The 144,179-nt window shown below is 41.2% G+C and overlaps 2 protein-coding genes across 2 annotated transcripts; one reads left to right on the forward strand and one right to left on the reverse strand.

Annotated features, from left to right (window-relative positions):
* Positions 1-18,900: 18,900 nt before the first annotated feature.
* tnnc1a (troponin C type 1a (slow)) lies at positions 18,901-54,767 on the reverse strand. Its single transcript, XM_051660456.1, has 6 exons — positions 54,636-54,767; positions 33,873-33,903; positions 31,765-31,911; positions 29,397-29,511; positions 29,170-29,306; positions 18,901-19,670 (listed from the first exon to the last, which is right to left on the reverse strand). Exons 1-6 carry the CDS (start codon positions 54,657-54,659, stop codon positions 19,639-19,641), a joined length of 486 nt encoding a protein of 161 aa, XP_051516416.1. The 5' UTR covers positions 54,660-54,767; the 3' UTR covers positions 18,901-19,638.
* A 38,559-nt stretch (positions 54,768-93,326) lies between these two features.
* On the forward strand, positions 93,327-113,460 carry LOC127419566 (sodium- and chloride-dependent GABA transporter 1-like). The gene is made up of 15 exons (XM_051661081.1): positions 93,327-93,508; positions 94,262-94,577; positions 94,699-94,830; positions 95,129-95,229; positions 95,372-95,481; positions 95,585-95,717; positions 95,907-96,041; positions 96,124-96,227; positions 96,643-96,767; positions 96,952-97,064; positions 101,168-101,299; positions 101,414-101,516; positions 106,892-106,992; positions 108,589-108,756; positions 110,574-113,460. Exons 2-15 carry the CDS (start codon positions 94,343-94,345, stop codon positions 110,880-110,882), a joined length of 2,001 nt encoding a protein of 666 aa, XP_051517041.1. The 5' UTR covers positions 93,327-93,508; positions 94,262-94,342; the 3' UTR covers positions 110,883-113,460.
* The last annotated feature ends 30,719 nt before the right edge of the window (positions 113,461-144,179 follow it).

The following is a 144,179-nucleotide window of genomic DNA, read 5'->3' on the forward strand; positions in this document are numbered from 1 at the left end:
AAACATTTTTGAAAACCATTAATAGAAGGCAAAGAACTTACAGTAAAACATTTATTATGCAACACAGATTCTGTACCAGTGTTATGATCCATGTGCAGATCTTTGTTTCCATAAAATAAATCTAGCACCATAATCAGTGAACAGAGTAAGCAATGTTGTGATTGGCAGTGTTGGGTGTAACACATTAAAAGTAACGCGTGTTACGTAATCAGATAAATTTTTCGAGTAACAGGTAAAGTAACGCAATATGTTTTTAGTTTAGATCATAATACTTTTTAAATAAATTAACGCATTGCTTTTGTACTCCTCTACTTTCCCTGTATTGCGAGAAGTCAGGAGTAAAAGTGTGCAAACTTTGGGGAGGAGACGTAGTGCATGATGGACATTGTAGTTCTATAGAGTGTGAGGCCAGCAGTGGTGGGTAGAGTAGCCAAAAACTGTAATCAATTAAAAGCATAATTACTCAAGTACAAGCAAAAAGTAACATAAATAATTACTTGAGTAAGAGTAAGAAAGTATCCAATTAAAAGTGTACTCAAGTAGTGAGTAGCTCGTTACTTTCACAAATGACATAATAGATGTTAACTCCCCTATATTCCATTACATAATACACATTTAACATGTACTACAGAATTATTATTATTATTAATGGAAATTCTGTCATCATTCACCATCATGTTGTTCCAAACCCATATGACTTTCTGTCTTCCATGCAAAACAATAAGGAGATATTAGACAGAATGTTTGCCTGAGTCACTATTTACTTTCAGTGAAAGTTTCTTTTTCTCCATATTTTGAAAGTGAAGGGTGACTGAGACTGTCAGTCCCTAACATTCTGTCTAACATTATGTTCCACATAATACAAAGGGTCACATGGTTTTGGAACAGCATGAGGGTAGAGAAATGATGACAGAATATTAAATTATGGCTGAGCTATCACTTTAAAGGGATAGTTCACCCAAAAATGAAAATTCTCTCATGATTTACTCACCCTCAAGCCATCCCAGATATGTATGACTTCCTTTCTTCTGCAGAACACAAATTAAGATTTTTAGAAGAATATTTTAGTTCTGTAGGCCAATATTTTGATGCTCCAAAAAGCACATAAAGGCAGCATCAAAGTAATCCACAAGACTCCAGTAGTTAAATCCATATCTTCAGAAGTGATATGATAGGTGTGGGTGAGAAACAAATCAGTATTTGTCATTTTTTGCTAGACATTGTTCTCCCTGCCCAGCAGGGGGCAATATGCAGAGAAGAATGTGAATCACCAAAATTTTTGGGTGAACTATCCCTTTAAGGGCTCTTGTCAGATCTGGATGAATTTGTCAATAAGAAGAGAGGTTTGGAAATATTTCTAGTAATTAATATGGTGAAAACGTGAAAATGTCCCACAAGGACATTATATATAATGCTGAAATATAAACCAAAGCAAGATCATGCTTTATTAATGCCTACTTTCCCTATTCCATAGCTTTTAAAATCCTGCGTGGATTCTTATTTCAATGTAGTTACAGTTTTCAGTGTCAAAAGAATTTAGATCATTAGTTCTGTACAGCAGAATGCTCTCTAAATGCAGAGTACGCAGCCTGCGTAGAGCACCAACCCCACACTCACTGTGTCTGAAACCGCCCCCTATCCAATATATAATGCACTATTTCGAGTATCTGCCATTATGTAGGAGTGCATGAATTCTGAGTGAGCCACTCATTCCCTACTTTTGTTCACTCATTCTTACCCACAATGCACTTTAATTTCGAGTGTGTACATTTGATGTACACTCGACAACGGTTAATTGCCCACAATCCACCACGGGGAAGACGTACGAGCTGGGAGTTTACTGCTTCCTTCACTCCTGCAATATTTTATTTCATGCTGAATGTATTAAATTACTTTTTGACAAATCATTACTTTATTAAAATAACATAATAACATATAGAGAGGCAAAACATACAGATACATTTTTAAATTTACTCTTTATTTGATCAAATGTGTTTACTCTTTATATTAACATACAGTATATATTAAAAATGACAAACAGAATGAAGATTTATTCTATTAATATATTATTTAATAAGATTAACAAGTAAGGCCCAAGTATTTTAAAAGTTCATATGTGATGTTGTTTCTGCGACAGACCCAGAGCTCCGATGCTCGGTGTATACGTCAGCATCCGAATTCACTCACTTATTTCGTTCACTCACTGCTGAGATATAGTGCACTAACTGCCATTCACTATATAGGAAGATTTCGGACACCTCGCTGTGCAAGCGCAGAAATGCTGTCTGTTCGTGCTCCAGTTGTCAATCACGTGAACGGCAGAGCAAAAGGCATTTATACTTAACTTGGATGTTTACATGGATTTATACAGTTAATCAGCCTGAAGTAGCTGCGATAGTTTCCAGTAAATGCGTAAATACTGCTCATGACAAAGCACACTGATATATTGCTGCACTGATTTAAAAATGTACACTTAAAAACTGATGTCATAAGAGCAAAGTTACAGAATCACCCTAAAAATGACCATCACATTACACAGAAAAGCCCGCTTTAGCATTAGAGCCAAAACTTACCTCAGCGTGCTGCCTTAAGTTGAAGCTGTGATTTTTATCTTGAAATCGCAGCTTGTCTTGGTGTTAAATGAAAGCATCGCATGATGAATCTATAATTTGCGGAGTGAAGAAAGTGTTTCACTTTGAAGCGTTTGATGCTGCAGCATTGATGACTTGAGTGACAGTCTGTGACAGCAGTGCGCGCAGCTGTGTGAACTTCCGCTCTTGTAAAAGTCCCATTCAATAATCTCTCAATTAATTACACATTAACTAAAATTAAACCCAGTATTGTAGTGACTGGAATGTCACCCATTGTAAAGAAGTAAAAGTAAAAAAAGTTCATTAGAAATTTACTTGAGTGAGAGTAAAAAGTACCCACTTTTAAACCTACTCTAAAAGTAATTTTTTTTTTCAAAAAGTTACTCAAGTAAATGTAATGGAGTAAATGTAGTGTGTTACTACCCACCTCTGGAGGCCAGAGACTATTTAGCAGAGACGTGTCACTTCTATTTAAATGAATGGGAAACATTGGACCACCCAACCAAGAAGTTCTAGCACACAACAGTCAATGGATGTAGAAAGGAAGTCCCGCCTTGCAGGTAAAAGAGCCAGTCACCTTTTAGATACAGACACCGCCTGTCAATCGACTCGCTGATGCGCATGTGCATTAACTATACAAGCCGGGAAAATTGCATGTTTTATCGTAAAATGAGGTCAACATTCAGTTGAGTGAAACGCGATTGATTCATGTGTTAATACACACTGCATTAAAAAAATCAGTAAACGCGTTTAGGCAGAGGGATTATAAGACTAGTCTTCCACTGGCCACGACATGATATACTGGGTCAATTCACTGACTTATGCAGCTGAACTGCCTGTATAACAGTTCCCTGTAACTAGGAGAATGGGGTGACTCTGGATCAGTGGCTCTGAGCAAAATTCTACATCGATTGTGTATGCAGAGAAAATGTCTTAGTTTCTAAAAATATTCTACATTTTTGTTTTATAATAAACAAGTAGTTTGATTCATGAAACTAACCGTTTTAATGACATTTTGGTAGCATTAAAAACAATTCCATTCAAGTTGTATCAACGTGCATTTGAAGTTGTGGCGTCTGTACGCACCGTGGATCAATTCAAAACAAGTGTGCACTGAGATGACTTAAGTGAAAAATATTCATTTATTCATCAGACTTATTCCTTGAACATGTTAGGCTGCATTCCCCACTGAATTTTATCCTGACTTTTGAAGAACATATCAAGTTGACTCTGATAATGTTGATGGGCACAGCACATGATGACATATGATGCAGGTTCAATTGTTGGACTTTGCTGCTTTAGGTAAGACAGTGGTTATTCTTCATTATTCATATTGGCTGCCATGTTGATGGAAAAACAAATCATGCATATTCATGTTATTGATTCTTTATTATAAATATGGCGTGAAGACCTACTTTCTAAATATCTGTTTGTTTACTATGTTGTTTTGACCTGAGTGTTGTACAGTAACTAGCATTGACCTGTAATGTCTCTTGTATGCAATGCATGGCTTATTTGTATGGAATGCATAGCAGAAGAGGAAGTGGCTGTGAGAAAAAAGTAATGCAAAAATAACGCAAAAATAACGTAATACTTTCCATAAAAATTAACTTTTTAATTAATTATGTTACTTTTTTAAGAAGGAACGCAACATTCTAACGAGTTACTTTTAAAAGTAACGTTACCCAACTCTGGTGATTGGCTGAGACTGAGGAACTGTCTTTGCTTCACAATGGAAAGCTGAGCACATGCACCTCTTTAATAAACAGAGCAAAGCCTAAATGTCTGATATGACTGTCCTGGCTGAAACTAACAGGATAGTAAAATATTTCGACAAATAATATTATTCAACAAATGAGTAACAGGTGAAATGAATGAGACCTCTGGCAGACAGACGGTGGTATTACAGGTTCTGTTGTAGTAATTAACTTACCTTTCACATCAGAGTGCAGAACTTGAGGAGACATCTCATTCCAACTTTGGAAAAACATGAAATTGTCAAGATTACAATACATTTATTAAACACAATTTCCTGTTTGTTCTCCCACAAGTTGAACTATGATCCATCCATGTCTGTTTCACATGCACCTGTCAAATATCCTGACTGATTGAAAGTTTTCTTCCTTTCTTTAAAAGTATCATGCATGAAATTACCTTCAGTACGTTGTTACGACTCTTTCTCAGCAGAAAAACCTCATTATTAATCAGAGAGGCTCTCAACACTGTAAATATTGACATGTGGCTTTGTGTGTTGCATTCACAGGGAGATCATCTAATTCAAGTAAGAGCTGACTCTTGTTGTAACTGCAATGTCTCATTGCTAAATATTTCAGGGACAATTAAGCAATCCATTTATTCTACATTTTCACCAATAATCTAACTTGTCGACCTCAATTAAGTATCTGATTATGTTTCTAAAGCAGCAAGTCCATTTAGATCTTGTGTTGTTTTCTTGTCTTGTCCCCAGAGCAAAGCAGAGACACACTGAACATGAGGAGAGTCACTGACATATTTTAAAGCCAGAGGCTCTAGTACTGGGCTATACGCAATGTTTCCTGCCAGATACTAAGAATGTAAAGATGTGTATGCTATGTAGAGACTATGACTAAAATAGATGTAATGCTGCTAGGCAAGGTTATTTTTGGTCCTGTAGTGTACACACACACACATGAACATCCAAGTAATGTTGTTTAAGGACAATAAAGATATTTTTACTTTACAAAAAACAAACAAGAAAAGAAACATTGGTAACACTATACAAAAAGGTTTTTAGCATTAGTAAATGCATCAGACATCATGAACTAACAATGAGCAATAATTATTTACCAGTGGCGTGCGGTGCATAAACTGGATATCCCTTCAGTCCTTTTCACCCCCCCACACACACGCACAAATACACCTTATAATATTACCTCACAGTCCCGACGCGCCGCAACAGCTTGGAGCTGTCTAGACTCGACGCGTCAAAGCGAACATTCCGAGGGCGCCTACACACTATAGTTAACAATGTGTCAAAGAATGCTGTGAATGCATTGATTTCAAAGGGGATGGTACATTGAAAGAGCAGAGAGGGAAAACGCAAGGGTTTCCAATAGTGAAGCTCCATCATGCGTCCAAAAGTTGAGAACATTTCAACTTTTGTTGCAACGCACTCTGGTGTAGGCATCCATTGACCAGTGGGAATTGACCAACAATCATGCCATTGTCAAAATCACTGCGATAACATTTTTCCCCATTCTGACGGTTGATGTGAACATTAACTGAAGCTCCTGACCCATATCTTCATGATTTTATGCATTTTTCTGCCACACGATTGGCTGATTAGATAATCACATGAATATGTAGGTGTACAGGTGTACCTAATAAAGTGCTCAGTGAGTGTATATTGTTTTCAGAGAATCACGAGATCAACGAAAAATGAAGCCTTAATTTCTGTCCAGTCACGTGTGTGCTTCACTATCCACAGTTTTCCTGAGCAACCACTGAGCAGCACCATGATGATTCTAACGATGTAAAATTTACTGAAACGAGTGATCCAGACAGTAAACAACAACCATTTAAAGGGATAGTTCACCCAAAAATCATAATTTCTCATATCTCATCATTTACTCACCCTCATTGTATGTATGACTTTCTTTCTTCATCAGAACACATTTGAAGAAAAATATCTCAGTAGGTCCTTAAAATGCAAGTAGATGGTGATCCGATTTTTGAAGCTCCAAAAATCACAGACAGTCAACATAAACGTCATCGATACGACTCCAGCGGTTAAATTAATGTCTTCTAAAGCGACACGATTGCGAAGATCAATATTTAAATGCTTTTTAACTATAAATCATTGCTTCTGGTTAGCAGCCGTAAGCGCGTGTGAAATTGAGATTATGTCCGTAAAATGCCAATGCAAATGCGTCACACGAGAGACCATGTGATTCGTATCTATGACATTTTTGCTGACTGTCTGTGATTTTTGGAGCTTCAAAAGTCGGATCATCATCAGCTTGCATTTTAAGGACCTAATGAGCTGAGATATTTTTCTATTTTTCTTCAAATGTGTTCTGCTGAAGAAAGAAAGTCATTAACATCTGGGATATCATGAGGGTGAGTAAATGATGAGAGAATTTGCATTTTTGGTTGAACTGGTTTTGGTTGAAGTGTTATTTGGAGTAAAAAAAAAAATCAGGCTCAACTTGTGCATTTGTTGGCTGTCATAAAAACTCAAATAGTTAATGATATTAACATAACTAACCTCGGACCATGGCCTCATGACATCCACACACACAGGTAAGCCACTGTCGTGTGGCGACTTGACGTGTGGGGTGTGTGGCTACATGGCATGACATGGAAACATGGTATGGCAGGACCCTGACTAGGCTATGGTAGACATGACTGCTGGCTTGTAGAGCGGAGGCATTGCTGTGACATGGCATGGAGCAGGCTGAGGTGTGGCGGTGACATGGCCTGGAGCTGACTCTGGTGTGGCTGTGACATGGCCTGGAGTTGACTCTGGCATAGCGGTGACATGGCCTGGAGCTGAATCTGGCATAGTGGTGACATGGCCTGGAGCTGACTCTGGCGTGGCTGTGACATGGCCTGGAGCTGACTCTGGCGTGGCAGTGACATGGCCTGGAGCTGACTCTGGCGTGGCGGTGACATGGCCTGGAGCTGACTCTGGCGTGGCTGTGACATGGCCTGGAGCTGACTCTGGCGTGGCGATGACATGGCCTGGAGTTGACTCTGGCATAGCGGTGACATGGCCTGGAGCTGAATCTGGTGTGGCGGTGACATGGCCTGGAGCTGACTCTGGTGTGGCTGTGACATGGCCTGGAGCTGACTCTGGCATGGCGGTGACATGGCCTGGAGCTGACTCTGGCGTGGCGGTGACATGGCATGGAGCTGACTCTGGCGTGGCAGTGACATGGCCTGGAGCTGACTCTGGCGTGGCGGTGACATGGCCTGGAGCTGACTCTGGTGTGGCTGTGACATGGCCTGGAGCTGACTCTGGCATGGCGGTGACATGGCCTGGAGCTGACTCTGGCGTGGCGGTGACATGGCATGGAGCTGACTCTGGCGTGGCAGTGACATGGCCTGGAGCTGACTCTGGCGTGGCGGTGACATGGCCTGGAGCTGACTCTGGCGTAGCGGTGACATGGCCTGAAACTGACTCTGGGGTGGCTGTGACATGGCCTGGAGCTGACCCTGGCATGGCTGTGACATGCATGGAGCACACTGAGGATCCGGGGCAGAAGATGGTGCAAGCTCAGTGACCATGATGTGGAACTCTGGCTTGGCGGCCATGATGTGGAACTCTGGCTTGGAAACCATGATGTGGGGCAAAGTCGTGGAAGTGGAGCCGTGAGAGGCTCGAGGAATGAAGCCGTGGAAGGCGGAGCCGTAAGAGGCTCAAGGAATGAAGCCGTGGAAGGCAGAGCCGATATAAGGTCCGGCCATTTCAGCGGGTAGTTCAGCGTTGTGGCAGGAGGGACACAACGTCTCATTCCCTCCATCAGGGAACGGAGGTTACACAAGTAACCAGGATGTTCCCTGTCTGTCACTCACTCGACGTTGTGTCGATGTAGTGACACTAGGGGTCCCTATTCGAAACGCCACCATTGGCTGAACTGTGTTACGTGAAATGGCGGTGTGTGGTGGGCAGACTACTGTGTGCCTCATAGCCAGCACACCAGGTCGACACGTAACCTCCCCCAACATAGTCATGAGTGTCGGACGGCCCTTTGGGGACAAGTCGACTACCCAAAAGATAGAGACAGGCTTAACCCAGTCGTGGCCTCTTTTCCCCTTCTCTTTTTCCACTCGCTAAAAAAGAAGGGGGATTATCCGACTGGGCCACCAGGTCTAGTCGGGGGTGTCCCACCCAAGGGGAAGACACCGCAGAGACCACACCTCGCTCAAAGAGAGGGGGGGATATTTAAGTGGAAGAATACGTCACATGGTCTTTCCGACCATGTGGAGAGTCTTCAAGGTAGATCCTACCCAATGGGGGAGGAGTTACTTCAAACATGGAGACTGGGGCACAGGGGCTCTGCCCTGGAAGACGCAGTTTGCCAACAGGGAAACGAACTAGCAGAAGATATATATCACATGGGGTTAGCCTTACAGGGAACTGCCACATGCGGAGCACCTACCCCAGAACAGGACTCTTAGTTAGCACGTGTACTGGGCCGGCAGCGAGTCTCTCCGAAGACTCAACTGCCACAGGGCTCGGAGGAAGTCAACCAGGGAACAAAGTTTGTGAACACTACTGGGAATTAATGGCACACGTCTTCAGCTCCAAGGGAGGCGGAAGGCGCTATGTGCAAGCAATACACCCGGCCAGTTATCCCGGGCTTATCCGCTTGTGTTGCGTGCCACTACCTGGGATGAATCCGGTTCCACCCGGAGGTTGTAGAACCTTGCAAAGGTGTTGGGTGTTGCCCAGCCCGCTGCTCTGCAAATGTCTGTTAGAGAGGCACCTCTGGCCAGGGTCCAGGAAGCCGCTACACCTCTGGTAGAATGGGCTCGTAGCCCTACTGTGGTCGGCATGTTCTGGGTGAGATATGCCATAGTTATGGCATCAATGAGCCAGTGGGTGATCCTCTGCTTGGAGACAGCACTTCCTTTCCGCTGTGCACCAAAGCAGACAAAGAGCTGCTCAGAGATTCTAAAGCTCTGCATGCGATCCAAATAGATGCGTAAAACATGCACCGGACACAGCAACGACAGGGTTGGGTCTGCCTCCTCTTGGGGCAGCGCTTGCAGGTTCACCACCTGGTCCCTAAAAGGGGTGGTGGGAACCTTGGGCATATAGCCCGGTTGGGGTCTCAGGATCATGTGAGAGTATCCCGGACCAAACTCCAGGCACGTTTCGCTGACAGAGAACGCTTGCAGGTCACCTACCCTCTTGATGGAAGTGAGTGCAGTCAGGAGGGCAGTCTTCAAGGAGAGTGCCTTAAGCTCGGCTGACTGCAAAGGCTCAAAGGGGGCTCTCTGTAGACCCTGAAAAACTACAGAGAGGTCCCATGAGGGAACGGGGCGCGGTTTGGAGGGATTCAGCCTCCTGGCACCTCTTAGGAACCTGATGATCAGGTCGTGCTTCCCTAAGGACTTACCATCGACTGCGTCATGGTGTGCTGCTATGGCGGCAATGTACACCTTCAAGGTGGAAGGGGACAGCCTCCCTTCCAGCCTCTCTTGCAGGAAGGAAAGCATTGATCCAACTGCGCATCTCTGGGGGTCTTCGCGTCGGGAAGAACACCACTTAGCAAACAGATGCCACTTAAAGGCATACAGGCGCCTCGTAGAGGGGGCACTAGCCTGAGTGATCATGTCTACCACCGCGGGTGGTAGACCGCTTAGGTCTTCCGCATCCCGTCCAGGGGCCAGACATGGAGATTCCAGAGGTCTGGGCGCGGGTGCCAGAGGGTGCCCTGTCCTCGAGAGAGAAGGTCCTTTCTCAGGGGAATTCGCCAGGGGGAGCTGTCGCGAGGAGTGAGGTCCGAGAACCACGTCTGGATGGGCCAGTAGGGTGCTGCCAGGACGACCTGCTCCTCGTCCTCCCTAACCTTGCACAGGGTCTGTGCAAGCAGGCTCACTGGGGGAAACGCATATTTGCGTAGGCCAGGGGGCCAGCTGTGTGCCAGCACGTCTATGCCGAGGGGAGCCTCGGTGAGGGCGTACCAGAGCGGGTAGTGGGAGGATTCTTGGGAGGCGAACAGGTCCACCTGTGCCGTCCAAATCGACTCCAAATCAGCTGGACCACCTGAGGGTGGAGTCTCCACTCTCCCCTGAGGGTAACTTGCCGTTACAGCGCATCCGCAGTAGTGTTGAGGTTGCCCGGGATGTGAGTGGCTCGCAGCGACTTGAAGTGCTGCTGACTCCTGAAGAGGAGACGGCGGGCGATTTGTGACATACAACGAGAGCACAGACCGCCTTGGCGGTTGACATATGCTACCGTTGCCATGCTGTCTGTCCGAGCTAACACGTGCTTGCCCTGGATCAACGGCTGGAACCTCTGCAGGGCGAGCAGAATTGTCAACAACTCGAGGCAGTTGATATGCCAATGCAGTCGCGGGCCCGTCCAGAGGCTGGCGGCTGCGTGCCCATTGCAAACAGGGCCCCAGCCCGTTTTGGAGGTATCTGTCGTGACCACAACACACCTGGAGACCAGTTCTAAAGGAACACCTGCTCGTAGAAACAAGAGGTCAGTCCAAGGGCTGAAAAGACGGTGACAGACCGGCGTGATGGCCACGCGATGTGTCCCGTGGCGCCATGCCCATCTCGGGACTTGAGTCTGGAGCCAGTGCTGAAGCAGCCTCATATGCATCAACCCGAGCGGGGTGGCCACCGCCGAAGATGCCATATGCCCCAGGAGCCTCTGAAAAAGTTGCAGTGGAACTGCTGTTTTCTGTTTGAACACCTTCAAACAGGCCAGCACCAACTGGGCACGCTCGTTCGTAAGGCGCGCCATCGAGGAGACTGAGTCCAACTCCAATCCGAGAAAAGAGATGCTCTGAACCGGGAGGAGCTTGCTCTTTTCCCAGTTGACCCGAAGCCCTAGTCGGCTGAGGTGTGAGAGCAGGAGGGACAGGTTCTATCGCGTCCTTCCGTAGGAGGGTAGCGATCTCCGCACGCAGGGTTGCGGCGTTTTCGCCCTTGACCAAGGTGAAGTGAATACCGCTGAACCTGGGCAGGCGCCTGGTGACCTGAATCGCGTAGCCGAGTCGGACGGTCCGGGTCAGCCATCGCGACGGATTGGAAAGTGCGAGCCACCCGTCCAAGTTCCGCGCGAGGGGGACCAAGGGGACAACATCGTCGGACGTACAGGCAGGTGGGGCCTCCCGGCGGGGCGGAGCGTGAGGTGCCACGCCACGTCGTGGCCGTGCTGAGTCTAGGGACATCGAAGCACTTACCTGGCTCCTTGTGACCACCCCCGGAACAGCCTTGGACATGGGAGGAAGAGGCCTGTCCTCATAACCCGTAGAGACTGCCACATCGGGGGCAGCTGTGTGCCACAGCTGGGCGCTCAGGGGCGGAAAGTCCACCGCTGGAGCACCAATCCTGCAAGAAAAAGCCTGTGGACGGTAGTCATGCTGATGACCGTACACACCGGGTATGTGACCCAGGGAGGAAGGAAGCCGCTCTTTTGCTGAACTTTTGGGTACCGCAGCCACTTGGGCATGCGGCGAAATCAAACAAAAAGGCAACAAAAGATTTTCCACCCGGCCCTCCACCGGGGGATGGAGTGGTCTTCTTACCAGCTCCACGTGAGTGGGTTCCCTCGTCCCTGGGTCACCCGTCTCAGGGACGTTTTGAGGACCTCTGTGGGTTCTTCGGCGCCGGCTGCGAGACGGGTGGCGTCAGCTTCCTGCAGTGGGCTCCATGCCGGGGCCGGGACTCGCCGTGAGACGAGCCGGCGAACTCATCCGGAAGCCCAATTGGGGCAGACGAGCATGCTGGGGAATGGGAGGTCCGCGGGGGGATACTTGGCGGAGACGATCCCATTGGGGTCCCCAAATCGCTCCCAGTGCTAGCAGTGCTGGCCTCATACCCGTAGGTAGAAGGACCGAGGCGGGGAGCCGCTGGCATGACCGCAATGTTGCCATGGTCATGTTCTCGCAGTGAGAACATGAACCATCCACAAACGCTGCCACCGTGTGGGTCGCGCCCAGACACGAAAGACAGCGATCATGACCATCCGAAGTTGAGAGATAACAACCGCAACCAGGAATAACACACAATCGGAAAGGCATCTTTAAAAAGTCGCGTCTTTAAAAAGACGTTCCATGTGTGCCGCTCTTTTAGAGGAATATATACTCTTTTAGAGGGGAAAAAGCTCTTTCAGAAAATATACTCTCTAGTTTTTCTGCCGAAGTGCCCAGGGGCGTTCTCTGCAGTGCACCAGTGCGGAGGAGGGAGAAGCCGCTGAAATGCGCCGTCAGATCCAGCAGAGGTGAATGAACAGTAGTATTCAGCTCAATGAGCATGACCGTTCGGCTCCGAAGAGAAAATCTGAATGAGTGGTTACATACCAGCTCCTTTTATACCCGTATGTCCGGGGGAGTGGCATGCAAATACCACTCGCCAATTTTCATTTGCCTTTTATCAAAGACCAGAGGTGTCTCGGGTTCCCAAGAGTGACTCCTAGTGTCACTACATCGACACAACTTCTAGTGAGTGACAGATAGGGAACCCCAGTGAGCAAGCCGAAGGCGACTGTGGCAAGGAACACAAAACTCCATAAGATGTTGGTTAATGGAGAAAAATAACCTTGGGAGAAACCAGGCTCACTGTGGGGGCCAGTTCCCCTCTGGCTAAACAGCACGAATATAATGCCAATATTAGTTATTTATGTGCAGAGCAAGTTATGGTTTAAAATGAGTAAATTAAGTAAGTGTTAAGGGCCAGTGTTCAAACAAAGATTCTGTATGAACTGTAAGATTAATGACTAATGTCTTTGAAGTTCATCCTGGATTAACTGCAGAAGTTCACATAGATACATTGTCCTTTGTTAGTTGGCTGATGAAGGCTTTTGTTGGCAGTTAATTGATAGTCTATGTATTCCATTTTAAGATTGTAGTCATCTTCAGAAAGGTGATGCATGCAGAAATCAATGAGGCGCATCGTCTTTCAACCAGCAGGTCATTTTGGTGAGATTCTGTGAGGTCCATCCCAAGTCCAAGGTTCAGGCAGTGACACATGAAGTATCCCATGTCTTACGGTTGGAGTTGGCATCAGATCATCCCCTGAAGTCCATCGGAATAGATTGAAGTGATGTCTGGCTGTCATAGGCTGCAGTTAGTCATCATCACTCAGCGACACTTAGCAGTGGAGTCCGACACCAAACAGGAACGGAGCTGGATCTGTCCGGCTCTGGTAACCTCGCGATATGAATCTCTGATATGGCTGAGACAGAGAAACAATTAGAATAATATTAGCGTAGATGCCATTCAATTTATTGCAGAGTGATAGATTATGAGAAATGTTTCTGGTTCCGGCAGACCTAACTAAAGCAGCCTAATCGTGAGTTAATGGATATTGACTCATAATTGGAATTTATTGCCACACTTTAATGCATGAATCATATTAGTTGAAGGTAAAATGAACACACCTGACATCGATAGGCTTCCATGGATTGATAGGTCCCACTGTTCATCGTAGCCTCACGTAGGGACGGAAATACGGGTGCAGGAAGGAAAATTTCCTGACTTCAGTGGCGGCTTTCAAAAGAGGGGAAGCACAGAAGTTGGTCAAAAAAAAGTGTACTCGCATATTTTTCATTTGTTATGTTATTTATTTATTTATGTTGACTTTATTGTGCCTTAGTATGTACTGTAGTATGTATAATTTCTAACATTAAACTAATTATGTTCTCATTTCCCAAGCATATGTGGTTGTTTGTCTATTTTTTCTGAAATGTTTCACCACTCATTCAGTCAATTAATTTGTTTTTATGCTCCTTATGCTTTAGACCTCTCTCAAATCTAAATGGCGCACTTGAGGTAGACTAACAATCTTGTGATGGCCATCATGTGTCTGTGAAGTCTACCAGACAATAAGACAGTGTTAATTTTCACAGTATTTTATTTTAGTAATAATTTTTGTCTTTTGATGAAAATGTCCTTTAAATACAGTAAATATTTTTTAATGTCATATTCATTCATTTTAGTCAATTTTACTAAAATGGAGTATAACTTTATTAGCTAAAAATAACAGTTAATGTGCAAAAAAATGGCAAAAACATTATAAAACTGTAACAGACCAAACTTTAACCAAATATTCAGATATTTTGAAAAATGTCTTAACTGTTTACAATTATTTAAACATGTCTCAAACATATTAAAAATGAATATGTTAAATATGTAATATTAGGCAACATGAAAATACTGTCCTGAAAAGATATGCTTTTGAAATAAAAGCATATAATGAATGCACTAAAGTATTGGCTACTTTTTTTTCTTTCTTTTTTTAAAGAAGTGACTCTGTTGTGAATTCCTCACTTTTAGACCATTTAGGATATTGCGCATTTGAAAGGAAACAGCATATTCACAACGCAAGTTATGCATTCTTACTATGTTAAAATACACTTGATTTCAATACACAATAAAAAATAAAAAAAATGTATACATTCGGGCAGGTTTTGAACAATGAATGGGCTGGAAAACATCAAACTAATCTGGCAACATGGCTTTTGATTTGTTTTGTCTTTTTAGTTTTTTGTGTGTAATCATGTATAAATTTTTGGTTTGGTTATTGCTTGTGTCTCTATGTATGTTCCACTCTTTTGTTGATTCAGTGCTCAGTTTTAAATTTTCCATCAGCCCCTGTGAATTATTTGAGATGTTCCTGTTTTGAGTTTTCCGTGCCTTTACCTCCGAATCTGTGAATACTGTGTTGTCTTGTTTGAAGCTGTTGTGCTCAGACTCTCTGGACACAGGCCTGAGTTTTCCAGTAGAGTCCAGATGTTCCGTCATGATGACCAGGATTGAAGCCGCAGAGCAGCAGTCAACATTACAGGAGCTAAGACGAGATGAATGCCACTCACTAGTCTTTAGTAAGAGTTTATTCAACTCCTCCCCACAGAATCAAGCTAAAGCTGCAGTGACTTGATGGTAATAATGTTTGTAATGTTCATGACAGTGTGATAGAGAAACAGGATGAGCTCTGATGAGATTAGCATGAGTGAGCCTGTTAATCCAAGGTGAAGTACCACTTTTAGTGTTTGTTCCTGAAAAAGTAAGCTGTCACTTAGCACAAGTTTTTACCGAGAGTGACTTAGGGTTCTTTCACACTTGGTTCAATTGCTTGGTCCGAACCAGAGTTTGATCCCTCCCCCAAGTTTTTGTTCACATTCAATTAGGAACTTTAACCAGCAGCTGTGGACAGTATGGTTCAAACTGAACTTCGACTTAAAACAAACCCGGATTTGCATGAAAAGCACCCTTAAAGCCCCGGGAAACTCCCGGCAAAGTGCTTCTTCATACTTCGCTGAGAGCCAGAAAGAATTTTGAAACAGCTGAGCAATGACATATTGTTCAGACACTGGCCACACCACTGGGGGAGACGTTTAGAGGAGCATTTAAATATGAGGACGCTCAAGATTACATGTAAAACATTAACTAATTTGACATTAAAATGTGTTACTAAATGTGTTATTAAAAGTGACATCATGCCTCATTCTATGAGTACAATTCACACAAGATCTGCAAAAGAAGCTGTTTCAACCACTCAATGATGATTTAAAATAATATATATGTAGTAGATAAAGTGTCATTTGTAATATTTACCTTGTGCATTCAAGGAACTAATGCGCTAACATGCTATAAGCGGCCATAATATGCTGATTACACTCTGTTATTGTAATTTATGATGACACTGTTACTGCTGCAAAAGTTACATGTACAATGGGTAGAATACAGACAAAAGAATGATGATAGACTTATATTAATTTGGGCAGATGTGTGAATGGCTTTTGGCTGGCACAAGAGTGAAGCAGTACAGGGCCGGACTAGGGCAAAATTTCAGACACAACTTATCCAGGCCATTCTATAAAACACCCTGAACAAATGTTTTAACCTAGAAAATGTAGTTCATGTGGTAACATCTAAATTAATAAATTTTTATTCAAGTCATGTTATTTAACATCATCAGATGGATTACATTAGGTAACAACGACAAAACAAATATTAATATGATTAGAAATTTTTGGAAAGTGATGGATTGTTCCTGTTGTATTTCTGTTGTTCCTAACTTTTAAATGTATCCCAGCTCCATCTGACATATAACATTATTTAATTATGGCCTTAACTTAGTATACTGTATATAAAATAATAACTTTTCAATAAATATGACCTCAATATTTAAATATATCCTCAAACATAATTAAAATATTTAATATACATAACTGGACTGCTGGCTAAAATCAGTGAATCAATCTTTTTTCTCTTGCAAAAGCACACTGATTAAATGTAATTGGGGTAGAGCAGGAGCTGGGACAGAGTGATCACATGATGGCTGGTAGAGGAACAACAATGACATTTTGTGGAGCAGGGGTGTCAAACTCTTTTTTTTAAGTAGCCTGCCCATTTGGACAAATAAATGTCACCATTGCAGGCCAAACAATCTACTCTGTATAAAGTCGTGCAACTGCGATCTTTAAGAGCTTGCTAACCCTTAAAATTTGTTTTGTTGGTGTATTCAGATTTATTCAGTTGTGTTGAATAATATTTTTTTTTTTAATGATTTGGGCTGCCCTGTGACAGTGTTACTAACAGATCCAGATGAAAGGCATGAATTTGCTGTGACACGTGGGACACATTGGACTGTCACTGTTTGTGTTTTTGACACCACTGATGTAGAGCACGGCTCGAGCAGTAAGTGTAGATATTTGACCGCTGTGATCAGTGGTTTCTGGTTTGTCACAATATTGTGCACTGGGAGCCAAAAACACAAATGTCATCTGGAAATAAACCTAAAACTGCAACTGCCCACATAGATTAGAAAATTATTAAGAAAACAAGCCCAAAGTGGCTTATAATAAGTGAACCTTGTATCAGTCAGGTGTTACAAACCCCTATTAAATCAAAGCATCAGCAAAAGGGGAAGTTACAAATGGTACAAAATCAAATTAACTTTAATAACACAATACAAATTAGAAGAAGGGGAAAAACATGCAAAATAAAGAACTTGAGGAAAAATGTACATAACATTAACCATGAAACAATCAACAGAAACATATGCAACTGAATAAACAACCATAATAGCTGAAATTCTACAAGTCAGCAACACAGGGAAAAAAAAGAAAATAGGAAAGGACATATTATACTGTTAAAAAATTTTTTTAAAAAGAAACCAAACACTGAGACAAAAGCTTTGTTTCTGGTCAATTAATCATCTCTTCTCTCATCCACCATGCTCTGCTTCAGTATCCATTTTGCATTTGTCTCAATCATCTGAGCTCTGAGGGACAGAAGAGTCACAGGTGTGCCTAAAAGTGGACCTAAAAGAACACAGCCCCCAAGTTGGAAGTCCGAATTCAAGTGGCGTTCCATTGCACTTTTCCTGAAGTTGGAAATTCGGACTTTTCAAGTTGAATGAAATGCAGTCATCCTCAAAGTAGGTGGAGCTCCAGGTTACACCTTCTGATGATGTGGGCCGATGGCAGTAAGAAGGTGTTCAGCAGCCGCTGAGATGTTTTCCTGAAAGTTCGCCCTGGCAAGCTATTAAGAACCACTGAAACAATCTCAAAACACCTTCCTTTTGGCCTGATTTTGTTTGAAATAACGCCACACCTTTTTTCTTCAATTTCGTGGGAAGTGTGACAGTTACAGTAACTTACTGTATTACAGGGCGAATGCCCCTGGAAGAACTCAGGCTTATAAAGATCATTTAGATGCACAATAATAAACCGCTAATTATATAAAAAAAAAATCAGCTTATTCATAAAACCTGACAAATAAAGAAAACTATATATTTGCATGAAATTTGTATTTTGGACGTAAAAATACAAACAGACATGCACACATTGCAATACTGGACCTCTCTCAAATTTAAATGCCGCACTTGAGGTAGACTAACAATCTTGTGATGGCCATCATGTGTCTGTGAAGTCTACCAGACAATAAGACAGTGTTAATTTTCACAGTATTTTATTTTAGTAATAATCTTTCTCTTTTGACAAAAATTTCCTCTAAATGTAGTAAATATTTTTCATGTATTATTCATTCATTTTAGTCAATTTTACTAAAATGGAATATAATGTTATTTGCTAAAAATAACAGTTTAGTTGATGATAATGTGCTATATAACAAAAACATGATCAAACTGTAACAGACCAAACTTTAACCAAATATAAAATAATAATAATAATACTGAAGGTGAGTTGTAAAGGTTTAAAGTTCATCAAAAACTAAAAGTAAAATTTATTTGTGGTCATTTTTATTACATTTTTAGCTTATTTTGCATTCATTAAAATATTTATATATATTATATTTATTTTAAAATATTATATTTATAATAATTTTTAAATAATATTTAGTTTAGTTTCAGTTTTTTCCAGTTATAATTAGATTTAATTTTTATTTCAGTTACTGAAAATGTTTTCATTTGATTTTCATTAACAATAACAAAGCTAAGGTCTTGCTCAAGGGCACATGATGATGGCCCATGGCTCACTCTAGCAGCCTTCTCGGTACCAGGCCTTAATTTTAGCCACCACAACACCACATATATACCAAATATAACCCATATAACCATCCTACTGTCTAAGTTTTCGATTCAATGTCTCAAAATGGTATCAAGGAATAAAACAGACAACAACCTTTGAAATGTGGCTTTATTCTTGTCTCACTGACAAGCTTTTATGTAACATTTTGTTAATTTGAAACGACAGGCAGATTGGAACATAATAAACACAGGCGCTCATGTAAACTCAATTCTTAATGAAGAAAAATTACATAGGAAGATGTGGATTATGAGAATCTCTATGGGGAGGTGATGTCTTCCTCAGTGTAAAACAGACTGTAGTAAGACATCATTCAGTTTGATGAATATTTTGAAAAGAAATGGCACATAAAGTCAGGCACAACACTAGGTTCCTCTTTCTCCAACACTTTGAACACTTTTTAGTTCAAATTTAAAATTAGCCTGCAGAAAAATCATTATGTACTGTACATATATATCTCAGGTCACACAAACATTTAGGCTCAAAGTTTTGATTGTAAATCAGGTCAGTGTGATGAGATATTGTAAGATAATGGTATTATGTCTAATTTCTGTTGATGTACCTTGGGTGAAATGTTTTCCATAAATGTATGAATAAAGAAAAATTCACCCCAAGAAAATTTTTAAAGCTAGACAAAATGCCCTTGACTTCAAGATATGCTCACAAACCAAATACAATATATATAATATTGTGTTAAAATGGAGGCATATTAATGAGATACATAACAGACTGTCAGAAAGTAGAATGATATTGCTGATCATGCTTGAATATTTATCGTCCTATAGTGTAAAAAAAAATCCAGTCCAAAACAGGAAGATATTCCTTCATCGATTATTCCACCCCTTTCATGAAATCCAAAAACTCTGAAATAGAAAGATGACATAAATAATTGGGATAGGGAAAATTATACAGTCTTCATGGTGAAGGAATAGTTCCCCCTAAAATGAAAATTCAGTAATCATTTACATCACTTATGTTGCAACAAACATGCCTCACTTGCTGTCTTTTGTGAAACACAAAAGTTGAATTGTTTAAGAATGTCCTGCTGCTCTTTCCATATAATGAAAATGAAAGGGGACTTGGTCTGTCATGTTCCAAAATAACCAAAAAAGCATCATTAACCCTGTGATGCCCACTGTTGTAATATTACAACATCAATTTTAGCTCTACTAAAATAAACCTGCACATGTTTTTTTTTTCTCTAAGACCACATTTACACAACTAATAGGTCCTATTGTTAAGCCTTGCAATGCTATTGGATGGTAGATTTTGTAAATAGGCCTGTTCTCCTGGCCATGAACTCACACAACCTGCAAACTTGCCTTGAAGCACATAATCTTGTTTTACTGGACTGGATAAATCAACATTCAAGTAAGTAAAATGTCTAAAATATTTTTTTCTGTGATTAGTAATATGTCTAGATCATGCAGATATTAAGGTACTGTTGAATGCTTTGATCATATTAGATTTTGAGCTTATGTCAGTGTTGTAATTTTACAACACTGGGTGAAAGGGGTAGCAAAATTTGCCTGTGCACCTTGCACATTACATGGATGAATTGTACTTCTCACCTGTTCCATGTGAAAAAAATACTAGTAGAAAAATATTATTTTTGATCATTCACAAGTTTAAAATGTCTTATTTGTTACCATTTTGAGTTTCAATCAAAATTAAATGATTATTAAATGATAAGTTCAAGTTGAATTAAAGAATAAATTATTTACTTGAGAATTTGAAAGTATTTGTGTAGCAATACTTGAAACTATCTGTATCTTATCATTTATAAAATATACTTAACTGGTCCTGTTTTCTTTTCTGGGCTTTGTTTGTTTGACCAAATATCTGCTTGCTTCATGAGGGACAGGTGATAATGTTCTGGAATGTGGGGGGTATAAGTGCTATTAGCATGATAAGTAGAGGGCACAATAAGATAGCCAGACAGTATTGTGTGAATTCTGTGGAATGTGTGAATTCTGTGGAATGGGTCAATTCTTTAAAATGTGAAAGTATGATTGGGATTTATTTGCATTGAGATTATTTAGCCTGGAAAATAATCAGTGATATTTTTTTTTTTACATTTCAGAATGCCACCAGCCAGGAAAGACCGTCTTATCTACAATGTGTATGATGTCATTGATGCCGTCCTAAATGGGAACAATGACTTTGAGAAGGACTCTGATACAAGTGATGAAGAGGAATGTGGAGATGCCTGTGAACTGGAAAAGGAAAATAAAAAACCCAATGACCGCCAATCGGATGATTATGTGGACATCATGCCAACAAAACCAAGCCATTCAAGAACACAGACCATGCCTCGTGACAGGTATCGTTGGCTGAAAAAGGATTTTATCAGTACCAACACTGATTTTTCAGGTCAGGGCTATGAACAGAGCTAAACATAGTAAATGCCAAAGTTTTCATTCTGTTCATCAGGTTTTGTAAATACAATCTGAACATATATCTTTTATAATAAACAATTTTTCATAAAAATATGACTTGTCTGATTATCATTATTGTGTGATTATTAGTGTATAGATATATAGGCTACTGTTATGGGGCTACATAAGCATTTCACCCTGCAAATGAACCATTAGATGTTTACATTTGTTCAGACAGTGAGTAAAATCACTGAAATTCTGCTACCCAACAGGCCCAATGTTGCAATATTACAACTTTTCCCTAAAAACTTACTAAAATGTAAAAAATGTAAAAACCCATTTATTTCTGCATTAGAGGCCTCCTACAACAACATATAAAAGGTGAATTTCTTTTTTTTATTTTAATTTTTTTTATGTTTCTATATTTGGGTCTCACAGGGTTAAAGTATCATAAAAGTAGTCCAAACCACTCTTGCACTATGTTCTAAGTTTTTTGAAATCATACGAAAACTTTTGTTGAGGAACAGACACTAATTTGAGGCGTTATTAACTGAAAATCCACTGTAGTTCTCAAATCAAACATGGTGCCTTTTACATAAATTATTTTTGCCGTCAATGCCATTGACCAGATTTTTTTTTAAGTCCATACATATTTTGTAATTCTTTTGTAGTCCATAACTTCAGTAGAGGGGAAGATTATCAGTGAATAGGGACTTTCAGACTGAATTTCAGTTTTTTCCTTACACAAACTGTGTGAAAAAAAAATTACATACAGTTTTTTTTTTTTTTTTTTATTATAATTTTTGTCTTTTGATGAAAATGCCCCTTAAATTCATTGTCATATTTGACATAAATTCATCATGTCATATTTATTAATTTTATTCACTTTTACTTTGTTTTGAAATGACATAATTTTAGTGGACAAAAATATAATTTTAGTTGACAATAATGCCCAACTGTACGATAACCAGACCAAACGTTAACCAAATATTCAAATATTTCGAAAAATAAAACAACATGAGAGAACTGTCCTAAAAACCTGAGCTCCTGAAATAATAGCATAATGAAAATACTGATTATCCTGAATATGCAATATACTGTTTTGATTATTTTAGTGATATTATAAAAGTAGTATTAGCTTTGTGACTGTGTTATAATTAGTGATTGTGTTGGAAATTTCTCACGCTTAGACAGTTTATGATATTGTGTTGTATACGACATGTAGTGTATAATACGTGTAGTGCGTTTTAAGAAAACACAAACTGGTTACGCATTCTGACAAACACATAACTTAGTTCACGTTAAGCTGTTCATTTGCTTCATTGTCTGTGCAGATGTAAGATGTAACATGAAGTTTATGTTACAGATATAGCTGATTAATGTCACATATACAGCTCTTTGAAAAAAAAGAGACCACTGCAAAATTAGCAGTTTCTCTGGATTTACTATTTATAGGTGTGTTTGAATAAAATGAAAATTTTTGTTTTATTCTATAAATAAACTTTGTACGTGGCTTGATTCATGCATCTTCACAAAGACGAATCTGCCCGATTCCAGCCTTGCTGAAGCACCCTGTAGGGCTTTACTGGTTGTTTAGATCAGTGTTACTATCAGAAATAATTAATAATTATTTCCTTAATTATTAATTAATATTTAAATTAATTAATTGAATCTAATTCATTAAAACCTCATTTGGGGCTCCAGTAAATGTAGTGTGCTACGTTTAGGAGTGGGTTTGGTTATTAGCAATAATTAATAATTATCAAAGATAATTATTAATTATTAAAATCAATAGAACATTGATGAGAATCAGTGTTAGCTTTTTTAATCCTTTAAATCAACAATAATCAAAGATAATCATTAATTGTTAACATCGATGAAACATGAATTAAAATTAACACTAGCTTATTGATCATTCAAATTCAACAATCATCAAAGATAATTATCAATTATCAAAAATCAATAGAATATTAATAAGGATTAACATTAACGGGGCACCACCCTGGAATCAGGGACTAATAACCAGATAGTATAACAGTCTCAATATTAGCTTGTTTTCTTAGGAAAATCGACATCCGAAGAATATCGATTTTCGGGAAAAAAAACAATGAATGAAGGTTTGAATCCGAGCACTGACATCCCATCAGCATGACACAGGTGTATGCAAAACAAACCAAAACACTTCTCTTTGTAATATAAACAAAGTTTATTTATGCAGTAATATCAATTAATAATTAATACAATGCAGTCAATAAACTTCCGACTTACAACTACAAACTAACAGTGATATGATTAGATATGGAAATAAAAATAATCCTATAACACATAAGGTGTGTGTGTGACTGTGTGTGTGTGTGTGTGTGTGTGTGTGTAAGGAGGGACGTGCAAAAAATGGCGGACGTGACTCTTGTGGAGAGTATGTCACGCGAGACTTCCGGCCAGGGAATATGACCACAAATGGGGGTGGCGAGAAACAAGTCAATGGCGTCTACAAGTTACCACGTGTATCCGCTTGTACGATAGCTTAGGAACAAAGCTGGGCTTTAGCATTAAGCTATCTAGGAGCCAAAAATGTGTGCCAGAATGTTTGTGAGGGGTCGCGTGCGTGCGTGTATATGTGTGTGTGTGTGTGGGGGGTTAGTACGAGAGAGAGAGAAGTGACGGCCGATTTCGCGATCGTGGGAGAGAAAGCAGCTGTTAGTTTATCGCTCAGAGACGCGGTGGACGGCTCGTAAAAGTCCCGCATTCTTTGACTCTTTAATGGATAACTCAGTTTGCCGGTTTCACCCGTGATGGCGAAAATGCACAACAGTCCAATTTGGTTGGACCACAATACAGCAAAACAAATTCGTGATAATTAATACCCTGAGTATTAATAAATAGCGGACATGGCGGTCCATAAACTGTACAAGCAAAAACCTTGAAACACAAGAATAACACACTATAATATTCTATCTCTGCCCAGAAGTAAACCTCTTACTTGAATCGCATGAGGACAGAATGTGTGTTCATCCGTCCTTTAATTCCGACCCGGTTCCTTGAGGCTCGGGTGATGACGGGAGGCCGTTTCCTCGCTCTGTCGGCGGGCGGTACGGCTGTTGATTCTCGGCGGGCTGGCGGAGAACGTCAGAAATGTCGACTTGATGGAAGATGGAAGAGAAATCTTTAATCTCTTCACTTCTGCAGGCAAACGGATGAAGTTGCGGATTGCTTGGCGGTCTCCTTCTGATCCGTTAGAGTGTTCGGTTGAACACAGAGTAATCTCAACTTGTCCAGCGAGATGGAGATTGTATGGCCACAGTTTCAAGTCGGACGTTACTTCCTTGTGCCACGAGGTTGCACCTGAGAGCAGCGACGAGCTGCGTCTTCACACTGCAAACAAAGTTGCTGGAAGCAAATCCCAGAAGCTTTTCAGAGGTATTTCAACTCCTGATGATGTCATGTTTGAGGAACGTTCTGTTGTGTGCCTCATTCAATAGGAGTTGAGAGTTCGATCCTTTAGTGAGCAAGGATTCATGGGATTTGTAGTCTGTTTTGGACTCTCTTTGTTTGATTTTGGCACTATTTTTATCAGTATAATTTACGACTTGGAATGTGGGCGCTTGAGTTAGGCTTTTACGACTGTGTTAGGCCTGCCTTTGTCTTCTATCTGAATACATGAGGCCCAACAACCCCCAGATCATCACTGATCCTTCACCAAATTTCACAGTGGGTGTGAGACACTGTGGCTTGAAGGCCTCTCCAGGTCTCCGTCTAACCATTAGACGACCAGGTCCAATCTCCAGACCTGAACCCCATTGCAAATCTCCGGAATGTGATCAAGAGGAAGATGGATGGCCACAAGCCATCAAACAAATCAAATCAAATCAAACCACTTTTATTGTCACCCAACCATATACACAAGTGCAATAGTGTGTGAAATTCTTGGGTGCAGTTCCGAGCAACATAGCAGTCGTGACAGTGATGAGACATATACCAATCTACAATAAACATCAAATTTACACAACACAATTTAAAATCTAATATACACATAATTACACACAATACAATATACAAATAATAACATACAATGTACATTATACAATACACACAATATAGAATACACATTATACAATATAAAAAAAATAGTATATATAGTATATATACAATTTACAGTAGGTTATATTGTACTGTATTGACATTCAGGCTGTCAGTTGACAGTCAGTTGCCAGTGTGTTGTTAAGAGAGAATATAATTTATGACAGTCCAGTGTGAGATAATAAGATTATTAAAGTGCAGTGCTGATGTATACTGATTGTGAGAGATCAAGAGTTCAAAAGTCTGATTGCTTGGGGGAAAACGCTGTCATGGAGTTGGCTGGTGCGGGTCCTGATGCTGAGATACCACCTGCCTGATGGTAGCAGTGAGAGCAGCTCATGGCTTGGGTGGCTGGAGACTCTGATGATCCTCCGTGCTTTTTTCACACACCGCCTGGTATATATGTCCTGGAGGGAGGGAAGCTCACCTCCAATGATGTGTCTGGCAGTTCGCACCACCCTTTGCAGGGCTTTGCGGTTGTGGGCGGTGCTATTGCAGTACCAGGGGAAATGCAGCCAGTCAGGATGCTCTCTACAGTGCTGGTGTAGAACCGTGTGAGGATGTGGCGGTTCATTCCAAACTTCCTCTGCCATCTCAGGAAGAAGAGGTGCTGATGAGCCTTCTTCACAACAGCCTCAGTGTGGACAGACCATGTGAGTTCCTCAGTGATGTGGACACCCAGGAACTTGAAGCTGCTGACTCTCTCCACTGGTGCTCCATTGATGGTGATGGGGCTGTGTTCTCTTTCTCTTCTCCTGAAGTCCACCACAAGCTCCTTTGTCTTACTGACATTGAGGGAAAGGTTGTGCTCCTGACACCAGCGTGTCAGAGTGAGCACCTCCTCTCTGTAGGCCGTTTCATCATTGTCAGTGATCAGACCTACCACCGTCGTATCATCAGCAAACTTAATGATGGCATTGGAGCTATGTGATGCCACACAGTCATGTGTGTACAGGGAATACAGGAGTGGGCTAAGAACACAACCCTGCGGGGCTTCAGTGTTGAGGGTCAGTGATGAGGAGATGTTACTGCCCATTCTAACCACCTGGCATCTGCTTGACAGGAAGTCCAGGATCCAGCTGCACAGCGAGCTGTTTAAGCCCAGAGCCCGGAGTTTCTCATCAAGCTTGGAGGGCACTATGGTGTTGAATGCTGAGCTGTAGTCTACAAACAGCATTCTCATATAAGTGTTCCTTTTTTCCAGGTGGGAGAGAGCAGTGTGTATTGTAGATGCAATGGCATCATCAGTGGAGCGGTTGTTGCGGTAAGCAAACTGCAATGGGTCCAGTGATGGAGGCAGCACAGAGCAGATGTAATCTCTGATTAGTCTCTCAAAGCATTTGCTGATGATGGGGGTCAGAGCAACAGGACGCCAGTCATTTAAGCAAGTGATTTTGGATTGCTTTGGTACAGGCACAATGGTGGACATTTTAAAGCATGTGGGGACTACAGACAAGGAGAGGGAAAGGTTGAAAATGTCCATAAAAACACCAGCCAGTTGGTTCACGCATGCTCTGATGACGTGGCCCGGAATGCCGTCTGGACCCGCGGCTTTGCGGATATTCACCCATCGGAAGGATCGGGTTACATCCGTTACAGAGACGGAGAGTGAACTAACCTCTGTAGCTTTGGCCACGAGAGCTCTCTCTGCGAGGGCTGTTATTTCCCTCGAACCGTGCATAAAAAGTATTTAGCTCATCCGGGAGAGAGGCAGCGGTGGTCACGGCAGAGTTTTTATTCCCTTTAAAGTCCATGATGATATTAATTCCCTGCCACATGCTTCTAGAGTTGGTGGTGTTAAATTGTCCTTCAATCTTGTTCCTGTACTGGCATTTTGCTGCTCTGATAGTTTTTCGGAGGGCATAACTGGCTTGTTTATGCTCCTCCGCATTCCCGGAATTAAAAGCGGAGGTCCGTGCATTAAGTGCCGTGCGAACATCGCTATTAATCCAAGGTTTCTGGTTCGGGTAGATCCGTATTGTTTTGGATGGAACAACATCCTCTACGCACTTTCTGATGAAACACGTTACGCTATCAGCGTAAACCTCGATGTCGTCATCAGAGGCGGACCAAAACACCTCCCAATCCACGTGATCAAAACTTGTAGCATAGAGTCTGATTGGTCCGACCAACACTGGATCGTTCTGAGGGTGGGTGCTTCCTGTTTCAGTTTCTGCCTGTAAGCGGGCAGAAGCAGAATGGAAGAGTGGTCCGATTTGCCAAATGGTGGGTGGGGGAGGGATTTGTAGCCATTCCGGAAGGGAGAGTAGCAATGGTCCAAAACCCGGTCCCCTCGTGTGTTAAAACTGATGTGTTGGTGGTATTTTGGTGCAATTGATTAAAAATTGGCTTTGTTAAAGTCCCCGGTCACAATGAACGCGGCCTCAGGGTGCGTGGTTTCCTGCTTGCTTATAATCCCATACAGTTCCTTGAGTCTGTGTCGGCTTGTGGCGGGATGTACACAGCTGTGATAATGACCGCTGTGAATTCCCTCGGTTGCCAGATGGTCGACACAGAAGCATGAGAAATTCCAGATCAGGAGAGCAGAAAGACTTGATAGAATGTACGTTCCTCTGATCACACTAGAATTTGTTGATCATAAAACATTCACCACCACCTCTGCTTTTACCTGCTCTGTCCGCTCGGTGCATGGAGAACCCCGCTGGTTCGATGGCTGAGTCTGGAATCTCCGCAGACATCCAAGTTCCTGTAAGGCAGATAATGCAGCAGTCCCTCGTCTCTCATTGGAAAGAGATCCGCGCTCTCAGCTTGCAGAGCTTGTTGTCCAGAGACTGAACATTTGCCAGTAGAATACTGGGTAGCGGGGGTCGATTTGCACAAAGTCTTAGTCTGATGAGAACGCCGGCTCTGTTTCCCCTTTTCCTTCTGCGTTTCCGCAGCCAGGCAGCCCAGACAAAGGGCTCCGCTGGCATGTTTGTAAACAGCGGGTCAGCACTGAGGAATCTGAAGTCCGGTTTATGGTGTGTAATTGCCGAACCAATGTCCAAAAGTGTTTGTCTGTCGTAGACAATAAGGCAGACAACATCCAAGACAAAAAACATAAGAATTGTAAACAAAACAAACAAAAAACTACAATGTTGTTTTGGAGCATGCAACGCAGCAGCCGTACTCGGCGCCATCTTGGGTCCAATCAAACAAAGCCGAGCTGCTTGAATTGTTGTGCCAGGAGTGGCATAAATTCACCCAAAAGCAATGTGAAAGACTGGTGGAGAGCATGCCAAGACGCATGAAAGCTGTGATTGAAAATTAGGGTTATTCCACCAAATATTGATTTCTGAACTCTTCCTAAGTTAAAATATTAGTATTGTGTTGTTTAAAAATGAAAATGAATTTGTTTTTTTGCATTATTCGAGGTCTGAAAACACTGCATTTTTTTATTTTATTTTAATTTTATTTTTCTGCAAATAAATACTCTAAATAACAATATTTTTATTTGGAATTTGTGAGAAATGTTGTCAGTACTTTATAGAATAAAACAAAAATGTTCATTTTACTCAAACACATACCTATAAATAGTAAATCCAGAGAAACTGATAATTTTGCAGTGGTCTCTTAATTTTTTCCAGAGTTTGTATAGGATGTGTTTGCGTGAGATTATTAACTCCTTAGTAAAGTTTATTATACAGGTGTACAGCTCACACAGGGAAATCCCCAACAAACTATCACTGGATTACTTTATTATCAGTTCTTCATCGGTTTTTCTTTCTTTAAATATAAATTAATAAAAAAGTAAGATGTGTCCAGTCCTCATTCACTTTCATTTTATGAAAACGGGCAGCCAGGTTATTCTTAAAAAAAAAAAAAAAAAACACCTTGTTCCAAGTCATATGGATTTGGAACAAAATTGGAGTGAAGTGTAACATGAATACACTCCTTGTAATTTTACCATCATAATCGATTTTTCCATCATTGTTTTTGTCTCCATCTCTCATGAGTTCTTCGATGTCATCTTCAGTGATGGCTTCACCTGTAGCTTCCAGCATCACCTTCAGTTCATCAAGATCAATGTAACCATCTGCATTTCTGTCCACATACAGTACAAACACAAAGCTATTTAAATCAATAAACCCACTGCAGGTCAGTCCTGTTAGTTCAGTTTATGGACAGACGTACTTGTCAAACATGCGGAAGAGTTCTGCTAGTTCCTCCTCTGACTTTCCTTTGCTGTCATCTTTCATACATCTCACCATCATGACCAAGAACTCCTCAAAATCCACCGTACCACTGCCTGCATAAATACACCAACTGTTACTGGGGCACAAGCTCATTTCACAAGAACAGTGACATGACATGCACTGACATTTACTCATCATATACCATACATCGTGGATGTCCATATAAGCAAGGAAAAATTTGCTTACCTAATGGAAGGGGAGAAAATCAAAAAAGGACATGGAGTATTCAAATAAAATGTCTTATATTAACTTCTTATTTTCGTCATCTGTTATCTCAGCGCAGCACGTCAGGCAGTCATAATTTTTTTGCTTTGGTGCTTCCCTCAGGTAGAAGCACTTTGCATGGTATTGTATGTTTTTTTCTGACTTGGATTTGAAGTATTGTTCTATCACAAGCCAATTTAACCTAAAAAGCTCCTTGCATTATTTGTTGTAATTAAATTTTGACTTGTTTAAACTCCAATTTTAGATATCTGTAATGTAATTTTGACTAGTAATTCACACTGAAGAGATCTACAATTAAATTTTTTGTGGTAAACTAGGGTCACATATTCATAATTTCATTTTGACTAGTAAAAAGTTTTTTTTTGTTTTTTTATTCAAATTGAAATCATATGTATCTTTAATTGTAATTCTTACTAGTAAGAATTGCATTATCACAAGTCATAATTGAATTGTAGAGTTGAGTTACAGTACAAATAACTCTTTAATAAAGCTTTTAGACTAATTCTGCTTACCACATTGTTCACCACACTGATATAAAACACTGTATGTTCATTCAGGCCCACAAATAGGCCAGGGTAAGCATACTTACCACAGTGAGTGAGCCAGTCAGCAGCACTTTCGCTCAGTCAATCTACCTGTTGATTGGCTGGAATTTTTTGCAGGTTTCAAGTTCTGTCTATCCATGTGTGACTTGAAGTAGCTAAAATGAATAAATGACGCTTCGACAGCTAAAGTTCATTTCAGAGGAAAAAGGGAAGGTTACTATGAACTCAGAAAGGAAAAATTGTGTCAGCTGTTACTGCTGGCACTGATTTAAATGGAGAAAGAGAGGCAATCGAAACTTAAACAGGTCTGCCACAAATTTGGGATTTGTCCATTTGCAAGGAGAAACACATGGAATTTGTTTTCAAGTAAAGGGAGGAAAACATAAAATTCTGCAAGCAGTTGCTTGCATAACATTGTTTCTAGTTATTCTGGCCTTTTGAATTTTGACTCGCTACGTTACTGTACATTGCAAAACGCTCTGGAATATACAAATTGTATCCTGGGAGTGTCTGTTTTAAAAAAAATGTATGCTTTAGATGTATTTTCAGTGTTGCAATATAGTTTTCACTTTGTTTATTGATTATGATTTGTTCTTGTAAAAATGACAAGAAACCCGACTTAGAGTTTGTTTGCCCAGCAGTCCCTGAAGAAAAGCAGCTACAGTATCTCTTAAAGGGATAGTTCACATAAAAATGAAAATGTTGTCATCATTTACTCAAACTCATGTTGTTTCAAATCCGTATGACTGTGTTTTATTCTGTGGAACACATAAGATGTTTGGCAGAATGTTAACCTCAGTCACCATTCACTGGCACCATTCAGAGGAAATGAAAGTGAATGGTGACTGAGACTAACATTCTGCCTAACATCTCCTTTTGAGATAAAAAACAAAAAAAACAAAGGCATAGGGCTTTGGAAAAACATGATGGTGAGTAAATAATGACATAATTTTCATTTTTGGGTGAACTGTGCTTTTAAAGTCATTGTTTTATGCAGCCAGCCACAATTTCTTCTCACAGCGATCAAAACTGTGTATTTTTTGTCCTTGTATTTTTGCCAATTTTGTCGTTTCAAAGGTGGAGTTATAACTTATCACATAATGTTGTTCATGAAAGATTCCAAAGACCTTTTTTTTTTTTTAAGGTAACTGCACAGATGAATTATGCACAATAACTAATTGAATAATGAATGTTTTGAGTAAATAGGCTCAATTTTGAATTCATGTTGACTTCAACACAGTACATTTCTTATCTGTGTGCTCCCTCATAAGAGCTCATTTTAAGACAAATATAAGTTCAGTCCAAAGTTTATTGAGGATTTTTTACTCACTATTTGAATCTACACCCCATCCTCATGTTCTATAACCAGTGTGACACTGGACAATATCATGCAGTGATTTATCTGAATTTATAACATGTAGAGAAGTTGGTTTATTGTGATTTCTTCCTTCATGGTTGGAGAAGAAACAACACAGTTGGTTTTAGTTGGCAATAGAGGTGTGGGTTACAGAAGGTGGTTTATTCTAGATTGTTTACCGTCCTCATCCACCTCGTCGATCATCTCCTGGAGCTCCTCTGGTGTGGGGTTCTGACCCAACATCCTCATGACCTTCCCCAACTCCTTAGTGCTGATACAGCCGTCCTCAGCGTCCTGAACGAAGATATCAAATGCCGCCCGGAACTCTAACATACAAAACAAATGACTTCAGCTGTCAGAAGTTTAAAAGTATTGTGTAGAGTCTCTGTCCCATGATAAAACACCTCATGATATTGCTAAAGTTCAGTAAAGCAGAGTACATATACTGCATAATTATCAGTTTCTCTGGATTTACTATTTATAGGTATGTGTTTGAGTTCATATTGCTGTTGGGTGACTTTATGCCACTCCTGGCACAAAAATTCAAGCAGCTCGGCTTTGTTTGATGGCTTGTGGCCATCTATCTTCCTCTTGATCACATTCATGGGGTTCAGGTCTGGAGATTGGGCTGGCCAAGACATTGACAGAGCAGAAGGAAGCAAGTTTTTTTCCAGGATAACCTTGTACGTGGCTTGAATCATGCATCATTCACAAAGACGAATCTCCCCGATTCCAGCCTTGCTGAAGCACCCCCAGATCATCACCGATCATCCACCAAATTTCACAGTGGATGCAAGACACTGTGGCTTTAAGGCCTTTCCAGGTCTCTTTCTAACCATTAGATGACAAGTTGGAGGATCGGTGATAATCTGGGGGTGCTTCAGCAAGGCTAGAATTGGGGAGATTCGTCTTTGTAAAGAACACATGATTCAAGCCACGTACAAGGTTATCCTGGAACAAAACATGCTTCATTCTGCTCTGACAATGTTCCCCAACTCTGAGGATTGTTTTTTACAGCAGGACAATACTCTATGCCACACAGCCAGGTCAATCAAGGTGTGGATGGAGGACCACCAGATCAAGAACCTGTCATGACCAGCCCAATTTCTAGACCTGAACCCCATTGAAAACTTCTGGAATGTGATCAAGAGGAAGATATATATATATATATATATATATATATATATATATATATATATATATATATATATATATATATATATATATATATATATATGCAGGGTTGGGAGGGTTACTTCCCAACTTTACTTCCAGGGTTACATTGGTTTGACTATAAAAGCTCTGCCAGTACAGTAAGACAAAATACACGTTAAAAATACATTCTCTGAAAAACCTAAATATCTTATGCAGTGTTGTTTCTAAAACAAGATTAATCAAATTGATCTTGTTTTCAGGATTCATTTCAGTATTTTTACAGGAAAATAATAAAACAATTATTATCAAGAATATTATTTTTGCCCTAATGTCAAAGATCTTACTAGAAAAAAAGAAATTATGATCTAACGTGAATTTTCTTGAAAACAAAAAATATGATCGTGCCTGGTAACATATGCATGTAAAATGGCTAGAAATAGCATTTTAGCTTAGCGTAAAGCTGACAATTTGGTGGAATTACGCCTGTTTCAGCACCTAATCATCTGGCAGAGGAATTAGCAATGGTAGCAAAGAAAGAACATTTCATGGTTTGGGTTTTATAGAAGTAGAATTACTGTCTAAACTTAGGCCAGGTTTATTTCTATTTCTTCTGCTCCAAACTTACTTCTCTGTCTGTTCGTATGAATGTAACACATCATAAGAAAGTGTTTCACCGCTGTTCAAATGCACTTTGGATCACATCATTTATATGTATAAATGTTTTCCATCTGAAAGGACTAAATATTAAATGAAACAAATGACAATAAAATGCAAAGTAATCTCTTCAGTAATCAAAATACTTTTTGAATGTAACTGTATTCTAAATACCAATGATTTAAACTGTAACTGTAGTGGAATACACTTACTTATATTTTGTATTTTAAATACGTAACCGCGTTACATGTATTCCATTACTCCCCATATATATATATACACTGTATATACATACTATTAGGGCTGGGTGTTAATTTCAGCAAGTTCAAAGCATTGTTACTCCCAACATACAGCAGTTTAAGAAATTCATAACAGATGTAGCATTCATTTTCTAATATAGAGGTATTATTAGTACATAATGTAGCATTTATTTGGCTAAGCTGAGACAAAATGTTATGTGCAGTAATATCCTACATACCATTTTTCTGTTCGTCTGTGAGCTGCTCAGCCTGTTGAAGACATACACATGAGTACACAATCATTTTAATTAGGTTAAGAACATTCACCACCATAAAAACAGAAGCACACATACACACTGATTACAGCTGACCAAAACAACAAGATGCAACCAATGATCAGTGAAAGAAGGTGGTTTACCCTCAGTTAGTATTGGTCCAACCTCCAAACCTAAAATATTATATGTTTTATTTTATATTTATTTTGATTTTCACTGTTACAAGTTTGGGACAAACATGTATACAGTTTATTACACTGATATGTTTGAATTTTATTTGTTGAACAGCAACACGTGCTAGTTTGTGTCATGCAAAGCTGAACCAGAGCCATTCTAATAGGATAGCCTACAAGCTATGCATAAAATATCCAGGAGAAGCGTTTTATCTACAGGAGTTTGCAGTTGCGTGTAAGTGTGTTTATTTCATTGTTTTACTTTGTTGTAGAGTAGTATTCATTGCTAGACTTGTGCTGTTTGTTTACTGGCTTGAAATCGCTTAAACGTTTGTTGGTGTGCGTGCTATATTGTTTTGACTTGTCCCAGGGTATTCACTGCTAGATTTAGAGTTGTTTGTCCAGTGTGTGTAAAACCATCGTTTTTTTTAGTGTCTATAAACAATGCTTCATTTGTTTTAGAGTATTATTTATTGTTAAAGTGTAGGATAATTTATTTGCGGTGTACTGAAGTCGTGTTTGTTCTCGCGCTGTTCACCTCGCGCGACCCGTAGTTTCAGTTGCCCACGTGACTAGCTTTGTGCTAAGTAGCATTAAGGCGTGTCCTGCTTTTTTCACTGTATGGCTCGTTAGCATCGTGTATATATGTGACGTGAATACTGACACGTAAGTGGTAGCCCTCGTGTAAAGCCCTCCTCGTGTGAAGACCTACTTGTGTAAAGACCAGCGAGTCTACCTGTGCGAGTCCACCGAGCAAGGACACTGACAAGGTGCCACTCAACATAGCACTTAAGTATCTTTTACTTTTATCTCTTTTCTAATTTTCCTTGCACATACTAATATGTCTATGCTTTCAAGCACATCCCTTTCATCTGTTATAGACCATTTACGTAATATAGACGCAAGACAAACCGCAACCCACGCAACCTACGACCACTTTGCACTTTCTCAGTGGGACTTTGGGACGCCAGTCAGCTGTGAACAAAGCTGACTTCATTCCAGCCTTTGCCACACAGTCCACCCTCAGCATCCTGGCACTGACAGAAACATGGATACATCCGGAGGATACAGCAACACCTGCTGCTCTCTCCAACAACTTCTCCTTCTCTCACACCCCTTGACACACCGGTAGGGGTGGGGGAACAGGTTTGATCATTCATAACAACTGGACTTTTTCACCACACTCTTCTCTATGTAACAATACTACTTTTGAATTCCATGCTATTACTACAATAAAACCCACAAAAATACATGTTGTTGTCATTTATCACCCTCCAGGTCAGCTGGGAAACTTTCTCAGAGTTGGATGTCCTGCTGTCCTCTTTCCCGGAGGATGTTAAGCCACTTGTGGTTCTTGGTGATTTCAACATACACCAAGACAAGCCCCAGGCCACTGAACTGAATGCTCTTCTGGCCTCATTTGACTTGGAAAGACTAAGCACCACAGCAACTCACAGATCGGGCAACCAGCTGGACTTCATTTTTACACGTAACTGTACCAACTCAAATATTCTTGTTACTCCTTTACATGTCTCTGATCACTACTTTTTTCAATTCAACATGACTCTCCCATCTACACTAAAACAGACTCCACCTTTGGTTTCCTTTCGCCGTAAACTCCGTTCCCTTTCACCCTCTCACCTTTCCACTGCTGTCTCTACTTCTCTTCCTACACAAAATCTATTTTCCACCCTTGATGTAAACACTGCCACAGACACACTAAGCTCTACTTTAACAACCTGTCTAGACAACATCTGTCCTCTCTCCTCAAGGCCAGCATGTACTACACCACCCAGCCCCTGGCTCTCTGACGTCCTTCGTGAACATCGGACTGACCTCAGGGCAGCTGAGAGGAGATGGCGGAAATCTAAAGATCCAGCAGATCTAGGTAAGTATCAGTCTCTGCTTGCAACTTTTTCAGATAACGTTAAATCTGCAAAAACTTCCTACTACCAGAGCAAGATCAACAGCACCACAGACACTCGCAGCTTGTTTAGAACATTCAACACACTTCTCTGTCCTCCCCCTCCACTGCCTGACACATCACTGACAGAAGATGTCTTCTCCACATTTTTTACTAATAAGGTTACAACCATCAGCAATACATTCTCAGCACCTCACCCTGTCAAACACCCATCTCCTGTATGCAACACCTCTGTCTCGATGTTCTCTCATCTGATTGACACTGAGGTGTCTAAACTCCTCCTCTCCAACCACCCCACCACCTGTTCCCTTGACCCCATTCCTTCTCACCTCCTCCAGGCCATCTCTCCATCAATCTTATCTGCACTCATTCACATAATTAACACATCTCTACTTACAGGCACTTTTCCCACTACATTTAAGCAGGCTCGAGTAACCCCGCTGCTGAAGAAACCCGCACTTAACCCCACACAAATAGAACACTACAGACCAGTCTTTCTCATCTCATTCATGGCAAAAACACTTGAAAGGGCAGTTTTCAATCAAATCTCTGACTATCTCTCACAGAACAAGCTGCTGGATGACAATCAGTCAGGCTTCAAAAGTGGACACTCCACCGAGACTTCCCTGCTGTCTGTCACTGAGTCGCTGAGACAGGCAAAAGCTGAATCCAGATCATCTGTCCTGATTCTACTGGACCTTTCTGCAGCCTTCGACACAGTCAACCATCAGATCTTACTCTCCATCCTCTCTTTGCTGGGCATCACAGGAACTGTGCTTAACTGGTTTAATTCCTATCTCTCAGGTAGGTCCTTCAAGATAGCCTGGAGAGGTGAGGTGTCCAAGTCACATCAGCTACTTACTGGTGTACCTCAGGGCTCAGTGCTTGGGCCACTTCTCTTCTCTATATACACAACATCACTGGGACCCATCATTCATGCACATGGTTTCTCTTACCACTGCTACGCTGATGACATGCAACTCTACTTGTCTTTCCAGCCCAACGACACCACAGTGACTGCTCGAATCTCTGCCTGCCTGGCAGACATCTCGGCCTGGATGAAGGAACACCACCTGCAACTTAACCCAGCCAAGACCGAACTCCTTGTCTTTCCAGTCAACCCTGCTGTTGAACACAACATAACCATGCAGCTGGGTGCAACTACAGTAATGCCTTCCAAAACGGTCAGAAATCTAGGGGTAACCATCGATAACAAACTAAATTTCACAGACCACATCTCAAAGACCGCAAGATCATGTAGATTTACATTATCAGGAAGATATGACCCCTCCTCTCTGAACATGCCACACAACTTCTTGTTCAGTCACTTGTCATAACTAGACTGGACTACTGTAACACTCTCATTGCAGGCCTCCCTGCATGTGCAATTAGACCCCTGCAAATGATCCAGAATGCAGCAGCACATCTGGTCTTTAATCAACCAAAGAGAGCACATGTTACACTACTCCTTATCTCTCTTCACTGGCTGCCGGTTGATGCACGTATCAAGTTCAAGGTTCTGATGCTGGCATACAAAACAGTCACTGGGTCTGCTCCAGCATACCTAAAATCATTTCTGCAGAGCTACGCACTCACTAGAAGCTAAGGAATGTCGCCTTGTTGTACCAACACAAAGAGGCACCAAAACACTTTCCCGGACTTTCGGCTTCATCATACCACGTTGGTGGAATGACCTTCCCAACTCCATCCATGAAGCTGACTCATTTTCCATGGGCACTTAACCAGTCACAAAAAAAAAAAAAACAAAAAAAAATCTTGTTGCACTTTAATCTGTTTTGAATGCTATTCTGATGCTAGTGAAACTTTTTAATATGGCACTTTTCGTACCACTGTCAACCACAATGATTCGCTTATGTGTTTCCTCTTTTGTAAGTCACTTTGGATAAAAGCATCTGCCAAATGAATAAATGTAAATGTAATATGGATGTCTATGGAGGAGAGGCTTCAGTGTGCTGAATAAACTGATTTTGTGAGGAAACAGCTCATCACTTTATGAACTGACTGCCTGTTTGCTAATCTCCAATATGTTTTACACTAAACAATCCTTTTGGAACAAACTATTTGTGGAGTTTACTACAATAAAATTATATTTTATAAGATAAGACACAGACAATTTTGCGACAGTTAGGTGTCAGTTTACGGCTCTTTCCATTCATTTGTATGGTATCTGCAAAAGGTGACTTACTGTCGTAACACGCTAGTTGACCGTTACACGCTCTGTCCTATAATAGAGCTGCGGAGATTGTTATTTTAAAAAAAAAGACTCTCTGGCTGTACAGACAACACACTACACTTACCTACAGCAGACAGCACGAGATTTACACACAGCTGGGGGGAATGTAATGCTAATATTAGTTATCTACTGTAAGTGTAATACAAATCATGGTTTAAATTAGTAAACTAAGTAGATGTTGGTGGGCAATGTTTAAATGAACGGATTTGGTATAAACTGTAAGATTAAAGGAATATCCCGGGTTCAATACAAGTTAAGCTTGATCGACAGCATGTGGCATAATGTTGATTAAAACAAAAATTGATTTCGACTCGTCTCTCCTTTTCTTAAAAAACAAAAAGAAGCAAAAATTGAGATTACACTGAGGCACTTACAGTGGAAGTGAATGGGGCCAATTTTTGGAGGGTTTAAACACAGAAATGTGAATCATACAATTTTATAAAAGCACTTACATTGCTATTCCGGTTGCTGCCGGCACACTGCATGAGTGTGTGTAGCTTGATAGCCTGCTTAGCATTGCTTATTCTTATACATTCATCATTTTATCCTTTGCCATTTTACCACGTGCTTCAGGTTTTTCCGCTTTTCTACTGTTTCAACTGCGTGTATTTTATCACATGCACCCGTTTTCTCTCTTTTTCTTTTCCTGCTTTTCTACATCTCGCGTCTCGACTGCGTGCATGTTTTACGTGGATTATTGCATCAATCTCAAACATCTACTGATCAGGAACCACATCGAACCAAATCCATCTCAAACCCTCGCCACTCAAGAACAACCATTACAACAACAACAAACAATTGCGGTAAGCCATGGCATCCGCTCATGTTATTTTTTCCTGCATTGCATGCCACATGTTTACTATAGCTTCTTCTGTCAGCAGTGAGGAATTCACATGTGATAAATATAAGGAATTAGTCAGGCTGACGGAGAAGGTTAATGAGTTAGAGACACACATCTGAACACTAGTGGAGATCAGTGATAAAGAGAAGCCGGTAGATACAGTTTCGTATGCGGGTAGTACAGCGAGCAACACACACACTTTGGTTCCGGCTCTAGAGCCTCTGCAGTAGGGCGTTTGTGTGATGTCTCGGCGGCATACTCGATCAGCAAAGCGACACCACTTTCCCATTCCTGTTAGGGTTTCCAATCAATTCTCCCTATTCAGTGATGCACCCACTGAGAATCATGTTGAAAGTGCCATAATAACTGATGAGTCTATTGTAAGGAACGTGGAAATAGAGACTCCAGCCACCATTGTTAAATGCATTTCCAGGGCTCGAGCATCTGACATCAGATCAAATTTACAAGTGCTGGCTAATGCTAAACATAGATTTTCTAAAATTGTTATTCATGTCGGCACTAACGATGTCCGGCTTCACCAGTCGGAGATCACTAAAGATAATGTTTAAGAAGTGTGTGAACTTGAAAAAATGATGTCAGACACTGTAATATGCTCTGGCCCCCTCCCTGCTCATCGTGGTGATGAGGTTTATACTAGATTAGTGTCACTGAACGGCTGGATATCTGAGTGGTGTCCGGAGAATAGCATAGGATTTTTAGCCAATTGGAAGAGTTTTTGGGGTAGACCTGGCCTGCTAAAGAGAGATGGACTCCATCCCTCCAGGGAAGGTGCCACTCTCCTCTCTATTAATTTTCTCATAGTCTTAATAGTAATAGTATTTGACTAACTGGGGACCAGGTCAGGAAGCAGACAAACTGGTTAATCTGAACGTCTGCTAGCTGCCTTAAGACGTCACACAGGTCACATAAACTACAACACATAGAGACTGTATCACCTAGATATCATATAGAGACTGTGTCTGTTCCCCGAACTACCAAACACAAACCAACCCCTCACTAAATCATTTAGAAAAAATTTGATTAAGGTCAAACTTAAAAAAACAAAAAAAACAAAATTAAGATAAACATCATATAAAGGTAGGGCTAATAAACATTAGATCTCTTTCTAACAAAACACTAACTGTAAATAAAATTATTACAGATTAGAGTTTGGATGTGCTCTGTTTGACTGAAACCTGCCTTAAACCGGATGAATATATTAGTTTAACCCTCAGGGGTCGACAGACGTGCCGGCGCGTCCTGCTGGATTTTTTCCTCATAACAGTGGAAACAACTTAAAATACTCCATCATTTTTGGGCATACAGATAAGTGTAAGACATCATTAGAAACTATAAAGGGTCTACTTTTATGTGTGTACACTCACAATAACAACAAAACCTTGTGCTTTTGTAAAATAATCAGGGTGCGCTTTCAGCCGTCTCTGTCTCCGCGAGCATCTTTCTGAAACACGTCATAAAAATGAAACTCAGAGAATACTTATCATACAAACATGAAAAATATGTCTAAAGAAAGCTTATAATGTCTACTTTTAAATAAAACAATTCAAATTTAAAACAAATATTCTCCTGCAATGTAATCTGTATGAAACTAAAGAGATGTACAGTTTTTCCAGGTTCAGCTAATTATCGCTAATGTGATCCCACCTACATGCAGAGTGTGCTATTCATACAGTAATGTGCTGAGACGATCTATGCAAATGGTAGACGCCCCCAACTATGCCTTAAAAAACAAACATCAAGTTCATCATCAGATTCATTCACTTTCCTGCGCGTTTGGAAGATGGCATGTTACACAGGTGAGGAAGCTCTACAGATGGTCCTGGATAGTGACGAAGAGTTCACATTTTCCTCAGAAGAAGAGCAGGACTCTGACGATAAACGTTTGCATTTTGAAGAGCGACTTGATCCAGCCAAGGATACAATTTCAGATGAGTAAGTCTTTACTTACATTAGTTGACATGCTATTTTATATAAACATGTACATATTTTACTAGTTGGACTATTTCCAGACTTGCCAGTCAGTATTCAAAGTAGTGTTTCGGCTAAAGCAGGTATTTAAATTGTATGCTGTATGATATGAATATGATATGTAATATGATATAAAAATAATATGAATGTTTAGATTATATTTTAACTAGTGTTTATGCTGCCTCATTATCATCAACGAAGCTTGTGCTTGCAAATATCTGTTCGGGTGTAAATGTGTAAAATGTGCTGTAAATATGCCCATATTAGAAAATCAGCATATTAGAATGATTTCTGAAGGATCATGTGACACTGAAGACTGCTGTAATGATGCTGAAAATTTAGCTTTGATCACAGGAATAAATTGCATTTTACAATATATTCAAATAGAAAACAGTTATTTTTAAATTGTAAAAATATTTCACAATATCACTGTTTTTGCTGTATTTTGGATCAAATAAATGCAGCCTTGGTGAGCAGATGAGACTTTTAATAAAAACATTAAAAATCTTACCGATCTAAAACCTTTAAATGGTAGTGTAGGTCTAACGTTTTTAAGTAAAGTCTTTATGTAAAGAAAATGTATAGTCAGATTACTTCTTTTAACTTAAACTTGATTTTGTGAGTAAGCTACAAACAATACATTCAATCATTAAGTCTCCTCACATTCATTCTTTCTCAGGGGAGGGGTCTTTCTCTCCTCAGGAGTGAATCACATCAGTATTCATGATCATCCACGCCTCCTCGCATATGGCCTTTCTAACACTAAAAGTGTCTTACAAAAGTTAAATGACTAGTTTTGTATGAAAGAGTGATCAGGATGGTTTTCACATCATTTTGTAGCAAACACTCTAGCCTACAAGAACCAGTTCTCAAAAGTCTTGTGAACAAATGTTTAGTATGTGTTATATGGCCTTATTTCAGTGACTTAAAATTTTTATTTTTTCAAAAACCATGCATAAACGTTATTTTCTCAAAAATACAAACATGTACATACATGTTGCTCACATATTATTGTAGCCCATTTTGTGCTGAATACAGTGTCATCAGACTTTAGCCATTAATATGTTTTTAAGCAACTGAAAAAAGCACAAAATATCAAAGCATGTCAAAACTTCTCCAGGGCCCAAAATGTCATGGTTACTTGCGTAACCTCCGTTCCCTGATGGAGGGAACGAGACGTTGTGTCAATGTAGTGACACTAGGGGTCACTCTTGGGAGCCCGAGACACCTCTGGTCTTTGATAAAAGGCCGGTGAAAACTGGCGAGTGGTATTTGCATGCCAGTCCCCCGGACATACAGGTATAAAAGGAGCTGGCGTGCAACCACTCATTCAGGTTTTATGCTGAGGAGCCGAGACAAGGTCTGGCCATTTCAGCGGGTAGTTCAGCATTGTGGCAGGAGGGACACAACATCTCATTCCCTCCATCAGGGAACGGAGGTTATGCAAGTAACCATGACGTTCCCTATCTGTCACTCACTCGACGTTGTGTCGATGTAGTGACACTAGGGGTCCCTATACAAAATGCTGCAACTGGCTGAACTGTGTTACGTGAATTGGCGGTGTGTGACGGGCAGACAACTCTGTGCCTCGTAGCCAGCGCATCAGGCCGACACGTAACCTCCCCCAACATAGTTATAAGTGTCGAACGGCCCTTTGGGGACAAGTTGACTACCCAAAAGATAGAGACAGGCTAGCCCAGTAGTGGACTCTTTTCTCCTTCTTTTTTCCCACTCCCTAAAAAAAGGGGGAATATCCGACTGGGCCGACCAGGTCTAGTTGGGGGGTGTCCCTCCAAAGCGGAGGACACCGTGGAGACCACACCTCGCCCAGAGAGAGGTGGGGATATTTAAGTGGAAAATACGTCACATGGTCTTGCCGAACTATGTCGGAAGTATGTCATGTGGAGAAGTCTCATGGTAGATCCTACCCAACGGGGGAGGAGTTACTACAAACATGGAGACTGGGGCAGAGGGGGCTCTGCCCAAGGAAAACGCAGTTTGCCAACAGGGAAACGAATTAGCGGAAGATATACATCGCATGGGGTTACCTTACAGGGAGCCGCCACATGTGGACACCTACCCCAGAACAGGGCTCTTAGTTAGCACATGTACTGGGCCAGCAGCGAGTCTCTCTGAAAACTTGACTGCCACAGGGCTCGGAGGAAGTCAACCAGGGAACATAGTTTGTGAACACTACTGGGAATTAATGGTGCACGTCTTCAGCTCAGAGGAGGTGAAAGGCACTATGTGCAAGCGATACACCCAGCTGGCTATCCCGGGCTTATCCGCTTGTATTGTGTGCCACTACCTGGGATGAAACCGGTTTCACCCGGAGGTTGTAGAACCTTGCAAAGGTGTTGGGTGTTGCCCAGCCTGCTGCTCTGCAAATGTCTGTTAGAGAGGCACCCCTGGCCAGGGCCCAGGAGGCCGCTACACCCCTGGTAGAATGGGCTCGTAGCCCTACCAGGGGCGGCACGTCCTGGGCGTGATATGCCATAGCTATGGCATCAATGAGCCAGTGGGTGATCCTCTGCTTGGAGACAGCGCTTCCTTTCTGCTGTGCACCAAAACAGACAAAGAGCTGCTCAGAGATCCTAAAGCTCTGCGTGCAATCCAAATAGATGAATAAAGCGTGCACCGGACACAGCAACGACAGGGCTGGGTCTGCCTCCTCCTGGGGCAGCGCTTGCAGGTTCACCACCTGGTCCCTAAAAGGGGTTGTGGGAACCATGGGCACATAGCCCGGTCGGGGTCTCAAGATCACGTGAGAGTAGCCCGGACCGAACTCCAGGCACATTTCGCTGACAGAGAACACTTGCAGGTCTCCTATCCTCTTGATGGAAGTGAGCGCAGTCAGGAGGGCAGTCTTCAAGGAGAGTGCCTTAAGCTCAGCTGACTGCAAAGGCTCAAAGAGGGATCTCTGTAGACCCTGAAGAACTACAGAGAGGTCCCATGCGGGAACGAGGCACGGTCTGGAGGGGCTCAGCCTCCTGGCACCTCTAAGAAACATGATGATCAGGTTTGCTTCCCTAAGGACTTACCGTCCACTGTGTCGTGATGTGCTGCTATAGCAGCAACATACACCTTCAAGGTGGAAGGGGACAGCCGGCCTTCCAACCTCTCCTGCAGGAAGGAAAGCATCAATCTGACTGCACATCTCTGGGGGTCTTCCCGTCGGGAAGAACACCACTTAGCGAACAGACGCCACTTAAAGGCATACAGGCGCCTTGTAGAGGGGACCCTAGCCTGAGTGATCATGTCTACCACCGCGGGTGGTAGACCGCTTAGGTATTCCGCATCCCGTCCAGGGGCCAGACATGGAGATTCCAGAGGTCTGGTCGTGGGTGCCAGATGGTGCCCCGCCCCTGAGAAAGAAGGTCCTTCCTCAGGGAAATTCGTCGGGGGTGGGGGGGGGCTGTCACGAGGAGCGTGAGGTCCAAGAACCATGTCTGGGTGGGCCAGTAGGGTGCTACCAGGACGACCTGCTCCTCGTCCTCCCTGACCTTGCACAGAGTCTATGCTAGTAGGCTCACTGGAGGAAACACATATTTGCGCAGGCCAGGGGACCAGCTGTGCGCCAGTGCGTCTATGCCGAGAGGTGCCTCGGTCAGGGCGTACCAGAGCGGGCAGTGGGAGGATTCTTGGGAGGCGAACAGGTCTACCTGTGCCTGTCCGAATCGACTCCAGATCAGCTGGACCATCTGAGGGTGGAGTCTCCACTCTCCCCTGAGGGTAAACTGCCCTGACAGCGCATCCGCTGCAATGTTGAGGTCACCCGGGATGTGAGTGGCTCGCAGCGACTTGAGGTGCTGCTGACTCCAGAGCAGGAGACGACGGGCGAGTTGTGACATACAACGAGAGCGCAGACCATCTTGGCGGTTGACATATGCTACCACTGCCGTGTTGTCTGTACGAACTAACACGTGCTTGCCCTGGATCAACGGCCGGAACCTCCGCAGGGCGAGCAGAATTGCCAGCAACTCGAGGCAGTTAATGTGCCAACGCAGCCGTGGGCCCGTCCAAAAGCTGGCGGCTGCATGCCCATTGCAAACAGCACCCCAGCCCGTTTTAGAGGCATCTGTCGTGACCACGACGTGCCTGGAGACCTGCTCTAGGGGAACGCCTGCCCGTAGAAACGTGAGGTCGGTCCAAGGGCTGAAGAGACCGGCATGATGACCACGTGATGTGTCCCGCGGCGCCATGCCCATCTCGGGACTCGAGTCTGACGCCAGTGCTGAAGCGGTCTCATATGCATCAACCTGAGCGGGGTGGCCACCGCTGAGGATGCCATATGCCCCAGGAGCCTCTGAAAGAGTTTCAGTGGAACCGCTGTTTTCTGTTTGGACGCCTTCAAACAGGTCAGCACTGACTGTGCGCACTCACTCGTGAGGCGTGCTGTCAATGAGACTGAGTCCAACTCCAAACCAAAAAGAAAAGAAAAGAGATGCTCTGAACTGGTCCTTCCTCAGGGTAAGGAGCTTGCTCTTTTCCCAGTTGACCCGAAGCCCTAATTGGCTGAGGTGCGAGAGCACCAAGTCCCTGTGTGCACACACCATATCCTGAGAGTGAGCTAGGATTAGCCAATCATCGAGAGTTGAGAATGCGAATGCCCACCTCCCTTAACGGTGAAAGAGCTGCCTCTGCGACCTTCATGAAGACACGAGGGGACAAGGACAGACCTTATACTGATATGCCCGACCCTCGAATGCAAACCAGAGGAAGGGTCTGTGTCGAGGTAGAATCGAGACGTGAAAGTACGCGTTTTCAGCATCTTGAACGGGAGTCTGTGTAAAGCCCGGTTGGGCCGCAACCCACTGCCTTTTTTCGGTACGATGAAATAGGGGCTGTAAAACCCCTTCTTCATCTCGGCCGGAGGGACAGTTTCTATCACACCCTTCCGTAGGAGGGTGGCGATCTCCGCGCGCAAGGTAGCAGCGTTTTCTTCCTTCACCAAGGTGAAGTGGATACCGCTGAACCTGGGCGGACACCTGGCAAACTGAATCACGTAGCCGAGTCAGACAGTCCGGACCAGCCATCGCGATGGATTGGAAAGCGCAAGCCATGCATCCAAGTTCCGCATGAGGGGGACCAAAGGGACAACCTCTTCGGACATACCGGCAGGTGGGGCCTTGCGGCGGGGTGGAGCTCGAGGTGCCACACCATGTCATGGCCGTGCTGAGTCTAGGGACATCGAAGCACTTACCTGGCTCCTTGTAACAGCCTGGGACGGGGGAGGAAGAGGCCTGTCCTCGCAACCCGTGGAGACTGTCACATTGGGGGCAGATGTGTGCCACAGCTGGGCGCGCAGGGGCGGGGAGACCGCTGCTGGAGCGCCAATCCTGCAAGGATGAAAAGGTGGACGGTGGTCATGATGACGACTGTGCACACCGGGTATGTGACCCAGGGAAGGAGGAAACCGCTCTTTGCTGAACTGTTGGGTACCGCAGCCACTTGGGCATGCGGTGAAATCAAATGAAAAGGCAACAAAAGATTCTCCACCCGGCCCTCCACTGGGGGATGGAGTGGTCTTACTACCAGCTCCAATGCAGTGGGTTTCGTCGACCCTGGATCGCCCATCTCAGTGGCGCTTTGAAGCCCTTTGTGGGTTCTAGGTGGCCGGCCGTGAGACAGGTGGCGTCTGCTTCCTGCGGTGGGCTCCACGTCAGGGCCGGGCCGAAGGGGCGGGCTGCGGCGGAGCCGGTGCAGTCACCGCAGGGGGACGCCCTTGGCGACGAGCCGCGCTGGGGCAGGATATGCTGGATAGCCTCCATCTGCTGCTTCACCGTCGAGAACTGCTGGGCGAAGTCCTTGATGGTGTTGCCGAATAGGCCAGCCTGGGAGATAGGGGCAGCAAGGAACTGTGTCTTGTCGGCCTCACCCATCTCAACCAGGTTGAGCCAAAGGTGGTGCTCTTGGACCACTAATATGGACATCACCTGCCCGAGAGACCGCGCCGTGACCTTCATCGCCAGAGAGCGAGGTCGGTCGCTGAGTGCAGTTCCTGCATCAGATCTGGGGTGGAACTACCCTTGTGCAGTTCTTTTAGTGCCTTGGCTTGGTGGACCTGCAGGAGAGCCATGGCGTGCAGGGCAGAGGTGGCTTGCCCAGCAGCATTGTAGGCTTTGGCCATCAGGGATGACGTGAACCTACAGGGCTTGGATGGGAGCTTTGGGCATCCACACCAGGTGGCGGTGCTCTGCGGGCATAGGTGCACCACGAGCGCCTTATCTACTGGGGGAATCGCCGTATGGCCCCTGGCTGCCCCGCCACCGAGGGTAGTGAGGGCGGGGGAACTGAGAAATCGGGACCGGGCAGTAAAAGGTGCCTCCCACGATTTTGTCAGCTCCTCATGCACTTCCAGGAAGAAAGGCACTGGAGCAGGGCGTGGCTGCTTTGAGCGGCGCCACAAGCCCAGGAACCAATCATTGAGCCGCGAGGGTTCGGGGGAGAGCGGAGGGTTCCACTCTAGCCCGAAGCTCGTGGCTGCCCAGGAAAGCATGTCCGTCATTTCCTCATCAGCCTGTGACTGGGCAATCTTCCCCGAAGGGGGGAGCCCAGCTGAGGCTTCTGCCTCTGACTGGACAAGCCCGCTCTCCGATGCTGCGCTCAAGAGCTCATCAGCTTCACGGGCTCCGTGAACAAGAGGTTGAACTCGCCGTGAGACGAGCCGGTGGACTCATTCGAAAGCCCGATCGGGGCAGACGAGCATGCTGGGGAATGGGAGGTCCGCAGGGGGCTGGCCTTATACCCATAGGTAGAAGGACCGAGGTGGGGAGCCGCTGTGGTGGCTTGCTTTCTATTGAAAGCAAGCCGCGACCGCAACGTTGCCATGGTCATGTTCTCGCAGTGAGAACATGTACCATCCATGAACGCTGTGTCCATTTGGGTCGCGCCCAGACACGAAAGACAGCGATTGTGACCGTCTGAAGTTGAGAGGTAATGACCACAACCAGGAATAACACACAAACGGAAAGGCATCTTTAAAAAGATGCATCTTTAAAAAGACGTTCCATGTGTGCCGCTCTTTTAGAGAAATATACTCTTTCAGGAAAATATACTCTTTTTTTTCTGCCGAACCGCCCAGGGGCATTCTCTGCAGTGCACCAGTGCAGAGGAGGGAGAAGCCGCTGAAATGCGCTGTCAGATCCAGCAGAGGTGAATGAACAATCAGCTCAGTAAACATCGACCGTTCGGCTCCGAAGAGAAAATCTGAGTGAGTGGTTGAACGGCAGCTCCTTTTATACCCGTATTTCCGGGGGAGTGGCATGCAAATACCACTCGCCAATTTTCATTGGCCTTTTATCAAAGACCAGAGGTGTCTCGGGCTCCCAGGAGTGACCCGTAGTGTCACTACATCGACACAACGTTAAGTGAGTGACAGATAGGGAACACTCTCAGACCCCAGAGAGTTAAATTAATCTACTCCTCAGGTTATTGTTATAAACATGAGCCTCGTCTGAAGGGTCGAGGAGGAGGTTTTGCTACAATTTACAGTGAAGTTTTTGATGTTACTCAGAGGACAGGATATAAGTTTGAGTCTTTTGAACTAATAATGCTTAATGTGACATCGTCAGATATAAATAAAAAATCTCTGTTGTCTTTTGCCCTTGCTGCATTATATAGAACACCCAGGCCATACTCAGATTTCCTTGGTGAATTTGCAAATTTTCTATCAGATCTAGTAGTTAATGTAGATAGAGATGTAATTGTTGGTGACTTTAACATTCACATAGATAATGAAAATGACTCATTGGGATTAGCATTTATCGATATTCTCAACTCTCTTGGAGTCAGACAAAATGTAACAGGACCAACTCATCCCCATAATCATACGCTAGATTTAATTCTGTCATATGGAGTTGATGCTGATAATATAGAAATTCTACCGCAGAGTGATGACATCTCAGAACATTTCCTTGGCTCTTTTTTGATGATCTTGCTCTCCATTCACAAGCCGGCGCTCAACAACACCCCCACCACCACAAGTCTTCTCTAGCACTCTTGATAGTGTCACCCCACTTCGATTAAAGAAAATTCAAGAAAAAAGCCCTCACCATGGTATAATGATCACACTTATGCTCTCAAGAGAGCAGCTCGGAAAGAATACAAAATTAGAGATATTTTGCGGTACATGGTGTCTGTAGCTACAGACAGGCACTAAAAGCTGCCAGGTCAGCATATTTTAGCAAACTCATACAAAATAACCACAACAATCCTAGATGTTTATTCAGTACCGTGGCTAAATTGGATAGGAATAAAGGATTGACTGAACCAGATATTTCGTCGCAGCACAATAGTAATGACTTCATGAATTTATTTTCTGGTAAAATTGAAATAATCAGAAATAAAATTGGAACTATGCAATCAACTGCCACAGCACCTCAGAAAACAGTGTCTCATAATTTTCCTCATGAGCAACTTCAATCCTTCACTGTCATAGGTCATGAAGAGCTAACAAAACTTATCAAAAAATCCAAAGCCACAACATGTATGTTAGATCCAATATCAACTAAGCTCTTAAAAGAGGTATTCCCTGTAATCTCAGAACCTTTTCTTAATATTATTAACTACTCGCTATCCTTAGGATATGTCCCAAGAAACTTTAAAATGGCAGTTATCAAACCGCTTATTAAGAAGCCACAGCTTGATCCTGAAGAATTGGCTAATTACAGACCGATTTCAAATCTAACATTTATGTTGAAAATACTATAAAGGTAGTGTCCTATGAACTATGTTCATTTCTACACAGAAATGGTATATATATGAACAATTTCATTCAGGATTTAGGCCCCATCACAGTACAGAGACTGCACTTATCAGAGTTACAAATGACTTGCTCTTATCATCTGACCGCAGCTGCATTTCTCTTCTAGTGCTTTTAGATCTTAGTGCTGCCTTCAACATGATAGATCACACCATTCTCTTGAATAGGCTGGAGAATTATGTTGGCATTAGTGGACTTGCATTAGCATGGTTTAGGTCCTATTTATCAGAACGCTACCACTTTGTATGTGTAAACGAGGAATTGTCAAATCAAACAAAAGTTAAGTATGGAGTGCCACAGGGATCAGTTTTCGGGCCTCTGCTTTTCTCCTTATAAATGCTTCCCCTGGGTGATATTATCAGAAATCATGGAATAAGTTTCCACTGTTATGCCGACGATACCCAACTTTATATTTTTTCTGTACCCAACGAAAATTAGCAGAGTGTTTCAAAGAAATGGATGGCCAGAAATTTCCTTCTACTCAATTCCGACAAAACAGAGGTATTCATTATTGGACCAAAAACCTCTAAATATAAGCTGCAAAAATATAATTTGACTCTCTATAGATATACTGTTACATCGTCTTCTACAGTGAAGAACTTGGGTGTTATATTTGATACCAATCTGTCCTTTGAATATAAAATTTCCAATATTCGTAGAACAGCATTCTTCCACCTCAGAAATATTGCTAAATTACAACACATGCTCTCTGTTTCTGATGCCTAAAAACTAGTTCATGCGTTCATGACCTCAAGACTAGATTATTGTAATGCATTACTGGGAGGATGTCCAGCAAGTTCAATAAACAAACTTCAATTGGTTCAAAATGCAGCTGCCAGAGTGTTGACTAGAACCAAGAAATATTATCATATTAGCCCCATTTTATTAGATTAGATTCAATTCAACTTTATTGCCATTGTGCAGAGTACAGGTACAGAGCCAATGAAATGCAGTATTATTATCATCATTACATTGACTACCTGTTAAATTTCGTATTAATTTTACAATTCTGTTAACTACATACAAAGTTTTGAATGGTATAGCTCCACAGTACTTAAGTGACCTTCTGACATGCTATATTCCATCACATTCATTACGATCACAAAATTCTGGCTTGTTAATAGTTCCTAGAATATCAAAATCCACAAAAGGAGGTAGATCATTTTCCTATTTGGCTCTTACACTATGGAATAGTCTCCCTAACACTGTTCGGGAAGCAGACACACTCACTCGGTTTAAGTCTAGACTAAAGACACATCTATTTATCCAGGCATACACCTAATGTATCCATCAACTCACAATTAGGCTGCTTTAGTTAGATCTACCGGAACCAGAATCATTTATCATGATCTATAATTCTGCATAAAATTTAATGACATCTACGCTAATATTATTCTATTTGTTCTATTCATATCCTGAGGTTACAAGAGCCGGCCAGATCCAGCTCCGTTCCTGCTTGGTGTCGGACTCCAGTGCTATGTGTCTCTGAGTGATGACGACAAAATGCAGCCAGTGCTTGCCAGACATCACTTCAGTCTTTTACGATGGACTTCAGATAATGAACTGATGCCAACTCCAACTGTAAGACATCAGATACTTCATATGCCACTGCCTTAACCTTGGATTTAGGATGGATCCCACCAAACCTCACCTGCCGAATGACCTGCCGGTTGAACTGCGATGCACCTCACTGATTTCTGCCTGCATCACCTTTGTCTATTGATGGTCTACATTCTTGAAATGGAATACATAGACTATCATTTAATTGCCAACAAAAGCCTTTATCAGCCAACTAACCAAGGACAATGCATCTATGTGAACTTTTGCACTTAATCTAGGATGGACTTCAAAGACATTAGTCATTAATCTTACAGTACATAAAAAATATTTTTATTTAAACACTGGACCTTAACACTTACTTAGTTTACTAATTTTAAACCATGACTTGTACTGCACACAAATAACTAATATTGGCATTATATTCGTGCTGTTTAGCCAGAGGGGAACTGGCCCCCACAGTGAGCCTGGTTTCTCCCAAGGTTGTTTTTCTCCATTAACGAAAATCTTATGCTTGCTCACAGGGGTTCTAAATACAAATATTATTTAATTATTACATTTTTATACACAATTTACAATCATATTTAATCAAACTACACAATGATGACTCTAAGACTTTATAGATATTACAGTTTAATTTTTTTGTTAATGCATGATTTCCTGTAAAGCTGCTTTGAAACAATGTGTGTTGTGAAAAGCGCTATACAAATAAAAATGACTTGACATTAATTCTTCTTTTAAAACTCTCTTATTATTTGAGCTGTAAAGTTGTTTAAATAGTTTTTTAACAGTTTTTTAGGTCATTTTAGGGTTTTAGGGTCCGGTGACATTACATCGTCATGGCAACGAAGTTGTAAAATTGGCTATAACTTTACACAGATGTGGCTAGTAAGTGATTTTATCACACTATAATCATGTTACACGAATATCCTTTGTCTTGTGTCTATACTTTTTCTATAAATTTTGTATTTTAATGTTCAAAAATTGGCCCCCATTCACTTTCATTGTAAGTGCCTCACTGGAACCCAGATTTGTGCTTTTTTAAAGAAAAGGAGGGACAAGTCAAAATAAATTTTAGTGGTAATTAATATTATGCCACAAATGCTGTCGATTGAGCTTAACTTGTATTGAACCTGGAAAATTCCTTTAATAACTAAAAATCTTTGAAGTCCATCCTGAATTGACTGTGGAAGTGCATGTAGATGTATTGTTCTTTTTATTTGGCTGATAAAGACTTTAGTTGGCATTAATTTATCTTCTATGTATTCCATTTTAAGAGAGTCCATCCTTTGACCAAGATGGTGCAGGCAGAGATCAGTGAGGGGCATCGCAGTCTGGCTGGAAGCTCATGGCAGGTCTTTTGCGGTGAAGTCCTTCCTAAGTCCGAAATGTTGTATTGCCTAATCAATGCTTTACTCATCTGCCACATTAATGTTATTTATTTTAATTATTATATTGTTTATATATTTTTAATTATTTTTATTTAGTGGCCTTTCTCTGCAAATATTGATATACAGTATTTAATTCAGTTAATTAATCAGCATATGATGTAATTAATTCGATTAAACAATTTAATCGATTGGCAGCCCAATGTTTGTCCAATACCATATTTCATCCAAATACACGGACTGAGGTTAGAACTGAGTTAAATATAACAAGTAGATTACACATTAGAGATACAGGTACATCTTAGTTAAAAATAACACTTGGATAACAAACACAGATAAAGGACATGATTTGGTGGATAATCCATCAAAGCTAACTTTATTATGTAAGAGTTGCAGTCTATAAACCAACACAAACCAGCAGGCTGATGCCACGCATACTGTACACATGTGTCCCAGGATGTTCTTCACAGACTCACAGTCTGGTGTATATCCAGACTCCACTGAGAGATCAGTGGAGATAATAACACACACACACACACACACACACACACACAGAAAGGCAAACAGAGACATGCACGGGTGAGCGAAGTGTGCCAAAATTAGCCATGGGTGGCAGGAGGTGCTCCATGTGTAGTCATGAATGAGAGAGTCTCGGCCTTCTTGAGTGGCCTGTATCACCTCTGATAATACTCAAGTGTCAAGGTATTTCTAGACATTCAAGGGTCTGTTTTAGGCTTAGGTGGTAAAGATAACTATGTCTGTGATTTTCACCTGGAGGGTCACAACACAAAAATGACTCTCGGGTCTGTACTGATAGGGTCATAGACAAAATGGAATAACAATGCCAAATGCAAATTAAAAAATTAAACTGTAATTGTGTAAAGTTAGGGTAGCAAATTTAACAAGCTTATAAACTTTTAAACAACAACAAACAACATATTTTTTGTTGTTGATGTCAAAGGCCATGCATCCAAACACATTAATCTGTATTTGGCCACAAATTAATCTGTCACTCAAAAGAAGCTAGCCATATTGGGCAGATGGCAACATAGACAGGTTGTGTGACATGCCTTCATCCAAACGAATGCATTAAACTATGTGAGGTACATGAAAATGAAACTCTGACTACATTAAAAACAGGTTGCAATGACAAAAACATGGTTTGTGTTGACAACAGGAAATTATTGGCTGTCGAGAGCGTGAAGTATCAAAATTCAAAGAAATGAATTATACTTCAGGACTTTTTAGTTTAGTTTTGTATGAAAAACAGTTTTGGTACTGTGTTGTGTCACCACTTACTGTCCAATATGGGGTTGAATCAAAACCAGTTGAGAACCACTGACTTAAGTGCTATATATATATATATATATATATATATATATATATATATATATATATATATATATATACTGCATTTACATTCTGAATAGGCTGTTTGAAAGCACACGATTTGACTCCATAAAATTTTTTGGCACAAGAGATTGTATAAATTACTATAGTGATATAATGCCTTACAATATAAAATATAATCAGTTATGTTTATTTATCAGTTATGCTCTCATAAATTACAGTAAACACAGCTTTAATTAATTACTAAGAGTTACCTATTCATGGTTATAACTGTTTTATAATACACAATCAACATCAAATGTCATGTTATATTGTGTATTATTATGCGTAATAATCTTTAAAGGTATAACCATAAAAAGTATTAAAACATATTTTAACTTATTTATGAAAAGTTTACAGATAAAGAATTAGTAGTACCCCATTATTATAACCCTCATGCATTATACATAGACTTCAAAAAGTTGATTTAGATTTTATTTAGACTCACGGCAGCTTTGTAGATGTCGTTCATTGTGTCACGCGTGAGGAGATGAGAGGAGGTGCAGGCTCTAGTGGAGATCAGAACGGGTTTTATAGCAGCAGTGCAGGACAGACTGTTCCCTACTGAGTGTGGGATGGTCCATCATGCCACTCTGATAAAACAACTATGCACTTCTGATGGGGTTTTCACTCTAGAATAGAATGACCAAAGAACATCCAACATCATTACTTGCATGGATCACTAATATAACAGGAACATGACACCAAATGTGAATTTACTTATTTTCAGTAGAAAGAATCATGTTTCACAGGGTTTGAGATCAGATGGACATATTCAAATGCAAGAGATGTGACAGAATGCATCATCTAAAAAAAAAAAAAAAACACATAAATAAAAAACAACTAAATAACATTAGCTAAATAACACACTGTCTGTGTGTCATTTCTGCACATTTCTGCATTGTTTTCAGCTTTGACACAGAGACAAAGGCATCAATGCACTTAACTAAATATAGCAGCTGCATCAGGTCAGCATTACAGCCCCAGAATTAAAGACCACAGAGAGACATTGTGACAGACTGGGCACACCCACACACACATTTTAATACTTTATTTGCCATTAAAATTTTGACAAAGACAGAGCAGGTATGAAATATAGGGTGATTCGCATGTCCTAACATTTACACACACTCCCACAGGCATGTATTCAGACTGATCTCACAGTGAATTTGGAAACCGTGGGTTGACATTTCTTGAGCTAAAAACTCTATGCTTACCCAAATTTGAAGCTCTGCCCCCAGTGGCTCAAGCAGGAAGTGTTTTTGAAGGGCACGCGTGAGCTCCAGTTTTCGTGTGAAATGTCCACAGATGGGCACCAAAAATGTGATGTAAAGATAGTTCTTTTTAGCTGTAAAGGATGTAATACAGTGAAGAGGAATGCATATTTCATGAATTCTACCCCCAAACACCAACTCTAAACCTTATCGCCGGAGTAAAAATGTATTCTTAGAGGGAAATTGGAACATCTAAATCGTTTCATAATCACTCATAATGGGAACGTGATTATTACCTGGTTTCACTGCCAGACAAGAACCTGGGTTTTCCATGCTGCAGATGCAACACACCAGGAGAAGGTAAACACATTTAAATTGATACAAAATGTGTGATAGAAGATAGTGCTTGTCAGTAACTCTTCATGATGGGGCCAATATCAGGGCACTAAATCATTCGGAAACAACATGGCAACTTCCCATGTGATCAGGTTGAAAATACAGATAGCATCATGACATTGATAATATAACACTAGATAAAATAAACTGATAATTTGCACTGCTCAGGCAGTTCTAGCTTGATGGGCTACTGTAGGGGCAGTGGTGGCTCAGTGGTTAAGGCTCTGGGTTACTGATCAGAAGGTCAGAGGTTCAAGCCCCAGCACCACCAAGATGCCACTGTTGGGCCCTTGAGCATGGCCCTTGACCCTATCTGCTCTAGGGGTGCTGTATCAGGGCTGACCCCAGCTTAGCTGGGATATGTGAAAAATAATTTCACTGTATATGTGTTAATGTGTGATAAATAAATTTAATTAATTATTATATATGTTAAAATTCAGGTCTAGAAAATGATTTACACCACTAGACGATGATTTACACTGTGGTAGACTAGAGAATGTAAAATCCTGCCATATATATATATCTGTCACAGTCAGTCACTGATATGTTATTAAGAACTCTTATTTTGATATGGATTTTTGTCTTCTGTCATTAGTTTGCCCCAAACTACAATTCCCATGGTGCACTGCCCTCATCACAGCCATCTGTTCCCCATCTTCCTCACCTGTTCCCTATTCCCTCATCAGGCACCAGCTTGTATATATACCCTCTAGTTTTCATCACTCTTAGTCAGTTCTTGTCACATGTTACTTATTTACGTTTCCTAGTATGTTCCTGAGTTTGTAGTTGATATTGTTTGGTTCTTTGTATATCTCCATCATCACCTTCATTGAAAGCCTGCGTATAGATCAATCCTCTCTCATCTCTACCACAAACCATGACTATACAGGTGCTGGTCATATAATTAGAATATCATCAAAAAGTTGATTTATTTCACTAATTCCATTCAAAAAGTGAAACTTTTATATTCATTCATTACATACAGACTGATATATTTCAAATGTTTATTTCTTTTAATTTTGATGATTATAACTGACAACTAAGGAAAATCCCAAATTCAGTATCTCAGAAAATTAGAATATTGTGAAAAGGTTCAATATTGAAGACACCTGATGCCACACTCTAATCAGCTAATTAACTCAAAACACCTGCAAAGGCCTTTAAATGGTCTCTCAGTTCTGTATGCTACACAATCATGGGGAAGACTGCTGACTTGACAGTTGTCCAAAAGACGACCATTGACACGTTGCACAAGGAGGGCAAGACACAAAAGGTCATTGCAAAAGAGTCTGGCTGTTCACAGAGCTCTGTGTCCAAGCACATTAATAGAGAGGCGAAGGGAAGGAAAAGATGTGGTAGAAAAAAGTGTACAAGCAATAGGGATAACCGCACCCTGGAGAGGACTGTGAAACAAAACCCATTCAAAAATGTGGGGGAGAACCACTACGCACAGACGTATGCAAGACATGGGTTTCAGCTGTTGCATGTCAAGCCACTCTTGAACAATAGACAGCGTCTGAAGCGTCTCGCCTGGGCTAAAGACAAAAAGGACTGGACTGCTGCTGAGTGGTCCAAAGTTATGTTCTCTGATGAAAGTAAATTTTGCATTTCCTTTGGAAATCAGGGTCCCAGAGTCTGGAGGAAGAGAGGAGAGGCACACAATCCACGTTGCTTAAGGTCCAGTGTAACGTTTCCACAGTCAGTGATGGTTTGGGGTGCCATGTCACCTGCTGGTGTTGGTCCACTGTGTTTTCTGAGGTCCAAGGTCAACGCAGCCGTATACCAGGAAGTTTTAGAGCACTTCATGCTTCCTGCTGCTGACCAACTTTATGGAGATGCAGATTTCATTTTCCAACAGGACTTGGCACCTGCACACAGTGCCAAAGCAACCAGTATCTGGTTTAAGGACCATGGTATCCCTGTTCTTAATTGGCCAGCAAACTCGCCTGACCTTAACCCCATAAAAAATCTATGGGGTATTGTGAAGAGGAAGATGCGATATGCCAGACCCAACAATGCAGAAGAGCTGAAGGCCACTATCAGAGCAACCTGGGCTCTCATAACACCTGAGCAGTGCCACAGACTGATCGACTCCATGCCACGCCGCATTGCTGCAGTAATTCAGGCAAAAGGAGCCCCAACTAAGTATTGAGTGCTGTACATGCTCATACTTTTCAGTTGGCCAAGATTTCTAAAAATCCTTTCTTTGTATTGGTCATAAGTAATATTCTAATTTTCTGAGATACTGAATTTGGGATTTTCCTTAGTTGTCAGTTATAATCATCAAAATTAAAAGAAATAAACATTTGAAATATATCAGTCTGTGTGTAATGAATGAATATAATATACAAGTTTCACTTTTTGAATGGAATTAGTGAAATAAATCAACTTTTTGATGATATTCTAATTATATGACCAGCACCTGTGTATATATCTATATGTTTTTTAATAAAATCAATTATGTTTTTTATACACCAAACATTATATTGACATTTGCTGTCTCAGGTGGTTATAGTAAAATGGCATCATAATAGCTTAGTAATAGTAATATAAAACCATGAGATCTTTATAATGACAGGGCAAGCTGCATATGTCAGATAACTAGCTGTTCACACTTTATATTTTATAAAATTTTATGTTAGTATTTTCAAAGCTTGTTTTATATTTATTTATTTATTTATTTATTTGTGGGCATGGATGTAATGTAATAATTACTTTTTTTTTTTTTTTTTTTTTAAAGGCCTTGGTAGTCAAAGGCCCCTGGGCACTGGCCCTATTGGTCCGGTCCGTAATTCACCCGTGACTAACATCTCCTTTGGTGTTCCATAGATGGAAAAAGTCATGCAGATTTGTAAAAACATTGGGGCGAGTAAATAATTACAGAATTTTCATTTTTTGTTCAACATTTTCTTTACCTCAGCTGGCCAAATTTTAAATGTAAGAAAACAACCATTTTAAAAATGAGCCTAGTATCATCTCAAATTTAATTTGGTGACAGACACTGTCTTTTCCGTCTCTGATGGTCTATGCATCATTCAGTCTCAGACAGTGACAGCTGCCTCATACATAGTGTCCTGTCCTCACCAGCTGTCAATCAGCACATCTACAGTACATCATATTTTCACTGTACACAGAGAGCTATGTTATGAGATAGACATACTGCATGAATATACGGTACTGCTGAGCCTCTGGGCACCTGTCAGCATCACCGCGGGCAGCTGTAATTGGCTGATCACGTGGGCAAACGAGGCAGAATAATCACTGCCACCTGCCAGCCATTAAAGCTCATAGAGCAGAAGACAAAAGCAGCGCTGGTGCTCCAGTGCAGTGAACTTGATTCCCACAAGACATGAATGGCTATTTGTGTGGAATCACAGGAATCAATTATCCTGTGCTGCCCATGTTCCTGTTGCACACTGCCTGCCAAACACCAGGATGAGGAAGCGCATGTACCCTACACACGCTCCCATAGAGGGACAGTAACCCCAGACTAGTCCGAAACACCTTCACTGCACGCCCCCTGCTTTGACCTTTGAACTGTAAGGTCAGTGCAGTACAACCTGTGTTGACAGGACAGTGCAGATGTCCTATCCAGCAAGTGAAAATATTGTTATTTCCAGTTACACACACAAAAATGACCAAGCAAATTTGTATTTACCAATGGGAAAGCCAGCCTGATCTCATGAAATTGACATGACTGTGGTGACATTTTTGCAAAATGATATTACGTTGTGAAATCTCCACTGTGTGATGCTAAAAGTGAGTTAAATGTTCTGCTATACAGGCAAGGTTTTAAGGTTAATGCTCTATTGAGTTTTAAATAAACCAAACTGACCTACTGTATCTACTAGGGGTCTACTAGGTCAACTGTCCCATATTAGCTGGGACGTCCCAGAATGAAGTATTTACCCATTTTTTAGTGGACAACGAAATGTCCCATATTGCAGGCATTGTGTCATATTTTGAAGCCTAAAAACAACCACCCCCCAAACAGTTAAATGCTCAAGGCGGACCCCCATCCTGGATAGACTTTTTTCACATTTCTGGCTTTTTGAACACAGAAGTAATCTATTGCAGGGTAAACATCTATAGCGGTGAATGGGAGACCACAGCAAATATAATTTTTTGCTTACCCATTTGTTTCAACAGCAAAAGAAAAACTTCACTCTTACGTTTCCAGCACTTTAAACAAGAGGAAAAAATAGAGAGTGGTGGTTAATGGCAAACAGAAAAGCGAAGATGCCAAATTTACTGTTACTCCCTCAGCAGCTGTATTAGAAACCCCATCATACTGAGATGATGCAACAAATGATAGAAAAGGAATCATTACTTCCACACTGAAATTTTATGAGACGCAACTGGCTATCAAACATATTGAGCAACACATAACATATAAGTTACACATATGCATTTTCTCAGGCACTTATTGTGTCTAAATAGACGTACAACTTAAAGAATGTGAGTAGAATACTCAAACTGCAATAGTCATATCATACTGCTCATGTGTTACACTTGCTATAGTTTACTTCCATGTTGCTTTTTTGTCAATATAGATGTAAAATGTAAATCAGGTCAATCCCTGAAACAACAGTGCCACCTTGAGTAATGATTAGCTTGTATAATGTGTATGTGTACACGTGTATGGAATACTGATAATTCATCACCATTGTGCAGAAAATCAACATGATATAGTAATAATTTATCTTGTGATAAATAATTATATATGCTGTGATAGTAAACATATATGAAATAATCATAAAAAATATGATTTATGACAGAAGTGCAAATATAGTATATTGAAATACAAGTGCATATCTCAGGTCAGTAACAACCCTATACCCTTTTGGTAATCAAGCAATCAAAAAAAATAAATAAAAAAATACTGTATATATATATATATATATATATATATATATATATATATATATATATATATATATATATTATTTATTTATTTATTTATTTATTTCAGAATGTTTTAAAAATTGTTACACTGTTCATAAGAGGAATGTTGATGAATACTTAAGGTAAAGGGGGTGAAATAAGTTCCCGGGCCGGGTCACTAAAGACCAGAGGTATGCATTTCAGGGATAACCAAGTACATAACATTCCACTGAGAATGATTGGAATTATAACAGAGGCCAAGAGTCTGTGCTATACCCTTTATTTTACATATATCCACATACTGAGTTGGGCTAAAGTTTGTCTTATAGAAGTGATATATGGCGCTTTCAGAAAATCTCTTCACAGCTTGAATGCAACACACAGCTCAAGGAAAATGAGCTCTCTGCAGGGGGCAGTAGATTCAAATAGTTCCTCATCGCCAGTATAAAACTGAATTCCACTGACATGTAGAAGATACCCAGCAAAACTATAGCATAAAGACATGGAGAGTGCTTTTATTAGAGCGCTACACACTTCTTTTAGTGCGCTTGCAAACGGAAACAGCAGCCTTCCTCCCTACACTGTAATCAAGAGCACATCTCATGAAACGTCATTCAGAGCATGTCATTTTGGAGAGGTTGCCATAGAAACTCTCTCCTCCATAGTAGCAGAGCACAGATGAACACAGCAATTTCCTCATACATTTTGTCCTCAAATAAAAGGAAAAAGAAGACAACACACGTTCGTGAGAAAACACACATGCACACACACACATTTTACCCTTTATTCAGGCTTAGATACGTTTTGTTTCTCTTCAATTTTAATATAATAATATTAAATATATATAATATATTATTATTATATAATAATATAATAATATTCTTATTTTTAATGATGCTTTATGTTAACGACTGATTTTATTAAGACATCACATTTCATGAGGGATTACGAGAGTATTCACATGATATATTTGACCTTTCCCGTGACCTATACACAAAGCCATCATCATTCAAATTGAAATTCATTATTCATCATTCAAATTTAAATACATTTCATCAGAATCAAATCAATCTACAATCGTTGTGTGATGACCTTCAGACCATTGTAGGGATGACATCTACTTCTTTTTGGAACGAGTAATCAGAAGTAAAAAGAGTTGAAGAATGTTTATTAATTTGACTGTTCATCAGACCGAATTTAAGGTTACTGTACTCATTCTTCTTTTAAAAATATATCTTTCAAAGAAATTTCAGTAGACGAAAACTTCATGAAACATGAGCTTTATACAGTCTATACTTCACAACCTTGATTTCTCTCATGTAAAAAATCAAATATGGCACAACTGTGAATAAGGTTTTTGTCCGAAAATCCATACTATCATTGAAACTTTGAAAGTTCACAACAGATGTCATTTCAAAGCAACTGTACAGGACATTATGCTAAAACAGAAAATAATGCTGTAATGTCTTATTCATCATTGTGCTATATGATAAAAAATGTGATTGTAAATTGTGCTTTAATAAGTAAATAATTTTAGTTTTTATGCCCCCAAGTGAGCAAGCCAAAAGTGACCGTGGCAAGGAACAAAAACTCCACAAGATGTTGGTTAATGTAGAAAAACAACCCTGGGAGAATCAAGGGTCACTTTGTGGGCCAGTACTTTTCTGGCTAAACAGCATGAATATACAGGTGCATCTCAATAAATTAGAATGTAGTGGAAAAGTTCATTTATTTCAGTAATTCAACTCAAATTGTGAAACTCATGTATTAAATAAATTCAATGCACACAGACTGAAGTAGTTTAAGTCTTCGGTTCTTTTAATTGTGATGATTTTGGCTCACATTTAACAAAAACCCACCAATTCACTATCTCAAAAAATTAGAATACATCATAAGACCAATAAAAAAAACATTTTTAGTGAATTGTTGGCCTTCTGGAAAGTATGTTCATTTACTGTATATGTACTCAATACTTGGTAGGGGCTCCTTTTGCTTTAATTACTGCCTCAATTCGGCGTGGCATGGAGGTGATCAGTTTGTGGCACTGCTGAGGTGGTATGGAAGCCCAGGTTTCTTTGACAGTGACCTTCAGCTCATCTGCATTTTTTGGTCTCTTGTTTCTCATTTTCCTCTTGACAATACCCCATAGATTCTCTATGGGGTTCAGGTCTGGTGAGTTTGCTGGCCAGTCAAGCACACCAACACCATGGTCATTTAACCAACTTTTGGTGCTTTTGGCAGTGTGGGCAGGTGCCAAATCCTGCTGGAAAATGAAATCAGCATCTTTAAAAAGCTGGTCAGCAGAAGGAAGCATGAAGTGCTCCAAAATTTCTTGGTAAACGGGTGCAGTGACTTTGGTTTTCAAAAAACACAATGGACCAACACCAGCAGATGACATTGCACCCCAAATCATCACAGACTGTGGAAACTTAACACTGGACTTCAAGCAACTTGGGCTATGAGCTTCTCCACCCTTCCTCCAGACTCTAGGACCTTGGTTTCCAAATGAAATACAGAACTTGCTCTCATCTGAAAAGAGGACTTTGGAACACTGGGCAACAGTCCAGTTCTTCTTCTCCTTAGCCCAGGTAAGACGCCTCTGACGTTGTCTGTGGTTCAGGAGTGGCTTAACAAGAGGAATACGACAACTGTAGCCAAATTCCTTGACATGTCTGTGTGTGGTGGCTCTTGATGCCTTGACCCCAGCCCATTCCTTGTGAAGTTCACCCAAATTCTTGAATTGATTTTGCTTGACAATCATAAGGCTGCGGTTCTCTTGGTTGGTTGTGCATCTTTTTCTTCCACACTTTTTCCTTCCACTCAACTTTCTGTTAACATGCTTGGATACAGCACTCTGTGAACAGCCAGCTTCTTTGGCAATGAATGTTTGTGGCTTACCCTCCTTGTGAAGGGTGTCAATGATTGTCTTCTGGACAACTGTCAGATCAGCAGTCTTCCCCATGATTGTGTAGCCTAGTGAACCAAACTGAGAGACCATTTTGAAGGCTCAGGAAACCTTTGCAGGTGTTTTGAGTTCATTAGCTGAATGGCATGTCACCATATTCTAATTGTTTGAGATAGTGAATTGGTGGGTTTTTGTTAAATGTGAGCCAAAATCATCACAATTAAAAGAACCAAAGACTTAAACTACTTCAGTCTGTGTGCATTGAATTTATTTAATACACGAGTTTCACAATTTGAGTTGAATTACTGAAATAAATGAAGTTTTCCATGACATTCTAATTTATTGAGATGCACCTGTATTAGTTATTTATGTGTAGAACAATTCATGGTTTAAATTAGTAAACTAGGTAAATGTTAGGGGCCAATGTTTAAACAAAATTATGTTCTATGAGCTGTAAGATTAGTGACAAAGTCTTTGAAGTCCATCCAGTATTAACGTCATGGTTACTTGTGTAACCTCCGTTCCCTGATGGAGGGAACGAGACGTTGTGTCGATGTAGTGACACTAGGGGTCACTCTTGGGAGCCCGAGACACCTCCGGTCTTTGATAAAAGGCCAATGAAAATTGGCGAGTGGTATTTGCATGCCACTCCCCCGGACATACGGGTATAAAAGGAGCTGGTATGCAATCACTCATTCAGGTTTTATGCTGAGGAGCCGATACAAGGTCCGGCCATTTCAGGGGTAGTTCAGCATTGTGGCAGGAGGGACACACTCCGTTCCCTCCATCAGGGAACGGAGGTTACACAAGTAACCATGACGTTCCCTATCTGTCACTCACTCGACGTTGTGTTGATCTAGTGACACTAGGGGTCCCTATATGAAACGCCACAATTGGCTGAACTGTGTTACGTGAACTGGCGGTGTGTGGTGGGCAGACTACTGTGTGCCTCATAGCCAGCACACCAGGTCGACACGTAACCTCCCCCAACATAGTTATGAGTGTCGAATGGCCCTTTGGGGACAAGTCGACTACTCAAGAGATAGAGACAGGCTTAACCCAGTCGTGGCTTCTTTTCCCCTTCTCTTTTTCCACTCCCTAAAAAAGAAGGGGGATTATCCAACTGGGCCACCAGGTTTAGTCGGGGGGTGTCCCTCCCAAGGGGAAGACACTGCAGAGACCACACCTCACCCAAAGAGAGGGGGGGATATTTAAGTGGAAGAATACGTCACATGGTCTTTCCGACCATGTGGAGAGTCTTCAAGGTAGATCCTACCCAACGGGGGAGGAGTTACTACGAACATGGAGACTGGTGCAGAGGGGCTCTGCCCAAGGAAGACGCAGTTTGCCAACAGGGAAACAAATTAGCGGAAGATATATATCGCATGGGGTTAGCCTTACAGGGAACCGCCACATGCGGAGCACCTACCCCAGAACAGGGCTCTTAGCATGTTTCGGAGTCTCTCCGAAAACTCGACTGCCACAGGGCTCGGAGGAAGTCAACCAGGGAAAAAAAATTGTGAACACTACTGGGAATTAATGGCGCACGTCTTCAGCTCAAAAGGAGGTTGAAGGTGCTGTGTGCAAGCGATACACCCGGCCGACTATCCCGGGCTTATCCGCTTGTATTGCGTGCCACTACCTGAGATGAAACCGGTTCCACCTGGAGGTTGTAGAACCTTGAAAAGGTGTTGGGTGTTGCCCAGCCTGCTGCTCTGCAAATGTCTGTTAGAGAGGCACCCCTGGCCAGGTCCCAGGAGGCCGCTACACCCCTGGTAGACTGGGCTCGTAGCCCTACCGGGGGCGGCATGTCCTGGGCGTGATATGCCATATTTATGGCGTCAATGAGCCAGTGGGCGATCCTCTGCTTGGAGACTGTGCATCCTTTTCGCTATGCACCAAAGATGACAAAGAGCTGCTCAGAGATCCTAAAGCTCTTCATGCGATCCAAATAGATGCGTAAAGCACACACCGGACACAGCAACGACAGGGCTGGGTCTGCCTCCTCCTGGGGCAGCGCTTGCAGGTTCATCACATGGTCCCTAAAAGGGGTCCCCGTGGGAACCTTGGGCACATAGCCCGGTCGGGGTCTCAGGATCACGTGAGAGTAGCCCGGACTGAACTCCAGGCACGTTTCACTGACAGAGAACGCTTGCAGGTCTCCTACCCTCTTGATGGAAGTGAGCGCAGTCAGGAGGGCAGGCTTCAAGGAGAGTGCCTTATGCTCGGCTGACTGCAAAGGCTCAAAGGGGGCTCTCTGTAGACCCTGAAGAACTACAGAGAGGTCAGATGAGGGAACGAGGCACGGTCTGGGGGATTCAGCCTCCTGGCGCCTCTTAGGAACCTGACGATCAGGTCGTGCTTCCCTAAGGACTTACCGTTGACTGCGTCGTGGTGCGCTGCTATGGCGGCAACATACACCTTCAAGGTGGAAGGGGACAGCCTCCCTTCCAACCTCTCCTGCAGGAAGGAAAGCACTGATCCGACTGCGCATCTCTGGGGGTCTTTCCGTCGGGAAGAACACTACTTAGCGAACAGACGCCACTTAAAGGCATACAGGTGCCTCGTAGAGGGGGCCCCAGCCTGAGTGATCGTGTCTACCACCGCAGGTCCAAATCAGCTGGACCACCTGAGGGTGGAGTCTCCACTCTCCCCTGAGGGTAACCTGTTGTGACAGCGCGTCCGCTGTTGTGTTGAGGTTGCCCGGGATGCAAGTGGCTCACAGCGACTTGAAGTGCTGCTGACTCCAGAGGAGGAGACGGCAGGCGAGTTGTGACATACAACGAGAGTGCAGACCACGTTGGCGGTTGACATACCAACCGCCTGTCTGAACTAACACATGCTTGCCCTGGATCAATGGTCGAAACCTCCGCAGGGTGAGCAGAATTGCCAACAACTCGAGGCAGTTGATGTGCCAATGCAGTCGCGGGCCCGTCCACAAGCCGGCGGCTGCGTGCCCATTGCAAACAGTTCCCCAGCCCATTTTGGAGGTGTCTGTCATGACTACGATGCGCCTGGAGACCAGTTCTAGGGGAACACCTGCCCATAGAAATGAGAGGTCAGTCCAAGGGCTGAAAAGACGGTGACAGACCGGCGTGATGACCACGCGATGTGTCCCGTGGCATTATGCCCATCTCGGGACTCGAGTCTGAAGCCAGTGCTGAAGCGGTCTCATATGCATCAACCCGAGCGGGGTGGCCACCGCTGAGGATGCCATATGCCCCAGGAGCCTCTGAAAAAGTTTCAATGGAACTGCTGTTTTCTGTTTGAACGCCTTCAAACAGACCAACACCGACTGGGCTTGCTCGTTTGTGAGGCGCACTGTCAAAGAGACTGAGTCCAACTCCAAACTGAAAAAAGAGATGCTCTGAACCAGGAGGAGCTTGCTCTGAGGTGTGAGAGCACCAAGTCCCTGTGTGCACACAACATGTCCCAAGAGTGAGCTAAGATTAGCCAGTCATCGAGATAGTTGAGAATCCGCCTTTTTTCGGTACAATGAAGTAGGGGCTGTAAAACCCCTTCTTCATCCCAGCCGGAGGGACAGGTTCTATCGCGCCATCCCGTAAGAGGGTAGCAATCTCCGCGCAAGGTAGCAGCACTTTCGTCCTTCACCAAGGTGAAGTGGACACCGCTGAACCTGGGCGGGTGCCTGGAGAACTGAATCGCGTAGCCGAGTCGGACGGTCCGGACCAGCCATCACGATGGATTGGAAAGCGCAAGCCACGTGTCCAAGTTCCGCGCAAGGGGGACCAAAGGGACAACGTCATCGGATGTACCAGCAGGTGGGGCCTTGCGGCGGGGCGGAGCTCGAGGTGCCACACCATGTCGTGGCCGTGCTGAGTCTAGGGACATCGAAGCACTTACCTGGCTCCTTGTGACCACCCCTGGAACAGCCTGGGATGGAGAAGGAAGAGGCCTGTCCTCGTGACCCGTGGAGACTGTCACATCGGGGGCGGATTTGTGCCACAGCTGGGCGCTCAGGGGCGGGAGACCGCCGCTGGAGTGCCAAACCTGCCAAACAGAGTGGTGGACGGTGGTCGTGATGACGGCCATGCACACCGGATACGTGACCCAGGGAACAAGGAAACTGCTCTTGCTGAACTCTTGAGTACTGCAGCCACTTGGGCATGCAGCGCAATTAAATGCAAAGGTAACAAAAAGATGGAGAGATCTGCTTACCAGCTCCAGAGCAGCGGGTTTTGTCGTCCCTGGGTCGCCCATCTCAAGGGCGCTTTGAAGCCTTTCACGGGTTCTGGGCGGCCGCGAGACGGGTGGCATCTGCTTCCTGCGGTGGGCTCCATGCCGGGGCCGGGCCAAAGGGGCGGGCTGTGGTGGAGCCGGTGCAGTCACCGCAGGGGGACGCCCTTGGCGACGAGCAGACGGGGTGCAGGATCTTGAGCCGCGCCAGGGCAGGACATGCCGGATAGCCTCCATCTACTGCTCCACCGTTGAGAACTGCTGGGCAAAGTCCTTGATGGTGTCACCGAATAGGCCAGCCTGGGAGATGGGGGCAGCAAGGAATCGTGTCCTGTCAGCCTCACCCATCTCGACCAGGTTGCGCCAAAAGTGCCGCCATGACCTCCATCACTCGGAGAGCGAGGTCGGTCACCAAGCGTAGTTCCTGCATCAATCCTGGGGCGGAACTACCCTCGTGCAGTTCCTTTAGCACCTTGGCGGACTTGTAGGAGAGCCATGGCGTGCAGGGCGGAGGCGGCTTGTCCAGCAGCACCGTAGGCCTTGGCCGTCAGAGACAACATAAACCTACAGGCCTTGGACGGGGGCTTTGGGCACCCACGCCAGGTGGCAGCGCTCTGCGGGCATAGGTGCACCGCGAGCGCCTTTATCCACCGGGGGATTGCCAAATAGCCCTTGGCTGCCCCACCATTGAGGGTAGTGAGGGAAGGGAAGCTGAAAAGATCGGGACCAGGCAGTAAAAAAGTGCCTCCCACGACCTTGTCAGCTCTTCATGCACTTCCAGGAAGAAAGGAACGGGGGCGTGGCATGGCTTTAAGTGGTGCCAGGAGCCCAGGAACCAATCATCGAGCCGCGAGGGTTCAGGGAAGTGCGGAGGGTTCCACTCTAGCCGATGCTAGTGGCTGCCTGGGAAAGCATGTCGTCATCTCCATGTCAGTCTGTGACTGGGCAATCGTCCCCGAAGGGAGGAGCCCAGCTGAGGCTTCTGCATCCGACTGGACGAGCCCGCTCTCCGATGCTGTGCTCGAGAGCTCATCACTTTCGCGGGCTCCGAATAAGAGGTCGAACTCGCCGTGAGACGAGCCGGCGGACTCATCCGGAAGCCCGATCGGGGCAGACGAGCGTGCTGGGGAATGGGAGGTCCACGGGGGGATACCCGGCAGAGGCGGTCCCATTGGGGTCCCCAAATCGCTCCGTGCTAGCCGAGCTGGCCTCATACCCGTGTTAGTGAACACGAGTAATTTTTCCAACAATTGTTTACAGACAGATTATTTCACTTTTAATTGACTATATCACAATTCCAGTAGGTCAGAAGTTTACATACACTAAGTTAACTGTGCCTTTAAGCAGCTTGGAATATTCCAGAAAATTGTCAAGCCTTTATAAAATTAGCCAATTAGCTTCTGATAGGAGGTGTACTGAATTGGAGGTGTACCTGTGGATATATTTTAAGGCCTACCTTCAAACTCCATGCCTCTTTGCTTGATATCATGGGAAAATCAAAAGAAATCAGCCAAGACCTCAGAAAAACAATTGTGGACCTTCACAATTCTGGTTTATCCTTAGGAGCAATTTCCAAACGCCTGAAGGTACCACATTCATCTGTACAAACAATACTACGCAAGTATAAACACCATGGGATCACACAGCCATCATACCGCTCAAGAAGGAGATGCATTCTGTCTCCTAGAGATGAATGTAGTTTGGTGCAAATCAATCCCAGAACAACAGCAAAGGACCTTGTGAAGATGCTGGAGGAAACAGGTAGACAAGTATCTATATCCACAGTGAAACGAGTCCTATATCAACATAACTTGAAAGGCTGCTCAGCAAGGAAGAATCCACTGCTTCAAAACTGCCATTAAAAAGCCAGACTACAGTTTGCAAGTGCACATGGGGACAAAGATCTTACTTTTTGGAGAAATATCCTCTGGTCTAATGAAACAAAAATTTTACTGTTTTGCCATAATGACCATCGTTTGGAGGAAAAAGGGTGAGGCTTGCAAACCGAAGAGCACCATCCCAACCGTGAAGCATGGGGTGGCAGTATCATGTTGTTGGAGTGCTTTGCTGCAGGAGGGACTGGTGCACTTCACAAAATAGATGGCATCATGAGGAAGGAAAATTATGTGGATATATTGATATATTGTGAATATATCAGTTTTGTGAATGAATCTACACGTTCTTTGTTCAACTACCTGCTACAGTCACTCCCTATAGATGTCTCCCTCTCTTATTTCAAGCAATTTGAAAGCATAGCAAAGTCTTTCATTTGGAATGGTAAGTGTCCCAGATTACATTTCAGTAAGCTGCATAGGCCGATTGACAAAGGTGGGCTAGGCCAACCCAAGATTTTGTTTTATTATTATACGTTCGGTCTCAGATATTTTGCTCATTGGTCACTTCCACCTGAAATAGCCCTCCCTGGTTTTGTATTGAACAGGAAGTTCTTGCCCATATTTTGCCATTGCAAAGCCTTTCTATCAATCTAACCGGAGAAGATAAATTACACCCTGTTATCTTTCATTTGCACTTGGTATGGACAAAAGTGTCCAGAGTGTTTAATTCGGATATTTATCTAAATGTTGCCTCGAGCTTATAGCTGAACCCCAAACTACATATTAATAAGTCCCCTTTCTGCTGGTCAGAGTGGATTGGGAGGGGGGTTACTACACTCTGTGACCTATATGATAGTAGTGTGTTGTGATCCTTTGAAAATTTGGATCAACATTTTGAGATCCCCAGATCTCAGTTTTTTTGGTATCTACAGCTGTGCCACTTGCTCTGTACTATTTTTGGGAATAGCATACACCCCCCTAAAGCAGCAGATACTATGAGATTGGTGATTATTGCTTTTGGAAAAGGTCATGAGGCATCAGTGTATTACTCCCTGTTAATTCAGAGTCTGGGGGATGGAGCCTCAACCACTCTCAAGAGATTATGGGAGAAAAATTTAAACTTGGAATTGGAGGAGGGAGAGTGGGCTAGGATTCTAAAAACGTCAAGACTGCACCTAGAGACGCAAAGGTGCGCCTTATGCAATTCAAGATTTTACATCGGTTCTATTGGACCCCCTCTAGATTGTATAGGCTTGGTCTTAAAGACACACCCACCTGATGGCGATGCCACTTAGAGGATGGAGACATGACCCATGTCTTTTGGGGGTGTGTTGAGATCCAGGAGTTTTGGTTAAAGGTTCAGAGTCTGGTGTGCAATTCGATTAGGCACTCGGGTATTATTTTGCCCCAGACTCTGTATTTTGGGCGATGGGGCGGTCACCGACATTGAAAACAGACACATAAAGAGTTGGGTCTTAACCAGTGTCATGATCGCTAGGCAGATAATTTTAAAGGGCTGGAGGTCGGCTGGAGCACCCTCTTTTCAGGAATGGTGCTTGGAGATGGGAAGGGTGGTGGCCTTTGAGGAGGGGTCAGTTAGAAAAATGGGGAAGTACAGCATGTTCGTGGAGAAATGGGGCGGGTATATGTCATGTATGGATGGTGATTATTATTATTATATTTTGTATTTGTTTATTTATTTATTGAATTTTTTATTTTTTTTGTGCGTGTGTGTCTATATCATTTGCGACCAATGGGATGTTGTTGGGGTCAGGGTGGGATTGGGGATTGGGAGGGGTAATAGTGGGGGTTAAGATTGATTCTGTGTGTATATGTTTTGTTTTTCTGTGTTCAATATCAATAAAAATGGTTAATCTGAAATGTAAAAAAAAAAAAAAGATGCCAGTGCTAAGCGAACCAGGACTAAATGTATAATTTTCTTTTTTGGTCCGGACCAAGAGAACCAAAAGAACCAAACTACAAGTGTGAACACACCCTAGTTACACCAGTTCTGTCTGGAGGAATGGGCCAAAATTCCAGCAACTTATTGTGAGAAGCTTGTGGAAGGCTATCCAAAACGTTTGACCCAAGTTAAACAATTTAGAGGCAATGCTACCAAATAATAACAAAGTGTATGTAAACTTCTGACCCACTGGGAATGTGATGAAAGAAATAAAAGCTGAAATAAATCATTCTCTCTACTATTATTCTGACATTTCGCATTCTTAAAATAAAGTAGTGATCCTAACTGACCTAACACAGGGAATGTTTTCTGCGATTAAACGTCAGGAATTGTGAGAAACTGAGTTTAAATGTATTTGGCTAAGGTGTATGTAAACTTCTGGCATTTCCAGAAGAATTCCAAATTTATTTATTTATTTTTTTCAGAATAACATTTCTAGGCTTAACCAGAATATGGACTGTAATCAGAAAATATTGTACATGTAAGTGTTGTCACTATTGTCACAGTGTGCTAAAATAGATTGTTTTGGACTGATAGCTTTGAATCAGACTTTTACACACTTCTTCCAGATAATAACTCAATGCTATATAGAGAGTCCAGTGTCAATGCAGGTCATACAGTGTAAGTGTATGTCCGTGTTGTCTCATGATCCAGCTTCATCAGTCTGTTTGAATGAGGGATTACAGGAAGAGTAGCTCTAGGCACTTTATCTCTGTGCACAGCCACTGTGCTACGCAATTATCACTCACAGAGCATGCGCTCTCGCTGCTGCTCCGGCTCGCAGTTATAATGCTGCACTGGACCTATAATAAGAGCACAGTCACATTATTACCTCCAGCCTGAAGCACCTCCACCCGCAACTCTTCCAGTCCAGCGCATCACAGTGTAACCCCCACTTCCTCTTTTGTGTGGTGCAAAGACCACCAGAAAATAGATTCTCTTACATGCTTGCTTTACACTTCTAACAGTCCTGACAACATAAATCTCTGTGTTTGTATTCATATAATTGTCCTGTAATTTCATCTGCAGTGATGTTTATAATAAATGTTTATAATGTGTTGTGTCTGGATCACTTCTGTTCTGGTAAAGAATATGTAAAAACACTTTTATAGTTGCAGTACTTCCTGTAATTGGTGTATTCCTCATCTTCAATCCTAGACAGAATCTGCAGAATTTTGTTGCATTTTCTGTGCTGGTTTTAAGAGGGAAATCTACTAAATTCTGCAGAATTGACTTACTAAAATGTTTAAATCTTCTTCTTTTTCCTTCGGCTGCTCCCGTTAGGGGTCACCACAGCGGACCATCCATGATCTGCATATTTGATTAGCACAGGTTTTACGCTGGATGCCCTTCCTGACGCAACCCCCAGTTAATTTGTTAAATACACATCCAAATTAACCAAAAATGTTAATAAACAAAATTTAAATATATAAGGAAGCATTATCATGTGATGCAAATAAATGTTCTTGAAATCAGAGTGTTTTTTGTTTTTTTTTCATTGGCAGGAATTTGAGTGTGTGTGTGTGTGTGTGTGTGTGTGTGTGTGTGAGAGAGAGAGAGAGAGAGAGAGAGAGAGAGAGAGAGCTTCTCGTTGCATCATCACTCGATTCCTTTATGTCAGCACTGCATGTTTGGCTCATAGCAAAGGTAAAAAAAAAAAAAAAAAAATTTATTTCATATGCTTATGGAGAAGATAATTGATGTTTTAAGTGTCTCCATGCAAAGCGTGGGTTACTTACATAATTAGATATTTTGTTCCTCCAGACAACGCATAAGCTGAATGTTAATCTGAATGCATTGGTTAAATCAGTTGGGTTCATCATGAATATTTTCCTTTTCCATCCAGATCAGTGTTTTCATAGATCTCCTGTAATGCTTTGACTTAAACCGGAGAACATTGTTAACAAATAAAAGGAGAGGTGTGTCATTTTTTCAGTGTTTAAACACTTTCTTCATGCCAAAATTAATGTAAACCATACACAGGATGATTTCCTCACTGGGGCTTAAAACATTGCTTTGTTTTTGAATGCTTGTAAGGAATAGTTCCCTGAAAATATAAAAATTATGTCATTATTAACACACCTTGTTGTTTCAAATGCAAATGTTTTTCTTTCTTCCATGGAACAAGTTTTTTCCAATGTTTATGCTGCTCTTTTCCATACAGTAAAACCATACAGTGACCAGGGGCTGTCAAGCTCCAAAAAAGACAAAAAGAACCATTCCAAGTCTTCTGTTTGAGGAACATATCCAAACTTCAGATATATTCTGATATACAACAGTTAGTGGCGGTCCTCGAAATCTGATTGGACGAGAGAAGTTCGAAGGGTACTGATGTCACAGAACATCAGCATTCGGATGCGTCACTGTTTGTATCACTCCACTTGTGTTAGTTCCGTTCTAAACTAAAGAGTAAGAGCAGCGCAGATGTGTAAAGAGCTAGATGTGTCTCTTTACATATATTTTTGTGACATCTCAGATTTTAGCCAGCAGGTGGTGACAAAAGACCATTTTTGTATGTAATATGAGCCAGTTGAGTTGTGCATTGAGTCAGCATCAGTCAGTCAGTGTTTTCATTCATCAGCACTTTGTGATCAGTCAGATAACTACTACACTACTAAAGCAGGGAAATAGCTTTAAATGGCTTTAAACTAACAACTTCAGCATTAAGGCTCATCACAGCTGAGAAGACCCTGTTTCCACCTAGTATTAAGATTCATCTCGGGTGATCTGATCACATGTAGTCAGGTGAAACACAACACTGTTTACACCTGGTCGTTTAAACGAATCCCCTGTAACCACTTGTGAATGGATTTGGAGGGGAGGGACTCTGTTTCATGACGACATACATCAATCACTGTCAGTGTATTACTTCATGATAATAAACCACAACAAATCCAGAAAAGACAAAGAAAGTGCGGAAAAAAACGATGTGCTATTTCTTCTAGATTCAGCTGAAATTTAATCTAAGCACAAATGCAACATTTAGAGCAGGATTGTCTGTTATTTTAGTGGATTAGTGGTATCAACCTGAGCTGCAGATGTTTGTGCTTCTCATAAGTGTCCCTGCATGTTGATGTCAGACACACTGAAAAAGATTCATGAAGTTCTCATGCTTGTGTATACAGTACATCCGCTTTTTAAAAATATTCAATCGGATGGTTATTTCCTTTTAAAACCGCTCATTACTGGCAAAGTTTAAACTCTTGTTTTAGCGCAGTGGTTGATTGACAGGTGAGGGGTTGAGCTTCTCTGCTGCTGGCACACATACAGGACGGATTAGCATTTATACCTCAAATGTGATGCGTTCATATGTGTTTGTGACCACATTCGTATGTGGTTTTTGTGATCCGATCACAAAACGTTTTAGACCCCGTTTAGACCTGTGTTTAGCGCTGACCACATGTGATTGGTTCACCAATAATGCATCATAATACCAGGTGGAAACGGGGTCAGAGACACAACAGACTGATTAATTATACAAACTTAAGGCGTCTTACTGGAATCTCCATCATTGGAGAGGACATACTGTTAAAATGGCGGAGGAGATTACAGTTTCTATAGTAAATGACTCTTGTGCATCGGCTACCGCAAAATAGGGAGGAAAACCCCCTGCTTGAACGGTTATTTTTCCACAGAGAAAATTGGATGTATTTGACCAAAATGACATTATCTTCAGAAAGCTGACAAAAGCCCTATTTGGACGGCAATTGTTTCTCAGGGTGACGTCTGTAAAAGTAAATTTTCATGGCTCCTCTGTGATAAAACTCATGCGTTCAGATGACAATTAAATCACAGTGGATGAGCGAGACCTTTTGTTGATCACATGACTGCAGTTGTTATATGGAAAATTCATCAATCCACAAACTGTCCTCTGTATTTGCGTATAAATATGTTTGGAATTACACTAAAGTGAAAATACAATTTTTAAAGCATGAGGGAACATGTGGACATTTACAGTGTACATTTTCACATACAGAGCAAGCCAAAATTCTTGTGAAGAGCAGTTAAACGAATCAAGAAACTGTAGGGACAAGACTGTTTATCAACACAGCCAAATAAATCTGTCAGTGGGGGTACGCATGTTTCGTCACCCACATCACCTTAGTTGCGCCACTTGCATGCTCTCTCTTAAGCACACGCAAGGAGATATAGAAGCCACACATATCAAGGACAGTAAAGATAGTTAAAATTTGAGGAGCTATGGTAAAAATGTTTCTCTTATGTTTTATCTATCAAAATGACGGACATCATTTGGAATTATCTGTCAGTTTAAAAAGAGGTGGAAATGAAACCTTTTAAATAAGATAGACATTAACCTGGCAACTTTTCTGGGACTACTCAACCTGTATAAATGAGTGGTTATGCAAGCCCTATGTATAAATGTATTTAGTAAATGTTTCTACATTAAAATGTGATATTTGCAATTTTATTACATTGCTGCCATAATAATGGGCCATTTCAAAAGTTAATGTGATCTGGCTCTCGTTTTTCTTTCCCTTCTACTTAAGAGTTCCCACTCACTGTGGTGGAGCTGTGACGTAATTTTATTCATGTGAATTATTTAAAAAATTTTTGTTACACAATCTTCCAACTTGCACAACTGTCCATAACCGCCAGAGCTGTTACCGCACGCAGCGCAAACATACGGCACTTAGCAGTGGTCAAAAATTACCTCATGTCCCCTTGTAAAATAATTGCCGTCCGAATAGGGCTTAACATACTACAGCATCCCTGCTTGAGAGTCGCGACAAACTCAGGTAATCGCACATGCTCTTTCTCTCTCTCTCTCTCTCTCTCTCTCTCTCTCTCTCTCTACACACACACACACACACACACACACACACATACCCTTGTTTCTCCAATAACTTGTTAACATAAGCCGTGATACTAGTTCTAAAGTTACATTTTTGAGAAGCTTGGACAAATCATTTGGTTTGAACCAGCAACGGCAGATTCTGATCCGTCACGTAAGAAAGTAGTTCCATGCACAAATGCATTTTTTGTGACCGTACTCAGTTTTTCAAAAAAAAATTATTTACTTGTTCATTGAACTGTTGTATATAAGCAATATCACAAGAGCAAGAGTGCGATATGGCTCTACATCAGCACTGCTGTGATTACCTACAGCACTCGGCCTGCAGCCGAATCCCAGCAGTGCTGATGTAGGGCCATATCGCACTCTTGCTCATGTGATATTGCTTAAATATTCATGCCCATATCTCTCAGAACTCATACTTGTACTTGAGCAATCTTAAACATGGTGTGTCAAGATTTAGGTTTCTTTAGGTTTGATGTCAGTAATGCCAAACACTGTTGTTTCTTATGTGTCTCTTATGTGTCTCAATGTGGCAAGTATTAATATATGCAAACGTGTAAGATCTGAGAGCTATGGTGGAGGGGGAAATTATAAGTGAAAAAGACTTACATTTCAGTCTGTTCCTCACACAAAACTATTGACTTGAAATATAGTGCAGTATATATTTCAGTACTATATTTCAGTATTGAAATATAGTAGTCACATGGACTACTTTTATTATACTTTTATGGTGCTGTTGTCCTTTATGGAGCTTCTGGTCAATTTTGTTGTATGGAAAAGAGCAGGATGAACATTCTTCAAAATACCTCCTTTCATTTTCTACAGAGGAAAGAATGTCATATGGGTTTGAGACGGCATGAAGATGAGTAAAAGATTAAATAATTCTCATGTCTGGGTGAACTTTTCTTTTAATGATGTCTGCACATCTCATACAGTTGGTCGTGTCAACTGGTCATGCTTTATGCACTGATCAGCCACAACATTATACCACTGACAGGTGAAGTGAATAACATTTATTATCTCGTTACAATGGCACCTGTCAAGGGGTGGGATATATTAGGCAGCATGTGAACAGTCAGTTCTTGAATTTCATGTGTTGGAAGCAGGAAAAATGGGCAAGCGTAAGGATCTGGACGGCCGAGGGCATGTGCATTGTTTACCTGGGGAAGAGATGGCAGAAAGATGCACTATGGGAAGAAAGCAGGCCGGCGGAGGCAGTGTGATGCTCTGGGCAATGTTCTGCCGGGAAACCTTGGGTCCTGGCATTCATGTGGATGTTACTTTGACACGTACCACCTACCTAAAGATTGTTACAGACCATGTACACCCCTTCATGGCAACAGTATTCCCTGATGGCAGTGGCCTCTTTCAGCAGGGTAATGTGCACTGCCACACTGCAAACATTGTTCAGTAATGGTTAGAGGAACATGACAAAGAGTTCAAGGTGTTGACTTGGCCTCCAAATTCCCTAGATCTGAATCCAATTGAGCATCTATGGGATGTGCTGGGCCAGCAAGTCCGATCCATGGAGGCCTCACCTCACAACTTACAGGACTTAAAGGATCTGCTGCTAACGTCTTGGTGCCAGATACCACAGGACACCTTCAGAGGTCTTGTGGAGTCCATGACTCGATGGGTCAGAGATGTTTTGACTGCACGAGGGGGACCTACACGATATTAGGCAGGTGGTTTTAATGTTGTGGGTTATTGGTGTATGATCATGACTATCCAATAGAATTTCTTCTCCTCATTATAAGATGGTTCTTCATGTGAACAACGATGCATCCCATTGCCCCCAGAATAATAACATATGTGTTTCCGGTAATTAGCACAACAACTTATCTCCATGTCTGCCAAGTGAGAATCTAACCAGTACTCTAAAGACAGCAGTGCTGTGGACTATTATGACACTATTATAACTGCTGACTATAGACTATATACGTTATATGTTCAATATATGCTCTCATTGAGTTATTTATGGTAAAATGTCTAAGCAGCTTCTTTTATAAAAAAAAAAAAAAATAATAATAATAATCTTTTCAAGGCAAGATTTCCAGTGAAAATGGACTTAAATTTCAGTTTGTTTCTCACACAAAGCTATTGTATGGCTTCAGGGGACTTCAAATATAGCACACAAGTCAAATGGACTACTTTTATGATGCTTTCAGCATAGTCTCATGACATCTTAATAATTCTTACGAGATGGCAAAATTGTAAGATATCAACTTGGAACAAAGAACAGTGACTAAATACGAAATGTTTTAAATTTTTAATTCTGAGCAGAATTTTGTTCGTTTCGTTTCCAGCATTCTGCAGCCTTCTTTTCAAGTGGTAACCGTTTATAATGAAATAAAAGAAGGGTTAATACCATTCTTTTTTTAAATGACAGTACTCTGTGTTAAGAATTAAATATACATATGGCCATCTAAAATCAATTAATCGCTTAAATCTCTCTCTCTCTCCTCCATTCTATTCACCAAAAAGATTCATTCATTAATTCGTTCATTGACCATTTCTTCAAGTTATGCCTTTGCGCCTGTAGATGGCGCCAAATGGCGTCTTTTAAGTAAATGCATTGAACCATAAGCAGTCATTCAAGACCAGAACAAGTGGAGTTCCCTTTATTAAAATTTGCATGTCTACAATTCTACTTAAAAACTGCAGTGTTAAAGCCTCATAAGCCTTTCCCCACAAATGACAAGAATATCTGTCATGTTCTGAACTGCTGTGCATGAATTTTTATTAAGCTATACAAAAAAAGACAACAATACTAGCCTCAGAAATAATTATGAGTTACAGTAACGTCCATATAATGTGTGGTCATCTGGCCCCTTTTCTTGTTGAATGAGACTGACGATATGAACGAACGATATGCAGCTCCTCCTCTCGGTCAGCGTTCATGTCGGTTGAAAACAAGTTTACTAGTACATTTAGTTCGTTCATGACTCGAACGAAATGACCGACTAGTTCAGTGAAGGGGTGTATTCGTTCAGTGTTCCAACCAATGATATGCTCCTTCACAGCCCACTCTCGAATGCTATTGGCTCACGCTAAAGACAGTCTTTTAAAGCAACACAAATGGAATTTGCATGTGTCCAAATTTACAAAGACACCATAACCGTTTTCACCACAAATGTCAGGTCTTATATTTCCTATATTTTGTCAAATGCTGGGCTTAATTATTACTAAGACAAAGAAAAAGTCTAAGAAAAGCCTAATAATATCTTACACTGTGCATCAAAGCGCAACATTTCCATTCATAATTCATGTCATTTTTACTGTACATCTTCAGTAATTTTTACACATTCATAAATTGGGAATCATGTTTTGTGTACACCTATTAAATTGTCTTAATCCATTTCACCCCTGCCTCTCCTTCAGTGCCTCCAGGATTTGCGATCTTGCGATCGTAAGAATTCTTGCAAATTCAACCAATCTCAGCATTATTTGCGGTAGCTTGCCATTTAAAAATTCTTTTTTTTTTTTTTTTGATAATTTATACAAATTTTCTGCAAAAAACTTAAATCTGAGGCAGGGGCAGATTATGACTAGCAAGGGCCCCGGGGCCAATTTTCTTTTTCTTTTCTAACTCATCTGAATGATGGGGTGCATTCCATTCAGAAGTGATCATCCCTACACCCTATTTCCTTCAAAGACTTTACCGTCCATTGTGAGAGCTTTTGAAGAGCTGAAAGTTATGGGGTCAAAGGTGTCATTTTTGGGAAATTCAGTTTGGAACGACCCTACAGCTTGGCTACCGTTATTATTCTTCCATCGAAAAGCCCTGCTAAGGCATCATTTAAGCCTTTTCAAAGTGTCCAAAAATCCCTTAGTCTACAGTACATTGACAGAATATTTAAATAAGCTATGAGTTTTGGAATGTGGAATTTCAAACTTCAGCTGTCAAAACTTACACACAAGCCCTTTAATCTGATTTAAGATGCTCTCTTCTTTCTTTCTTTCTTTCTTACTGTTAAACCTGTAAAGATTTCTAATTTCAAGCATTTAAAACTATCTTAAACTTTCAGACAAGATTTTGTCAGACCAACATTATAGTTTGTCTCAACAAACTTTACGTATCTAGTTTAATCAATGCTTTTGAACCACACAAAGTAAAATATAAATATTTTCTTTTTCCCAACCACCTAAGCCAAGTTACTTTTTGTAATGTTGGACAAACATGCAGTTATAGCAATGAATAGTATAATAAACGTATTTGTTCGACAGTGCTTTTATACAAAGAATAAAATGTAATCATATAAATTCTAACATATGAAATAATAGCCTGAAAATGATATATATTTTTAAGCCTGTTTAAACCTATTTTTCTACAAAATCATGATATTTTAAGCACATGTTGCTTGAATTCAATAAATACTAATTTTGAAATATCAGTAACAAAATAAACGTTATTGTTAATTTTACTTTTTCAAAATCAGCAAAGATTTCACATAAAAAAGATAAGAAAATTATATAACAAGGGATATATCTTCCAGTACAGCATGAAAACTTTCACCAGGAGACCGTAGACATCTAATCCCCATTAGCTGTGTAGTAAAATGTGATTAAATTTGAAGTGCTTAATACAGTTTCAGCTACGAATCATGAAATGCTAAACACTTATATGCTAAAAATAAATGTTCATAAAGGTTTTTTACTTTTAAAAAAGGTCACATATAGGCATATATATATATATATATATATATATATATATATATATATATATATATATATATGCAACATATACACTATATTGCCAAAAGTATTCGCTCATCTGCCTTTAGACGCATATGAACTTAAGTGATATCCCATTCTTAATCCATAGGGTTTAATATGATGTCAGCCCACCCTTTGCAGCTATAACAGCTTCAACTCTTCTGGGAAGGCTTTCCACAAGGTTTAGGAGTGTGTTTATGGGAATTTTTGACTATTCTTCCAGAAGCGCATTTGTGAGGTCAGACACTAATGTTGGACGAGAAGGCCTGGCTCGCAGTCTTCGCTCTAATTCATCCCAAATGTGCTCTATCGGGTTGAGGTCAGGACTCTGTGCAGGCCAGTCAAGTTCTTCCACACCAAACTCGCTCATCCATGTCTTTATGGACCTTGCTTTGTGCACTGGTGCGCAGTCATGTTGGAACAGGAAGGGGCCATCCCCAAACTGTTCCCACAAAGTTGGGAGCATGGAATTGTCCAAAATCTCTTGGTATGCTGAAGCATTCAGAGTTCCTTTCACTGGAACTAAGGGGCCAAGCCCAGCTCCTGAAAAACAACCCCACACCATAATCCCCCCTCCACCAAACTTCACAGTTGGCACAATGCAGTCAGACAAGTACCGTTCTCCTGGCAACTGCCAAACCCAGACTTGTCCATCAGATTGCCAGATGAAGAAGCGTGATTCGTCACTCCAGAGAACGCATCTCCACTGCTCTAGAGTCCAGTGGCGGCGTGCTTTACACCACTCCATCCGACGCTTTGCATTGCACTTGGTGATGTATGGCTTGGATGCAGCTGCTCGGCCATGGAATCCCATTCCATGAAGCTCTCTGCGCACTGTTCTTGAGCTAATCTGAAGGCCACATGAACTTTGGAGGTCTGTAGCGATTGACTCTGCAGAAAGTTGGCGACCTCTGCACACTATGCGCCTCAGCATCTGCTGACCCCGCTCTGTCATTTTACGTGGCCTGCCACTTCGTGGCTGAGTTGCTGTCATAACCATTCGCTTCCACTTTGTTATAATACCACTGACAGTTGACTGTGGAATATTTAGTAGCAAGGAAATTTCACGACTGGACTTGTTGCACAGGTGGCATCCTATCACAGTACCACGCTGGAATTCACTGAGCTCCTGAGAGCGGCCCATTCTTTCACAAATGTTTGTAGAAGCAGTCTGCATGCCTAGGTGCTTCATTTTATACACCTGTGGCCATGGAAGTGATTGGAACACCTGAATTCAATTATTTGGATGGGTGAGCGAATACTTTTGGCAATATAGTGTATTTCAAAATGACAAAATTGCCATTTTCATATACAATGCTGTGAAAAATCCTGATTTCTTCTATTTTTGTGTATTTTACATTCTAAATTGTTTTAGATCTTCAAATGAGATATAACATAAATTAAAGGCAACCCGAGTAAACACAAAATACAATTTTCAAATACACTGGCAGCCAAAAGTTTGGAATAATGTACAGATTTTGCTGTTATGGAAAGACATTGATACTTTTATTCACCAAAGTGGCATTCAGCTGATCACAGTGTATAGTCAGGACATTAATAACGTGAAAAATTACTATTACAATTTGAAAATAAATGTTCAGAACTTCTTAAACTACTTCAAAGAGTTCTCATCAAAAAATCCTCCATGTGTAGCAATGACAGCTTTGCAGATCCTTGGCATTCTAGCGGTCAGTTTGTCAAGATACTCAGGTGACATTTCACCTCACACTTCCTGTAGCACTTGCCTTAGATGTGGCTGTCTTGTCGGGCACTTCTCATGCACCTTACAGTCTAGCTGATCCCACAAAAGATCAATGGGGTTAAGTTCCATAACTCTCTTTTTCAATTATCTGTTGTCCAATGTCTGTTTCTTTGCCCACTCTAATCTTTTCTTTTTGTTTTTCTGTTTCAAAAGTGGCTTTTTCTTTGCAATTCTTCCCATAAGGCCTGCACCCCTGAGTCTTCTCTTTACCGTTGTACATGAAACTGGTGTTGAGCGGGTAGAATTCAATGAAGCTGTCAGCTGAGGACATGTGAGGCGTCTATTTCTCAAACTAGAGACTCGTTGTAGTTGTATCTGACCTTCCACATCTCTTTCTGTCCTTGTTAGAGCCAGCTGTCCTTTGTCTTTGAAGACTGTAGTGTACACTTTGTATGAAATCTTCAGTTATTTCAAGCATTGTATTCCTCAAAACAATGATTGACTGACAAGTTCCTAGAGAAAGCTGTTTCTTTTTTGCCATTTTTGACCTAATATTGGCCTTAAGACATGCCAGTCTATTGCAAACTGTGGCAACTCAAAAACAAACACAAAGACAATGTTAAGCTTCATTTAACAAACCAATTAGCTTTCAACTGTAATTTTCTAGTACCAAATTAGCAATTTAGCATGATTACACAAGGATAAAGTGTTGGAGTGATGGCTGCAGGAAATGGGGCCTGTCTAGATTTGATCAAAAATTACTTTATTCAAATAGTGATGGTGCTGTTTTTTACATCAGTAATGTCCTGACTATACTTTGTGATCAGTTGAATGCCACTTTGGTGAATTAAAGTACCAATTTCCTTCCAAAACAGCTAAATCTGTACATTATTCCAAACTTTTGGCTGCCAGTGTATAAATTTTTTTTATTGAAGCAAAAAAGTTATCCAATACCTAAATCATCCATGTGAAAAACTAACTGCCCCCTTAAACTTAATAGCTGGTTGTGCCACCTTTAGCAGCAACAACTGCAACCAAACACTTCAGATAACTGGAGATCAGTCTTTCACAACACTGTGGTGGAATTCTGGCCCACTCACCTTTGCAGAACTGCTTTAATTCAGCCACATTGGAGGGTTTTTGAGCATGAACTGCCCGTTTAAGGTCCTGCCACAGCATCTCAATCGGGTCAGGACTTTGACTAGGCCACTCCAAAACTTTCATTTTGCTTCTTTTGAGCCATTCAGAGGTGGACTTACTCCTATGTTTTGGATCATTATCTTGCTGCATAATCCAGTTGCACTTGAGCTTCATCTCATGGACTGATGACTGGACGTTCTCCTTTAGGATTTTCTGGTAGAGAGCAGAATTCATGTTTCCCTCAATTATTGCAAGTCACCCTGGCCCTGAAGCAGCAAAGCATCCCCACACCATCACACTACCCCTGTCTTCCAAACAGTTCCACTTTCATCTCATCAGTCCACAGAACATTCTCCCAAAAGGTTTGAGGATCATCGAGATGTTTTTTGGCAAAAAAGGGGGCTCTTTAGCACCCCCATTTTCACCTACAGTCACCACAATTGGTACATCTATAGTTCTCATCAAGCCAAACAACTTTCATATGGTCATTAGCTTTGCCTAAAAGGAAGTCGGCCATTTTGGATTTTCTGAAAATCGCAGGCTCTGAATTCATGTGACTGGCACCAAATTTGTGCAACATCATGCCAAGATATTGTAGATGCTAAATTGCGAACAGATTTTTTATATTTTGAACGGTGTCGCCATGGCGAAGCAAGATGTTTATGGAGAAAAATGGGAAACAGGAAGTGCCTTATATATTCTGTGTTAATTGTGTGATTTTGATCACCAGTCACATAAATCCCCAGGGAGGATAACTTAAAAGTTCAGAGCCTGCGATTTTCAGAAAATCCAAAATGCTGATGTAAAATTGTGAAGGGAATCTTGATATCTTAAACAGTGTTGTCATGGCAACGGATCAAATTACATCATGTTGTAGTATATTTGGGTATATTTGACACACTCAGCTATATATTTAATCATGCTTATGACTTTAAAGTGGCTATGGTGGGTCACAGTCATAGGGCCTCCAGTTGCTACAATAGATGTGACACTTTGAATAGACTTTGAAAAAACAACCCTTTTTTCAGCCCTGTCACATCAAATTTACTCAGGCTAGTGTCAAATTGAATAAGGTAATGGGATTCTTGATAACTTACATGATATTTTGCCCCGCATGTAAATGGGGCCTCTATTGCACCCCGTTTTTCACTTACACTCACCAAACTTGGTGCATATATTGTTCTCATCAAGCTGGGCAACTTTTATTAATACAGTCATTAGCTCCACCCAACAGGAAGTCGGCCATTATGGATTTTTTGAAAATTGCAGGCTCTGAACTTTTAATACTCCTCCTAGGAGATTTATGTGACTGTCACCAAATTAAGGCAACATTGTGCCAAGACATTGAAGATGCTATGTTGTGAATGGATTTTTAATATATTGAACGGTGTTGTCATGGCGAGGCAATAAATTAATGGCAAAAACTGGGAAACAGGAAGTGTCTCATATCTTTTGTGTGCATTGTCAGATTTAGATTAAAACTGAGCTGTATGTTTGTTAATGGGGGCTGATCACATGGATGTGGCTATTGTGGGTCATGGTCACAGAGCCACCAACTGGCAGCAGGAAGTGTTGCACTTACAATAGACTTTGAAATAGTCCTGTTATTTTTATCTGAAATGCTTCTTGATATCTTACATGATATTATCATAGCCACAAGTCAAATAAAAATATTCTTTTTTGGACTGTTCAAGGGTATTCCAACACTTGCATTTTACACATTCCAATTTCACATTTATTACATTTGCCGAAATTAACGAATGACACGCCTCCATCTTGTTCAGTTGTTCAGCAGATCTTCATTCACGAACGAGATGACCGAGTGAGTTGTTCATTTTGTTCGTGAACAAGTTTACCTGTGCATTCAGTTCATTCATGAATGACATTCATTCATCCTTCATCTTGTGAAATGACGACTAGTACTAGTTCAGTGACGGGGCATATTCGGTCAGCGGGTCGAACCAATTAAATACTCCTTTACAGCCCGCACTCAAATGCTATTGGCTCATGCTATAGTCAGTCTTTGCAGGCATGAAGAGCAGCAGAGCTCATTGGCTTCGAAAGGGAGAGACGTCATTGAGTCAGTGTATGGAGGTGAATGAGAATGATTCGTTCACTTAAAAGATTCGTTCAAAAAGTCTGATTCGTTCAGGAATGAAACATCACTAGCGTTTGTACAGACCATGTTCTTCTGGTGCTAATAAAGTCCTGAATCTACTTCATACTGATTTAATAACCAATACTGGTGTAAATTATAAGGGAGCACACAATCATTGCCCTTGATTTTAACTGTAATAAGCCTTATGAAAGTAAGACCTAAATAAAAACAATTAAAAAACTGTATGTGTAATTTAATTTTAATAACAGATCTGCTTCTCAGTCAAAACCCAACAGCATCAAATCTGTATTAATGTGTCATATCTAACAATAATTCAGTGAAGATTTGGAAACAACTGAAAAATGTACTTTTTCTCTAATATTTTGCCTTGTATCTGAATTGACCATGCATAATTATATATAGTTGTTAAAAGGTCTTTAGAATGTCATGGAAGGCTTCATCCACAATGTGCAATTAGGCAAAGAAATGTGTCAAAGCACATTTTTGTTCTACTAAAAAGAGAGAAGCCACATTTTTTCAGGCAACAGGAAGTGGAAGTGGTGCAATTTCAAAAATTTACTGTGAAAAACCCTTTGGTCTTTGGTTTCATGAAAAAAATACCGGAACAAAATTAACCATTTACCAGCCTTTAAAATTCAATAAAAAAATAAAAAATAAAAAATAAAATAAAAAGTTTCACTTCGGTACACTGAAAAAGGTCATTTTTGGTTAGAATCTGCAAATACATTCATTGGTTTTCACTTTTATTCCCAAAAAAAGTCCTTGACGAAAATGTATGTATGACTTTTAGACCAACCAATCATATGATTATACAACTGCAGCATATATATTTTCACATATATATTTTCTTTCTTTCATGGTACACAAAAGTTATTTTCCTATTTAAATCATGTTAGGTTTAGGTTTGAGGTTTGGGGTTTGGGTTAGGGGTTAAACTTAGGAAAAATCACAAGAACACGTTTAAAACCCAGATGTTTCTCTTTTTTCTGTGGTAAACAAAATATATTTTCCTATTACGTTGTAAAACCATGTTTGTGTTTATGGTTTGGGTTAGGGGTTAATCTTAGAAAAAATCATAATAACATTGTTTGTTGGTTCATTTATTTTTCTCAATAGGAGTAAAAGTTATATGTTTTTGTACGTAGCAATTTCGCCATCTCATACTATTCAAGTCATGAGACAGGACTGGATGCTTTTATGGTGTTTGTTGTCCTTTTTGAAGCTTGACAGCCACTGGCCATCATCCACTTTCATTTTATGGAGGAGAGTAGCTTGGATATTCTGCTAAACTTCTCTTTTGTGTTCCACAGAAGAAAGAAAGTCAGATTTGGAAAAGACATGAGGGTGAGTAAATGATTATAGATTGTGTGTTCCAAAAATCCTCAAAGTGAAGTTTCATGTCTAAAAATAGCTTTACCTTCACAGGCTGTTTTGACACAAGCTCGACGGCTGGAGCTTTGTTTGTGTCTAAGATGCCGGAGGAGAAACGCAGCCCAGGCAGCAATGCACCTCCAGTAGCTGCGATCGCAGTGATTAGTGCATTGACTGAAAAGGCTGATAGAAATCTGGCAGAATTCCAGCCCTGTAAAGTAGAGGAATCTCTAATTAAGCATCGTGTAATGCTGAAAAGCGCCGTGGGCCCCTCTGTAGGCACAGATTCTTCACATCAGCCTAATTCAAATGCGAGGCACACTCGTGGCGATTTTATGAAAAGATCTGGGGTGACAGCAACATGCACAGAGAGAGAGAGAGAGAGAGAGAGAGAGAGAGAGAGACTTTTTTCATCATATTTAGGATGTCTGCTTCCCTTGTGCTTATACGCCACAAATCGCAATGCTGTCATAATGAGTGCATGCCATTTTTGAACCAATCAGGATGATTTATCTGCAACCTGCATTTGTCATCAGTAGTAACAGCATTTTATTGCATTACACTGCAATCTTGAACCAATAACACACATATAACAATACTGTTTCCTTTGTGCACAATCCAGAGATAATGACACTGTTGTATAACATGTACACTGCATGTCTGACCCTCTTGATGAACTGTCTTTTGCACTCAAGGGGAAGATGTTTTTTTGTGAGAAAATATTTTTTTGAGGTGGCGGGGGGAGCAGTGTGCGGGATTATAGCTGACATCATCAGCACATGTAAATTTGCCTTATGTAAAAAAAGAAAAGGAAAGTCTGTCCCCTGAATCTAGGGTTAAGCTCACAAACTTGTCCAACGGCTTGAGCGCATGGACCGCACGGTTTGCGCAATGCATCAGCCAGCCACCTTTGAAGCAGATAAATCCTTTAAAAGCATGAAGAGCATTTTCACACAATTTAGCCAGAGGCAGGTGATGAAATTAAAGGGTGCCAATATGTTAGCTATTGTGAGCCTTTGTTCAATCCTCTGTATGTTAAAACAAAGATCCATCCATGTCGCCCATGCCTAAATCCGGCACTGGAAGATAATTACCCCCAATTCTGTCTTTTTGCTTGTTATGACTCAAATACTTCAGCCTTTAAATATGCTACACACTTGCAATTTCTACTCACACCATCTGTTGCTGTTTACAATCACACGGTCAGAACTACAGAACAGAAATTACTCATGACGTCCTTCACTGTACAGACCCACTGCATCAGATGTAAGCAGACTTTTATTGACAGTATTTGCTGCATGTCTGTTTCAGTAACGGCTGTGTGGCACAACTAAGTCAGTTTCCATAGTGATTGGGGTGAATGCAGGAGATTAGCAGCAAAGTGTAGTGAAGAGACATGGCATACACGCAGTACAATGTGACTGTGCATAACATGTTTGGCTGCAGATCTTCAGACCTAAAGTTTATATTGCGATTGGCTTGCATTTTATGATGTTGCATCCTTTATATTATCAAACTAACCATATGGTTATTGCTATTAGCTATTTTTTGTTGGCATAAATATCAACAGCAGGGCATCATTGAAAAGTATTTTACCATTCTGAAGAATAAATGATAAAACAATTTCTGCTCTGACTTCAACACACAGGACTTTTCGTAACTCGTACACAGGGTTGGGAGGGTTACTTTTGAAATGTATTCCAGTACAGATTACAGAATACATGCTGTAAAATGTAATTTGTAACGTATTCGGTTAGATTACTCAAGGTCAGTAATGTATTCTAAATACTTTGGATTTCTTCTTCAGCACTGGTAGATTTCACTTGTTTTGACTATAAAAACTCTGCCAGTACAGTAAGACAAAATACACATGTTAAAAATACATTCTCTGAAAAACCTAAATATCTTATGCTGTGTTGTTTCTAAAACAAGATAAATCAAATTGATCTTGTTTTAAGGATTTTTAGATATTTTTACAGGAAAACAATACAAAAATTATTATCAAGAATATGATTTTTGCCCTAATATCAAAGGTCTTTCTAGAAAAAAAGAAATTATGATCCAACGAGAGTTTTCTTGATAAAAAAATATGATCATGTCTGATAACGTGCATGTAAAATGGCTGGAAATAGCATTTTAGCTTAGCGTATAGCTGACAATTTACACAAGGTTTATTTCTATTTCTTCTGCTCCAAACTTACTTCAAACTTACTTCTCTGTCTGTTCGTATGAATGTAACACATCATAAGAAAGTGTTTCACCACTGTTCAAATGCACTTTGGATCGCATCATTTATAAGTATAAATGTTTTCCATCTGAAAGGACAATAAAATGCAAAGTAATCTCTTCAGTAATCAAAATACTTTTTGAATGTAACTGTATTCTAATTACCAATGATTTAAATTGTAACTGTAGATACAGTTACTTATATTTTGTATTTTAAAAACGTATTCCCATTACATGTATTTCGTTATTCCCCAACCCAGCTCGTACATGTTATTTCGAGGCAGGAACAATAAAAAAAAACATTTTGAAAATGTGTAATATGCTAATGGGAGGAGACAAAATAACTTGAACATATCAATGGGAGCAAACCCCAGTAGAAACACTAATATGAGCAGGGAGGCTGGGACCATTTTGCTGTTGCCTAGCAACACTTGAACAAAATTTTAGAACGATTTAGATGGCCCATACTGGTTTGAGGGATGTATATTTCTCATACAGCGTACCTATAACAGGCTCTGATGCACAAACAGAATTTCTTTTTCACTCCAATTCCTCTTTACTCCAAACTGATTATATATTCTTCAGTTGTTGGAGATTTGCAAATGCAGGTCAGAGACACTGAACACAGCGCTCTCATGGAAAGATAGATTACTCTCACGGCAGATGGGATTTACATATTCCAAAAAAAAAAATAAGGGGGCCAAGTCATTATGGGGTAGAGACACATTCTCATGTTTTAAAAAATATATGCAGAATTCCGACTAAAACTCTACAACAACATATTTGTTCGTTTTGACCCCATACGGTATAGCCGTTCAAACCTTTCCCAGATCATTTTGAACATTTCTACAACATGTAGAGCTACCTATGTTGATAAGTCTGAGAAATAATCTACTTACCGCCTCTCAGTTCAGTTCTTTGATAACTTTCATTTCATTATGATTTTCAAAAACTATAAACAACAAATAGATAAAATAATTTATTTCCTCCTTGAACATGTTTTAGGAAGCCACTGATTATAACATTCTTGATTTTAAGCATGTTTGTTTTGGGGTGGATTTTGTGTAACTTCATAAAACAATGCCAGTCTATGGGAAAATCTTGATTTTTAAGCACATTTTGCTTTGAGGTGATTATTGTGCCGTATGCATCCCCCCCCCCCCACACACACACACAGACATACACCACAATTGTTGTTGTGACACAGTTCAGAGTATCAGCTACTGTTATGTGTATTTCCTTATTTTTAATTTAAAAAAAAAAAAAAAAAAAAAAAACAGAGATATTGTTTAATTGCTGTAAAAAGTCATTTACACGTTTACGTACATTGGTTCTCTGAGGGTTAAAAGGATAGTTCACCCAAAAATGAAAATTCTCTCATCAATTACTCACCCCCATGCCATCCCAGATGTGTATAACTTTATTTCCTCTGTTGAACACAAATGAAGATTTTTAGAAGAATATTTCAGCTCTGTAGGTTCATACAATGCAAGTGCATGGTGACCAGAACTCTGAAGGTCCAAAAAGGATGTAAAGGCAGCATAAAAGTAATCCATAAGACTCTAGTGTTTTAATCCATGTCTTCTGAAGAAATATGATAGGTGTGGGTGAGAAACAGATCAATAATTAAATCATTTTTTACTATAAATCTTCACCTTTGACCAGCCCTGACCAGTAGGTGGCTGAATGTGAAAATGAAAGTGTAGATTTACATTAAAAAAGCACTTAAATATTGTTCTGTTTCTCACCCAGGGGCGGTTTTAGGCATGGCCGACATGGGCAGCCACCCAGGGCGGCGTCTTGCTGGGGGCGGCACGAGGTGCCAAGCTTGAACTGCTACTGTTCTCACCCACACTTATCATATCACTTCTGAAGATATGGATTAAACCACTGGAGTCTTATGGATTACTTGTATGCTGTCTTTATATCCTTTTTGGACATTCTGAATTCTAGTCACCATTCACTTGCATTGTGTGGACCTACAGAGCTGAAATATTCTTCTAAAAATCCTTCATTTGAGTTTAGCAGATGAAAGAAAATCATATACATCTTGGATGGCATGAGGGTGTGTAAATGATGAGAGAAAAATTATTTCATTTATGGATGAACTATCCCTTTAAGATCTGCACAATTTTCACTTTTGCAGTGAACTCTAAAGCACAAACAACAGAATCAAAATACTATAACACATTTGACTTTGCATAGTTCATGGATTTTCCTTATTTTGATTATCTTTTTATGGACTGTGCCATTTTTACGATTTCATATGTCTCTCTAAATGAGTTTTTTCGGGCATAGCATGGGTGTCACCAGCAATCCAAAAGCACTCAAGTGTCCACAGCAGGTGCATAAATATACCACGTTTTCACAGTCCATAACCAAAGGGATATGCACAAGATGGAGTGTAAATGCTAAATTTTATGTAGTATCATTAGTAGGTAAGTTCACCCCTCACTGGTTCACCATCTGCTGCCAACTGAGTTCTCCACTCTAAGCCACTCTGAGCTAAGCTTTGTGAGAGTAGGTGAAATCTATACTACTCTGACCCACATCCCTGAATGGGCACTTTTCATTAACCAATGTTTACTGACATTTACTACTCTGTACTTTATGGTTTGAGATGAAATTAGGGTTCAAAACATCTCTGAGCTCTATGATATTGACAAGCAGCAGCCTGAGGGTTTGCTTGTTTTGAAAATCTTAAGTAGTGAAAATGTGCAGTTTTTATTGTTGCTATTTCTACCTGTTCTGACCCTTCAGATGACTTTTGGTGGTGTAATGTAATGTAGTCAAGTTAAGTCAGTCATTTTATAATAAATTTACTTTATGATGTTTGTCCATTTTTAGGCTACCTGATTAAACAGATTTTACAGTATAGGTACTGAAAATGATTTACTTACTACATATTTCAGAATAAGAGGGAGATCCTGGACTTCCAACAGATGGCCAAAACTGTGGAGAAAACTGGAAAATAATGCAATCCAATCACGCTTCTCAACAGATAGTGTCCAGTGCCACTTTATCATTACTTGACTTGAGGCATCTCATATTCCTGTGAAGTGTCATCAGTTTCAGATGAGAAATGATGTTTGTTAGTCCACACCTGAGGGGCAGGACACAGTGTCAATAGCCTCACCTGTTCCACTGCTCATCTGCCATACTTAAAGTGATGATATATTATGGGTCAAAGTGGGCAGGGTTTGTAAAATGGAAATCTTCTTTAGAGTGGAAAATGGGGACATGAGTTCATTTGAATCTCATGACAGCCACAGATGAATGGATAACAGTGAGTCATAGTCAATGAAACGTGAATTACATGTCAAGAGTCTGAGGATTTTGAAAGAATAAATAAAGAAATAGCTCACGGATGTACTCTGTATGATGTAACATTTGAATGACAAAGAATTGTGCTCGATTTTACTTTGTATGTTTTTGTGGTAAAAGTCTTTGGTGCTGTATTGAGAGAGCAGGAAATAGCTCATTATTATGTGTGTATGATGTTAAACCATACACATAAAGACTTGTGCTTGACCCGAAGGAGCCGTGTGTGTGTGTGTGTGTGTGTGTGTGTGTGTGTGTGTGTGGTGGGGGGTGTTGACTTTCACATGACATTGACGCTCTGGAGATGTTGAGTCGCTGCTGATCTCAGACTGTCGCTGTTCGGTAGATCCAGCACCACTCGCCCGTGGACAGCTCCCTCAGGACCGCTTTACATGGACACAACACTCATTTATGTGCCAAGTCATTTTGGAAGTTTACTACTCGGAGAGGAATCTAAGGATACCTCACTGCACGAAACACGGACACATTCCCTTTGGGAAAGAATCCAAATTCACTGTAAGTAAATTTGAAAATGATTTTCAGTGATCAGCATGAAAATGTTTGTTCGAGAATTTGGTGAGAGACAAAGAGGAATGAGAGCAGAACGCTGAATGTGTCAATGCACTCAGTTTCCATTCATTGGCATTTTTGAGGATTTTTATAAATTTTTTTCTATAAAAAAAAGAAAAAGAAAAAAGTGCTCTGGATCTGAAAAAAAATTTTTAATACCTATTCATACATCTTTATATCAAATTGCAACACACACACATATTCAAATACAAAAATGCAATTGGCAAAATGCGAAAAATAACAAATAGCTATATATATTGGCAAAATTTGCAAAACATGACATTTGGAAAATGTTTCTTATGCCTTATGATAAGACTATTTAAAAACATGAAGAGAAAAGTTTCGTTTGATTATTAAAGAAAAACAACGAAAAGTTGATGTAGATGGACACCGTAAACATAATGTCAAAAAATTTGTCATTTTGAAATCAAAATTAACGCTGGATTTATTTGCACAAAGAAATACATAGAAATGCATTAAAACACACACACACACACGCACACACACACACACACACACACACACACACACACACACAGGCTGACTGATCGATCAATCCGAAAAAAAAAAAAAAAAGATTTATATGACTGTCATGACAGACAATTTCGTCTCAATTAGAAACACAGCAAAGCTCCATGTAACTCATCGAGTGGTTTTTCGGGGGGAAATAAGTAAATTTCGTTTGATTCGGTGTTTCAGGTTAACTGACGCGCTGTCTCGGGTTCGAGCGTGTGTTTGTGTGGAGCTGTGCTGCTGTCTGCGCGGACTGGTGCTGAAATCATGGCGACAAACAACACCAAAAGCACCGATGGACAAGTTGTGACGGAACTCAGCGAGATCACAACTAACGACAAACCCAAAGCAGAGGACGACAAACCCGAGAAAAAGAAGAAAGACATTCCAGCTAGAGAAACTTGGGGCGGGAAGTTTGATTTTCTGCTGTCATGTGTGGGCTACGCCATCGGACTGGGCAATGTGTGGAGATTTCCGTATCTGTGCGGGAAAAACGGCGGCGGTAAGAGCGACTTGACCTTCACGAAGTGTCTGAGATGTGTGTGTTGCATGCGAAATGTGTGCTTTCTGTAGCTATGCAGAGCTCTTCGTTGCGAGATTTTCATGTGTTTCTATGATTTCAGGGGCTTTCTTGATCCCTTATTTTTTGACGCTCTTTTTTGCGGGAGTTCCTCTGTTTTTTCTTGAATGCGCTCTTGGACAGTACACATCCATTGGCGGCCTTGGGGTTTGGAAACTGGCTCCAATGTTCAAAGGTATATTATGATCTCCTATTCTTGCCATATTTTTCTCTGCCCCATTTCTGAAAAAAATAAAATAAAAAATGCTTGTTTGTCTGAAGCTAGATGATATATAGATTCACACATGGGTTGTTCGTTGTATTGTTTTGTATATACTGTAGCCTATTTAAAGACTGAAAGCTGCTGTCAGTATATCATCAGATGTACCAAATTGAGCGTATGTCTGAGCCACCTGACCCCCTATCAGATGCAGGTTCTGATACAGCTTTCATTCTGTGTTTATGAACTGAATTATAATATGTTGCAACTGCAGGTGTTGGTCTTGCTGCTGCTGTTCTATCATTCTGGCTGAACATTTACTACATTGTCATCATTGCTTGGGCTCTGTACTACCTATACAACTCCTTTACCACTGTAAGCATTTCTTGTCACACTGTATGTGTTTGCATTTGATTTTTACAAACATTTGAATATCTCATGGCATGTTTTAGGTCAAATATAATGGAGGACATTAATTCAATATGGAAAATCTTAAGCATTATTCTACTCTTTCTAGGAGCTTCCATGGAAAACGTGTAACAATCCATGGAACACAGAGAGATGCTATACAAACTACAGCATAGTAGACACCACCAATCTCACTAGTGCTGTCATGGAGTTTTGGGAGTAAGATTGTGGAAAAATTGTTTGTGCATGACCTTCCTTGACCTTTGTGCATGAAGATAACAATTGTAATTGTGTAACTGTGCCGCATGATGTGCTCATACAGACGAAATGTGCATCAAATGACAGATGGCTTAGAAAAACCTGGTGAGATTCGCGCTCCACTTGCAATAACACTGGCCATTGCCTGGGTCCTCGTCTACTTCTGTATCTGGAAAGGCGTGAGCTGGACTGGAAAGGTGAGACGTCTTTATCTGTTGGTCTTTAAGGCTTCTGGCTGGAGTTTGACTGAGTCTATAAGGATTTAATTGCATTAAATGTAAAGCAGAGATGGCTGCTGAATTTGTGGATTGAACCTAAAATGTACCACGAGTTTGTTCCAAATACACAGTGGGAAGGTATTTACAAAGAAATCAATATTTTTTTAGGTTGTGTACTTCTCAGCCACCTACCCATACTTCATGTTGTTCATTTTGTTCATTCGTGGAGTGACACTGCCCGGGGCAAAGGAAGGAATCTTGTTCTACATCACTCCTAATTTCGAGAAGCTGAAAGAATCTGAGGTGATTAATCAAAGGTTTTATCATTCAAACAGGACTAAACAAACCCTAACTAGCTGCTAAATGCTGTAATTTCTCATCTCAGGTTTGGCTGGATGCTGCAACGCAGATCTTCTTCTCATATGGTTTGGGTCTAGGCTCTCTTATTGCTCTAGGCAGCTACAACCCTTTCCATAACAATGTGTACAGGTAAGAGGAGCAACAACCAGAACATACCAGATCAATATTCCATCACTTAGTTCTGCATAATTTGACCATGTTCCAGTGTTTCAGGTCCCTGAACTTTGATTTTAACGTCGATTGATTCTCTTTTGTTGCTGATAATAATGTTTGCTCAAAACGTAGCAGTCAGACTTGCAGTTTGATTGTGATTACGTGCCCATTATCAGGCTTGATATTTTAGCATTGGAATAAAAAGAAGAAGCATGTGCTCAGAATTACCAGTTAATTAAATAGTCGATTATGTATTTGGCTAGAGATTGCTTTCTAAATCCATCCTCTCCTTGAATGCTACATTAAAATGGATCAAAGTCAGGACAGTTCATAGAACGATTGGGACATTTATAGCACATTTGATGACAGAATGCTTTTTTCTGTCCTGCAGGGACTCCATCATTGTGTGCTGTATAAATTCCTTCACTAGTATGTTTGCTGGATTAGTGATTTTTTCTATTGTGGGCTTCATGGCACACGTGACAAAGAGACCAATCGCTGATGTAGCTGCATCGGGTAATTAATTCACATTACGTAACCATAATATTGCAATCATCTGTAGACATCCAACTCTTTAATGTTTAATTCAGATTTAAAGTAGTGGTATATAAAAATCTACTTAATGTAGTAAAATACGTTTTCATGTAACTGAAATGATTTTTTTTTTTTTTATGATTTAATGGTATGCTGTGTTTTGCAGGTCCTGGTTTGGCGTTCTTAGCTTATCCAGAAGCTGTGACGCAGTTACCCGTCTCACCATTGTGGGCTATTCTCTTCTTCTCCATGCTGCTGATGCTGGGAATTGACAGTCAGGTGAGAAATCAAATTTTTAAGCTCTGACCTAGAAACAGGAGTGAGCAGGATGGGGTAGGTACTTCATAAGTGTTTGCATTGGTGGCCACTAGTGGAAACACAAGGAACATTAAACAACTTGATTAGCCTAGTGTCCAATCACATCCTTTGATTTTGCTTTTTTACTGTAATTGCTACATACTTTGAGGATTTTTGCTTTTGTTTAGAGGAGATGCTTGCAGTTTCTCCTGACTAAACTTTCTAGACTAAACTGAGGTGGAGCTGACTACCATTTCTGTTACATCGATCTGCTTAAAAGGCAATTCAGTAAAATTTTTATATAAAATATTTGTAATTATTTGACAATCAATTAATTGAGTTGTTTCTTTATTTGTTTATATGGTTTGTTTTTGGAAAATGTGAGCTCACATTAATTGCCAAATTAATTGTTCATTTAAATAATTAAATAACAGCCAACAGTTAAGATGATGCACAATATTTGTTGATGAATATATGGCAGACATTATTTTACTAAAACTATTACAGTTTTATGAATGAAAGTTTTATAATTAAAATTTTATTAAAATTGGCCTAAATTCAAGCATTAATCATTGCAATGCAAGACCTGAAATCACATTTGACCGTATTTACATACTTAATACATGTTCCTGGTCTTAATGTGTGTTATTCACTAGTGCACATTGCTCTAAAGTATAAAAGAAATCTTTGTAATCTTTAATCAAAATGTAATAACTTACTCCATCTCTGAAACAACTCGCCTTTTTGGCTGACCCGTCACCTATCCCTATTACTTTTAATCCCACCTGTCCCCATTGAGATCCAATAATTTCCTAATGTATAAAATCAAGTCCCGCTCTATTTCCTTTTGGAATATCCTTTTTCACGCAGAAATATGTCACATTATGGATGTAATATGGATTGTGTTTCATGTTAACATCTGTTTTAATCTGTTCAGTCATGACAACTTTTGGGAAGATTTAGCATGTTAAGGTGGGTATGCCATATTTATAGGATATTGGTGTTTGTAGACTAGATCTGCTACACTGCAGCTGCTGCAGAGCAAGTATGGAGACTTGCTACTGCTAGAACATACACAGAAATACTGTGTTAGCATTTGGACATGCTGCTGCTGCACAATTAGAAAAACATAAGACATGCTGCTGCACAATTAGACATAAATACAATCCCCCCAAAAGCAGGGAGGCTGTGCAAGTGAATAACACAAAACACAACACCCCTCAAACAAACAGATCCACCGCTGAAACTAAGAGTGTTTTGCTAGCTAGGTGTGCCTTGGCCGAATGGCATAATGCTAATAAACTAAATCTCTATGTGTGTCTGGGTCTGCTTGGCCAAATGGCTTTAATGGCTAGTGAGCCTTCTCATAATGTCTACCTGGACCTGGGAAAGCTCAGAGCTTATTAAACTAGTGACTTAGACTAGCTATGTGTGGATATATTTAAATTAATGACCTAAGATAGCAATGTCTACCTGATTTGGCTAAAACTTACCTTGATAAAGACACGCTTTTATGTCATGGCCAAAAGCAGACCTTACAGTGAAAGCAGATAGAAGAAAAAGCCCCAGCAACCACATGAACAAATAGCAGTTTCAGAGAAACTCTCACAGCACGCTGCAGTGAAACTGGCTTACTTGCAAACTTAGCAAATGTATACAGTATGTATGAGAGTACACAAGTTAATTTGTTGCCCAATAACACTTCAAAGGACCTATCAACTTACAACATATGAGCTGATTGACTTGACATATCACATGTGAGCAAGCTGATTGGCTAACAGATGACAAGTTCAAAGAAGCTACAGTTGTGCTCAAAAGTTTGCATACCCTTGCAGAAATTGTGAAATTTTGGCATTGATTTTGAAAATATGACTGATCATGCAAAAAACAAAACAAAAAAAAAAACTGTCTTTTATTTAAGGATAGTGATCATATGAAGCCATTTATTATCACATAGTTGTTTGGCTCCTTTTTCAATCATAATGATAACAGAAATCACCCAAATGGCCCTGATCAAAAGTTTACATACCCTTGAATGTTTGGCCTTCAGGTTTAAATGGCAATTAAAGGTTAATTTCCCACACCTGTGGCTTTTTAAATTGTAATTAGTGTCTGTGTATAAATAGTCAAAGAGTTTGTTAGCTCTCACATGGATGCACTGGGCAGGCTAGATACTGAGCCATGGGGAGCAGAAAATTACTGTCAAAAGACCTGCGTAACAAGGTAATGGAACTTTATAAAGATGGAAAAGGATATAAAAAGATATCCAAAGCCTTGAAAATGCCAGTCAGTACTGTTCAATCACTTATTAAGAAGTGGAAAATTCAGGGATCTCTTGATACCAAGCCAAGGTTAGGTAGACCAAGAAATATTTCAGCCACAACTGCCAGAAGAATTGTTCGGGATACAAAGAACCCACAGGTAACCTCAGGAGAAATACAGGCTGCTCTGGAAAAATACAGTGTGGTTGTTTCAAGGAGTACAATACAATGATACTTGAACAAAAATGAGTTGCATGGTCGAGTTGCCAGAAAAAACCTTTACTGCGCCAATGCCACAAAAAAGCCTGGTTACAATATGCCCGGCAACACCTTGACATGCCTCACAGCTTCTGGCACACTGTAATTTGGAGTGACGAGACCAAAATAGAGCTTTATGGTCACAACCATAAGCGCTATGTTTGGAGAGGGGTCAAAAAGACCTATAGTGAAAAGAATACCATCCCCACTTTGAAGCATGGTGGTGGCTCACTGATGTTTTGGGGGGGTGTGAGCTCTAAAGGCACGGGGAATCTTGTGAAAATTGATGGCAAGATGAATGCAGCATGTTATCAGAAAATACTGGCAGACAATTTGCATTCTTCTACATGAAAGCTGCGCATGGGACGCTCTTGGACTTTCCAGCACGACAATGACCCTAAGCACAAGGCCAAGTTGACCCTCCAGTGGTTACAGCAGAAAAAGTTGAAGGTTCTGGAGTGGCCATCACAGTCTCCTGACCTTAATATCATCGAGCCTCTCTGGGGAGATCTCAAAAGTGTGGTTCATGCAAGACGACCAAAGACTTTGCATGACCTGGAGGCATTTTGCCAAGACGCTGTCATTGATGCTAAAGGGGGCAACACACAGTATTAAGAACTAAGGGTATGCAGACATTTGAATGGGTCATTTCATTTTTTTTTCTTTGTTGCCATGTTTTGTTTTATGATTGTGCCATTCTGTTATAACCTACAGTTGAATATGAATCCCATAAGAAATAAAATAAATGTGTTTTGCCTGCTCACTCATGTTTTCTTTAAATATGGTACATATATTACCAATTCTCCAAGGGTATGCAAACTTTTGAGCACAACTGTATCAGCTTGTGCCATTCAAATTTTCATGCCTGAACTTATCAAATTTATCAAATGACACCATTAGAAATCATATTAAACTAGAGGAAAATCTAATTAAAAAAATGAAAGATAACAGTACTGTCTAGAAACAGTGGCTAACCAATTTTATGAATAGAAATATAACAGCATTTTCATCATGCCTCCATAATGGCAAAATCTTAAACCTTTTTTTCAATATGGCATGCCCAATTCCCAATACGTTGTAGGTCATCATGGTGGCGTAGTGACTCACCTCAATCCGGGTGGTGGAGGATGAATCTCAGTTGCCTCCGCGTCTGAGACCGTCAAACCGCGCATCTTATCACGTGGCTTGTTGAGTGCGTTACCGTGGAGACATAGTGCGTGTGGAGGCTCACACTATTATCCGCGGCATCCACGCACAACTCACCAAGCACCCCACCGAGAGTGAGAACCACATTATAGTGACCACGAGGAGGTTAACCCAACATGACTCTACCTACCCTAGCAACTGGGCCAATTGGTTGCTTAGGAAGCCTGACTGGAAGTCACTCAGCATGCCCTGGATTCAAACTTGCGACTCCAGGTGTGGTAGTCAGTGTCTTTACTTGCTGAGCTACCCAGGCCCCCCAGAATTTTAAACCTTGATCATGTCCATCAGGATCTATTCTTTATCACTTGTAAATTTGCCATGTAAAGATGATATCACAATAGCAGTGACACTGTTTTGCAGTTCTGTACAGTGGAGGGCTTCATCACTGCTCTGGTGGACGAGTTCCCACGGCTGCTCAGGAACAGGAGAGAAATCTTCATCGCATGTGTGTGTGTGGTGTCCTACGCCATCGGTCTGTCAAATATTACACAGGTAAAGCTAGAATTTATAAAGCTGATGAGATGTTGGGTGAAAGATAATAATATTAATATGATTGTAGACTGCAGGGTCTTAAATAAAATAACACTTGTGCGTTTCTTGTGTTAGGGTGGCCTCTATGTGTTCAAACTCTTCGATTATTACTCGGCCAGTGGAATGTGTCTGCTCTTTCTGGTTTTCTTTGAGTGTATCTCAATCTCCTGGTGCTATGGTAAGTCTGTTCAGCTCTGTTACACAATCTGTATTGTGTTTTCAATGGATTATGCATTTTGCTATTTCTTTTCACCACTCTAGCAATGGAAAAAATGCTTTGGATGTCAGTCATCAGGCTATGGAGTCTCAAAAAGTACAAAATCAATTACCAAATTCATAACATAATTCACGTTAACAAAATAAAATTAATATTTTCATAAAATTCTATTCACAAATGTGTAACCCGATTCACATTCACAAAATATTATTCACATATGCAAAACATGATTTATACATACACAGGTGTGGTTACAAAATTTACGAATTTGGCTCCAAATGTGTGGATCGTAGTTTGTAAATGTGAATGACGTTTTGAATTTGTAAATTGTAGTTTGTGAATACATTCTTTGTGAGACTCCATATCAGGCTGGAAAGGATGCAATTTGAAGTGATATCTTTAGGAAACAAATATTTGAAGACAAAAATAGTTTATGATTGGAATATTGTGATGACTATGATCTTTGAGACTCAAAGTAGAATAGAAGGTCTTCATTGTTTGCATTGAGATTCACTAAAGACATTGTGTCAGTGTGAGAACAGTCTGATCGCCTCCATAGTTGCTGTGGTTTTGGCTTGCTTCGTAGCTTCAGTCCCGACTGTTTCTTAAGCTCATGTGTCCTCTTGATGGTACTGTCATCTGAGACACCTACAGTACATCACCACTGCCTTGTTTCTGCTCTTGCACTGTGAGATTTGTAATGTGTTAGTTGGCCAGACATTGCTTGACTGTCTGATTCAGGAAATCCCACAGGATCTTAGCCTGCATCTGAATAGGTATACTTCTGTACTACATAGTATGGCAAAAAATATTATGCCGATTAGTGCCCGACCGATATATCGGTCGGCTGATATTAGCCTTTTACCGATATATCGGTATCGGTGTATATTTTACCGATATGCGCCGATATGAAAAACTTTTTTTCAGAACATATAATGCAGAAAACAATGCTTTAGAACTGGTGTCATTACGTAGTTTGTCCAGTAGAGCACGCTCCGACTCCATTGTTTACAGAGCTGAACTGATGGTGGCTCTGCAGACAGGGCGGAGTTGAGCTGTGTGTTGGTAAGTTGCTAACTAGTTTGAGAAATACATACTGGAAAGTTAATAAACAATGACCCCATCATTTTCCCTTTTCAGTATTACCAATATAACGTTAACCCTGTCCCTGTCAACCATGTCACTCATGTCTGTTTGCTGTTAGCCAGCGATAGTTTGTCAGTGCATTCAGTAATGTAGCAGATTGAAAGGTAAACATCAGAGCACCTTTTTGCAGCTCAGCAGACAACGGTGCGGTGGTGGATTGTGTCTGTTGAGTGTTGATTTCACGCTATGCTGTTACCTAGTTGGTGAGACACAATGCTGGAAAGAAAAATAAACAATGTCCGTCTTTTACTTTCTGTGACAATGAGCTTATAGCTAACTAGCTAATCACGTAGCAACTTTCATTGTTGTCAGCTGAGTGGAAGCTAATGTGTAATCATGTATTCACCAAACTGTTTTGTTCAGGATTCACAGTTTGGTGCCCTCTTCGAACATTTCCAGTCATTGCATCCAGCTCAAAAATTAACTGTATCGGCCACCATACTGGTAATTGGTGAATTTTCCCTCTCTAAAATTGTTATCGTCTCAAAAATGCCATATAAGTCGGGCTCTAATGCCGATGGAGTAGGGTGTCCAATTAAATTATTTTCACAGTTTTTGTTATTACAACCTACTGTACAGTGCATCCGGAAAGTATTCACAGCGCTTCACTTTTTCCACATTTTGTTATGTTACAGTCTTATTCCAAAATGGATTAAATTCATTATTTTCTTCAAAATTCTACAAACAATACCCCATAATGACAATGTGAAAGAAGTTTGTTTGAAATCTTTGCAAATGTATTAAAAATAAAAAACGAAAAAAAAGAAATCACATGTACATAAGTATTCACAGCCTTTGCCAAGACACTCAAAATTGAGCTCAAGTGCATCCTGTTTCCACTGATCATCCTTGAGATGTTTCTACAACTTGATTGGAGTCCACCTGTGGTAAATTCAGTTGATTGGACATGATTTGGAAAGGCACACACCTGTCTATATAAGGTCCCACAGTTAACAGTGCATGTCAGAGCACAAACCAAGCCATGAAGTCCAAGGAATTGTCTGTAGACCTCTGAGACAGGATTGTATCGAGGCACAGATCTCGGGAAGGGTACAGAAAAATTTCTGCAGCATTGAAGGTGCCAATGAGCACAGTGGCCTCCAACATCCGTAAATGGAAGAAGTTTGGAACCACCAGGACTCTTCCTAGAGCTGGCTGCCTGGCCAAACTGAGCGATCGGGGGAGAAGGGCCTTAGTCAGGGAGGTGACCAAGAATCCGATGGTCACTGTGACAGAGCTCCAGCATTTCTCTGTGGAGAGAGAAGAACCTTCCAGAAGAACAACCATCACTGCAGCACTCCACCAATCAGGCCTGTATGGTAGAGTGGCCAGACGGAAGCCACTCCTCAGTAAAAGGCACATGACAGCCCGCCTGGAGTTTGCCAAAAGGCACCTGAAGGACTCTCAGACCATGAGAAACAAAATTCTCTGGTCTGATGAAATAAAGATTGAACTCTTTGGCCTGAATGGCAAGTGTCATGTCTGGAGGAAACCAGGCACTGCTCATCACCTGGCCAATATCATCCCTACAGTGAAGCATGGTGGTGGCAGCATCATGCTGTGGGGATGTTTTTCAGCAGCAGGAACTGGGAGACTAGTCCGGATTGAGGGAAAGATGAATGCAGCAATTTACAGAGACATCCTTGATGAAAACCTGCTCCAGAGCGCTCTGGACCTCAGACTGGGGCGAAGGTTCATCTTCCAACAGGACAACGACCCTAAGCACACAGCCAAGATAACAAAGGAGTGGCTATGGGACAACTCTGTGAATGTCCTTGAGTGGCCCAGCCAGAGCCCAGACTTGAACCCGATTGAACATCTCTGGAGAGATCTGAAAATGGCTGTGCACCGACGCTCCCCATCCAACCTGATGGAGCTTGAGAGGTCCTGCAAAGAAGAATGGGAGAAACTGCCCAAAAATAGGTGTGCCAAGCTTGTAGCATCATACTCAAAAAGACTTGAGGCTTTAATTGGTGCCAAAGGTGCTTCAACAAAGTATTGAGCAAAGGCTGTGAATACTTATGTACATGTGATTTTTTTTTTCTTCGTTTTTTCTGTTTAATAAATTTGCAAAGATTTCAAACAAACTTTTTTCATATTGTCATTATGGGGTATTGTTTGTAGAATTTGGAGGAAAATAATGAATTTAATCCATTTTGGAATAAGGCCGTAACATAACAAAATGTGGAAAAAGTGAAGCGCTGTGAATACTTTCCGGATGCACTGTATATTCGAGTCACAGAACAACCTATATTCCCGGATAAATTCATACTATTCACCTGCATACCTAAAGAGTGTACTTTTTTACCAGCTTAGAAGTACATTGTTTATGAAATGCAGTACATACTCTTAAAGTGTGTGAATTCGGATGCAGCATTATTCTTGCAGTCCACCAATTTGGTTACATTTGGAGTTTTCAGCCAGTGTTTATCTCAAATGTTTTTGTATATTATTCTTGGTGATTTGGTTTTATATTTAGTGTGTTTAGGGTGACTAGATGACCATGACGAAAAATTGGAACATGCAAACAGTATGTTTACTACTGTAGAATAATCAAAATAAATGATCAGTTACAAAATTAAATATAGAATAAAATTAAGTCAGGATGCATGATACAATTATATTTAACAAAAACTGAAATTACAGTCTATGAGATTACATGGCTCGTTGGTACAGAGGTGCCATTTTACTAACTGAGTCAGAGGATCGGGATGCAGATGATAAGCTGTATATTATCGGATGCATTTTATTTAGCTATTTGATAACCTTGACCTGTACTGTATGGCACTATTTTCATCCATCTCTCCGGGTCATTCTGTCTTGGTTTTATTGGGACATCTGGTCATCCTAAGTGTGTGATATGCCTGTCTGCTTCTTGCATCATTGCAGGTGCTGGATAGTCTAGTGGGCTTACTTGACAAGTCTGTATCTTGGGTATTTCTTTATGTTGTAGACTCTACACTATTCAAATTAAAAGATACTTGAGGCACAATTTAGGGTTCCTTAGATTGCCACACATGTGGATCCCCTCAGAGAACCTAAGGTCATCATTTCATAAAAGGCAGTTCTCTGAGAAACATACAAGTTGTAACCCAGATGATTCTGGAAGATCTCTAAAGACTGTCAATGGTTCCTCCTGTAACCCCCCTATAGGGGAAAGGTTTTGGGGCACTTGAAATATATATTGAAGTTCCTAAAGTAAGGCATCTTCAAACTTCAAAAGTTTGCCTAGAGATTTTCCAAAGGGTTTCACCAGTTTGCAATCTGAGGAACCGCATATGCTACCTCAAGTATCTGTTCATCTTTACAGAGTGTGTACTGATCTGGTTACGAGTGTTGGAGCTGGTTCTGTCTTCATTAGTTCCTCTGCTTTCACGGCGTCCTCATTTACAGCCAATGGTAGGATTTCCCAATGTTAGTTTTACAGTACATCCTGGGGGGGACCTGTCTTTCCATTGTATATTCTGGTCTTTTTGTTCCTCATAAATTCTCCCAACCTGCTGCTGTCTGAGATGTTGTCTAAGCAGCTCCTCATGTAGAGTCAGATTTCTAATATATTCATGGATGTTTTGTGTGGAAGCTAATAAGTGGCCTTCATGTTTTTGAACTGGCATACTGCCTTAGGACACAGGACCTATTATGGTGGCTTGGTGTCTGATTATGGCAGGGCAGATGTTTCTTGTTTCTACATCATTGTTTCTGTGTTTCTATGGGGTCTTTAATTGCTTGTAACTGTCCAGGATGTCTGTTATGTGGCTTTCTAGTTCTAGTTCAGAATTTTCTATCATGATCATGTTTTTTGTCTTCATAACCATCCTACCAACCCACACCTCCCTATATTCATAAAAATTAAGGTTTCTCAATGGTTCTTTGTGGCATGTTATGTTCTTATCCAGACCTGCCATGTTCCTCAGATCAGTGTATTTGTTTCCAGATTATTTAAAGTACTAGCATATAGATTGTTTTCTAAAGCACTAGAGTGTAATATGTTCTTAGTGGAACTTAAAAAGGTTCTCCTGTAACATCAGCCTGCAAAACCATTTTAGGAACCTTTATTTTTAAGAATGTGAATTTTCATGTCTTTCCTAGATCCTTACTACTGCTGCACATAGATAAAAAAAAAAAAAAAAAAAAAAAACGATCCTATTAATAATAGGAACAGGATTTCATCAAATGTTATACAATTTCAGGTGTGAACAAGTTCTATGATAACATCCAGGAAATGATTGGGTACAAGCCTTGTGTATGGTGGAAATTGTGCTGGATTTTCTTCACCCCTCTGGTTGTTGCTGTAAGTAACCTCTTTTTGTGTGTGTGTGTGTGTGTGTGTGTAAAACCAGAATTAAATGAGGTGTATAAGGCAATGACAGGTTGAATTTACAGGGCACACATACAGTGGGCTATACTATTTTCAATCATACTTTTTTATGCAACATTGTCTGTGACCCTTTTTATAATATTACTTAAATCCCAAACCTTGAAATTTCTGTCAGCTAGTGATGCTTACTTAGCAACTTGACAACCTAAGAGCTAAGCAAGAGAGAAAATAAAGTTACAGCCACTATCCTGCTACCGCTTTTTGAGCATTTATGGGTCATTCTATGAAATGGGTGCCTTTTTCATTATGAAAAGTGTTTTGGACCCAATTGATATTAGGTGTCTTTAACTGCTATGTACTTACATTAAAACAAACTAGGCATTTGATATAATGTACTTATTATGTACATACTTGTTATTATATTTTTCTTTAGTACCTGCATGTAATTGCATCTGTAATTACACTGTTGACCCTAACCCCTTCCCTAACCCTACACCTAACCCTTTCCCTACTCAAACCTTGGTAGGAGCAAATGCAAATCTTGCGAGTATTTCACAGAACCACACGGATGTACACAATAAGCACACTGTATCAAATGCTCATATTTTTAATGTATTGTAAGTAAAGACACCTGATATAAAGTGGTTCCAGCAATTTTTGAAATAGATTTCTGTATAATTTAGACATTTTGGCTGACAAAAAGTGTCTTTAAGTGTTGTGACAACTGAAGCTAAATTATAATAAAATTAAAACACAATGTTTACAATTTGTCAACCCCATTACATTTTGAAAATAGATACAAATTGAAGAAATAGTAAATATGCAGTATCTCTGAATTTGAAATGTGTGGCAGTTGTGAATTAAGAGGATTTTCATATAAAAATATGTGTAAAAACTTTAAACACTGAACAGCATAGATGGTGGGCAACAGATTGCCAGTCTTCCATAGCCAGACTTTTGACATGCAAAGTGACCTATCACTGTTCAAGCTAAAACAGGCAATAAATAAATAAAGTAAAAAGTTGAAAGTTACAGAATTTTTGGTTTATGTTTTTGCCTAGAAAATGCCTATCCATAACAATGCATGGTAAAAATTGGCATTAGCTACGCACTGTTAAAGTCATTATTTAAACAAAAAACAACGAGGGACACAAAATATATCTGCTTTGTAGAATGGCCCTTATCCTTAATCTTAATATAAATAACTTCTAAATATGATTCATTCATTAATTTCTTTGTAATTCAAGAACATAGACCAAATAAATAGTGTACCTAAAGTGATAATAAATAAAAATATGGTTTACAGCTTGCCTTAATATCTAATACGAACCTCTTAGGATATTTATGAATAATCATTCATAAGGATATTTATAAATGAACTCTGAGGTTTCTTGTTCTTTTCACTACACGTTTATGTCCCATACACTCATGTTACCAAATATCCCATTCCTGCCTTTACATCTGATAAAAGTTTAATTGATGTTTTCAAAGTCTAACAACTTACAAAAGATTTATAACAAAAGGTGTAATTATGTAACAGCAGTATTTTTAACCAGAGCTTCTCTACAGGGTGTGTTCCTCTTCAGTGCGGTGCAAATGGTTCCTCTTACGATGAACAACTATGTGTTCCCTAAATGGGGTCAGGGGGTGGGCTGGCTCATGGCCCTGTCCTCTATGGTCCTCATTCCTGGTTATATGGTCTACATGTTCCTCACCCTGAAGGGCACTTATAAAGAGGTAACTCTTTTACATTTCAATCAGTTGTGCTCAAAGTAAATCAGTTGACATCACTATTGTTAGTACTGTTAGTTATTATTGTTAGTTTTCACATCACAATTTCTCTTATGTAAAATGCAGTTGTATTAGCTTTAAATGTAAAAGATAAGAGTAGCCTACAGTTTCATTAGATATCAACGACTATTTTTACATGCACAAGAATATTCTGATATTAATCAGAATTTGGTCATGTTCCGATTATGCAAGAGTCGTGCAGTAATCTGATTGCAATAACCCGATTAAGCCTATATTCCTGTTTCTAAAAATCGGAATAAGATAGCTGGAATATGCTTGTATTAATCAGATTTTGGGTGATTTAAACACCTTATTTAGAATATCTAATGTAAGTAAATATTCATTTATCTGTGCAAGCAAATATAATTCTGGGTAACGTGATGCAGACAGTTGTGAAAAGTCAAGCCATTGAAGAAAAACTTTTCAGAGTAAGGAGGAGACTTTATTTTTTTTTTTTTTACATTAAAAGAAATACATTTTTAATACAAATCATAAAACATTCTTGTCCTGAAAAGAGTCTCATGACATGCATTTTGCTATTCAGTGCATTTGTTCTTGTTAAGAGAATAACAGGACAAGAACATGTCTTAGTTTATTCCGAATATGCTGCTCGCATGTATACAGGAATATATCAATAGCTGTGAAGCATGTAAACGTCTTTTTCGGAATAAAGACTTAGAATATGGACCTTAATCTGACAATGATGTGTATGTAAATGTGTCCATTGTAGCTTAATAATGAACATTGTTAGCACACACATGTTGGATATACATGTATATATATATCGTTTACGGATATGCACGGAAACCGTTTGTAATATTCGGATAAACGTGAGGGTTCGCAAAAGGTTCCTGGGACTTGGGAATAAATAACATTTATTGCAGTGGATATGCATCAAACAATTAAAAAACAAAATAGCAGGGAATAAGTCCACAGTGAGTTATGAGCTTAAATAGCACAATACATAGATCATCAGATGATAAAATCACATTAAAGTTAAAATTATCAAAAATAATAAAATTTTCACTGCCTGTAACATATTCTTAACCAATGAAAAAAAACGTAATTTAAGTGCCAAACCTGATATGTGCACTGCCCGGGCAAGTTCACATTTCTGTGAGGCAGCAAACACTAGTATTGTCATGTGTATGGAATTACACTGCTGTGATTTATTAGCCTATTTGTGATGCTTTAATTTTTAAATGGTTTAGCTTTTACAGGGAAAAAGCATTGGCTTACAGTTTATCATGTGCTGCAACTTTGAAAACAAGGTGAAAACCAATCTGGAATCACAGGTACAAATGTAACAGTCAACATAAACTTCTACAGAACGTCGAGTCTTTGTGACACCTGCTAGATGCAGCACAAGTAATGAAATGCAGATGTCTTGAGATGCATTTATAAAAAGTTCTTTTTAACTGCAGTGTCTAAAAAATGTGGCGATCTGAAATAAAACTGTGAGATACATCTGTCCAGCACGTTTATGTAGAAAAACAGTGCAAACGCGTGCAAAAACGCGTGTGAACAGCTTCTAACTCACCCTATATTCGAAAAGCTCACCCAAACCCGGCCCAAAACCCAGCGGTTTGTCGGGACCTGTCAGGTTTGGGTCGGGTTCCAGACCTCTATTACACGTGTAAACTAACCAAATAGTTATTTTGATATTCGAATAAAGGTGGTTAACCGAATAACGACTATCCGTGCACATTTTTAATATAGGTATATCTGTGCTCACTGGTGCTGGTTGTGTTGGTTCATTTCAGCGCATAAGGATAATGCTACAGCCTCCTGCAGTGAGGCGCGCTCAGGAGAATGGGCCAGAGCAACAGCAGCTGCAATCACTGCCACAACAACCGGAGCAATCACCGCAGCAACAGAAATCACCCCAACAACCGCAGCAACCAGACCAAACACCACAGCAACCAGAACAACCGCAGAAGCTGCAATCACCACAGCAACCGCAACCACCGCAGCAACCACAACAACCACTTCAACCACAGGAGCCATCTCAACCACAGGTGCAGGCTGAAAATTCTTCTCCAGCTAACCCTGGCAGTGATGCCAATGTGTAAAAGTAGTGTAGGTGAACCCCAGCAGAGAGCAATCAAAGATTAAAAACACAGTGGACTTCCATGTTTATACAGTAATAGAATCATCTACCTCCAGGGGTCATACATAAGCAAGATAAACATTTAAAAAAATAAATAATAAAAAAGTAAAAAAAAAAAAAAATAACACAAACACACAAAAAACGTTTTGCATTTGTAAAACTTACACGGAAATCTGTAAGCTTCCCAAATGCAAAGCAAAGAGTGTCTGTGCTAAAAATGACTTATATACTATGTATTATGTGAATCTGTCTCTACTAAGGTTATACTGTGAGTTAGATTTAAGGACAGTGCACTGCTTCGCAATGCATAAGCTATATCTGTGAGATGTGATAGACTGTTTCCATGTTGCACTGGGGACTAAATCGCTGAGGGCACACGAGCATCAAAGAGAAAAAGGGCGAGATTATGTTATGTTCTGGGTCATTTGGAAGAACCAAGGTGTATCAAGCAAGCCCTGTGCCTGAAGCACAAAACATTTTCATCACCCTTGGGTGACCCACTATGTGTTGTTTTATATTTTTGTTGAGAGAGACTGTTACTATTTTATTTTTATTTTCTGAGAGTAAAAACGAGAAACTACTTGTCTGTGACAAACATTTTTAGAATTCTTTTTAGAATGCTTTGTACTTTATTGTTGTGACCAAGGACCAAAATCATAGACTAAAGCAAAAACTAATCTATGCCAGGCAGAGTGTAGTTTGTAAAGCACATGGTACAAAAATACAGAAAAAGAGAAAACAGCAAAACACAGGGTGAACATTTTTCAAATACAGATTATTGACAAGTACTGTCAATTCAGTGTCCTGTTTACATGCCCCTCAGGAATATCAAAAACAATAATCAAATCCCAGACATGGCTCTAACCCAGAGTTTATATGAAGGCCTTAAGCCTGTGATACACTGATCAATGGAGCTGCAATGTTCAGCTATATTTGCATTGCCATCAGTTAATTCATGTGCCAAAATGTTGAATCAGTACAGTGTTTAGAAGAAAAAAAAAAAAGAAAAAGAAAAAAAAATAGCTATAACTAGCCACTTGAAGGTTTACACTACTAGACTGTGCCATACTTTCTTGGAAAAGTATATAAAATATGATCTTGATAAAAAAAATAAAAAAAAATTTTTAAGTTAGTAGCACATACTAAATATATTAAGGCCCCCCCCCCCCCCCTCCACCCAAAAGCACAAGACAAAGTATACACAGACGGCTCTAATGGTAGGGCAATGGTGTAGCAACAGTTTGCGTCAAAGGCAGCTAGCTATATATTGGTCATCTTAAACATGTTTACTAAAGGGAGATAAGTACCTACATGAAATGTGAAATTGCTATGTCCTGTGAATTTTGTACAAAATTACTTTACTGCCATTTTTTCTGGAACTTTATTGTAAAATTGTATTGTGTAAAAGATGTAACCGTGAATGTCTGTATTCCATTTTTAAGTTCTTGTCTAAATGTTGAAATATTTGAAAAACAATTGCTGTTTTCTGCAATAATATTTTGATCTCTGAAACCGAAGCACATACCTTATGGAAATTATGAGAAGTGAGTGATGATGATGATGATGATGATTATAAAAAGGATTATAAAACAAATAGAATTTATGTCTCGTAAGAAATAATATTGTTTTGTATATTTTTAACTGTTACACTGCCTAAAACAAATTATACATAGGACATGTATTTAAATGGTGTCATATGAAAAAAGCACGATTGTTATGTAAAATGTATGAATAAACATAGAAATATTTGTAGTCTACAATGTGCGTTGAATTTCAGTGTTCACTACAGAAGTCTGTGTTACAAAGACAAGATAATTCTTTTTCAAACAGAGCAAATAAAAACATCAAAGAATGCACTATAATAACAAATAAGCCGTAATTACCTGGGCTGAAAAAATGAACGTTTATGATGCACAGATCCTAATGAATGGGCAAAGCAATGAAACAGGTCATATTTCAGCTCTTTTTGCTGTATTATTCATATTCTGTAGTTGATCATCATAGATAGCCCCTTGGGTTATAATCAAAGAAAATAAAGAATATAAAAATACATACATGAAGGTGGTCAGAAACTGGCAGAATTTATAGCATGGAGTGCAAACCGACAATTTAAGAGAGACAATTACTGCTATTTTTTTTTTTTTTTTTTTAAATAAGCACTGAGTAGTACTGTTTAAATTTCAACATCTGAGTTTATAACATTTATGTTATGTTAATAATATGTTCCTTCTGTTGAATCGATTTAAAAATGTGATTTGAAAACTGTTGTTCTCGTCATGTTTGACTCATTACAAAGGATTTGTGCCTTAATTGAGAGAACAACAGAAAAAAAGCCGGAAGTGATAAAAAAAAAATAAAAAAATGTTACAAGAAGTAATTTCATTTATTTTGTGTGGTTGTATAAAGGTAATTTCCACATTCGTGCATCAATTGTCTGTCTGAGGTTCATGTTCAAAACTGTAATGATGGTGAAATAGTGGCCTAGTCATGCAGTATAACGACCAGGCAAAAGTGTGAAGAAACAACACATCCATAATTTGGTGGAGATCATTAAGGTAGAACCTTAAAGGAATAGTTCACCCAAAAATGAAAATTCTCTCATTATTCACTTACCCTGATGCCACCCCAGATGTATATGACTGTCTTTCTTCAGCAGAACACAAATTAAGATTTTTAGAGGATAGAGCTCTGTCAGGTCCTTATAACTGTATACAAGGTACAAAGCACAAAGAATACCATAGTACTACCATTTTTTGGTTGAAATGTCTTTTCCTGCAGTGGGTTCTTCAAAAGCTGGACATGTAGCGGTTGAGTTTAATAAAGACTTTCTTCACTGGCAAACTAAAAGATGCGGTGTTGCTTTCAGTTGTTTGAAGGTAAATATTCCACTTCATCCAGTGCTATTTTTGTTCTCTAAAATAGCCTATCATTCCATCACTGTTTTACTGGGAGACAAACCACTCCAAAGGATTCATTCAGAGTCAGATGTCCGAATGATTCAAACTGAACCGCGAACGAACCCACTCCAACCATTGTGCTATCCCATTTGAACAATTCATTGAAAAGAACCGACTCAAACGATTGATTAAATGAATCGGACATCTCTACTCTCCTTCTGATTCTGATACTGGATAGAGTAGGCAACGTGCTGAAAGTTTACTGACTTTTGAGTAATATTTACAAATCCATTTTTATTGCTATTTCTGCTACTGGCGACCTGTTTTTTTTTTATTTTTTTTTTTATCATATGTCTGAGTAATGGTGTTATTAACTGGATCCTTCCCTTTTTTTTGAAAGAAGAGAGATCAGTGACGTCTTATCTCTGTGAAATGTTCCAGACATAATCGCAACATAGAGTCCAACATAAACGGCCCACAATATCACTAAGTTCCAAGTACAACAAAGCTGGGAGGCCATCTAAGCCTGGCGATTTGACCTTACAAAGACAATTCACACACCCAGTGTGTTCAGAAGTGTTGTCCCTGCCGTCATTTCGGTAGCCTTAAGAGTTGTACACTGTTCCTCCGGCTCCTATACTCCATGTCTGTCATCTTATTGGTGAGTTGTTGCAGATGCTCTCTTAGTGTTAAGAGGCATTGTTTATCCTCTTGTGCTGCCACATGTACAGAGTCTACACAGTCCTGTGTACATTTTGCTGTTATAACCTTCAACATTTTGTTCATAGTCCCTGTAATGCAGGCATCAAAACAGAGTCAACAGCTTCTTTGTGATAATGATTTTATCCAGAATGTGATGTGACGGAGTCCAGTTCCTCTCTGGAGATGGTGGAATGTCTGAATTTCTTCTTGATCACAGATTGTTCAATCACCCTTTTTCAAGTATCCTAGACTGTCGAGGTACTCATGGTGGAATATACTGTACATTGAAAGTTTCAAAAATGCCAGCAGGATTATAGAACATTTTCACTATGCGAGTAGAGCCAAGAACTATGTGTGCATTGTTGCCGAGAGGTCACGTGATTCCACCTTAAGGATGATTCTTTAGAGTGATAGGAAGAATTCTGTCGTTCAGTCTAGGCTGATCCTTAATCCATTTCTGACGGAGCTACTGACAAGGAAGATAGTGCCGGACAAAGGACTCCCAAAATGTATCTACAAGGACTTGACTATGATGCCAGGACCTATGGCCAAGCAGCTCAGTATTAACATAAATCACTTGTGGGAGAGAGGCATCCTACAGCCCCATCAGGAGGAGGTTAAGGGTGATGGGATCAGCAGTGTTGGGTAAGTTACTTTCAAAATAATCCACAACTAATTACTTCTGTAAAAATCTGTAATCAGATTACTTTACTAATTATTTCATGGGAAAGTAATCAGATTACTAATTACTTTACTTTGAAGTTACTTTCTAAAACCAATCAAACCTGCAAAAAAACAAATGTGACACTAATAGCTCTTTAAGTACTTTAATATTGACTGAAAACATTAACAAAATTACAGCAATATGACAAAGACAGCAACTTGGCTAAAGAGATCCAATGCATTTCTAAAAATGCAACTTAACTTTCTTATCTCAGATATGCTGTAGTAGTATTTTCAGGTATGTGTGTGTGTGTGTGTGTGTGTGTGTGTCTCCGCTATCTACAACCTTCTTAGCTGTGCATGGCATGTATGTGTACAGTATGCTTGTTTACCTGTGTTCGTGTTGGTGTGAAAGACAGAAAAAAATACTAATGAACTAGAAACATTTCTGAAAACACATTTGCTAACAGCTTTGATAATAAAACCATTGTGCATTTGAATGCTTGTTTATTTCATTTCGGTGTGCATATACAGGTTTGCTTTGTGTGTTGCATCATGTATGTGTGCATGTACAGTATGCCTGTTTGTGTGTGTACATGTGCAGCATGTGTGTGTTTACACAACTTTACAGAAAGTGGATTATTTCTACCTCCCTGCTTGTGCTCGCACGAATTGAGTATCCTTTATCACTTGTGCATCTGTAATGCTATAGCATTGTGTTTGTGTTTTATTGTGTACAGTACATAAAGAACATAAAAGAGACGTTTGCTTAGCAACATTTTTCAATTTAAATAAACAACTACACTCTGCTGCGTCCATAGTAATGCCATTCACTCATCTGCCATTCCCTCCATATGTGTCCTCTATATGCCATGGTGGTTTGTTAGAGCGCATGCTCATTCCTGACACAGCAACACACATAAAAGTACTAACATAAGAACGTAATACATTTTCAAATGCATTCTACTTAATTAATATTATTGTCTTAGCAATAAATGTGTAATCCATGTAACATAATTTTATTCATATCTGTAACTGTAATCAGATTACTTAATTTGTAAAAGTAACACATTACAGTACTGTGTTACCACAAAATGTAATTAGATTACAGTAACACATGACTTTGTAACGTGTTACACCCAACACTGGGGATCAGGGTCAGAGATGTTTGTAGAAGCATACCCAAGGTGGGATGTCCCGCAGATTCAATAAATATGCTTCAGTTTGTTCAAAATGCAGCAGCTAGAGTTCTTACTAAGTGGTCCTGAGAGCTATGCCAGCAGGAGCGTGAGCTCCTGGTAGGGACAACCTAGCCGGACAGGTTGAAGGTGATAGGCCAGACTAAGCGGGATACCCTGGTACTCCAGGTTGGGGGTTGGGCACTGGGCATTGCTGGTATGCAACCACTCATTCAGGTTTTACACTGAGGAGCTGATATAAGGTCCGGCCATTTCAGCGAGTAGTTCAGCGTTGTGGCAGGAGGGACCAACGTCTCGTTCCCTCCATCAGGGAACGGAGGTTACACCAGTAACCATGACATTCCCTATCTGTCACTCACTCGACGTTGGTGTCGATGTAGTGACTCTAGGGGTCCCTATACAAAACGCCACAAGGCTGAACTGTGTTACGTGAACTGGCGGTGTGTGGTGGGCAGACTTGCTGTGTACCTCATAGCCAGCACACCAGGTGGACACGTAACCTCCCCCAAAACGGTTATGAATGCCGAACGGCCCTTTTTGGGGACAAGTCGATTACCCAAAGATAGAGACAGGCTTAACCCAGTCGTGGCCTCTTTTCCCCTTCTCTTTTTCCACTCCCTAAAAAAGAAGGGAGATTATCCGACTGGACCGCCAGGTCTAGTCGGGGGGTGTCCCTCCCAAGGGGAGGACACCGCGGAGACCACACTTCGCCCCAAGAGAGGGGGGATATTTAAGTGGAAGAATACGTCACATGGTCTTTCCAACCATGTGGAGAGCCTTCAAGGTAGATCCTGCCCAATGGGGGAGGAGTTACTACAAACATGGAGACTGGGGCAGAGGGGCTCTGCCAAAGGAAGACGCAGTTTGCCAGCAGGGAAACGAATTAGCGGAAGATATAGATCGCATGGAGTTAGCCTTACAGGGAACCTCCACATGTGGAGCACCTACCCCAGAACCGGCTTTTAGTTAGCGTGTACTGGGCCGGCAGCGAGTCTCTCCAAAAACTCGACTGCCACAGGGCTCGGAGGAAGTCAACCAGGGAAAAAATTTTGTGAACAATACTGGGAATTAACGGCACACGTCTTCAGCTCAAAAGGAGGTGGAAGGCGCTATGTGCAGCGATACACCCAGCCGGCTATCCCGGGCTTATCCTCTTGTGTTGCGTGCCACTACCTGGGATGAAACCGGTTCCACCCGGAGGTTGTAGAACCTTGCAAAGGTGTTGGGTGTTGCCCAGCCCGCTGCTCTGCAAATGTCTGTTAGAGAGGCACCTCTGGACAAGGCCCAAGAAGCCACTACACCACAGGTAGAATGGGCTCTTAGCCCTACCGGGGGCGGCATGTTTTGGGCAAGATATGCCATAGTTATGGCATCAACGAGCCAGTGGGCGATCCTCTGATTGGAGACAGCGCTTCCTTTCCGCTGTGCACCAAAAGCAGACAAAGAGCTGCTCAGAGATTCTAAAGCTCTGCGTGCGATGCAAATAGATGCGTAAAGCGCGCACCGGACACAGCGACGACAGGGCTGGGTCTGCCTCCTCCTGGGGCAGCACTTGCAGGTTCACCACCTAGTCCCTAAAGGGGTGGTGGGAACCTTGGGCACATAGCCCGGTCAGGGTCTCAGGATCACGTGAGAGTAACCTGGACCGAACTCCAGGCACGTTTCGCTGACAGAGAACGCTTGCAGGTCACCTACCCTCTTGATGGAAGTGAGCGGAGTCAGGAGGGCAGTCTTCAAGGACAGTGCCTTAAGCTCGGCTGACTGCAAAAGCTCAAAGGGGGCTCTCTGTAGACCCTGAAGAACTACAGAGGTCCGATGAGGGAACGAGGCACGGCCTGGAGGGATTCAGCCTCCTGGCACCTCTTAGGAACCTGATGATCAGGTCGTGCTTCCCTAAGTACATCGACTGTGTCATGGTGTGCTGCTATGGCAGCAACGTACACCTTCAAGGTGGAAGGGGACAGCCTCCCTTCCAACCTCTCTTGCAGCAAGGAAAGCACTGATCTGACTGCGCATCTCTGGGGGTCTTCACGACGGGAAGAACACCACTTAGCGAACAGACGCCACTTAAAGGCATACAGGTGTCTCGTAGAGGGAGCCCTAGCCTGAGTGATCATGTCTACCATCGCAGGTGGGAGACAGCTTAGGTCTTCCGCGTCCCGTCCAGGGGCCAGACATGGAGATTCCAGAGGTCTGGGCATGGGTGCCAGATGGTGCCCCTTCCCTGAGAAAGTAGGTCCTTCCTCAGGGGAATTTGCCAGGGGGAGCTGTCGCAAGGAGCATGAGGTCCGAGCACCACGTCTGGGCAGGCCAGTAGGGTGCTACCAGGACGACCTGCTCCTCGTCCTCCCTGACCTTGCACAGGGTCTGTGCCAGCAGGCTCACTGGGGAAAAGCATATTTGCGAATACCAGGGGGTCAGCTGTGTGCCAGCGCGTCTATGCCGAGGGAGGCCTCGGTCAGGGCGTACCAGAGTGGGCAGTGGGGAGGATTCTTGGGAGGCGAACAGGTGCACCTGTGCCTGTCGAATTGACTCCAAATCAGCTGGACCACCTGAAGGTGGAGTCTCCACTCTCCTCTGAGGGTAACCTGTTGTGACGGTGCATCCGCCGTAGTGTTGAGGTTGCCCAGGATGTGAGTGGCTTGCAGAGACTTGAGGTGCTGCTGACTCCAGAGAAGGAGACAACGGGCGAGTTGTGACATACAATGAGAGCTCAAAGCACCTTGGTGGTTGACATATGCTACCGTTGTCGTGTTGTCTGTCTGAACTAACATGTGCTTGCCCTGGATCAACAGCCGAAACCTCCGCAGGGCGAGCAGAATTGCCAACAACTCAAGGCAGTTGATGTGCCAATGCACATCCGTCCAGAGACCGGCGGCTGCGTGCCCATTGCAAACGGTGCCCCAGCCCATTTTGGAGGCATCTGTCGTGACCACGACGTGCCTGGGGACCAGTTCTAGAGGAACACCTGCCCGTAGGAATGAGAGGTCGGTCCAAGGGCTGAAAAGACGGTGACAGACCAACGTGATGGCCACGCGGTGTGTCCCGAGGCGCCATGGCCATTTCGGGACTCGAGTCTAGAGCCAGTGCTGAAGCAGCCTCATATGCATCAACCCGAGCGGGGTGGCCACAGCCGAGGATGCCATATGCCCCAGGAGCCTCTGAGGGAGTTTCAGTGGAAACACCTTCAAACAGGCCAGCACTGACTGGGTGCGCTCGTTCGTAAGGCGCGCCGTCAAGGAGACTGAGTCCAACTCCAAACCGAGAAAAGAGATGCTCTGAACCAGGAGGAGCTTGCTCTTTTCCCAGTTGACCTGAAGCCCTAGTCGGCTGAGGTGTGAGAGCACCAGGTCCCTGTGTGCGCACAACACGTCTCAAGAGTGAGCTAGGATTAGCCAGAACACGAATGCCCACCTCCCTTAACGGGGCAAGGGCAGCCTCAGCGACCTTCGTAAAGACGCGAGGAGACCGGGACAGGCCGAAAGTGAGGACTTTGTACTGATACGCCTGACCCTCGAACGCAAACCGCAGGAAGGGTCTGTGTCGAGGAAGGATCGAGGCGTGGAAGTACGCATCCTTCAGGTCTACCGCCGCGAACCAATCTTGATGCCGGGCGCTCACCAGAATGCGTTTTCACGTCAGCATCTTGAACGGGAGTCTGTGTAAAGCCTAGTTCAGAACTCACAGGTCCAAGATTGGCCTCAACCCAACGCCTTTTTTCGGTACGATGAAATAGGGGCTGAAAAAAATCCCTACTTCATCTCGGCTGGAGGGACAGGTTCTATCCGCCCTTCCGTAGGAGGGTAGCGATCTCCGCGCAAGGTAGCAGCGTTTTCGTCTTTCACCAAGGTGAAGTGGACACCGCTGAACCTGGGCGGATGCCCGGCAAAGTGAATCGCGCAGCCGAGTCGGATGGTCCGGACCAGCCCTCGTGATGGATTGGAAAGTGCAAGCCATGCGTCCAAGTTCCGCGCAAGGGGGACCAAAGGGACAACGGCGGGCCTCGCAGCGGGGCGGAGCTCGAGGTGCCACACCACGTCGTGGCCGTGCTGAGTCTAAGGACATCGAAGCACTTACCTGGCTCCTTGTGACCACCCCCGGAACAGCCTGGGACGGGGGAGGAAGAGGCCTGTCCTCGTGACCCGTGGAGACCGTCACATCGGGGGTGGATTTGTGCCACAGCTGGGCTCTCAGGGGCGGGAGACCGCAGCTGGAGCACCAAACCTGCCAAATGGAGTGGTGGACGGTGGTCGTGATGACGGCCGTACACACTGGATACGTGACCCAAGGAACAATTAAACCGCTCTTGCTGAGCTCTTGGGCATGCAGCGCAATTAAATGCAAAAGGTAACAAAAAGATGAAGATCTGCTTACCAGCTCCAGAGCAGCGGGTTTCGTTGTCCCTTGGTCGCCCGTCTCAAGGGCGCTTTGAAGCCTTTCACGGGTTCTGGGCGGCCGCGAGACGGGTGGCGTCTGCTTCCTGCGGTGGGCTCCACGCCATGGGCCGGGCCGAAGGGGCGGTCTGCGGAGGAGCCGGTGCAGTCACCGCAGGGGGACGCCCTTGGCGATGAGTAGACGGGGTGCGGGATCTTGAGCTGCGCCGGGGCAGGATATGCCGTCTAGCATCCATCTACTGCTCTACCATCGAGAACTGCTGGGCAAAGTCCTTGACGGTGTTGCCGAATAGGCCTGCCTGGGAAATGGGGGCAGCAAGGAATCGTGTCTTGTCGGCCTCACCCATCTCGACCAGGTTGATCCAAAGGTGGCACTCCTGGACCACTAGTGTGGCCATCGTCTGCCCGAGAGACCGCGCCGTGACCTCTGTCACTCGGAGAACGAGGTCGGTCGCTGAGCGTAGTTCCTGCATCAATCCCGGGGCGGAACTACACTCGTGCAGTTCCTTTAGCCCCTTGGCGGACTTGCAGGCGAGCCATGACGTGCAGGGCGGAGGCGGTTTGTCCAGCGGCACCGTAGGCCTTGGCCGTCAGAGACGATGTAAACCTACAGGCCTTGAACAGGGGCTTTGGGCACCCACACCAGGTGGCGGCGCTCTGCAGGCATAGGTGCACCACGAGCCCCTTTATCCACTGGGGGATTGCCGAATAGCCCTTGGCCGCCCCACCATCGAGGGTAGTAAGGGCGGGGAAGCTGAAAAGATCGGGACCGGGCAGTAAAAAGTGCCTCCCGCGGCCTTGTCAGCTCTTCATGCACTTCCGGGAAGAAAGGAACGGGGGCGGGGCGTGGCTTTGAACGGCGCCGCGAGCCCAGGAACCAATCACCGAGCCGTGAGGGTTCAGGGAAGAGAGGTGAAATCCACTCTAACCGACGCTTGCGGCTGCCCGGGAAAGCATGTCGTCATCTCCGTGTCAGCCTGTGACTGGGCAATTGACCCCGAAGGGAGGGGCCCAGCTGAGGCTTCCGACTGGACGAGCCCGCTCTCCGATGCTGCGCTTGAGAGCTCATCACTTTTGCGGGCTCCGAATAAGAGGTCGAACTCGCCGTGAGACGAGCAGGCGGACTCACCCGGAAGCCCGATCGGGGCAGACGAGCGTGCTGGGGAATGGAAGGTCCGTGGGGGGATACCCGGCAGAGGCGGTCCCATTAGGGTCCCCAAATCGCCCCCAGTGCTAGCCGCGCTGGCCTCATACACGTGGGTAAAAGGACCGAGGTGGGAGCCTCTGGGGTGGCTCGCTTTCTTATGAAGGCGAGCCGCGACCGCAACGTTGCCATGGACATATTCTCGCAATGAGAACATGACCATCCACGAACGCTGTCTCCGCGTGAGCAGTGCCCAGACACGAAAGACAGTGATCGTGACCGTTAGAAGGCGAGAGATAACGAGCACAACCAGGAATAACACACAATCGGAAAAGCATCTTTAAAAAGACGCGTCTTTAAAAAGACGTTCTGTGTGTGCGCTCTTTTAGAGAAATATATACTCTTTTAGAGGGGAAAAATGCTCTTTCAGAAAATATACTCTCTAGTTTTTCTGCCGAAGCGCCCAGGGGCGTTCTCTGCAGTGCACCAGTGCAGAGGGGGGAGAAGCCGCTGAAATGCGCCATCAGATCCAGCAGAGGTGAATGAACAGTAGTATTCAGCTCAATGAGCATGACCGTTCGGCTCCGAAGAGAAAATCTGAATGAGTGGTTGCATACCAGCTCCTTTTATATCCGTATGTCCGGGGGAGTGGCATGCAAATACCACTCGCCAATTTTCATTGGCCTTTTATCAAAGACCAGAGGTGTCTCGGGCTCCTAAGAGTGACCCCTAGTGTCACTACATCAACACCAACGTCGAGTGAGTGTCAGATAGGGAACATGCGGACCCTGAACAAGCCAGGTGCCCTACATGATCTGAAAAAATGTTGGGGAAAATATAAGATAGAAATAGCAGCACTACAGGAGGTTAGATGGAAAGTAAATTGAATCCTGACTAGTGGTAAATATACAATTAAGTATAGTGGATGAAGTCCTGGGAGTGAAAGATAAGGTAGAAAGACAAGGATGGTTTGATGAAGAATGTAGAAGGGTGATTAAAGAGAGACATGAGACAAGGAGGAGAATAATCAACAAGAGACCTAGAGCAAAGGGTTTTCAGACTCGTGCTGTCTTCTGTTGGGATAACGAAGGAAAGATGATTGGTGGAATAGACCAAATACTAAACAGAGGGCCTGAATATTTTAGTGAACTATTGAATGCCTCTGCAGAGATCATAACACCTGAAATTGTTGATGAGGAAGAGCAAAGACAACCATGGCAGAACCGAAACACGAATCCAACACTTGAACCAGAGGAAGTCTTTGAAGTATATAAAGTCTTTGAAGTATAATAAGTCCACAGGAAGTGACAATATTTCAGCTGAAATTATAAAATATGGTGGTGAACAGTTAGCATTTCGTGCATACCAACTAATAGTAGACGTAATAGTAGACGTGTGGGGAAAAGAACAGATGCCCGATGAGTGGAGTTGGCAATTATTAGCCCAATTCACAAGAAGACGGACAAGGCCAGTTGTGAAAATTATCAAGGTATATCGCTGCTAAGTGTAGTTTAGAAGGTTTTAGCCAAAATTCTGGCTACGATGCTCACTCCACTAGTTAAGCATATTCTTGGAGACTATCAGTGTGGCAAGGGTAGAAGATTGAAGGGAAGACCAAGGAAAAGATGGTTGTATGATGTGAAAGATGGGGAAAAGAATATGGAGGAAACGTGCCAAAGATCATAAAGACTGGGCAAGTATTTTCAGAGAGGCCAAGGCCCTACATGTGCTGTAGCGCTGAGGAGTAAGTAAGTAAGCAGAGTTCTTAATAGAACCAAAGATATGATCATATCAGCCCAATATTATCGTCACTACATTGGCTAGCTGTTAAGTTTTGTATACATTTTTAAATTTTGCTTACTACTTACAAAGCTTTGAATAGTCTTGCTCCTTAGTAATTAACCAACCTTCTATCACTCTATTCATGAGTTCACCTGCCCATATAAATTTTGAGTGATAATGAGTAAATGTATGTGTCTTGCTGTCCACAAAGTAGGGGCTCTAGGAAGAGGCTCAAGTTGAGCTCTAAATTTACACCCCCTAAGGGACTACTTAATATATTGAGGAAGCTAGGAGCAGGAACTTTTGGAAGATTGAGGATGGAGATGGGGAGGTGTAGGGATGCCGGAAAGACTGTCGCTAGAGTGAGGTAAGCTTATATTCTTGGCCTGTTGGTGCCCTAGGCGAGACTTTAGATTGACTCTTTACTCACACCCAAATAAAGAAGTCCACACACACACATAAACAACTGTGCCTATGGTTGCACAAGCAGTTCATAAAACAAAGGGTAAAAAAGAGAAAGCAATATGTATGAAATATGTACATAAAATAGACCTACAAAATATAGGCTATATAATTGAATGTATCTGTAGATGTTAGCCAGCTACAGGCCCAGTTCCAGATCAAAATCACTGAGGGTGCTTCTGAAAATAGTGGGGGTGTTCTGTATAAAGTGGAGATGTATCGTAATTAAAAAAATTTAAATAGATTAAATCATGTTTAAATGCAGCTAAAACAACGTAAAGAACAGTTTTTCATGTACAAAACATTTATTGCTTCATTTTTTTTTTTTTTTCACATGATCTGTCGCTGAAAATGACAGCAAAATGCCGCACCTGCAGATTAGGACATACAGTTGTGCTCAAAAGTTTGCATAGCCTGGCAGAAATTGTGAAATTTTGGCATTGATTTTGAAAATATGACTGATCATGCAAAAACTGATCATCTTTTATTTAAGGATAGTGATCATATGAAGCCATTTATTATCACATAGTTGTTTGGCTCCTTTTTAAAATATAATGATAACAGAAATAACCCAAATGGCCCTGATCAAAAGTTTACATACCCTTGAATGTTTGGCCTTGTTACAGACACACAAGGTGACACACACAGGTTTAAATGGCAATTAAAGGTTAATTTCCCACACCTGTGGCTTTTTAAACTGCAGTTAGTGTCTGTGTATAAATAGTGAATGAGTTTGTTAGCTCTCACGTGGATGCACTGAGCAGGCTAGATACTGAGCCATGGGGAGCAGAAAAGAACTGTCAAAAGACCTGTGTATCAAGGTAATGGAACTTTATAAAGATGGAAAAGGATATAAAAAGATATCCAAAGCCTTGAAAATGCCAGTCAGTACTGTTCAATCACTTATTAAGAAGTGGAAAATTCGGGGATCTCTTGATACCAAGCCAAGGTCAGGTAGACCAAGAAAGATTTCAGCCACAGCTGCCAGAAGAATTGTTCGGGATACAAAGAAAAACCCACAGGTTGCTCTGGGAAAAGATGGTGTGGTTGTTTCAAGGAGCACAATACAACGATACTTGAACAAAAATGAGTTGCATGGTCGAGTTGCCAGAAAGAAGCCTTTACTGTGGCAATGCCACAAAAAAGTCCGGTTACCATATGCCCGACAACACCTTGACATGCCTCACAGCTTCTGGCACACTGTAATTTCATTTATTTCTTTGTTGTCATGTTTTGTTTTATGATTGTGCCATTCTGTTATAACCTACAGTTGAATATGAATCCCATAAGAAATAAAAGAAATGTGTTTTGCCTGTTCACTCATGTGTTCTTTAAAAATGGTACATATATTACCAATTCTCCAAGGGTATGCAAACTTTTGAGCACAACTGTACATTGACGCAGCAGTTTCTGTGTTCACAAAATGTAGGGATTTTTGTATGTTTGCTGGGATTCAAGTAAGTCTACTTGGCAATTTACAATATTAGTCTTACATATTCAATTGAGTAGGTGTGTGCAATTATTTTGGTACAGGGGCCATATCAGATCCTGGAAGAGAGAAGATAAAAAGTTGTATTTTTTTAAGCCCAGAAGTAGCTGTGCACTCATGCACTCAACGAATGATGCACAATTTTCTGAAGTGTATACAGACTGATGGGACCATTCTGTGATTGCTTGAAATTTTGCTGCTAATTTTCTATCACGTGTTAGTAAAACTGAATAAAGGCTGAATATAATTATTAATTGTTTATTTTACCATACTTCAATGCAGTGGTAATTTAGTATTCAATTTAACACTCTACATCAGGAGTCTGGTTTAATAGTAAAATAAAATATTCGGAAATGATAGACTCTTAAAGCTTATTTTAATGTTTGCAGCAAAGTGGATAAAGTTGTTTTATTCTGAAAACCTTATCAACCTGTTTACATGCTCATGGATCATGATGTGGGTCTCGTCAATGGTTTGTTTGGCATCCCATTCAGCACACAACTGAATAAAACAGGCTGCATGACACTGATAAATGATTACTGCCAGAGTAACATTCGCATACAGGTGTGAGGGACTTCAGCATTTTACAAATAACACAAAGAACAAACATTCCTCTCTCACTTGGTTTTGCTCACGTGTCCCCTCCGTGTGCAAATGATGCGAAGATCTATTGGGATTTTACTAAAGTTCATCACTGAAAAGGTTTGCTTGCAGACTTGGCACTAAACGGTAGTGATGGGAAGATCGGATCATTTTACTGACTTGGATCTTTGAGTCTTGTTCAGCAAAATGAACGAATCTTTATTGAAGTCATTTCGTTAATTTGAGCAGAATGAAATAACAATTTTACATTTTCAATAGCCAGCGTCTACTTACGCAAACTTTTATTATAGTCCCATTAAGGAAAAAATGATAATGCAGCCAAGGACAAATTATGAGAAACAGAAAGATTAGTTCACCTCTGGATTGAATCTTCTTGTCCGAGTCTTTCATTCTTTTGTCACGTGACAGGCTGTCAAAAGAACGAACGACTTGGACCAGATGACTCGATTTTCCTGTGTGAGCAATGCATAGCATATACGGCTGTCATGTGACAAAAGAACGAACGACTCGGTGAACTAAACATTTCTGTTTCCTGTACAGCGCCTATACGGTTTTCACGTAACAAACGAACGGAGGTTGCGCAATGTGCATGCGCGGCCAACACAAAATGAACGAACCACTCTCTGAGACTACTCGTTCTTCTGAGTCACATAAAAGATTAGTTCAAAATGAACGAATCGTTCATGAACGGCCCATCACTACTAAACAGCACACGCAGCCTCACGAATGGACACGGAGTGGCTGCATCACACTTTTCTTTTAGCATAATATTGCACTATTGAGCGCTAAGTATTTTAATTTATTTTTTCCGAAGAGGAGAGAGAGAGCGCGCACTCGCATGCATGGTTGCCAGATTGCATAAATTAAGTATGACATAAGGCAAAATATTTCCTATTTGTGCATGTATAAATCTCTGATTGGGGTGTTGCATCTATTATCTGGCAACCCTGAGCATATTTAAAGCTTATGGATGCGCGATAGGTCCCAGTGCCAGATAAATCAAATCAAATCAAATCAAATCACTTTTATTGTCACACAACCATATACCCAAGTGCAATAGTGTGTGAAATTCTTGGGTGCAGTTCCGAGCAACATAGTAGTCGTGACAGTGGTGAGACATATACCAATTTACAATAAACATCAGATTAACACAACACAATTTAAAATCTAATATACACATAATTACACACAACACAATATGCAAATAATAACATACAATGTACAGTATACAATACACACAATATAGAATACACATTATACAATAAAAAAGTATATATAGTATATATAAAATGTACAATAGGTTGTATTGTACTGTACTGACATTCAGGCTGTCGGTTGATAGTAAGATGCCAGTGTGTTGTTAAGAGAGAATATAATATAAGTCCGGTGTGAGATATAAGAGTAATAAAGTGCAGTGCTGATGTATTTTGATCATGGGAGATTAAGAGTTCAAAAGTCTGATTGCTTGGGGGATGAAGCTGTCATGAAGTCGGGTGGTGCGGGTCCTGATGCTGCGATATCGCCTGCATGATGGTAGCAGTGAGAGCAGCCCATGGCTCAGGTGGCTGGAGTCTCTGATGATCCTCCGAGCTTTTTTCACACACCGCCTGGTATATATGTCCTGGAGGGAGGGAAGCTCACCTCCGATGATGTGTCTGGCAGTTTGCACCACCCTTTGCAGGGCTTTGCCTTTGTGGGCGGTGCTATTGCCATACCAGGCGGAGATGCAGCCAGTCAGGATGCTCTCTACAGTGCTGGTGTAGAACCGTTTGAGGATGTGGCGGTTCATTCCAAACTTCCTCAGCCGTCTCAGGAAGAAGAGGCACTGATGAGCCTTCTTCACAACGGCTTCAGTGTGGATGGACCATGTGAGTTCCTCAGTGATGTGGACACCCAGGAACTTGAAGCTGCTGACTCTCTCCACTGGTGCTCCACTGATGGTGATGGGACTGTGTTCTCTATCTCTTCTCCTGAAGTCCACCACAAGCTCCTTTGTCTTACTGACGTTGAGAGAGAGGTTGCGCTCCTGACACCAGTGTGTCAGAGTGTGCACCTCCTCTCTGTAGGCTGTTACATCATTGTCAGTGATCAGACCTACCACCGTCGTATCATCAACAAACTTAATGATGGCATTGGAGCTGTGTGTTGCCACACAGTCATGTGTGTACAGGGAATACAGGAGTGGGCTGAGAAAACAGCCCTGCGGGGCTCCAGTGTTGAGGGTCAGTGATGAGGAGATGTTGCTGCCCATTCTAACCACCTGGCGTCTGCTTGACAGGAAGTCCAGGATCCAGCCGCACAGCGAGCTGTTAAGCCAAGAGCCCGGAGTTTCACATCAAGCTTGGAGGGCACTATGGTGTTGAATGCTGAGCTGTAGTTTACAAACAACATTCTCACATAAGTGTTCTTTTTTTCCAGGTGGGAGAGAGCAGTGTGTATTGTAGATGCAATGGCATCATCAGTGGAGCGGTTGTTGCGGTAAGCAAACTGCAATGGGTCTAGTGATGGAGGCAGCACAGAGCAGAAGTAATCTCTGATTAGTCTCTCAAAGCATTTGCTGATGATGGGGGTCAAAGCTACAGGATGCCAGTCATTTAAGCAAGTGATTTTGGATTGCTTTGGAACAGGCACAATGGTGGATGTTTTAAAGCATGTGGGGACTACAGACAAAGAGAGGGAAAGGTTGAAAATGTCCGTAAAAACACCAGCCAGTTGGTTCGCGCACGCTCTGATGACGCGGCCCGGAATGCTGTCTGGACCCGTGGCTTTGCGGATGAATGAAAGATCTAATAAATGAAAAATGAAATTAATTTATTAGAAAAATGTATTAGAAAAATGAAAGATCTAATAAAAAACGTTCATGATAAATCAACCTGCGGGCAGTAGTTTGCCCTGGTCTGCAATTGAGGGTGCTCTAAGGTTTGTTTGAGGGTGCTTAGCATGGATGTTTTAGACTACAGTCCTAATCATGGTCTCTTTTAAAAGTAGCCACTTAGGAGCTTTTTGGTGAAGTGAAAGCAAGCTGCAATATAACTGAAATTAAAACAACATTATAGAAGCTTGTTTATTTAAAAGAAAATACACTGCACTTAACTTGCACTAAACTTAAATAAAACAAGCAAAACAGCCCACAGTGTCCGTGCCAGTTAAGAGGTTCTAAATAAGCTATTTCATAGTAGTAAATAAACATCAATGGCTGACATGAACAGTCATTAACTTGTGATTCTTACATTTATTATGCTATTTTTTCTACTCCTCTTCTTTGTGCTTTCCTGCCTTGTGCACCTGGTAATTTGGTTCTTTTTTCACTCATTTTGTCCACATATGATAAGGATCTGATTATAATCTAATCGTGTAGTGCTAGTGCTCAAAATATGGGTATCACCGCCTATGTCGCCTATGCCACGGGCCGGCCCTGCTCTGCAGCCTGCAGGTTGATTGGCAGATTAGATGAGCAAGCTCCTACCAAAGTTAGTTTAAGAACTCCATTAGTCCATCACATTAAATATGATTGCGAAATTCCGGCCTGTTTATAGTACCTAGAATATCAAAATCCACAAAAGGAGGTAGATCCTTTTCCTTTTTGTCTCCTAAACTATGGAATAGCTTTCCTAGCATTGTTTGGGACTCAGACACACTCTCTCAGTTTAAGCCTAGACTAAAGACTCTTCAGCCAGGCATACACCTAATTTATCACTCAGCCCATAATTATGCTTCATTAGTCAGGTCTGCTGGAACCGGAAATACTTCTCAAATTCTGAAACTCTGCTTTGAAGTAAATGGCTTCTTCACTAATTCTATTTGTTTCCCTGTCTCAACCTTGGGATAGATATCACAAGGTTACTAGAGCCTGCCAGATCCAGCTTCAATCCAGCCAGATGTCCCTCTCCTGCTGTCACGTGTCACTGAGCGATGACAGGCTGTGACAACCAGACAGCAAGGGGTGCTTCGATAATCACTGTCTGCATCACTTCAATCTATTACGATGGTCTTTACAGAGGTACCAGAGTGGGCAGTGGGAGGATTCTTGGGAGGCAAACAGGTCCACCTGTGCCCATCCGAATCGACTCCAAATCAGCTGGACTACCTAAGGGTGGAGTCTCCACTCTCCCCTGAGGGTAACCTGCCATGACAGCGCGTCCGCTGTAGTATTGAGGTTGCCCGGGATGTGAGTGGCTCGCAGCGACTTGAAGTGCTGCTGACTCCAGAGGAGGAGACGGCGGGCGAGTTGTGACATACAACGAGAGCGCAGACCACCTTGGCGGTTGACATATGCTACCGTTGCCGTGTTGTCTGTCCGAACTAACACGTGCTTGCCCTGTATCAACGGCTGAAACCTCCGCAGGGCGAGCAGAATTGCCAACAACTCAAGGCAGTTGATGTGCCAATGCAGTCGTGGGCCCGTCCATAGGCCGGCGGCTGCGTGCATTGCAAACAGTGCCCCAGCCCATTTTGGAGGCGTCCGTCGTGACCACGATGTGCCTGGAGACCAGTTCTAGGGGAACACCTGCCCGTAGAAACGAGAGGTCAGTCCAAGGGCTGAAAAGACTGTGACAGACTGGCGTGATGACCATGCGATGTGTCCCGTGGTGCCATGCCCATCTCGGGACTTGAGTCTGAAGCCAGTGCTGAAGCGGTCTCATATGCATCAACCCGAGTGGGGTGGCTACCGCACTATGCCCCAGGAGCCTCTGAAAAAGTTTCAGTGGAACCGCTGTTTTCTGTTTGAATGGCTTCAAACAGGCCAGCACTGACTGGGCGCACTCGTTCGTAAGGCGCGCTGTCAAAGAGACTGAGTCCAACTCCAAACCGAGAAAAGAGATGCTCTGAACTGGGAGGAGCTTGCTCTTTTCCCAGTTGACCCAGAGCCCTAGTCGGCTGAGGTGTGAGAGCATCAAGTCCCTGTGTGCGCACAACATGTCACGAGAGTGAGCTAGGATTAGCCAGTCATCGAGATAGTTGAGAATGCGAATGCCCACCTCCCTTAACAGGACAAGGGCTGCCTCTGCGACCTTCATGAAGACGCGAGGAGACAGGGATAGGCCAAAAGGGAGGACTTTGTACTGATACGCCTGACCCTCGAATGCAAACCGCAGGAAGGGTCTGTGTCGAGGAAGGATCGAGACGTGGAAGTACGCGTTCTTCAGGTCTACCGCCGCGAACCAATTTTGATGCCGGACGCTCACCAGAATGCGTTTTTGCATCAGCATCTTGAAAGGGAGTCTGTGTAAGGCCCGGTTCAGTACTCGCAGGTCCAAGATTGGCCGCAACCCACCGCCTTTTTTTCGGTACGATGAAGTAGGGGCTGTAAAACCCCTTCTTCATCTCGGCCGGAGGGACAGGTTCTATTGCGCCCTCCCGTAGGATGGTAGCGATCTCCGCGCGCAAGGTAGCGGCATTTTCGTCCTTGACCAAGGTGAAGTGGATACCGCTGAACCTGGGCGGGTGCCTGGCGAACTGAATCGCGTAACCGAGTCGGACGGTCTGGATCAGCCATCGCGACGGATTGGCAAGCGCAAGCAATGCATCCAAGTTCCACGCAAGGGGGACCAAGGGGACAACGTCATCGGACGGACCGGCAAGTGGGGTCTCGCGGCGGGGCGAGGTGCCACACCATGTCGTGGCCGTACTGAGTCTTACCTTACCACTTATCTGGCTCCTTGTGACCACCCCCGGAACAGCCTGGGACGGGGTAGGAAGAGGCCTGTCCTCGTAACCCGTGGAGACTGCCACATCGGGGGCAGCTGTGTGCCACAGCTGGGCTCTCAGGGGCAGGAAGACCACCGCTGGAGCGCCAATCCTGTGTGTTTTGTTACACTTGTGGTTGATGAACATTGAGTTCTATTATGCATGTCTCGAGACCTTTGGTCATGGAGACAGAGACTGAATTTGGGAAGCGTTTTTTAAATGTTCACTCCTAGTGGTGGAAAGAGTACTGTTTTTTTTACTTAAGTAAAAGTACTGCTTAATAATAAAAGTACTGTAAGAAATAATTCACTTGAGTACAAGTAGAAGTACTGAGAAATATTATGACTCAAGTAATTACGTTACAAGTTACTTTATGAAATACATTTTCTTGAAAAAATTGATGCTTCCTTTCACCAAGGATGCATTAAAATGATCAAAAATACTGCCAAAATCATTAATTGAAAAATTATTATTATAGTTTGAAATTATTGTTTTAAGAGGTGTTTATTCAGTTTGTTCTTTACCCATGATGGCAAACATATACTGTGTCACCTATTCCTTACAAAAGCATTCTAAAGTGCCAATTTGGAACTCAAGAAATTTGTCTTATTATTATAACTATTGAAAATTGTTGTGCTACCATGCGGAAATCACAATACACTGGTTTTTCCCCCATTTTGCTGAGGTATTGTAACGTATGCAGGAACTGGCAATGATGAAGACGAAGACGATGATGAGGAAGAACCCAAGTGCAGTTTATTTACAGATGTGGAATCCCAAAACCTTGACTACAAACGTGAACTAAACGTAAACATGAACTTGACTATAACATGACCTGACTATAAACATACCCATTCACATTCAATACTAGACCACTACACAATGGAAAACATGAGGCTTAAATACAAGACATGGGAGAACTAAACCAATGAACAAACAGAACTCATAACAAGCTAATTAAACAATAAACCAATGAAAACATGACACATGAACATGGAGGGAAAACAGAAATCACATGACAAGGGAAACAGGAAAACATGACATGAAACAGGAACTAGAATTTCAAAATAAAAGATATGAATCAACAGAATACACATGACAGGTATTGAGTTCTTACAAGTTGCTTTACACAAGTTGCTTTACACTTGCACGTTGCTTTACACTTCAAATTTTGGTTTTAAAAATAGGCAAAAAGAAACACATTTCTCCTGAAATTCTATTTTCTCCTAAAGACTATTGTAAGGAATTTGTAACATTCTAAATGTCTCTAAATTGTCTCTAAACTACATAATGTGCATTGTGACTGAAACTCATTGCTATTTTAGGTTTATTCTCATTCACATATGTTCAAGTATTTTGGTTATTAAGTTAACATACTGTACAAAACGAATATAATGCAATATCATAGAGGAGGAAATTTATCCTCTATGGTATTGCAGCAATTATCCAGATATGGAATGAGATTATTAAGCAAACTGTTATAAACTCCTACATGCCAACTGAATAAAATATGGCAAAAATAAACATTTCACACACAGTTTAGTGAGAGATATGATTGATTCAAACACTAAAAGTGGTTGTTCTGTATATGTATTATTGTCTTTAAGTTGTAATAATAAAGTCTTAATTAACATTATGGTTATTTAACATATTTATATATTATTAAGTAAATTGTAGCATTTGGTTACATTATATTTTGTGATTTCTCATACCTTCTTTATAAAACATCCATCCCTTGCACAGTTTTGGCCTCTAGCAACTGAGGCTTTTCAGTAGGGGTGTGCAGCGAAGCCATTATCTGTATCTGTATCTGTTCATATGACAGAATTTTATGTATCTGTTTCTGTATTTGGATAGAATTAGATATGGGTGGGGCTTAAACCGGAAATGTGTCAAAACTAAATGAAATGCCCATTTATAAATGTTACTCTTACATTTATAAACATGCCTTGTAAATGCTTTTTTCATAACAATAGTCTAATAATAATAATAATAATAATGATAAAAATTTATTTTATTTTAGTTTAGTTTCAGTTTATTCGTTTGACATGAGCAGGAATATTCCAAATAAATGAATATTCTAATATATTATAACAAAATATTTACCTTGGCCATTGATATTAATAATGCTTTTAAAGTATTCTATCTTGAACTCTATAGTTCCACGTCTTTGTCTACTGATGAAGATATTAGAAACTTTTTGGATCCATTAGAACTTCCTAAACTGACAACTGAGAAAAATATTTCTCTTGATTCTGAGAAAAACTTGGAGGAACTTGGTGAGGTAATTAAGGCCTTGCCTACAGGCAAGGCTCCGGGGCCAGATGGCTTTGCCACTGAATTTTTTAGATCTTATGCTACAGAACTGGCTCCACTTTTGCTAGAGGTTTATACGGAACCGTTAAAGAATGGAAAGCTTCCACCAACCATGACACAAGCCCGGATCAGTCTGATTCTTAAAAAGGACAAAGATCCAAGTGAGTGTAAGAGTTATCGTCCAATTTCCCTGATCCAGCTAGATGTACAAATATTGTCAAAAAATTTGGCTAACTGATTAAGTTATGACATTTCTTATACATATTAATCAGGTGGGGTTTATTTGGGGCTGTAGCTCTTCTGATAACATTAGGCGTTTCATCAATATCATGTGGTCAGTGGTGAATGATCAGACCCTGGTCGCTGCCATCTCACTTGACGCCGAAAAGGCATTTGATATGGTAGGATGGGATTATTTTTTTAAGATTTTGGAAATATATGGGTTCGGGAATACTTTTATTGGATGGATTAAGTTACTTTATAGACACCCTGTAGTGGCGGTACAAACAAATGGATTAATTTCAGATTATTTTACTTTGGACAGAGGCACCCGGCAGGGTTGCCCTCTTTCCCCATTATTGTTTTGTCTTGCCCTGGAACCATTAGCAGCCGCAATAAGAAAGGAGGACGATTTTCCAGGGGTGGTGGTGGGAGGTGTGGCACATAAACTTTTGCTTTATACAGATTATATTTTATTATTCGTCTCCAAACCTACTAGATCTATGCCTTGCCTCCACAGAATTATTCATTCCTTTTCTAAGTTCTCAGGATACAGAGTCAATTGGTCTAAATCTGAAGCTTTGGCTCTGACAGCGTACTGCCCAGTAACGGCTTTTCAGCTGGACGCCCTCCAGTGGCCCAAACAGGGCATTAAGTATTTGGGCATTTTATTCCCATCATATCTGTGTGATTTAGTTAGAGTCAATTTTGACCCTTTAATAAAAAGTTTTTCGAGTGATGTGAGCAGGTGGGCTTTATTACATTTATCTATGATTGGGAAGGTTAATGTTATAAAAATGAATTGTATTCCAAAATTAAACTACCTGCTACAATCTCTCCCTGTAGATGTCCCCCTCTCTTATTTCAAGCAATTTGATAGCATAGTGAAGTCCTTCATTTGGAATGGTAAACATCCCAGAATACATTTCAGTAAATTGCATAGTCCGATTGACAAAGGAGGGCTAGGCCTACCCAAGATTTTGTTTTGTTATGCATTGGAACGCCTTTCTATCAAACTAATCGGAAAAGTTAAGTTACACCCTGTTATCTTGCATTTGCACTTCGTATGGACAAAAGCGTCCAGATTTTTTAATTCGGACATTTATATATATTCGGCATGTATATGCTCCCTCTGGGTTCCATTATCAGAAAGCATGGTATCTCCTACCACTTCTACGCTGATGACGCTCAAATCTACTTACCGGTTAAATGAAATGATCACATTGCAATACAATCTCTTCTAGCTTGCCAACCAAAAACTTTTTATTTTTGAATGAAGATAAGACAGAAGTGATTGTCTTTGGTCCTACAGACAATTTTGATATCAGTTATGCTGATTGCGGAAATCTTAATGCTTTCCTCTCTCCTCAGGTATGGAACCTGGGTGTCCAGTTTGATAGCCAGCTGAAATTTGACAAACATATTAGTGCTGTCATAGGTTCCAGTTTCTTTCAGCTACATCTACACTCTAAAGTTAAACCCTTTTTGTCTGAGAAAACGTTAGAGATCGCAGTTCATGCATTCATCACTTCTCGTCTGGACTGCTGTAATTCTCTCTATTGTGGAGTTTCCAAATCTTTAATTGCTCGACTCCAATTAATTAAAAATGCAGCAGCAAAATTTCTCAAAGGAAGTCGGAATATGGTCTAGTTACCCCCATTTTAAGATCACTTCACTGGCTGCCGGTTCAAGCTAGAATTGATTTTAAAATTCTCTTGTTTGTTTATAAATCGTTACACAACCAAACTCCCAGTTACCTGTCAGACTTACTACATCCTTACAATCCACCTAGAAGTCTGAGATCTGGTGATCAATATCTCCTCAATGTTCCACCCTCGAGGCTAAAGTGTAGAGGAGGGAGAGCCTTTTCGGCTGTGGGTCCTATTTTATGGAATAGTTTGCCTATAAGATTGTCACCTTCATTATCTGTTTTAAATCTTCTCTTAAATCTCTTTTCACTGGCTTTTAATAGTATGTAATGTCCTGGTCTTGAATCGTTGTGTGTTATTATAATTTTGTATTGTACAGCACTTTGGTCAGCTTTGATGCTGTTTTTAAATGTGCTATATAAATAAAAGAACTTGAACTTGAAATGTTGCATATGGCTGTACCCCAAATTATGTATTAATAAGTCCCCTTTCTGCTGGACAGAGTGGATTGTGAGGGAGGTTAATACACTCAGTGACCTATATGAGAGTGGAGTGTTGAGATCCTTTGAAAATTGTATTCAACATTTTGGGATTCCCAGATCTCAGTTCTTTAGGTATTTACAGCTGCGCCACCTGCTCTGTACTATTTTTGGGAGTAGCATACAGTGCATCCGGAAAGTATTCACAACGCTTCACTTCTTCCACATTTTGTTATGTTACAGCCTTATTCCAAAATGGATTAAATTCATTATTTTCCTCAAAATTCTACAAACAATACTCCATAATGACAATGTGAAAGAAGTTTGTTTGAAATCTTTGCAAATTTATGAAAAATACAAAAATGAAAAAAATCACATGTACGTAAGTATTGCACCTGAGCTGGTGTGTAGATACAAGTGGTGATTACTGCATTTGGAAAAGGTCATGAGGCATCAGTGTATTACTCCCTGCTAATTCAGAGTCTGGGGGACAGAGATTTAACTTCTGTCAAGAGATTATGGGAGAAAGATTTAAACTTGGTATTGGAGGAAGGAGTGTGGGCTAGGATTCTAAAAAATGTCAAGTCTGCATCTAGAGATGCAAGGGTGCGCCTTTATGCAATTCTATTCTATTGGACCCCCTCTAGATTGTATAGGTTTGGTCTTAAAGACACACCCACCTGCTGGTGATGCCAATCAGAAGATGGAGACACAACCCATGTTTTTTTTTTTTTGTGGTGTGTTAAGATCCAAAAATTTTGGTTGAAGGTTCAGAATTTTATGTGTGACGTATTGGGCACTCGGATTTCATTTTGTCCCAGACTCTGTGTTTTGTGCGATGGGGCGGTCATCGATGTGGGGAATAAACACATAAAAAATTGGGTTCTGACCAGTGTAATGATTGGCAGTCAAATTATTTTAAGGGGATGGAGGTCAGCTGGAGTGCCCCCATTTCAGGAGTGGTGCACAGAGATGGGGAGGGTGGCAGCTTTTGAGGAAGTGTCATTTAGAAGACTGGGTAACATAGATTTGTTTGGGAAGAGTTTTTGGAGGGCTCTCTGGGAGGGGCAGTGGAGAGAGAAGTTTAGTTTTAAATCTGTGTGATTATCATATATTTGTTGTTGTTGTTGTTTTATGTTTTTGTGTGTGTGTGTGTGTGTGTGTGTGTGTGTGTCTATAATCATTTGTGACTACAGGGATGTTGTTGAGGGTGAGGGTGGGGTTGGGAATTGGGAGGGGGAGGGGTAATAATGGTTAATACATGGTAAAAAAGGGTTAATAACAATATTAAATGTTGATTCAGTATAAATATTTTTTGCTTTTCTTTGTTATTTATATGAATCAATAAAAAAAGATTGATTTTTGGCCCTCCATAGGAGAAAGTTTGGGCACCTCTGCTTTATGAAGCATTTAAAAAATAAATCGGAATAAAGTCTTAACCAAAAAATTAACTTCACTTATGTGGATATAAATTTGGTCCACTTTAAAAGATGGATAGACAAGCTCCGACATGAAATCATCTCTTCAGGTCAGGAATTTAACAATGTGCTCAGGTTTAGGCTATAAATAAATACATGGGAATCATGCATGAATCGTGTGATACATTAACATAGACATTTCAAGAAGTGGAATGTGCATATGATGTCGTATCTTTATTGTTACACTTGATAAGCTCCAGACGCGCACAATTAACAGAGACCGCAAATGGAGTCGAGACTGCTCCCATCTGATCTGAAATCACAACATGCGCATTTTCATTCATAAGGTTTACAATTTTGATATACTGCACAGATTCATAAATTTGTTGTAATTTTGGATATGTTTATTTAAAATGTCACTTTATCCTTGTACTTCTTGGATAATCAGTCAAATTAATATTTTTTTCAGTTATTTGGATGAATCCGTTATTAGGGGCCAAGCACTGAAAGTGTGTAGGCACCTGTTGTAATAGTTAGTGTTTTTTTATTAGGGGTCAAGCCCCAAAGGGGCAAAGACCCCTATTGTTTTCTTCTTATTATTATTCTTCCGCTCTTGAGTCTATGGCAGCCCATAGAAACACTTGCGGCAAAGTTATGAAATTTGGCACACAGATAGAGGACAGTCTGATCTGTTACCACAGCAAATTTGGTGTCTCTACCTCAAACCTTCTAGCGCCACCAACTGCCCAAATTTGCACTCACGTTTATGTTAATAACTTTTGAACCGTGAGTCCTAGAAACAATATTCTTTTTTCCTCTGATTCCTTGGGCAAAAAAGTTATGGAATTTAAGTTGATTAGTTAAATAGTTCTCGATTAATGTGCAAATAATTACAACATAGAGCACGCTAAATTGGACTGAGGCTATATCTCCACAACGCTTTAGCGTATTCAAACCAAACTTGGTGTGTGTTATTACAATCATGATCTGAGGGTACCTGCACAGTTTCGGCACAGCACCACCTAGTGGTCACAAGATATGAAAAATGCATATTTTTGCATTTAACTTCTGAACGGTTTCACCAAATATGGTCTTGTTAGATTCTCTGTGGGATGCCAAGTCGAATGATACCAAATTTTCCTATGTCGGCCATTTTGGGCATCGGCCATTTTGAATTATGTTGCAAAATGCTTTATTTTTCAAATGCATTGACATATCCTTATGATATGTGTCACTGGCACAATGCCCTGAAGGTACTCAAAAGGTTTGGGGACAGTGCCACCTTCTGGTCAAAAGATATACCAAATTTTCATAAAATGCTAATAACTTTGTGCTATTGTCATGAGATCACTCTTGGTAGATTCCGTGGGTCATGCCGAGAACATAGATACCAATTATGCCATGATCGATCAAACTTCCTGTCAGCCATTTTGAAATCCTTTAAAAACCTACTTTTTCAAACTCCTCCTAGAGCGTTTGTCAGATTTGAACCAAAATCGAATCAGACCACCTTCAGACCATGACAACAAAAAATTAAGGATTTCGTGTTGATAGACCAAACTGTTTTCAACACAACAATGAATTTGATTGAAAAATGGTTTTCAGGCTCTATCTCGGCAACGCTTTGGCATATTGTATATGTGTCATCATGACTGCAACTTGACCACACCATATCAATTTGGTGACGGCGCCACCTGTTGGTCAAAAGTAATAAGCTTTTATGTCCAATTGCAATTGATAATATTCATGGTTTTTCTACCATTTAGCCTAAAATCATGACCAGATTGCTTTAATTACTTATTTTTTGCCATTGTTGTGCCTAATAATGGTTGATGTGCTTGGCCCCTTAATTGCTGCTTTCAGCTATATTTTGTTTTGAAGTCATTATTTGTGCCTTACTGAATAAGGTATTTGGCTTCGGGCACATCCCTACTTTTCAGACAGATAAACAGCAGCACAGGGCAGGGAAATACAGAAGAGCACAGTGAACGAGAGTGTTACCCACTGGAACAGTTTATTTTGAACAAGAGGGGTGAATGGTTACGGAATTTTTATTTTTTATTTTTTATTTTTTGGACATGTTTATTTAATGTTAACATGATCAATGTACAATGTGCCTTCCTGAGGGAAATAGAAATACAGTCATTTAACAGAAAATCTTCAAAATATTGTGTGACAGAAACAACTCCAAAGCAAGAGGGATAGTGTATAAATGATAACATACATGCATAAACATACCCAAAATAAAATAGTAATAATAAACATAAGAATAATACCATTTATAAATATTAATATTGGTGACTAGATTAGTCACAGAGTTTAGCAATCAAAACCTACAGAAAAGCACATGAAAAGATTTCTCATACATATTTATATTCATTTCCATTAGCATAATCCTATGACGGAAACTGATACATGTCATTTGGAACACAGAAGAACATCAGAACACACACAAAAAAAAAAAAACAAGACCATTCTTTAAAAATTTTCTTGAGCCCACCTCCAGAAGGAGGATCCCAACACCCCAGACAGTCCTAATTGACACAAATAACTATTTTTCTCAAATCCGAAGGCAAGTGATCTATAAATGGAGACCATAAATTCTGAAAAAATCTGTGCATTACCCCTAAGCACAGCAGCCAGTCTCTCATGGGGAAAACTGCAAAGATCTCTCTATACCACTGAGTCACAGAGGGGGGAGTGTCATTTATCCATCTAATAAGGATGCATTTCCTTGCCACAAGTAGCAGTTTATCTAACAGTTTGTAACCTATTGCATCCAGTGTCAGTGTTGTTGCCTGCCTTTTGGATGGGAGCCCCAAAAGAAAAAGACCAGGATTCTTTTTCAATTTTATCTGAAGAATGGTGCTAATTTCACAAGCAATGAAGCTCCAGAATCTAGAAATGTTCCTGCACCCCCAAATGCAATGAAAATACATCCCTAACTCTTTATGGCATTTAACACAAAGGGCCGATATACTATGATCAATTTTATTCAGTATAACTGCCGTTATATGTAACCTATGCAAAATCTTATATTGGGTCTCTCTGAGCCGGTTACACGTAAAAGTGGATCTCACACATTTAATGGCCTCCTGCCAGTCGTCATCTATATATTCATTGCACAGATCTTCCTCCCATTTGCGAACCACTGTGTTCAAAAATCCAGAGGCATGAGAGTATATAAAAGAATAAAACCTAGATATAAAATGAGCAGCATTAGTTGTGTTAACCAGGAAAATCTCAAAATTGCTAAGTGCTGACAAATCCAACACAGGTCTTTGCTTTGAAAAAATATAATGCCGGATTTGCAAATAACTAAAGTGATGTTGCTTTGGGAGATCAAACTTCTGTCTTAATTGTTTGGACGGACATTAGGGAGCCATCCTGGAACAAGTCTCCCAGTACACAAATCCCCTTTATGTGCCAAGCTTTAAAGAGAGGCAAACATAAGCCAGGGTCAAAGTCCTTATTCAAGTAAATCAGACTCAGCATAAACATATTTTCACCTCTCCCAAAGAACCTTGAGGTCTGTCGCCAAACTTTAATAGAATTGTAAAGTACCAGATTTTTCCTCACTGTATCAACATACTTATAGGGGCAAGCAAAAAGGCTCCAAGTAGAGAATGGGGAACAGGCCCAGGAATCCACACTAGGACAAAGATCACAGTAAGACCTACAGTGCATCTGGAAAGTATTCACAGCGCTTCACTTTTTCCACATTTTGTTATGTTACGGCCTTATTCCATAATGGATTAAATTCATTATTTTCCTCCAAATTCTACAAACAATACCCCATAATGACAATATGAAAGAAGTTTGTTTGAAATCTTTGCAAATTTATTAAACAGAAAAAACAAAGAAGAAAAAATCACATGTACATAAGTATTCACAGCCTTTGCTCAATACTTTGTTGAAGCACCTTTGGCACCAATTACAGTCTCAAGTCTTTTTGAGTATGATGCTACAAGCTTGGCACACCTATTTTTGGGCAGTTTCTCCCATTCTTCTTTGCAGGACCTCTCAAGCTCCATCAGGTTGGATGGGGAGCGTCGGTGCACAGCCATTTTCAGATCTCTCCAGAGATGTTCAATCGGGTTCAAGTCTGGGCTCTGGCTGGGCCACTCAAGGACATTCACAGAGTTGTCCCATAGCCACTCCTTTGTTATCTTGGCTGTGTGCTTAGGGTCGTTGTCCTGTTGGAAGATGAACCTTCGCCCCAGTCTGAGGTCCAGAGCGCTCTGGAGCAGGTTTTCATCAAGGTTGTCTCTGTACATTGCTGCATTCATCTTTCCCTCAATCCTGACTAGTCTCCCAGTTCCTGCCGCTGAAAAACATCCCCACCGCATGATGCTGCCACCACCATGCTTCACTATAGGGATGGTATTGGCCAGTTGATGAGCGGTGCCTGGTTTCCTCCAGACATGACACTTGCCATTCAGGCCAAAGAGTTCAATCTTTGTTTCATCAGACCAGAGAATTTTGTTTCTCATGGTCTGAGAGTCCTTCAGGTGCCTTTTGGCAAACTCCAGGCGGGCTGTCATGTGCCTTTTACTGAGGAGTGGCTTCCGTCTGGCCACTCTACCATACAGGCCTGATTGGTGGAGTGCTGCAGTGATGGTTGTTCTTCTGGAAGGTTCTTCTCTCTCCACAGAGAAATGCTGGAGCTCTGTCAGAGTGACCATCGGGTTCTTGGTCACCTCCCTGACTAAGGCCCTTCTCCCCCGATCGCTCAGTTTGGCCAGGCGGCCAGCTCTAGGAAGAGTCCTGGTGGTTCCAAACTTCTTCCATTTACGGATGTTGGAGGCCACTGTGCTCATTGGGATCTTCAATACTGCAGAAATTTTTCTGTACCCTTCCCCAGATCTGTGCCTCGATACAATCCTGTCTCGGTGGTCTACAGACAATTCCTTGGACTTCATGGCTTGGTTTGTGCTCTGACATGCACTGTTAACTGTGAGACCTTATATGGACAGGTGTGTGCCTTTCCAAATCATGTCCAATCAACTGAATTTACCACAGGTGGACTCCAATCAAGTTGTAGAAACATCTCAAGGATGATCAGTGGAAACAGGATGCACTTGAGCTCAATTTTGAGTGTCTTGGCAAAGGCTGTGAATACCTATGTACATGTGATTTCTTTTTTTTTTTTCCGTTTTTTATTTTTAATACATTTGCAAAGATTTCAAACAAACTACTTTCACATTGTCATTATGGGGTATTGTTTGTAGAATTTTGAGGAAAATAATGAATTTAATCCATTTTGGAATAAGGCTGTAACATAACTAAATGTGGAAAAAGTAAAGCGCTGTGAATACTTTCCGGATGCACTGCATACCACTCCCACATGAGTATGGCATGGCAAGCCCAATTATAATATAAAATATTTGGCATAGCTAAACCACCCAATTCTACTGGCATCTGCAAAGATTTAAACTTTTGTCTAGGTTTCTGCCATTCCATGCAAATCTAGAAAAAGCACTTTCCAGCTCTGCAGAGACTTTCCTGCTTAACCATAAGGGTAACATCTGAAGTGGGTACAATAATCGAGGAAGAATATTCATCTTGATTAAACTTATCCTACCGAGCAGCGAAAGAGGAAGAGCTTGCCAGCGGTTTAAATCTTTTTCACAGTGTGAATAATCGGGGCACAATTAAGTTTCCATAATTTATTCAGGTCAATTGACACATTAATCCCAAGGTAAACAAATCTGGATTTAGAACATTTAAAGGGGAAGTTAGTCAGAGAATCAATATTAAAATTGCCTAATGGTAAGGCTTTACCAATTTGTTCCAATTTACTAAAATTAATTTTTTAACCTGAGATTAAACCATCAAATAATGACAGCACCCTTGGTCATGGTGAGCACCTTTATGACGTAGCTCCCTGTGGGGTGTCACTTCAGCGCCATCAGCCAATAAATTGCTGTGATTGTATGAGGCTTCAGACCACGTGACACTCGGGCGGTGTCCCGTAGCGATCAAACGCAGCTCGAGTTCTCCGAAAGGGAACCATCCCCCTTGATAAACCACCATCCCCCCCTTACCAAACCCTTTAGATCAATTGTGTCATGTATTACTTAGAAGTCTCAAGTCTTTGGTCACAATTTCAAGTCATGTCTCATGTGTTATTTTTCAGCAACAGTTCTTTATCT

This window comes from Myxocyprinus asiaticus, chromosome 28, assembly GCF_019703515.2.
Source record: "Myxocyprinus asiaticus isolate MX2 ecotype Aquarium Trade chromosome 28, UBuf_Myxa_2, whole genome shotgun sequence".
NCBI lineage: Eukaryota > Metazoa > Chordata > Actinopteri > Cypriniformes > Catostomidae > Myxocyprinus > Myxocyprinus asiaticus.

Excerpts from the sequence above, each read along its gene's own strand:
- tnnc1a (XM_051660456.1), bottom strand. The coding sequence starts at position 54,659 with ATGAACGACATCTACAAAGCTGCC. Across the intron at positions 29,512-31,764 it reads CGACGAGGTGGATGAGGACG|GCAGTGGTACGGTGGATTTT; the intron begins GTAAACAATCTA and ends GTATTTATGCAG. Across the intron at positions 19,671-29,169 it reads TGGAAAAATCGATTATGATG|AGTTTTTGGATTTCATGAAA; the intron begins GTAAAATTACAA and ends TTTCTATTTCAG.
- LOC127419566 (XM_051661081.1), top strand. The coding sequence starts at position 94,343 with ATGGCGACAAACAACACCAAAAGCACCGATGGACAAGTTGTGACGGAA. Across the intron at positions 96,042-96,123 it reads AGAAGCTGAAAGAATCTGAG|GTTTGGCTGGATGCTGCAAC; the intron begins GTGATTAATCAA and ends TTCTCATCTCAG. Across the intron at positions 101,300-101,413 it reads GTCTGTCAAATATTACACAG|GGTGGCCTCTATGTGTTCAA; the intron begins GTAAAGCTAGAA and ends TTCTTGTGTTAG.